General features: G+C 40.3%; 7 protein-coding genes and 1 long non-coding RNA gene across 17 annotated transcripts in view; 2 read left to right on the forward strand and 6 right to left on the reverse strand.

The window, feature by feature from the left end:
- Positions 1 to 11502: 11502 nt before the first annotated feature.
- Positions 11503 to 16912, reverse strand: LOC145432409 (uncharacterized). Its single transcript, XR_013912696.1, has 2 exons — positions 12779 to 16912; positions 11503 to 12677 (listed from the first exon to the last, which is right to left on the reverse strand). It is a non-coding gene; the product is annotated as an uncharacterized LOC145432409 (long non-coding RNA).
- Positions 16913 to 22201: 5289 nt separating this feature from the next.
- On the reverse strand, positions 22202 to 72903 carry slc33a2 (solute carrier family 33 member 2). 4 transcript variants are annotated; one of them, XM_026186813.2, is made up of 6 exons: positions 72772 to 72887; positions 71487 to 72311; positions 60448 to 60595; positions 54378 to 54478; positions 51666 to 51775; positions 22202 to 22459 (listed from the first exon to the last, which is right to left on the reverse strand). In XM_026186813.2, the coding sequence occupies exons 2-6, from the start codon at positions 72184 to 72186 to the stop codon at positions 22343 to 22345; spliced, it is 1176 nt and encodes a 391-aa protein (XP_026042598.1). In that variant the 5' UTR covers positions 72187 to 72311; positions 72772 to 72887; the 3' UTR covers positions 22202 to 22342. The 4 variants fall into 4 exon arrangements, with proteins under 4 accessions (XP_026042598.1, XP_026042597.1, XP_026042596.1 ...); XM_026186812.2 differs by lacking the exon at positions 22202 to 22459 and adding an exon at positions 47628 to 47923 and having other exon boundaries at positions 72807 to 72903; XM_026186811.2 differs by lacking the exon at positions 22202 to 22459 and adding an exon at positions 47628 to 47923.
- A 1542-nt stretch (positions 72904 to 74445) lies between these two features.
- Positions 74446 to 79676, reverse strand: anxa1a (annexin A1a). The gene is made up of 12 exons (XM_026188192.2): positions 79526 to 79676; positions 78835 to 78911; positions 78047 to 78137; positions 77708 to 77802; positions 77489 to 77602; positions 77147 to 77237; positions 76956 to 77035; positions 76389 to 76533; positions 76198 to 76293; positions 76032 to 76090; positions 75098 to 75220; positions 74446 to 74955 (listed from the first exon to the last, which is right to left on the reverse strand). The coding sequence occupies exons 2-12, from the start codon at positions 78892 to 78894 to the stop codon at positions 74896 to 74898; spliced, it is 1014 nt and encodes a 337-aa protein (XP_026043977.2). The 5' UTR covers positions 78895 to 78911; positions 79526 to 79676; the 3' UTR covers positions 74446 to 74895.
- Positions 79677 to 82203: 2527 nt separating this feature from the next.
- kifl (kinesin family-like) lies at positions 82204 to 100742 on the forward strand. The gene is made up of 24 exons (XM_080309147.1): positions 82204 to 83013; positions 83449 to 83534; positions 86715 to 86853; positions 87502 to 87690; positions 87849 to 87962; positions 92653 to 92762; positions 93320 to 93412; positions 93490 to 93612; positions 93801 to 93893; positions 94044 to 94104; positions 94192 to 94334; positions 94482 to 94658; positions 94787 to 95024; positions 96162 to 96377; positions 96574 to 96677; positions 96964 to 97063; positions 97141 to 97333; positions 97837 to 98017; positions 98122 to 98359; positions 98921 to 99081; positions 99171 to 99275; positions 99368 to 99465; positions 99554 to 99632; positions 99723 to 100742. Exons 2-24 carry the CDS (start codon positions 83463 to 83465, stop codon positions 99771 to 99773), a joined length of 3078 nt encoding a protein of 1025 aa, XP_080165273.1. The 5' UTR covers positions 82204 to 83013; positions 83449 to 83462; the 3' UTR covers positions 99774 to 100742.
- On the reverse strand, positions 100237 to 110319 carry cyp1d1 (cytochrome P450, family 1, subfamily D, polypeptide 1). Of its 4 annotated transcripts, none has more exons than XM_080309029.1 (8): positions 110204 to 110319; positions 105150 to 105456; positions 104453 to 105058; positions 103679 to 103802; positions 103479 to 103568; positions 101934 to 102057; positions 101752 to 101838; positions 100237 to 101638 (listed from the first exon to the last, which is right to left on the reverse strand). In XM_080309029.1, the coding sequence occupies exons 2-8, from the start codon at positions 105438 to 105440 to the stop codon at positions 101356 to 101358; spliced, it is 1605 nt and encodes a 534-aa protein (XP_080165155.1). In that variant the 5' UTR covers positions 105441 to 105456; positions 110204 to 110319; the 3' UTR covers positions 100237 to 101355. The 4 variants fall into 4 exon arrangements, with proteins under 4 accessions (XP_080165155.1, XP_026044470.2, XP_026044469.2 ...); XM_026188685.2 differs by lacking the exon at positions 110204 to 110319 and having other exon boundaries at positions 104453 to 104937; positions 105025 to 105058; positions 105150 to 107374; XM_026188684.2 differs by lacking the exon at positions 110204 to 110319 and having other exon boundaries at positions 105150 to 107374.
- Positions 109374 to 122204, forward strand: LOC113033456 (aldehyde dehydrogenase 1A1). 4 transcript variants are annotated; one of them, XM_026187255.2, is made up of 16 exons: positions 109374 to 110324; positions 110839 to 110964; positions 116954 to 117167; positions 117899 to 118059; positions 118268 to 118372; positions 118595 to 118735; positions 118848 to 118977; positions 119119 to 119180; positions 119449 to 119577; positions 119709 to 119822; positions 119955 to 120057; positions 120415 to 120599; positions 120684 to 120848; positions 120950 to 121107; positions 121248 to 121322; positions 121493 to 122204. In XM_026187255.2, exons 3-16 carry the CDS (start codon positions 117107 to 117109, stop codon positions 121563 to 121565), a joined length of 1662 nt encoding a protein of 553 aa, XP_026043040.1. In that variant the 5' UTR covers positions 109374 to 110324; positions 110839 to 110964; positions 116954 to 117106; the 3' UTR covers positions 121566 to 122204. The 4 variants fall into 4 exon arrangements, with proteins under 4 accessions (XP_026043040.1, XP_080165157.1, XP_080165158.1 ...); XM_080309031.1 differs by lacking the exons at positions 109374 to 110324; positions 110839 to 110964 and adding an exon at positions 115599 to 116529 and having other exon boundaries at positions 116872 to 117167; XM_080309032.1 differs by lacking the exons at positions 109374 to 110324; positions 110839 to 110964 and adding an exon at positions 115599 to 116529.
- tmc2b (transmembrane channel-like 2b) lies at positions 121842 to 135051 on the reverse strand. Its single transcript, XM_026187253.2, has 20 exons — positions 134843 to 135051; positions 134694 to 134735; positions 134082 to 134481; positions 133121 to 133288; positions 131246 to 131336; positions 131082 to 131163; positions 130874 to 130980; positions 130678 to 130776; positions 128743 to 128885; positions 128497 to 128644; positions 127921 to 128115; positions 127626 to 127805; positions 126792 to 126950; positions 126153 to 126281; positions 125520 to 125587; positions 125021 to 125260; positions 124590 to 124715; positions 122850 to 122928; positions 122627 to 122753; positions 121842 to 122530 (listed from the first exon to the last, which is right to left on the reverse strand). The coding sequence occupies exons 1-20, from the start codon at positions 134886 to 134888 to the stop codon at positions 122316 to 122318; spliced, it is 2844 nt and encodes a 947-aa protein (XP_026043038.2). The 5' UTR covers positions 134889 to 135051; the 3' UTR covers positions 121842 to 122315.
- A 3931-nt stretch (positions 135052 to 138982) lies between these two features.
- tmc1 (transmembrane channel-like 1) overlaps positions 138983 to 144179 on the reverse strand; it is a 13161-nt gene continuing 7964 nt past the window's right edge. The window contains exons 15-19 of the mRNA XM_026187870.2: positions 144123 to 144179; positions 143917 to 144042; positions 143715 to 143793; positions 143108 to 143234; positions 138983 to 140458 (exon numbers count right to left, since the gene is read on the reverse strand). The exon at positions 144123 to 144179 is cut by the window's right edge and continues 183 nt beyond it. Coding sequence (XP_026043655.1) covers positions 140265 to 140458; positions 143108 to 143234; positions 143715 to 143793; positions 143917 to 144042; positions 144123 to 144179 — 583 coding nt within the window. The 3' untranslated portion in view covers positions 138983 to 140264. The remainder of the gene's footprint in view (positions 140459 to 143107; positions 143235 to 143714; positions 143794 to 143916; positions 144043 to 144122) is intronic.

Genomic DNA, 144179 nt, shown 5'->3' on the forward strand with positions numbered 1-144179 from the left:
AGCTGAGGAGGGGCATGAGAGGGAAGCAGGGAGGGAGGAAAGGACGGGATATGGAGAAGCGAAATATGGGAATGATGTGGAGGAGAACAGTGAGGAAGAAATGGAGTGAGAGATGACGTGATAAACAGAAACAAGAAGAAAAGCACAAAAACATTAGTTTTATATATGTATATATATATATATATATATATATATATATATATATACTTATTAAGTACATACTTATTAAGTACAGTACTCTAATATTCTGACAGTAGAGCCATGTAAACCCTACCCACTACAGCACTATTAATCTTCGCAAGCTGAGTATTCATAAAGACCATCAACTAGATCATTAGCAGTCAGTAGTGTGGTAGACTGACAACACTGGATATTCTTTGCAGGTAATTATATCAATATTTTAATGGTTAAAGAATAATTTCCTAATCATTTTTTACATTTTACTGCTAATACTTCTACTTAGATCTTATAACATTTTACCATAAAAAGATTTACAATTTTTGTAAAGGAGCAGTCTTTCCTCATATGGCTGCACTTTTTAAAAACCTGTTGTTACATTTAATCACAATTTGTAATGAATTCATAGCTGCTATGCACATAAGAAAAGAAATAATGGGCCAGTAAGGACTGTACATTTCTACACAAGTGCATGCAAGTGTGCGTTGTGTGTGTGTGTGTGTGTGTGTGTGTGTGTGTGTGTGTGTGTGTGTGTGTGTGTGTGTGTGTGTGTGTGTGTGTGTGGGGAGAAAGGATGAGTGGGTGTATCACAGCAGGTGGTGGGAGCTAATGGAACCCCCTCTGGCCTATCAAGAGTAGGGGGTGATGGTGTGAGGGAAAGTGTGCGTGTGTGTGTTTGTGAGTGATAGAGAAGCATGTTACGATAATAGTTGTGTATCTTTGCAGCCAGTGCAGCGGCAGAATGAAAAGTCAGGAGGAACTGTTAGTAAGAAACTGATGATTCTAAATCGAAAAGAGAACCAGATTCACGGGTCCACGTATGAAATAAGCTCTGTTTAACCAGCTTCTCACATCATCATCATCATTGCATCATCTTCTTTAGTAGTAAGTGCATGTAACACTTTTCAGTTGCATATTCATATATGAAAGTTATACAAATTAAGGTTCTGGAGTTGAGTTTGGGTTCATGTACCCATATCTAACAAAAGTCTGAATAATGACGTGATATTCTACCCATATATCCATATTGTATTTTTTGAGAATTCAGAGTTTATTAGCTGCACATGGCTCATGTAAATCCTCTGGTCCACTATATCCTAGTGGCAATAGAACAGAGTGGCAGAGCATCCTGTATAGGATTGAGATCTGGTGACGAGGACATTTGAATTACAGTGAACTCATTGAACTCGTTGAAGAAATCATTTTCAGATGATTTGAGCTTTGTGACATGGTGTGTTATCCTGAACAGTTTGACATGAAAGCTGCGGGTCATAAATGAATTCTGAACCTAACGTCTAACAGTCGCAATAGAAATTGAGAGTCACCAGATCTGGCAACTTTTTTTCCAGTTTGAGTTACTGTTGCCGTCCTGTCAGCTCAAAGCAGTTTGGCCATTCTTTTCTGATGTCAGACATGAGCAAAGCGTTTTTACTCAGAGAACTGCCCCTCACTAGATATTTTATGTTTTTTAGACCATTCTCTGACAAACTTTATGGTGTTGTGGGAAAATGACAGTAGTTTAGCAGTGTGTGTGTGTTAGAACATCATGTTATAGACAACAATAATTTTATCTTCTGTTAACTATCAAACTGTTAATTGTTCCTTAGTGTGCCTTGTTGTGAGAAAAATTATGGTTGTAGATTTGCAATCATCATTGCCGACAGACAGCACATGCAGGAGTTACATGCATTGCATGTATTCATCCAGAAATATCCATTTGCCCTTTCTGCAGAGCCACACAATTCCCCCCCAAATGGACCACACAACATGCCCAACAAAGAAATAAAAAAGCGTACATGATTATAAATGTACAATTGAGCTTTCACAGGAGGAATCAATGTTATAGGCATTCAAATGAGCATAAAGAGTGAGAGGGGTTTGTTAAAGATAAAAAGGATTTAGGTGGAAAAGAGTTTGAAGAAAATGGATGAAGAGACAGAGGGGAAGGCAATGGACAAAGAGAGGAAGACAGCTTTTAGGCCTGGGGCTTGAGTCTTCACCTCTGTGGTCAGTCAGCATGTAATTTAATGCCTCTTGTCCATCCATCCTTCCATCAGACCTGCCTGTCTGTGGGCTTCAGCGCTCGAGGCAACCTATACAACTTACAAAAACACACCATAGCTATTAAAGTCAGTGAGTAAGTTTGTGTGTGTGTGCCTCTGTGTGTGTGAATAAAGGCCACTTGTAATGTACATTGAGAGCAGAGGTCTAGACAAGGTTGTTAAGAGAACGATGCTTCTAGATCTTTTCCTCCCCCAAATTGCCAATGAGAGCATGCTTCTGTAGTTTAAGACATGCACTTAACGGTGAGTACTTATACATAACACATATAAACAAAGCAGGGAAGCCATACACCAAAAGGTGTAGTCTAAACAAAGAAGTTTTGACCATAAACTTATGAAGATCCTTCATATTTTCTACCTATCTGAAAAAAAGGGAAGCAGTGGTCTATCTATCTATCTATCTATCTATCTATCTATCTATCTATCTATCTATCTATCTATCTATCTATCTATCTATCTATCTATCTATCTATCTATCTATCTATCTATCTATCTATCTATCTATCTATCTATCTATCTATCTATCTATCTATCCATCCATATGCATCCGGTCTAGAAGAGCTCACTTAATGTCTATGAGGAAATCAACTCTACAAAATAAGTCCTTCCACCTAATAAAATGAAAGGGTTTCAGTGCAAGAATGAAAATGTTTTCCTGTATAGAAAATAAAAAAAATCTTATGAAATAAGATGAAATTTGTGTTTTACTGCAAATTACTCACAGCCACACATGTATTCACATATGCCATATTTGGTGTGTCTCAATCCATTATTTTTTAATGCTGTATGAATATTCCCACACACCACTTCCTAGCCTCGCTTGTGTGTGTAGGTGTGTGTGCATGCGTGCGTGTGTGTGTGTGCCAGAGGCCTCTCCCAAGGATAAGTGAAGATTCAATATGTCTGCCTCCATTTAAGCACTGAAACATTCATGCCAACCAGCACAGACGGAGACACACACACACACACACACGCACGCACGCACGCACGCACGCACGCACACACACACGTGAGTACTGCAACTCTCACTTTGTGTCTGTATTGTGGTCAGCTTAGGAAACTGCACAAAAGTCCATTGGATTTAAATCGTTTTTTAAGTGTAACTTTTGATAATTGGTCATTGTGCACTTTTGAATTTTGAATTCCTGATGCTGCTCTTCGAACCTTTAAGTTCAACGCATCCAAGCATTTTCTGTTCTACTGCACACTGGCCCAGTAAGCCACAGCAATGACTGGGGTGTATATGTTTCTCTTCTTATGAATTATGAACACAGTTAGCTCTTTTGTTTATGAATTATTACTGATCTGCCTGCCTCCGCAGGATAGTTGCTGGAACAAATGCATTTACGCTGTAACCAATTGCATTATTGCCTTTTTATTTTCATACATATTTGTTGTATCGAGAGCAAGTTGTTTGGGGTCGAGCCCAAAACAAAACAACTCATTTCCGAAACACGCTTTTCATTAGGAGAAAACAAATGTTTATTTTACCAGCATTTTGTGAGGAGTCATGAATAAATATGGTGTTTGTCTCTGAGGTAAATAAAACAACAATGCAGTGGAGAACAGACGAGATGGAGAGGAAACCGAAATGTGCTATGGATCTCTGTGGACTTCTGGTCACAGCCGGAAAACGGAGCGCAGGCGTAAAATTACAGATCTGGTATCTTCTGTGGGAATGATTTTCAATGTTAGAGATTAGATTCACAGCAAACGAGATGGCGACAGTGACTGTTTTATAAATACAGTCTAAAATGAATTAAGAGAGAAAAGCATGATGGGGGGTGACTCCAGACGGGGGGAAAAATTAAAGTAAAAAAAACTAGACAAAAAACAGAGAAGAGTCATGAATATGGAATGTGTGTTCCTTGTGATTTAAATATTCATGACATGACGATTAGTATGTCATAACGGCATTATCAGCTTCAGCAGCCAAAAGACGAGAAAACTCTGGCTTGATTGATCTCATCAGGACATCATCAATAATGGATAACTTCAATCACAGTACGGGGAGCACACACTCGCACACACACGCAGGCATGCGTGAGCACAACCCCAAAATGCACAAACAATTACGACACAATCTGCAATTTAAGCCTGCCGTTTAAATCAGTCTTACTCTCAGTGCAAACACATCATCTCACCATGATTCGGGTTCTTTAGTTGCTAAGTGAGAAAATATTTATTATAACTGATAATTCTTTTTTAAATGTACTAATTGAGCTCTACAGGATGAAATACCCTAAATCTTCGAGCTAGTAGTCAAATAATGCCTGGAGTCTCAAATTAAAAATTGCTTTTTCAAGCGTAAACAAGTAAAGACATCTAAATATAACCAAGAAAAACAAACCCAGATTAAACAACATGATGAAATTTTTAGCTGCCCTTCAGAAAGACGCATGCAGGCATTTTTCAATCTGCCACCCTCATCACCAGGAGGACATAGCTTACTAACAAAAAGCTGCTTTCTCTACTCACTCAGTGATAATTTAGGTTCATACTTTAAGATGTGATAACGTTATTGTTAAACCATGTAGAACAATACATTAAAAAAAATCAATTTGTGTTATATCTTGTGTAATCTCAATAGATATTTGGGATTCAGGTATTGGTTTTAGTTTGATATTGCAAAGAATTTTTTGCTAGCAAGAGTTGGTGCTGCTCCCCCAAAGTGAAGGTGGGACTAGGGTTAGGGTTAGCACAGATGATGACTTAGCCCTTAGAGTGTTAACATGTGTCCACAGAGGAAGCGACTTACTGTGACATGGTAACCAGACAACAAAAAATTACCCTTTTGTCATTTTGAGTGACTTCAGATAAAAAAAAAAAAACCCCAGAGGAAACAAAAAGATAGTGGGTCGCAAGCAAAACTTTTCTCGCATTTGAGTTGAGTGATTACCAATTATGAGCTGATAACAGATACTTTTTAGAGAGTAACCTACGTAACCGGAGCCTGGAACCATTAGCCTGTGACCAACTCACAGAACGCGAGATTAATCAAAAAAATGAAGCCAATACTCAAGTGCTTTAAACCCACAATGTTTCTGTAGGCCACAAAATGGCGATAGCTGTGGTTTCAAAGACTTCTATTCCTATCGAAGTCTAAAACAGCTTTTGGTACTGACCTAACAGTGTAAACACTCTCCTAATGCATTCATGGGCTCAGTCCCTTGTTTTGGGTCATGCTAATTAGAAAAATAAGTCTATTCTGTAAATCTTGGTCATACCGTGTGTCAAAAGATTATCTGTGCTAGCAAACAGAACGGTCATTGGCTGACGACTTGTTGGTCTCAAATTGTTAGCCCGTGAGTGCGTTTCACAGTCAGACCTGCATGATTTGTCACATCTGTTTTTTGCAACCAAGATAGGTCATGATAGGTAAATCCATGTTTTATACTGTCTATGGACCAATCGCCAGCTTCAAAACGATGCACAATGAGCAAACTGCTTCCTGAGTGGACGCAGAGTAAGGTACAGAAGGTGCTGTACTCATAGGACTCCAATGTTTTGTTAACCTATCCAGCAACCCCAACATTCACAGTCTGTAAACTGTGTGGGTGGGACCTTCTCACCGCAGACTGTTTATGAACGTAGGTGCCTTTCCTACCCTTCCCCCTTTTTTGCCACATGAACTTCTGCATTTGTTTGAGGAAGGAGGGACTTTCCTTAAATGACGGATTCTGTTGCTGTGAGAACAGAGTCAGTGAATATTCATGTCTTCTATAATGACTTACTTAATTTACTGGCTATACATTTCTTTTACTGTTGAAGTAAGTGGTGACAAAACGTATATCATACTCATTAATCTTGAAAGGAGGAAACTCATGTGGTGAAACATTTGACTGTTTTTTCAAGTTAAGTGTTTATTTATTATTTAAACATGAATTAAGTGAAATAACTGCCATTTACCATTAAAAAATACATTCGATCTAAAAGCGATTTGAGTACAAGTAATAAAAACTATTTGTTTCACGTCAAAAACATTTTTCTTCCAGTAATTAAGATGCCCTTCATGTTGAAAAGTTATAGCGGTCCAACTATCCATCTTAATATTGATGAACAACTGGACTTGAATTGGAATCAAGATGAATGAGAACAGAGCTTCATCATCCAAGTGAAAGCCTGGGTTGTCACAGCAGCACTTGCACGTCATTTTGTCCTTCTGTAACCCTGACAGGTGAACAAGTTTGTTGACCTCATTGCAGTCGCGTCTGCCAAGGAGCAGGGTACATTATGTATTGAATAAACAGGCAGTTCTTGAAGCTGATGTGCTGGAGGTAGGAAAAATTACAATGGGTTAGGATCTGAGACATGTTGACGAGGGACAAATTGTGATGACATGATGACTGTGTCAGGCCAGGTCAGGACATCTCCCCTTATGCAGTGATTAGGAAAAGACAACATTTGAAACGACAACAGTGCAAGCGATAAAAGCAGCTTGCACTACTGCACTTTTCTACTGCTGGGAATAACCCAGGGTTCTGGCATTCATGTGGACATTATGTTGTCTCGCACCACTTACTTCAACATAACTGCAGACCAGCCACAACTTTTCATGGTGGCTGTGGCCTCATTTGTAAAAAATGCGTGCCATTTAACAAATGTAAAAACTGTGTAACATGATGAGAGTTTAAGGTTTTGACTTGATCTTTGCAATCCCCACTTCTCAATTGACTGAGCATCTATGATCTACTTGAGGATCTACTGCTAATGCCTCAGTGCCTTCAGAGGTTCAGAGCAGCAGTCACGTGAGTAATAAATGACTGAGCTGTTATGGTCATGAAATTACTACTGTAATAACACCAGAGATGTCAGTAATATAAAGAGGATCTAAGAGTTTATCAAACAAATGCTACTGTGGTTTCTCTCCTCTTCCTTCTTGTTAGAAAGCCTTTTTATTTTATTTTATATGAGACGTGTGGTCTTTTGTGTAAAGTGCTCCGTTTGTGTACAGGGGTGTCCTGGTGTCTAGGCAAACCTACATGTAAAGTTCATTCATATGCTCTTATAGTATGTGAACCTCCCTTGCACACTCACTACTCTCCCTCCATCATCATCTCTCTCTGAGCCACAGTAGGTCTTACTGTACTTAGACATCATACAATTTAAATGAGGCTTCCCTTTGAACCACAGTATATTTGTCTGCCTGAAAGTTAAAGTGGATTTACAGTTTTATTTCAACCCGGCATTTTTCCATAAATGCAGCTATTGTGGCTCCAAAGCCCCTTTCAGGCGTGGATGTATTGGTGGCTTAAAGTAATGCCTTTATCATAGTCACTTTTAAATTAATGTTCCTCTCATTCAGATGCATAGCTGGGTCTAGAAATGTTGAAACCGTGGCAAACCTTTCATAATGTATACCATGGTACTAAAGATCTGGAATGAACAAAAATATTATATTAGCTACTGATTCTTTTAACACAGTCCCTCACCCTCAGTGCCTTAAACATAATTGGATAAATTAAAAATAAAGTAAATGTGATCCTTAATTAATGTTTAATGCTTGCTCAGAGTTCTTTGTAGTCAATGATGCCTGGAACTCACTGGCATCAAAGATCGCCATCTTTATTTTATGGAAAGGTGATCAGATTGCTTATTCAGACATGAGCCAAAATGCTGATTAATGCAAAGGAGTGCGTGTCTAAAAGGTGATTAAAAGTCATGTTAACTCTATTATTAACTCTGCAAATCTGGGCTACTGTGCAAGATGACCTAATCACCTTCACCATTCATCTGCACAGACTGATTAGTTGTGAGACTGTAGATAACTTTCCATTAAATGTCTTCCTACAGAAAAGGCAGTGCCAGCCTTCAGTAAAATGTTTTGTGTGTTCCAAAAAGTAGCAAAAAAATGAATCATTTAATGTAATGGCTTGCTAGACTAGCCATTTAAGGGCTAGCATCAGCTAGTGATGAGAAATCACAAGAACAGCCTGTTACATTTCTGTCTGTGTGTTACTGGTAACTTTTTAATATCTTTTAAATTCTCAATTGTGGGTTTGTCTTTACAAAATTCAACAACATTGTTTGTTCATTTCACCTCTGGATGCAAGTTTTTGTTACATGTTACCTTGTAACAACTTCTTATAGTATTAAGAGGTGAGCATTTGGTCTGGCCACTTTTAGTCTTTTCTGCCAGCATGGCTATGATTTATGAATGAATGTCTCCACCTCCACTGAAAAGGTAGAAGACTTCACACTTCACACCACACCATTACAGACTACAACAGACTTCACTGGTGTTTAGAGCAGCTACCATACTACTGTTTGGCATATCCACCGAGGGAGATGTCTTAAATGACCCTCTGCCGACATTGTTCCTGGTTTACTTTGGATGCACAATGAGCTGTAGCACATTTATTTTCAGACCAGGCTGCTTCAGTTAACAACAGAGCAGACACCACAGGAACACCACAGTTTCCCTAGTTGTGTTGCCTTTCAAGATGGTGCATTTCCCCTTCTGTCTCTGCCTCAGTACTCAAATCTTTTTGCCCATTTGATTTGGCTCCTCTGTGGGTTACACTAATACAGCTGACCATCAAACTGAAATGACCTACTAAAGTCCTTGTAATGCTAGAGAGGGTAATCATGAGCATTGCATCTAGCTACCAAGTTTCCTGAGAACACTTCTGACAGTGTGAACACAGTAAAATTCAGCCTCATGCCCATAAAAAAAGAATAGTCATGTGGGCACAGATGAATGTCACAGTTATCCAGATTTGTGCGACTCCTGATTCCTCTAGATTTTTATGTTTGAGGTCAAAAGTACAAACTCTAAACCAAACATTTAATTCAATTCAATTTAGTCTTAATTGTATAACACCAAATCACAACAGCAGTCACTGCAAGACGCTGCAATAATACAAAGAAACCCCAACTGTCAGACTACCTCCTGTAAGCAAGCACTTGGTGACAGTGGGAAGGAAAATTTCCCTTTGAACAGGAAGAAACCTCCAGCAGAACCAGGCTCTGGGAGGGGCAAGCTCCTGCCCCGATCATGACCTAAGGACTAAATTCAGAGTGGTATAAACACACAGAGAGTGTAAGGACGTGAGAAATATTGTAGAAAAAGCATGTCAGAACTACAATTGTGACAACTGGGTGTGCGACCGTGGCTCAGGGTGTTGGAAAGCGCATCTGTAACCGGAAGGTTGCTGGTTCGATCCCCGGGCTCTCTGTCCTTGTCTTTGTGTCCTTGGGCAAGACATCGCCTACTGGCCGATGGCGCAATATGGCTTCTGTCACTCTGCCCCAGGGCAGCTGTGGCTACAACCGTAGCTTGCCTCCACCAGTGTGTGAATGTGAGAGTGAATGAATAGTGGCATTGTAAAGTGCTTTGGGTGCCTTGGAAAGTGCTATATAAATCCAATCCATTATTATTATTAATTAAAGTAGATTGTAAATATCATGGTCTTATTATCAGAATTTGTAATTCTCTCTTCTCTAACCTTCCCTCCTTCTTCAGTCTGGTTGCTCATTTTAGATGGCGCTGCGTATCTTTAGGGCAGAAGGCAACGCTTTACGACTGTCTAGCCTCACTACAGCTGGGCTCCCAGACCACACACGCTCACCCATGGATGCAAACATGAAGTATATATTTGAAATGAACCTGGAAAAACAGCTCCTTAGCAGCTGTAACCCTGACTCTTCCCCTCTTGCCTGAGCAGTTATTATGCCTGATTTACTCATGTACAGTAAAAACACCTTTTCTGAGAAAAGATTACAAAAGAGTTATTTTCCATCCAAATGGACAATGAAGTGATTTTTTTGTCAGTGTACTTCCACTAAGGAAGTGGTGAAAACTAGCAGTAATTTTGCTCTTCTACACCTCACAATAGGGCAGGTGTCTTGTCTTAGATTACCCCTGTGATTATTGTCAGACCAGCAGCTGCCAAATATTGTGAAAAATTGCTTCCATGCACACAGGCTGGCATTGCTTTTGCATACACCCTTTTTACAGGGACAAAAACGAGGAAAATTACGGTTTTATCGATTCACTTTAATCTCTCTTAGCCAGTGCTGATTTTTGTTTGTGTAAAGGAAAGAGTATCAAACATTTGTTTGTGTTTCCCATCCTTTCTCTTAAAAATGCTTTATATTCAGCTAATTTGTGTCAACAGAGGTCTTCTGTAGAGAATAAAATAGCACCTAGATCTGAAGTTTTTATCAACCTATAAAGGTTTGCTTATTAAACATAGCTGCATACATAGCTATCTATTTGTTGCAGATAAACAGTACTGATTTTATGAAATTGTTTTGTTGATGTAAAGCTAACTTTGCCAAATCAAACATGATTAACTGAGTAGTTGAACAGATATTGCACAAATTGAGATTCGTTGTGCTCTTGCTAGAGACCCCAGCTTAACACTAATAGTGTATATGTCTGTTTAATAGCCACAACAAGGAGAGTTAGCTTCTCTTAGCAATAAAGATCGTAAACAGAAGAAAACACCTACAGTAGCCCGTAATAGCCAGGTAGCTACTTGTGGTAGCAATGCACTGGACTATTTCTTGGCCAGGTGCAGAGACGTTCTGTTTGTCATATTACCGTTCATCCAAATTTTCTGTAAATCAAAATAAAATTCAACATTTTTTGTCCACATGTGATTCTTCACGGACCACATCGCAATATAGGACAGACGGTTGTAAATAGGTTGCACAAGATATTTATGTAAGCATTAGTGTAGCTGATGAACTTTGCACAGCACAGTAGACTGTAACGCACACTCTGAAATCAGATTGTTTAGAGTGGAATTAGTAAGGTGCATTATATTAACCATATGTCTGGGATTATACGAGAGGAGTAAAAACTGTTTGACTGTCAATCCTTAAATTTATACTATGAGTGTTTTCCCACCAACAGTTATTTGATCCAGATCAGTTCATGACTTTTCAATGTTGAAGTCTTGTCTCATTGGTTTGGTTTCCTTTCACACGCAGAAAAATCCAAGCAGAGTAAAATGCATTAGTATAAACCCACATGATAACTTGCACTGTTTATTGGTCAGCTGTGTCTCAGAGAAAGAGGGTATCTAAAAGTGAAAGAGGGCTTTATTGTACCCCAGAATAAGAAAACACACCTGTCTACAGGAGCTGTTTGAGTCAAACTTGTGGAGTAAAACTGGTGGCTGGGTTACACTGAGGTGGATTACACTCCCATGATTCCCATGGACTATGGCGCAGGAAGAAGATCACCCACTTTAGAGGATCTTGGCACTGTTGTTTTGGTTTAAATTTGTCCAAATGAGCGTCACCAGTCTGGTTTCAGAATGAGAATCAGAGAAACTTTATTAATCCCAGAGGGAAATTGAGTTGTCAAAGCAGCATACATACAATAGACAACAAAGCAATCGTAATAAATGAAGTGCAGTAATAGAGATATAAATAGATAAATACAGAGATATAAATACAACCATAAATATAAATATAAAATGACATAAGTATTAATACGAATGTTTCTGGTATATTACAAGTAGGTATTAAACGTGCACAGATGTGCGAGTATTCAATGTGAAGTACAAAAAGTAAGTACAGTACAGTGAGGTATGTTTAGTTCGGTTTGGTATGTGTGGGTCTGATAAAATAAAATGAATATTAACTTAGCAAAAGGTTTTACCCAACACCTTTTTTGACTTTATGTAGGGAAACTGGTGCATATCCACTAACCTCTTTTGTGGCTTTGCCCATCTTAGAAATGCCAATCTTCATCATTTATGGGGCACGGATGGCCCCATTTTCCCTTAGGTTAGAGAAAACTGATTAGGGTGCTCTCACAGCAAATATGATTTGAAGTTTGTGTGCAGCATAAAGTTGAATTGACGCAAATCTGCATTTATGTGGGTTAAAATGTTTCAGTTTTGGTGAAAATTTTGCTTCAGGCTGCATTGCTAAAAAAACCCGTAAGCTGAATTCCCCCATAGACTGTGACAACTGAATTCACGTGAGTAAAGCAAGGTGAAATTTTGCTTCACATTTAGTAATCACGTATTACTTTGTAACCTTTTTGATCTTTGTTGCGGCCCACCAATGTTCTGTCATCAGAAAACATCATGATGCAACTGGAGCTAGATGACTCAGTGCAGCCATACTGAACTATACACTGGGGAAGTGTCAATTTCAGCGGGGTTTGCTGCGATCGAGCTGTATCAGCTCAACAATCAGGTCGAGCAAAAATCAGCGAATAGCATCGTGACATCAGTGTGCGATGGCATACGTAAGTATGCCATCCACCCGCCCAGTTTACACTGTGGTAAACAAGTGATCAAGCGGGACGACATAGCTGCACGTAATGTTTTGCAGGACCAGCTACTCAGAAGTTACGATGAGAGGAGCGAATGCTCTGGGGTGGCGGTCATTTGGGTGGCATAGAGAAGACTTCTCAGGAATCAGAATCATGAGTGTTGATTTAAAGCTTGTGGAATGACAGCTTGGCTCTGTCTGCAAAGACATGACTATTAATGTGCTATTTTGTGAGCAGGCGAATTTAGCTATAGTGGATTCATTTTATCACAGCTTAGAATCAAAAAGCAAATACGCACATTTCCTTAAATGTCAAACAAATTGTGCTGATTTCTGGTTGTGTTGAGGCAGCTCAGTTCATTCCATCGCTCATGTGGGGTGAACTAGGAAAAAAATGTAAGCAATGGGAAAAAAATCCAGTTAGTTAAGTTAAACAAAAATATAAATACTTGATACTTGTTAGATAAATTAATGCCACTGTTAGAAAAGACTAACAGTAGCATTAAAAATGAACTACTTCTGTGTGTGGATATTTGTGCAGGTGTGTGCACAAATGCATCTATGAATCATTCGAACGATTAGAAAATGCAGTTTCCCCACGTTTCCAGTCTACGCCGTTATATGATGTCACACAACAGTTCCCAATGTGACCAGTTTGAGACTCTTCTCCCATCGTAACATTGTCAGTTTTGTATAACAAGGCTGAATGCATCATCGTTTTGTTGTTGTCTCACTAATGTGTACAAGTATAGGTCTGTGTATGTGCACGCATTTTGTTGTGCAGAAGCTACAGTGTTGTTTTTGTGTGTGTTGTCTGCCGTGATCTTGCCTCGCTACACTGACTCAGTTTGTATGTGTGTGTAGGCCAGCAGTCTGTTTGTTGTATTTCCATGTGTCACAGTGAGTCATCAGTGCGCTTGTCATTGCCATAGCGACAATGCGGTGACATATGCCTCCTTGTTCACTCTGTGACTGACAAGACTGTTGCAGTGGTAAAATGCAAAGGATGTTGGGACAAGTCACACCTCTTCCTCTTCCTTCCTCAAGTGACATTCAGTGCGTCACTCATTTTTTCCCCTTACTTGTTCTGTTTATGTACAACAAGCCCCCCCTGAAAAAAATGCAGCAAAAGAAAACACAGACTTGTTCCTGTGTAATATCCACGATCCTGCTCACTGAAAGAAAATGACCTGAGATGATAAAACAACAGGAGTTTAAATCAAGTCATTTGATCAGTTTCCATTAGACTGGCTTCCATGTTTCTAATAAAACAGTTGTTTGGGTGTTTTGTGTCTTTACATGCTCACAGGCAGGAGTCTCTGCAGTCGTACTTTTCCCTCATGTTGTCATGTCTGGAAGAAGAGTCGAAACTTTGAACAGCCTCCATACATCTCATCACTTGATTACACACTGATTTTCAAAAAGAAAAAAAAAAGACAAAAAAAAACTCTAGAAAAAAACCCTGCAGATCTATTAAGAAGACAGATCTGAACTCTGGGAAATACAATGACATGCATGTGTGGGGGGTATATCTGAGAAGTGAAGCATAGTGTAAGCATTCAGTTGGCAATTGGCAAACAGAGGGCGCTATTTATGCCAGTTTACCCTGTTTATGCTTGCTGCTTTCTCTGCAAGCCACTTTGAAACCTGCCTTTATCCCAGCTCCTTTTTTCATGCTGTGTCCACCTAATCAGTGTCATGTCTACTGTCACTGATGCCTGCTAGACCTCCCAAGGGTGGTCTAGCTGCTGTTCTCCTTGCCTCAGGCTTTTGATGTATGTGCGTGTTGGGGTGGGGTGGGGTGGGGGGTGCTCTCCACCACCTCAGGCTTTCCACATGTATATGGAAAATATATCTGCAGATGGAATAATTCTACTGGACTGAAGTGGTCCTGATAGAGTAAAAATAACTTTGGACTTTCTGGAACCAAATGTCATCACTTTTAATCATCTTTACTCCTTTCTTGACCTTTGACTACCAAATTCAAATTAATCATCCCTGAGTTCAGATTAATTTGGTGCCACATTTTGTCACATTCCCTCAAGGCATTACTGCGATATCATGTTCAAGAGAATGTGAAGGATGGATGAACAACCAGGAAACATAACGCCTCTAGCACAGCTCTCACTGCCATAAAAATGCTTGTCAGGGTCTAATTTAAGCTCTAGCTCTGTTGCAGATGTAAGCTGTTGAGCTCTTACATCTGAGAACATGCCTTCATCAGAATGAGTTGAGGTGGACATGTTTGTGCTTGGTGTTTCTAGCAACTTTTTAGATATGTGTCGAGTCTGTTTGTTCTACCAGTAAAGAAGAATCATTCGCCGGCTGAGTGTGGAAATGAAACTGGAAAAAAGCTGTTGGATTAGTGTGGTGAAGGTTTACTAAAGGTGTCAGGTAGCATGTTAGAGTGAGTTTATTCAGGACTGAACAAAAGGGCACAGATCAGACAGATACATAAATAAAAAGATAGTAACTGTTTCCTTGTCTGTTGTTCTGGGTATGTAGCTCACATACAGGCGTTCTTCAGCTGATAAATTCAGGATATATTGAGAATTGACTTTTGCACAAGATGAAGGATAAGATGAAATTTGAACAAAAACGGGTAAAGTTAAGATCAGCTGGTTCTTGTAGAGCAGGGAGGATAATGGCAGGGGAGAGCTACAACTTTTGAGAAATGTAAGTAAGATGTTACTTTAAACTGAAAATTGCACTCACAGAATCGACTGCTGACACTGACTCTTTCCAAGCAAAGACAGCATGCTAACACAAAGCTGCTGGTGGAAAAACTCCCCAAACCTTTCAAGCTGAGTGTATGCCGACCACAGCCAGCCAGATCCTGATCCTCCACAGGTGACAGACGCAGAATGAGAAGCCATGCTTGTGATGCTGAAGTCTTCCTTTCTACCTGTATCTCTTTCTGTGAGCAGAGCTGCAGTAAAGTTCTGTTTGGGCTGGGCTTTAACTGTGCTGTTGGCTTTGAGTTAGTACTTAAAGACTAAACAAAAGAGCTTCTATGTGTCCTCATTAGGATAGGGATTTGTGTTGGTTCGTGGGACTCTAGGCTAAGGTTTCTATTGTTAATTGGTAATTATTTGACAGAGCATGTCAGGCTTTGTTAGAGTAAAGCAATGGAATGAGGAGGAGTATAACGAATCATCTTCTCAAGGGTGTAAAAAAAGGCCTTTACACACCAGACTCGTAAAATCCGTGCAAATATTTCACCAGTTAAAAATATTTTTCTGACGTTGTTCACACTAACTGTGTAATTCTGTGGAATGAATTTACAGCATTTAGTTTTTCAGACCAAGCTCAATTTTGGGGATTTTTTTTCAACAAACAGATCTGACCAATCAGACTACTTTATTTGACAACAAACAACAACTACAACTTGAAGCTCAAAATGTGCTCGTGCTGAATATAAAATGACACGGAAATAGTAAAATTATACTATTTTACGTCAGATGCACAGCTACAAGCTGCTCCGGGTCATTCGGAAATCTCGGAAATGACTCCTCAGATGTGGTCCAATCGTTGCCAACAAGAGCTCAAACTTCCCCACTGACATCCTGAAATATGTACCAAAGCAGCCGTGATTCCACTCCTGAATCAAACCATCAAATCCTCCCTGCTGCTGCTGCCTGCTCTAGAGAATTGGATGAACCCAGAATTTCTTCCTTTTCTTGTTTAGAATCAGGACCGACTTCGGTTTTTTAACGGTACATTTTTTAAGGACATTTTCCACAAAAACACAACACGTTTGGTTAATTTATATGTTACATGGATCTGGAAAGTTCTTATTTCATGTCACTTTTTCACAACAAGCCCAATGTGTAATGGCCTTAAGTGAAATAATGCATTACTTTCAAAGAGTAATGACTAATGTGTAATACATTACCTTATGTTTTACTACACTGGTAATGATTTGTCCGTGTAGTAAGTCTGTGAAGACTATTCAGTTTAAATTTTATTCAGTTTTATTTATATAGCACCAGTTCACAGCAACAGTCACCTTTAGGTGAGGCCCTATATTAACAGAAACAGTCAGATGATGCCATGTTGAGCAAGCTCTTTACAACAGTAGGAAGGAAAAACTCCCTTTTAACAGGAAGAATCTGGCAGAACCAGTTGAGAACGGTTGGGTGAGTGAGAAAAGGACATACGACTCAACTCTGAAACATGTGTTTTTAAACAAGCATACATGGCCTTTCAGAAGGTTTTCTGCACCTTTTTTTTATCTCATCAAACAAAAAGTATCTTTTTCAGCAAATCCTCAGACTCCTCAGTGATCGTTTATACTGACCCACAGCAACATGGCAAATCTTCACCTGTACCATGTCATTTTATTCAAAATGTGCAAATCAGTGCTTTTCTGTATGACTAATAAAGACATCAGTCATCACAGCATTTATCAGCAAATAGTTTTCACTGAATATTGATAGCATAAAGTGTTTGATCTAACCACCAGTTCATCAACATAAAGCTTTATATTTATACTTTTTATTTATCTGAATGTGTGGTAAAGGAGCCTATCAAAACCTGGCTTATCCAGGTTTATAATACAGCCATATGCTAGGGAATAAAATGAAATAACTAATAAATAAAGGAAATATTCCTCTCTTTTATTCCCTGTGGGTTGGAAGGTATAAAGGGTATCTCACATATTCATTAGCTGCTATATTCACATGAATACGTGTCGTGGAATGTGTTATCTATAATTTACATTTTCTTTTTATATGCTTGCATGCGAATGTCTTTTGAGAACCACAAATGGGTGCATCCTCATCAACACAAAGTCGTGCATCTGCAGGTTTCTAATGGGAGAACAAGCTGTGTGAAAAGACAAAATGTCACTGGGCGGTCCCCGCTCCCAAACTCCAAACTCAGGGCATACTTAGCATTTAAAGCCAACCGCGTCCTTCTCTCCCACAACACAATGAAAGAGGAGCGCTAACATTTAGTGGGGGGAAGAGAGGGAAAGGATGCACAGACGGGCGTTAGCCAGGCAGGCGGCAGATTCCTCCGGCCCTGTAGTGGAGCCGTGGGGAAGTTTTTAATTCCGCCACCCTTATGGTTCATTTGTCCTCCAGATCCCTTTTGTGAAGTTCGGGCGATGACCACTCATGTGTGCACTGCTGTTGAATTATTAACAAGGGAGATAAGGGAAGAAGAAGATGGGAAGATAGAGAAGAGAGGAGGTGAGATGAAGAGGAAGTGCAGGAGAGGGAGGGAGGCGAGGGGAAGTGAGAGGCACGCTCAGAGTGCTGCGGTGAGGAGGAGAGGTGTGGAGATGTAGCAGGGAGGTGAGAGGTGAGGTGAGGAAGACAGGGGTCAGAAAAGTGAAGTGAAAAGAGTGAGGAGAGGTGGGAGAAAGATGGTGGAAGGGTGAGAAGAGGCAGAGGATGAGCGCTGGACAGCAAAAGGGTTTTAGTGCAAACCTTTAAAGCTTCAGCTGTGGTGATCGAATACTAGCACTGCTAATTTAGACTAGATATGAGAAGCAGCTTTAAAATACTTTGACATTGTCTCGCTTTATTATTATATAACAGCGCGACTGAACTGGCTACCACATATTAATGCTTCTGCCTAATATAAAGACAGGTGACAAATTAAAGGAAAAAGGAAATGCACCATATTGTGCCATCATCTATTGTCAGGACAGCTTTGGTGAAGCTTGGCATTGATTCTTTAAGTCTCTGGAGCTGGAGTGATGAACATCAGTCTGCCAAAAGAAATCAACCTAGAGTCTTCAGATTGTCAGATCTCAGTGTAAATGAATACCTGCAGCTATTCATTTACACTGAGATCTGCCTGTGAAGGCTGCAGCATATGATTCACATCATTTTCATACCCATCAAACCATTCAGCCCTAAGGATGGGCGCGTTGACATCCTAGAGGAGACTACTTCCATCAAGATAGAAATGTTTTATCAAAGGATAAAGTGACCCCTTTTTCTTCTGACAAACCCTCTCTGAAGGGTGAAATGCAACACCACAATTACAATTTTTATGTCTTATACACACATTATATGATTACAAAGGAATTATATGGGCCAATATTTAGTAATAGCCAGTGTATTACCAGTGTATTTATATGTAGCTACGATTCCATTATGATATGTTATGCACATTTTATCAACGAATAACTGGGGTTAAAATAAACTGACCTGTTATCAACCCATAAAAATTCAGATTAATGTGGTTTTCAGTCCATTACAAGAAGAAATAATAGCAGTTATACTGTTTTATAAAAGCAGTTTGCCCAAATGATTGATAATACAAAAACGTAATCCACAATCAAAAGAACATGACCTTTGATTTCATCGTTATCTGATGTGATTTCTATTATTTAAAAAACGTAGGTATATTCCTTGGTGTCTATGCTATTCTAGGCTCAATTCTTTATCATTTGTATTATTTATTATTTTTTAAAATATGAATAGATGCCATTCTTGTTGAACTCATATCAACAGAGACAGAGATTTCCTGAAATTTAGGCCAGAGTAGGAGGAGAATATTCAAATCATTGTTGAGATGAATATTGAAACAACTGCATGATATGTTTAATATGTTTCTGGTAGTGTGTTTACAAGTTTCCATATTCCATGTCTATCTGTTTTATGCTGCAGTATAGTGTATCAATGTGTTTGAAAGGTGATACTCTTCTCTTTCGTGACCCACTGTCTTTTCTTTTCTGCTCTCACACTGACTCCCATCCCTGTTGTTACTGTGGAGACTGGCAGGACCTGCTGCCACAGGACGCACTCACCAGACTATTGTACTGGATGTCTGTGTGCTATAAGGAGCACATAATTGGGCTGTAGAGACACAACACACACGTAACATTAGGTACTCAGGTCACTGTCATCATACAGTCATTAGACAGGGACCTGAGCATGTAAAGTGCACACACACACACACACACACACACACACACACACACACACACACACACACACGCAAAAGAGCATTATACTGAACCTGCAGATAACAGCATGCACACATGTACATGCAAATGCTTTCTTTTACAAATGAATGAATAAAATATGTTAATGCCCTAAACACACACGCACACACGCACACACACGCACACACACGCACACACACGCACACACACGCACACACAAGAAAGAGTTAGAATCAATGAATGCGCTGATTAGTTTGGAAATTTGTGTGTGCATGTGTGCGTGTTGTGTATTTGCGCGTGTTGTGGGGGATGTGTGTGTGTATGGGTTGGGGGAGGGGGGGGGGGTATCCTCCAAAGGGAGAAGCCAACTCTCTCACACACACATACACAGAGTATCTGGGGGGTGGGGGTACAGTAAGCCCTAGTGGATTTGTAGAAAGGCCCGGATTGTTCATTAATAAAGAAAGGATGAAAAGGGGGAGTGGATGAAGTGATGTGTGTGTGTGTGTGTGTGTGTGTGTGTGTGTGTGTGTGTGTGTGTGTGTGTGTGTGTGTGTGTGTGGGTTAGAGGGAGGGGGACAAGGAGAATGGGGAGAGAAGGGAAGAGAGAGAGAGAGAGAGCGAGAGAGAGAGGAGGAGGAGCAGGAGGAGGAGGGGTACACAGTATTAGACGGTAATTAAATAATCATCTGTGTTGCTCTCGTTTACTCCCTCCCCTCTTCCTCCTCCGCCTTCTCCTGCAGCACTAGCGGCCACAACACCTGTCACAACTCATCACCCTCACACACACACACACACACACACACACACACACACACACACGCACAGAAAGAAGAGGCTACAGAATAAATCACATCAAAGGCATAGACGCAGTATGGACACACGCAGAGTCTTATGAAATTTATGCACTCATACATAACATAGACACACTCATACTTGCTTGTGCACACATATATGTTGATAAAACACACAGGAGAGCAGTATGAGAGCACGGTGTCTGAGGTGGGTGTGTTTTAGAAAGCAGGGGCGGTTTTCAAAATATTCTCCACAACTCAGTTGTCTTCTTAGGCCGCCCCTTCATCCTTAGGAGCCACCTTCTCCTTTCTATTCATGCACTGGGTCTTTCTTTCAACGTAAGTTAACTGCTGTCTAGTCTTGGTAAATATGACGGCCTTAAAGTACCAACATCAATTCAAAAAATAAAAATAAAAATAAAAAGTGCACTGATACAAGGCTGATTAAGTGACAGTTAACAAAAATAATTGTTTAATTACAACAATGACCTATAAATTTAAGATTTTTGGTTAGTTTCTAACTGTTATAACTGACAGATATCATAAAGTCCAAACAGGACTAAATATGGCCAGTTTGGTTTTATCTTTACATAAAGCATTTTTTGACTCATCAGACCACTTCCTTACAAATAAGCTATTCATTTAATGTATATAACTCTCACAAGTGACATAAGAAAAGTGGTAACTAGAAATTGTTATGACTGAGTTTTTGAAAAAAAAAATTTCCCTAGTAACTGAATCATATTTTCTTAATTTTATTCAAATCAACATTTTATTCATAAGCTTACAGTAGAGTGCTGGAAAAGGAGGAATATTGGTAGGGATCCCGTCAAACATTCAGAGACGGTTAGAATTTAAAATTCACAATGTGTGAACTCACCAGATGCACCTATTTTAACTTTCTGAACAAAAACTGTCAGGATTGAGAAAAACACCCAAACTCACTGAGCAAGTCTCTGGATTTTCACGAGCTTTGTTCTGACACGCACAAAACAATAACGTTACCTTGCAGTTAAGTAACTAATCACTTTCAAATAAAGCATTTTCCATAAATCTTTCTAAAAGTGCAAACGTGGAATACGACATGTTTTTGTAACATCCGCCAACAATTCTCCACCCTAATCATACTGACAGTTAAGATTAGGTTATATAGTAACTATGTTTTTCTCTTTAATTAACTCCTACAGAGAATATAAACCATAAGAAACAGCACAAATCACATTTATGCACCCACGTATATGAACTGAGGGATCACCTGTATAACCATACCCACTAAAACAGACACACGGTATCAGCTCACATTCACCAACATATAGTCTCCAGATCAGGCCCAACCTGATGGAGAAGTACATTATGTATAATTACAGTCAGCCATATGGTCATGGGGACTGTTGGGCAGGCCAGCAGGGTTGAGCTCTGAGGAGAAGACACATGCATCCACAACCATGCTGCAGAATACACATTCAGTAGTGTTACTGTGGATTAATTCTCATTCATTGATTCATATTCCTGAGCGCCGCCACAGGGTCTCCCAGTGAAATCCAGTGTACAGGTCAGTATGGCTAGATAATGTGACTTTTGTTAATGAAGATCAGAGATTTGTGCCTCTGTACGGCAGGAAGTAAACAGGATTGTGATTAACATCTGATGGGAATTGCTCATTGATTTTGTCTCCTGTTTTTGTGGCGATTATAATGTTGCTGGAAACGATCAATCCGTCCTGACATAAAGAGTCAGATGAATTTGTGGAGCCAGTGTCCTATATGTAAACCCAAAAAGTGAAATAAAAAGAGTACAGGATTTAAAGGAGATGGATGATTCTTGTTAGTGTGCTGATCATTTACAGACAGGCAATAAACACAAAATAGACAGAAGAGTGGCACTAATGTTATTAGTTCTGCAGATAGCAGTCGTATCACTCTGATGATGGTCCTAGATGAAAAGTCAATAACTCATCAGTGTGATGCCAAAGACCATGAACGTAAGTACAGTTGTTTTTGTTAACATTTCATCAAAAATCAAGGCATATGCAAACACTGTACAGAACATCCAGATTCTATACATTTTGGATTAATGGAAAGTTGGTGTCGATACAAAATTGTATTCTTACATCTATACAAAACACACCAAAGTGCAACTTTTAACTGTTGGTGGCACCTTACAGTTTACATGAACTCATCACTGGCATGGATGTCATCGTACTCTTGAGGCTTTAATGATTTCTTTGAAATATTCTTTTTCAGTGATGATTGAATGATTGTCGACCACAAAGAGTTAAAATTCTGAAAAAAAAAGGAAAAAAATTTTAAAAAAGCTCATTATCCACACAGAGATAAAGTATAAGTATAGGTTTAAATATACACATACACACCAGTTAATATTTAATTAAAATTTCCTTTGGTAGAGTTCATTTCAATTGGTACAGACCCAGTTTTTAAGCACTGTTCGCACATTTTCTATAGGGTTGAGGTCAGGGCCTTCTTAACACCATTCCAGAAGGTTAATGTTAGCATGCTTTATCCAAAACCAGCTTTGATGTGTTTGGGATCATTGTCCTGCTGGAACACCCATCTGTCCAAGTTTAAGTTTGTTTTGAGGTGAAGTTGAAGAATTTGGAGGCAGTCCTCCTTCTTCATTATTCCAGCCACTTTGTGAAACAAGTACAACTGGGAGTAAAATAGTCCCAGAGCATGATGCTACCACCACCATGCTTGACAGTTGGTACAGTTTTCTTAGTTTTGAAATCCTCACCTTTACTCTTCCAAACAAACGGCTTTGTTTTATCTGACAATAAAACTTGTGGACAGCTGCAAATTTCAGTCAAGCTTGAAGGTGTTGATTTTGGAGCAGAGCTTCCATGCTTGCTTGGTACCCTCTCAGTCCATAGCATTGTAAAACTGGCTTCACTGTGGATAATGGTGTTGGTGTTCCAGCAGTGTCCAGTTTGTGGCAGACATGAGCCTTGATGGTTCCTGGGCTGCTACTGAACATCATAACCAATATTCACTCATCTCGGATCTTCTTCCAGTCTTTGGAAACGTGGTGACACATCTGAATAACTTTTACTTACGTACAATTATTTAAGCTCATGGTCCTGGAATCTGCAGTTGTTTAGAAATGGCAGATTAACCTTCTGGAATGGAGTTCCCAAAACTCTGACCTCAACCGAATTGGCATTTTTTGGACTTTGCTGAAAAGCTGGGTCTCTAACAACAAACAATAGTTCAAAGAAATCATGCAGATTCATGCCAACATTAAGTGTATGCAAACCTTTGCCACAATTGTACATAATCACATACTGTCTATACCATGAAAAATATGAGTTTGTGCACACAACCTATTGGTGATTGTAGTATCCAGATATTTCACTGTTGAACAAAGAGATGACAAGGAGAAGTACTGTAGTAAGTAAGTAAGTAAGTAAAATTTATTTATATAGCACTTTTTTAAGACAAAACGCTGTTACAAAGTGCTTCACAAGAAAACATGTCAAACAAACAATATAGCAACATAAAGAAAGTATAAAAGCATATCAAACAAGCAATAGTACAATATAAATATAAAATAAAACAACATGTTACGCATTAACATTTCCCAAATGCCTGTCTAAACAGATGAGTTTTAAGCTGTTTTTTGAAAGAAGCCACCGTGTCGATGGTGCGTAGTGGGGGGGGTAAACCGTTCCACAGTATAGGAGCCAGGGTTTGAAATGCGTGATCCCCCTTTGTTTTCAGACGAGTCCGTGGGATAGATAGACGACCGCTATCAGTGGATCTAAGAGTTCGCTTTGGAGAATAGGGCTGGAGAAGCTCCGAGATATAGATGGGGGCCCCACCTTGTAGAGACATAAACGTAAAGGTGAGGATTTTAAACTTATATCTATACTCAACCGGAAGCCAATGCAGGGATTTTAGTATAGGAGTGATATGGGAAAATTTATTGCTATGGGTCAAAAGCCTTGCTGCAGCATTCTGAACCGCTTGGAGCCGATTTAGTGAGGCCTTAGAAACGCAGGAAAAGAGTGCATTACAATAATCCAGCCGGGAGGAGATAAAGGCGTGGACAAGCATCTCCAGTTCGGTTGTGGAGACAATAGTCCTGAGTTTGGCAATATTTCTTAAGTGAAAAAAGCAAGAGCGGGTCACGGATTTAACATGGACATCAAAGGACAAAGATTGGTCGAAAATTATCCCAAGATTCCGGGCAGTGGCTTTTATCGACGATGAAAAAGCACCCAGATGTTGACTAATCTGTGGCTTGATATTCTCCGGGGCTAGGATTAAGCACTCGGTCTTGTCTGCGTTCAACTGCAGAAAATTGTTTGTCATCCAAAGATTGATTTCCTTAAGACAGTCCATAAGAGTGGATAGCTTGTCTAATTCCCAAGATTTAAAAGAAATGTATAATTGGATGTCGTCCGCATATAAATGATAGGAAATATTTTTGAAACCGCTAATGATCCGGCCTAAGGGAAGAATATATAGTGAAAATAATAGGGGGCTTAGAACCGAACCTTGTGGAACTCCACATAGAAGCTTAGCCACGTCTGATTGGAAGTTTCCCACTGAAACTAAAAGCGTCCTATCTTCCAGAAATGAGGTGAACCACTTTAGAACAGATCCTGATATCCCTACCGTGCAGTTTAAGCGATCGATTAAGATCTGATGGTCAACGGTATCAAAAGCTGAGCTAAGGTCCAGAAGAACCAGGACTGAGCAATCACCCCTGTCTGCAGCCATCAAGAGGTCATTTGTGACTTTCAGCAGAGCTGTTTCTGTAGAGTGTAATTTTCTGAAACCCGATTGAAATTTATCAAGAATGTTATGCTTCTCCAGCGCTTTCTTTACTTGTAGCCAAACAACTTTTTCTAGGATTTTTGAGATAAAAGGAAGTTTTGAGATGGGCCTGTAGCTTGACTGAAGTGTTGGATCCAGGTTAGGCTTTTTCAGCAGAGGTTGAATAACCCCCTGTTTAAAGCACCTGGGGACAGAGCCAGATAGCAGTACTGTGTTAGTACACCCAGGAGCTTGTCGAAATTTAATAAGGAAATAACAATAACTTGAAGTTGTTATTTTCTGTATGACTTTATCAGTCTCTCACATCACTGTGAGGGAATTTTGGCTCCAGAGTAACAAAGTTTAAAGTCCAATTACCTGCTTTTATGGATAATTATACTTACTGGTGATCATCAGTTAATTTAGTGCATTTGATTTAGCAGCACCTGGCTGCTACTTACCCTCTGAATTCTGATGGAACAAGTAAAAGAGTACTAAATAGTGACATGTAACATGGGTACCATGTCCTGTGTTGTTATTCTTCCAAGGTTTTATTTACTTACAAGATAGATAGAAGTTTATGAGTAGGAAATAAATGCACACACATTTAATGGCTACGGTATCTACAGATACTGAAAGGGCAGGATGTGATTATTGGAAAGAATGAGTTTTTCCATCTATGTAACATAATGAAAAGGAAATATTCATATTAGGGGAAAACAAACCATTGAAAAGCTGCTCATTAAACCTCATAAATAAATGCAAATCATCTTAATTAGTTCGAGGACCTTGGGTGCTTCTGAGCTTCTTCTGCGCCTCTCTCTTTTCTCTCACTTGTTTTTTTCCCCCTGTTGTTTGTTTTCTTGCCGTTGTTGTTTTTGAAGTCCATTCCCCCCCCTCCGTCTCCTCCTCTTCTCCATCGCTGCCATTCGTCTCCCTCCGTTCTCCTCCCCCTCTGGTTTCATCGCTGTACCGGAGTCTCATGGCTCTTTCATTGATGAGCACCCGACCTGGACTTACCCTCTCTAGATGGCCAATCCATCAGAGGGTGAGAGGGAGGTTTGGACAGAGTAACTGGGTGCGGGTAGGAGATTCAGGATACTGGTGCCACTTTTGGCATCCACTTTTTGGCGCAGATATGCTTGAGCATAAATAAAAATCACTCACAGCTGGCTTTGGGAAAGTGATTAAATTCATGGGATGCATCTAAAACTTCTAAAAAAAACATCAGGAGAAAATAATTTCACAGCATTTTTTTTGATATAAAAATCTAAGAAATGTTAGTGATTAATGACGATAAAATGTCCGTTAATCACAGGGAAATGCACAGAAACACTATTGATCTGTCAGTCAAACTATCTATGCCTTTCTACAGGTGTAGCAGTGTAGCAGTGAAGAAAGGGCCGTGGGAATTTGTTTGTCACAATTTCTTACTCTCTCACAAGCTGTTATGAGAGAAAGATGTAGACTGGATGTCCATATTGTCACTTGGTGTACCTGTTATTAGTTCAGGGACTCATAATTGGTCTCTAGTCTGTCTGTGATATCTTTATGGACCTCTAATGGGGTCTTTTGCTTAGATGGGACGATGAGAGGAAGAGATAATTGGTCCTGAGGTGCCTACACAGGCTCATAGGTGCTGCCATGTACAATTCACAAATTACCCAAGAAGCTCACACCTATTCACTTTAACAAGGTGCTGTAAATCATGGTACTGCATACTCATCTGGGAAAACACCGGTCTTAAAAAAATGCAAAATAGAGAGGGTCTGCTGTTTTTATTCATTGTTAAAGGGCAATGTGTTGTGGTAACAAATAATGACGCTATGTGCCGTTTATTTCGTGAGAACTAGAAACAGATTCTAGATTCTATACACCTGCGAATGATCAACAATGTAAGCAGAACACTGGACGTGAAAATAAGCAGTGCCCTGGGAACAACATTCAAAGATTTATACCACATGACTTAAGCCTTCATTGCCAATGCAAAAAGTAAAAATTGGGGCTTTAGCACCCCAATTCAAATATACCTTGAGCATACAATTTGCAATGTGCAAAAGCAAGAGCAGGTCACCATCCATGTCATTGTTTATTTATTTTCTTTGAGTTTTTGGCCAGTCTGTTAGTGCTTCAAACTCCTAAAACAGGTTCTATGGGCAAAAAAGCTGATCTGCAACTGTCTTTTTTTGCTGTCTTTTTAAATCCTTGCAAGTTTTTTAGAAGCCTGTACTTTTTTTCTTCTTCTTACAAGCACTGCACATTACAAAATACTAATGCAAAGTGGCTATTCAGCATAGCCACACTGGCACTTTTTAGTCTTAATGATTCATTTTTGGGTTTAATAACTGGTTAGTGACCAAGACCAGGCGCTTTAACTGTATGCCATATGCTAATCCTAGCTACGCCTTAAGCACAAGCTTGTCTGAACGTCTCAATTTACCATTATATACCAAACACCCTCTATGATTTTGGTGATGCAAAAATCACCATCCAAGCTACCAAACTACTAAACTGCAGTTTCCCTGCAATCCATTCATGTTCTTAAATGGTTATTGACATCGACATGTTTAAAGAAACTAAGAGAATGTGACTGTTTCCGTTTTTTGTTTTCTTTTACTCCCCTCGACTTTAACATGGCGGTTTCAAATCAGCATCTTTTATTAGCCGAAGTTGTTCAATAACCTTAACTATGTTTTTCTAATCCGGAAAATTTTCAGTAGCGTTAAACTTGATTAAACCTTAAAACAGAGTGCTGCAGTGTGTGAGGCGGTCATCAGAAAACAATCCGTTTGGTTATAAACTTGGAAACAGTGAAGTAATAAGTAATAGTAGTAAAAACTGGTAATTGAAAGCATAATTTTTGCTGAATAATTTCAATAATTAAGTCCTTGTTAGCCACGAGGGTTGAAACCACAACAGCAGGAGTTTTGCAGGGATCCCAGCAGCTGGACCGGCAGGCAACACAGAGACGAGTGCTATGGGATCTTTGGAAGTCAATGTATTATGCAACAAAATAGTCGGGTGTGACCCTGGTTTCACTTACCCTGACCTACATACTGTGTACCGACCACTGACACACATCCGCACACTGACGCAAATGAGACCGAACCACGCACCAGAAAGTAGACACAGGTGTTAGAAACACATGCCCCTTGCCACACATAATGGGCTGCAGTCTGTCAACGTTACAGTAAATATGCCATCAGTGATACGGAAGGTAATAGTCTGTAATGACTGATCAAAGCACAGTAGTTCATAATTTCCAATAAGTTTAACTAAATAGTAAATCGATGCTGTTGTTGGTCACGGATCAGCTGCATCAGCTGCATCTTCAAGCAGTTATGATTATTTCAATGTTACAAAACACCCAGCGGAGGTCTAATTAGATTAAATGACCAATAAGTTGCACTTATTAAGCGCGCTCATCAGCCACACTCCTCATAGACAGACCTCTTTCCCTACATTGGCACTGAGTGCTTGTGATTTCTCATGTTGTTATTCCCTCCACGATAAATTATTCAATATTTGTTTGAATAAATGAACATGAAAAATAATCTCCAATGGCTGCAGAAGGCAATAGCTAATTGGAATTAAAGAAAAAAGTTTGAGCCTTCTTTTTTGTTGTTGTTGTGCTTCTTTCTTTTGCACTCTTGCCTTTTATACTTTCTTGCATTGTACCAACGGACTTTTTTCTTCTTTCATGTAAGTTCATTACGTTTAATTTATTAATGTCCAATATTTAATGTGCCAAAAATGTCAGATTCAAACAGACGAAAATGGGGCATTTTCTCCTGGTACGAGGGATGCACAAGCTGTTTGCTGCTTCTTGTTGTGACTCTGGGGGCCGAACGAGGGATGGGAGGGGAAGAAACAGAGAGGGAGAGAGACAGAGGGGAGGGGAAGAGAGCGAGAAAGAGTGAACTCTTCAGTCAGACCTGAAGTTTATCTTTAACCAAGCTTCGAGCTCCCAAACCACAATGCTGCTTGGTGCCAAAAGGCACAACTTTACAGAAACTAACCTCAAAACGGGGCTGGAGTCGTCGGGAGGAAGACAAGTTTACAAAAACAAACAAACAAACCTTGCAACCTTACTGTAACTCTGAAGAAGAGCAACTTTCTATGGATTAAATTTAGTGCAGCTCTGAAGAACAAATCCTTAACTTCCAACTTTTGTACAGCCGTGAAATTTATATTTGATAGATACAGCGATTTCTTATGCAGCTTCAGTGTGAATATGAAATGTTATCTTCTGTGGTAGGAAAGCTTTCAGCACGCACTTACACAAACGCACAGAGCAGCCGTGCATCCATTGATCAGTGGACAGTTTGTCCTTGATGTCTGCCCCACTGTCATTGTGATCAATGTTTTATTGACGAACTGGGGAAGAGTCAGCTGACTGACACACAGACACGCACGCACACACCTGTGATGAAGATGTGTGAGAGCGTGAGTGACGCTGCCGCCTTTTCCGTCATCATTCTAATGACAGGGATGAAGCAGGCAGACAGAAAAACAGACACGCTTTCAGCACATCTGTTTGTTTAATACTTTTATATATTCTTTATCGGGTAATCTTTAAAAATCTTTACAGGGGAAGTCTTTAAAAAACATACTAGATTTTTGTCAGAAAAATGATTTTGCAGCATTAAACCGAAGCATTTTTGGATGATTAATATGCGTGTGTGGTCTTGGAAGACGTGATTGATAATCATTTGTGACTTTTAATGTGGACATTGAACAAACTCCCACGCGTGCGCGCGCACACACACACACACACACACACACAAACGTAGACGCAAATTTAGAGTTGCTATAGCAACAGAAGGCTAGCACACAATGTTCAAGAGACAGTTTCTCGAACCATTTGCCAATTTGGTTAATTATGTCTTTGTGCCCGTGAATAGGCCTTGACTCCCCCCCTCTCTCGCTCTTCCCCACTGCCCCCTGTGCCTGTCCTGGTTCAAGCCTGAGCACAGCCAGCTGACACACACACACACACACACACACACACACACACACACACACACACACACCTATTGTTTTTTTTGCGGGCTGGGTCCAGGAAACTGGGAGCAGGCGGATGGAGGTAGGACCACAGAACAGCAGCTCTAATGAGCCACTGGCTGTCAGGAACGGTTAGGCTGCTGCGCAGGGCCAGTGGAGTGGTGAGGCCTCCACACGCATACGCACATACATAAATACAAAAAGCTAGTTGGTCCAGAGACTTCTTTGGTGACTTCTCAGTTTGTTTCCTTTCCTCGTGGTTTTAAAGATTTCCTCAGCTGTGTCACTTTTTGATACATAATAGTGGTGTATCAGTCTTTTCCCTGATATTCTCTTCATCTCGCTTTCATTTACAAAACAAAACCTACAAAAAATACAGATTATCTGCTACTCATGTTACACACAAGCCACACAACCTGCATTGCACATGCAGCTGAAATATTGCAGAGCGTGGATATAATTGATGCAATCAAAGTGTGTGTGCTGTGTGTTTTGAACGTGCATCCTTTAGTTCCAGTCAGTGAACCCTGCTGTCCACTACATATGTTTACTATGTTTCTCTGCCTCTATTATATGAATGTGCACACCGGGTCTCACACAATGACAGCCATCTGTCAATATACACACACACATACACAAACACACGCACTCATGAGTGCACACTCACAAATGCTGTGAGCTCCACCTTGAAACAAGAATAAAAGCTGAACATAAAGTTAGCAGAAAAAAAATCCACAGATTTGTGCTGACAGAGACAAAAGATCTTGCAGCAGAAGCAGCTGAACTTCTCCGTTTGTTTTCACAGTTTCCTCACTGGCAGATGTCACAGGAAAAGTTGATGAGCTTCTCGTCCCAAACGCCTGTCGAGATGAGATAGCCGGGGAACCGGCTGAGGTTAAAGCGATGTGAAACCACACCTGAGTCTTACGGACTCTGCTGTCGATTTCATTCAGTGGCTGCTTCGCATTGTGCTGTGTGAGATTATGCTTTGATTTGGGAGTCTTGACAGTTCAAAAGCTCAGGCAGGAAACAACCGGGGGAGTGATTTCCACGAGTCTTCACAGAAAACACTTCACTGGTGTAACCTCGGCATTGTCCTGTAGTAAGCATGTCTGACTGGAAATAAGTAGACTGTGGAGAATGTTTGCCCACAGCAGGACAGACCGCAGAGGAGACTTGCCCCGCAATGAAATTAAAGTACAGATGTTATCAATTATCAAGAGCCTTGGAGTCATTTACTGCACTGTGTATCCTCATCACCACTTTCTTTTGCTTAATTATGAATCTGTCTAGTCTGCAGTCACTAATTCTGTTAAAGAATTTAACAATATTTTAGGTGTTATAAAGATACTTCAATCACCTCAATTTTGTGAGGGAATACATGGGAAACAGCTGCTTCAGTTTTCCTTGTATGTAACAAGACTCATAGTGTTTTTTAATGCATTTAACTATATTTTAAAGATACACTGCTGTTAAGGGGTTTTTACTCGCTCTTGGCTAGCTACAGTAATTTCTTAGTTGCTACACAGCAGATGTCTGCCTTTAAAGAGAGACAGTCACACAAGTTAACTAGCAAATGATGGTTGTTTTGCATTTATCATGAGAGATTGATCTGGGAGCCCATTACTGATGAGTTAGCCTCTGGGGAAATGTTCAATACTTTGAAGCTTCCAGGGTAGTCAACCACTATCTGGCCAAAAACTTCTTTTTACACACACACACACACACACACATATATATATATATATATATATATATATATATATATATATATATATATATATATATATATATATATATATATATATATATATATATATATATATATTCTGACGGCCTGATGTGGTCAGCCAAACATTACAAAAATAAATAAAATATGTGAATTGCCTAGATTTCAACACCATTCAATGTCATTTTCAATGTCATTGACATTTTTTGTATATGTCTTGCAGCATCTTCCTCTGTTTCTCTTTTTCTGCCTGTCTGTACTTGTTCCGGTGACATGAGCAACACCATTCGATGATGGACGTGTCAAAATTTTCTCTTTTTTTGCAGCTGAGGAGCCAGTCGGTTATGTAAAAAGATCACCTTTTCCTGGAGATTAAAGCCATCAGTAAATTGTCTCTGAGAAAAACCCCTGTCCACTTCCAAACAGCGCTGACCTTGACCTTTGACCTTTATCATGAATCAAAGCTTTGCTTGGACTTGTTTCACCAGTGATGTGTGTAGGAAGGAGAGTAAGAGCAGGAGCATCAGATGCAACAGTGTCCAGTGACTTAACAGAGATGTGTTTTAATAATAGTAATAATAATAATCATCATCATCATCATCATCATGGGCTGATAATGAGGCTGGCTGATGATGACACCCCTGCGAGATCGAGAAACAGTCTCACATCAGTGTGGCTTTTAAATCCTCTCTGTCACTGGGTTTGATTTGTGAACGTGACACACACATAGACTGACACACTGAATAATGAGGGAGTGGAAGAGGAGAACGAGTGACAGTGGTACAGGATGAGATGGACAAACAGGAACGCAGAGTGAGATGAAGGGATGGATGAGAGAGATGGAGGAAGGTAGTAGTAGAGGAGAGAGCTGTCACTGAGACTCTGTTAATGATGTACAGATGGCCTGTGAGTCTCCACTCCCCACACCAGTAATCTAATGAGGAGACATGGATTACCGTTAACTCAGATTAATTTTTAACATGGTGGAGGAGACGGTGATGACAGCCATGATTATTATCATTACCATAATCATTCCCACTTTGTCTGCTACTGTGTGTATGTGTGTGTGCGTGTGGTTTATTAGATATCCGTGTGTGTGTGTGTGTGTGTGTGTGTGTGTGTGTGTGTGATCACATGGGTTTGAAAATACTGTACGCAAGCTTGCAAGATTTTTTTTTAAGAACCTTGTTCATTTGCATTGAGTCTAGACATGACATCACGTCATCATCCTTTTGTTTTTCATAAACAATATGTGTTGACCCTCAGTCAGGATGGGGCAACATCTCTAAGACCACCGAAAACACAGCATAAAATAAAAGCCCTTTTGTGTTGGGTTGAGGGAGTTAGGACAGGAAATGGGATTCAGAAAACTGGATTCCCACCTCGCTAAAGAGTTTTAATGTGGAGTTTCATGAAGTTATGAATGCATGGATAATGGGAGAAGAGCGGGGAGGGAGGAAAAACAAAGAAACATTTAATGTGGAGAGAGAAATGAAAAACTAAAAGGAAGGTTTGTCCCTAATGAGGAGACTGAAATAATGCTAAATGTGATTACTGTATCGACACTTTTCAACATGGAGGCTGATTCGTTCATATTGGAGAGGAAAAAGACCGCACGTGGGGTGTTGGGAAAGGATTGCGTGAGTTGCATGAGTTTGTAGGTGAGTGTGTGTTGGGGGCAGAGTCAGACAGTGTCTAATCCTCACAGCCCTTTCTCTTATGACTACGTTAATGCGGATGAGACGAGATAAAACAATCTCAGTTATTGTTACCTTAAACAATGAATTAAACTGTTGTCTGCCGATTCAGTTGGGCTTCAGTCAAACTGAGCATGCTCAGTGAGATTTTTTTTTTTTAGTAAAACAAAACCAAAGCATATTCAGTCTATGGGAATTAAGATTTTATGATTTTATACTGAAGGTACTTATTTACACTGACATGTTTCAAAAGTTAATTAGTAGGTTGTGATTTTAAACAAATCTTTTTTTTTAGCCTCTGAGTTGATTTTTGATATTAACTATTGCATCATGGCAAAAAACCCAAATACAATGTTCAGAAAAATGTAATTTATTTTTGGTTGGGACGTTTCATGGAGGTCTGTATTTACTGTGACCGCCACACCTTTTATGCCCTCTCATCTCCAGGCATAGGCACTGTATCACTGACACATTTAAGTACTGTTAAACATTGTTAGTGTTACAGAGATGTCACATACACACATCGGCACACACATCAGCGATCATACACTGCATCCCTGCCCGCTGATTTGGGGTCTTTGATGCAGGAATGTGGGCAAAGACACTGGATGGTGAAGCCGAGCTGTCACTTTGCTTGCCTGTCTGCCTTTGCTGAGGTGCCCGTCTGTGTGAGGGGTTTCCCTTAATAAGCAGGTCCCTAAAAGCGCGCCGATTACCCCAATTAAATTGTGTTCCCATCACAATCTCTGCGTCCTGGAACCCAAGAGCCTGTTAGCCTGTCTGAAAGAGTTGACAGTAGAGCAGGCTGACACACCCAGTCGACTATGTGCCACACATACCCGTGTACCCACATTAAACCTCAGCTATATATTCGCTGGCAGAAATCTCTAATAAACTCTTTACTGATATTTGTATTCTTTTTCTACAAAATTAGCAAGTATATGTGTTTCTGTTTTCTTTCTCAATCCCCTCTTCTCCCAAGGTTTTTTCTTTTTATGATTTCTCTCTGTTTTGTTGTTGTTGTATTTTTTTGCTGGGCTGCAAAAAGCCCTGCACAGGACTAATAAGCCACTTTTGGACAAAACAGCAGCTGGTAATGCAATGTCAACTTGTATTTTGTTTTTGTGGTTGTATACAATGACGATTAAGAGTAGCTTATAGTGTTGTAATAATGTGTTTCACCAAGCAGCATAGACTTGCAGTACAAATCTCCAAAGTCCCATTTTTTTTCCCTTCTTTTTGAAGTGGTCCTTTAGCAATAGCAGTAGTGCCACATTATGTAAACAACTCAATCCATAGAAATGTACTACTGGCAACATAATTCCTGTACTGGCCTCACGTGTGTATACAAACAGCCAGAAACAGCAGCTGGCCTCTCAGTTTGACAAGCTTCAGCCTCTGGTAATAGGACAGGGACACGCCCATGAAAATAACAGAAACTGTAGATTCCAGTGGCAAACCTGCTTCTACAGACAACTGGAGCTTTAAGATGGCACTAATTTCAAGGATTTATGCAAACAAGCAAGAAGCTTTATGACAGAACGCTGGCATGTTTTACTCGATGCCTATTTTTTGATCTCACTGGACAAGCACTGCTGCCTTGCTTCCCCTGACAGAACACTACTACTGTTTATGAACAATGGGTCAAGCTTCCAAAAAGCTGATGATATTCATTTTCTGCAGTCTGTTTTTCACCTATGAAAAACTTGGAGGTTTGGAAGCAGAGTTTTCTTTGGGATAATAATAGCATGGCTATTGACCTTTGCAACTTCAGACACCTATTACATCGTGTCATTATCGCATCTTCTTGCACTCTCTTATTCCTTAGTATTGTCACCTGGCTCGAGTATTATTTCATTAATTCTAGGGAGTTAGACAAATTATATGCATAATGACAGTAGATAGAATCACATATTAATGCACAATTTCTTTTGCAGACTTTCTGGAAACTCAACTGATATTTGCTTTGCTTTTAGTTGGAATCTTCACTGCTGTATCTACGTTACATCACAGACATCAACTGAAATTAGCTCCATGAATCTGCATCACCAAATGTTTGGCATCAGGTAGAAACTCGAAATGAAAATTACAAAGTTTATGTGACACTTTTGTCAGCAAGACTTGCAGGCATTTTGACTGCCTGTCTTACCGTTTGCTTCTCTCCCTCATCTTCTTCACATAAATATATTTTGTTTACTTTCACACTCTCACAGTCGCACACATACATACACGCAGAACAGTGGTGTCATTTCTGAGAGTTGTTGTCTGGCTGTCGCAAACCCAGTGCTGGGCCTGCTGTTTGGGAGAAAAACCTGCATTGGGCAGATCCTATTTAGACAGATTAAAAACCCCATGTCCAGCTGTCTACATCAATCCATGCACTGTCTCTCTGACGGTCCCACCAGATACACCCCTGCTCTGTTGTATACTTGCCCCTGTTTCTCTCTATCCCACATCCATCTTAATTTATCCGCGTGCATTATCTTCTCTGTTGCTCTGTCTCCACTCTTGCTTATTCTCCATATCATCTTTATTTTTGCTGCCGTTTCCCTGCAAGACTATAATTTAGTGCTTGAAGCAAGAAGCTGCTGTCACAGTGGTTCTAGCTGTTGAATTAGATTAAGGGGAGCACAACAAATGCTGGTGGGGATGAGTTGGCTTTTCTCAGCAGCGTGGCACTGTAAGCCCTTTTTCCCTGAAAGACTGCAGAGATGCACAAGTGGTGTGGCTTTCAAGGTACATGGAGATATAGGTGACTAAACTGTTTTTCTTTTGTCTTGCAGATGACACATTGAGACTTACATGAATGATAATACAAGATTAGTTTCTCCATGAAGCAACAGGAAAATGGGATGAACAGGCCTGTGCTGTGTTACTGAAGAGATTTCGATGCAAGAAAATAACATGTACGCAACAAATGGCTTTGCACCAGAATTAAGATGGAAACAGTTTGAGACCCCAGAAGGAAGCATAAATTCAGCTATTTGTTTTTTTTAACACTGTGTGAAAACCTTATTGGATTGGACATGGCGGCTCAGCTGTGAGTGTGTCTGTGTACGTAGTTGTGCACTTGGGTTTTCACATGTGTCTGCTTGTATGGCTCAAAGCACTCAAGCGTGCATGAATGCGTAACTGTACATGTAGTGTGCATTTTGAATATGATTGTTGTGTATGTGAGATTGGGGAAGATTGAGAGCATGGCAGAGAGACATTCATTAGTAGCTCTGACCCAAGGCTGAATCCCTGATGATGCCAGAGAGCCCAGTAATGGTCCTGTACCTCCCCCTCTATCCTTTAGCCTTTATTTTCTTCCTTTTTCTAATCCATGGTTCTCCACCAATCCTTCACTCTATCACTTTATTACATCCAAGTCATGTGCAGGAAATAGAAGATGCTGAAAATTGAAAAAAGATGAAGATGCAGATATTAATGTCTGCAATGAAAAAATGTTAAATGGCCTATCCTAGTTGATTAAAAATAGGCTTGGTGTTCTGTGTTATCCATCCATCCATCCATCCATCCTCCAGCTTGTCTGGGGGAACACACTGGAGAGATTACATCTCTCGCCTGGCCAGGGGATGCTTTGGCGTTCCCCCGGACAAGCTGGAGGAGGTGTTATGGTTAATTGTGCTTAATTAAAACTTACACATATCTGACTCATGCTCTTAATTTGTCTTAATTTGTCAATGCTTCAGATTCTTAGTGGTTATATCATAAAGCAAATAGATAGAAGCATAAAATCCATTAAAAGAAAACAAGAGTTAACTGTATTTTGTGTGTCTGATTTTGCCTTGTTGCTGTTGTTCACACAATAGTGTTAATGTTGTGTCATTGCAGATAACAGGTGGAGGAAAAATAGTCAAGTGCAGCTTGTCCTGCAGTGTAAAAAGTGTAGAGTGACAAATAAAGGCGATGTTGTTGTGGATGAACAGATCAAACACAGGTTGTTCATCAAAAAGACTTGGAATTCTGTCCAATACGAGACCAAAAGGAAATGTGGAATATTATTTTAAGAATGAATGGACATTTTATCCATGCATTGTCTTCCATTTATTCAAAGTGAAGCCACAGTGGCAGCAGGCTAAGCAGGGTGTTCCACATGTCCTTCTTGCTGGTTGCACTTCCAGTTCCTCCAGAGGAGGATCCCATAGCATTCCCAGGCCAGATAAGATATCTCTCTCTCTCCCGTTCTGGGTCTACTGCAGGCTTTCATACCAGTTAGGGGTGCGTGGAAAATCTCCAAAGGGAGGTGCCCAGGAGGCATCTTAACCAGATGCCCTAACCAGCTTCTTTCATCGAGTCACGTTTTCAGGATGGGGACAAAAATTTTCAAATTTTAGCTGCTCGTTAACGTAAATAATCGAATCAGCCAATTGCATAATAATAATAACTTTCATTGTATAGGATTACTCAAAAAACACATGCTCATACATATAGACACATAATCAACCATACAGTCAGACATTCATTACAACATACACGCACACATACAGGCAAATAGTTGCAAACTATAGCCAAAAATAAAGGGCTAAAGCTAACCTGTAAAATAAGTTTTCAGCAGCAATTTAAAACAAATAACAGAATCAGCTGATATAGCTGCATCTAAATGCATTTAGGTGTGTAGACATGACAAAGATCACTTGCTGAATTTCAAACTGAGCCAAATCAGCAAAAAAGGAAGAAAGGTGAGTCAAGTGAATTTGAACATGGCATGGTTATCTCACGTATTCATTAGCTGAGTATTTTGGAAACTGCTGATCTGCTGAGATTTTCCCACACAACCATCTCTAAGGTGAAAATGCCTTGTTGATGTCACTAGTAACTCAAATTCATTACAACCAAGGTATGCAGAAGAGAATCTCTGAACACACAACATGTGAAACCTTGAAGCAGATGTGCTGCGGCAGTAGAAGACCACACCGAGTGACTCTCCTGTCAGTTAAGAATGGGAAACTGAGACTATGATTTTAACAGGCTCACCAAAGCTAGATAATAGAAGCCTGAAAAGTTTTGCCTTCAATTTTGGCTCAGTTCAACTTTACGTTTCCATCAACATAAACCCTTCTTTTAATCATATATTTAAAAAGCACTACTAGTTTGCCTTTCTGCTGAATTTATAACACTATGACATCACAAATAACTGGGCAGTTACAGTGATGCTCCTAAGCCATCACTCACCATGACATTGTAGAGACAACATTTGGATGGATGGACAGACAGACGACCTAGAAAGGCTCCATCATCAGGTCAGGAGTTAGTCTCCATGGGTTGTCCACATGTGAGGGTAGTGAGATGGTGGAGTGTACCAAAGGCGTCAGAAAATAGATGACAGAAAATGAAAGAGAAAAAGTGGGGTGTGTGCACAAGAATGAGGCTTCTCCTGTCCTGGCTCTAATGGTTCAAATGAGGCTGGGGAAGAGGATGCTGTGTATGTGTGTGTGTGTGTGGTGGGAGAGAGAGAGATAGTGAAGACGTGGAAGAGTATAGGATGAAGGGGTCTAGGCAGACCAGAGCTAAGTGACTCAGGCTAGGCACCATATGAGCTGGCAGCTTGTCACATCCCAGCCCGTCACCGAGTGACTGGATAGCAGAGGCTGTTTCGCCACAGAGCAGCTCCAATCACTTCAAACTCTCACACATGTGGTTTAGATTATTTCATTTTTAAATGTTATTTTTTCATTTATTTATTTAATTTCATTAAAAAAGAATCACGGTAAAATCAGAATAGTGTGGAGGAAATGCTACGATCACTGGATTCAACTGAGGAGAAATTATTCTGAGTCTGAGCAAATCTTTCATTTGTTAAACGTCAAAAGCTGCATTGCAGGAAATACAGCTGTGATAAAACACATGCGCATCAAACTTTGAGAAAAAAAGTTCAGATCATTCAGTGAGCTCATGCCTTTTTATACCACCCCTTTGCTGTAACATCAGTTTCCTCTGGTTGGCTGCTGCTCACCTGGCTTCCACAAACAGGACCAGATGCTTAAAACCAAGCAGGCTCCAATGGTAAATTGTCAGCCAAACTTACCAAAAGATATAATTTTTTTTATTCTTGACTGAAAATATAAACTTTTCAAATCCATCAATACATGTTTGAGTGCCAGTCTTATCAGGATCGGGAGAATGGACAGGAGGAACAAGAAGCAGGATGTGTCTGATGTCTCGATGAATACACTACGATCAGTACCTTCTTACCATAGGACATTTAGCCTTTCAGTTACCTGAAGTGTAAGACAGTGTCTCAGTTGGTTTGTATTAATAGGTGTACACGGCTATGGAAACTGTTTTTGCAATTAATTAGCAACACTGGTCTTCTGTTGGTATGCAAACTATTAACTAGTCTAGCTATGATACTGATAATAACATGCTATGATGCTACTCACAGCTTGCTTTTCTGAATCCTCAAATATTTTTGCTTTTTAATAATGATACCTGTTCTTCTGTTCATTTGAGCTAATGAATAATAATAATCACATTGCAGCATCAACATAGATTTTGACATGCAGCTCTGATCAAGACGATTACATGAAGTTTAAACTTGGAACTAGAAAGAAAGGTGATTTAAGGGACTTTGAATGGGGCATGGTTGTTAGTATCAGACAAGATGCTCTGAGTAAACTGCTGATATACCCATACATCCATGTCTAGGGTTTACAAAGAATCTATGAATAAATGTATATATATATATATATATATATATATATATATACATATATATATATATATCCTGCCTTCTATCAAGGGTTCAAAGGCCGGTGGTGTAATGGTGTTGGGGATATTTTCTTGGGTTAACCAACCCAACTGAGTATGGGTGCGACAGACTCAAAACCCGATCAGGCTGTACTTCACCTCTCACCCTATGAGTAAGACACACTTGGTGTGTGGCTTGCTAATGTTGTCTGTGAAATTCGGTGTCTTGTGCTTTCAATGCCTGTTTACACTGCCGCCTTCAGCACGCGCTTCATTGTCTCTCATTGGAATATTCATGCCAATTAAAACCCCGCTCCTAAAAATAGACTACTATGATTATGTTGGCAGGGAGCAGAGATCCTGAATGAAAATTAGCTGTGTATTAATAATAAGATGGGAGCACAACATACAGTTTATCCCTACATTAAGTTATTCATTTAGGTTGGGCTTGTTGTTACTGCTCAGACGGCTGCTCAGAAGGTGAACTCGTAGCACTTCAGAAGCAACTAATTGAAAACTCTACTCAGGCTTTCATCAAAATGGAAAATGGCTGTTTCTCAATTAAGTTAAGGGGATTATGTGTGTGTCTATGTGCATGTGCGTGTGTGTTTTGATGAATTGCATTGAATTTCTGTTAATTCCCCCAAAAGAAAATTCTCCAAAACACGATTATGAGAAACCCTGAAATGACAGAATAAGATAGATGGTCATGTGCTGGCTGTGTTTTACAAATTTGGTATGTGTATGAGACAAATTGTTTCAATTTTGAAAACATAAAATAATAGTTTTCAATAGAACTGAAGGAGAATTTCTGAACACAGCAAACTCAAGTTAAAGCAAAAAGGAACCCACAGTAGCACCATCTGAACGAAGATCACTGGATTCCTTTTTACCTAAATTACTAAACTCCCATTGAATATGTCTATGTGCTAAAAAAAAAAAAAACCCCTACCAAAATATACAATACCTATTTATTAGACAGAGTAAAGAGTAAAGATGGATCATTTGCCATTTCACAGGAAAAAGTTTTTGTTGAATGTGTGTTTTCGGGTAAGGTGATAAGGTAATATTATGCCAGCATTATCAGACTAATTTGTTGCACATTCTTAGCACTTCAGTCACTGGATATCTCATTTCAGATAATCTCTTTCTGCTCCACTTCTGCTTTTTTTTCCTATTGCCTTTCACCTGGAAGTTTGAACATTAATACTGCAACATATCTAATGTGCTTAAACCTGTAAAACCTATGAGTGTGTTAGGGTTTCTCTTTGAATTGTTGGAACGGCAGTGTTTTAGGCAAACAGAGGACATTGCATACGAGGTTGTTTTTATTATATAGTACTGAAGGTTTATTTTAAGACTACCAGTCTGTCTGGGTTTCTTACAGAAAATTTTATTGTTGTATTGTTTTTGACCAGGGAACAATAAAAATTATTGTGAACTTGTGCAATGAATTTGCAAATTTGCTTTTGAATTGGATGCGTCAAAGATGGGAAACATGGTCTTAGGTCACTAACAGTCAGTTAATGTCTTCAGGGCAGCTTTGGTGCATCAACACAGATTCTGCAATCAGTCTGCTATCAGGCAATTACATGCAATGTGGTCAACTGTCATAAATTGATAAAAATACATTGAAAATCTTTTTCCATCTTCACAGAACCTGACATTAAATAGAAATGACTACTTACATTTAGTCCAGCCAAACCTCACCGATTTAAAACTTTCCTCCCCAAATAATAGTGTAGTTGCTGTAGTTGCCTCCCATAAATTGACCTGTGCAATTGAAACTGTTGGTCTTAGTAACTTTTTGCGATCTGTCGCTGAAATGCAGAAACATTCAAAAATGACATTGAGTGAAATATTTTCATGTCATTTATCTCATAGTCTTTATAATACAACAGTGTTCAGTCTACTTCAAGTCTATACAAAATGAACTGTGGAACAGACTAAGTAAAGATATGAAGCAATGTCCGAGCATGGCGCAGTTTAAAAAGCGGTTTAAGGATATGGTTTTTACAGGGTACAGGGAAGAGGTAGAGATTTGATAGGGTGTTCTTGTCTAATATTTTTATGTGTGTGCGGGTGCACGGGTATGTTGGTATGGGTATATATATATTTGTAGATTGTGAATCCTTTGAGGTGTTAATGGGGTTATTGAAAATGTGTATATGTGCGTATGTGTATATACGTATGTATGGATAGATAGAAACATATATGTATATATATATAAAAAAGAATAAAAAAAAATACACATGACATAATGAAATTGCAAGGAAGTATTTCCGTAGTCTATTGATTACTAGATAGTGGAAAAGGGGTGGGATTAAATAAGCTTATGCTTCTTCCTGCTCCTTTTTGAACATGAAAGTTATTTGGAGTTGTGGTTGCTCGTTTTCCTTTTGTTTTGCTTTGTTTATTTGTCTCTTTTAATTCTATGTTGTTATACTTTTTCAACATGTTCAAAATAAAGATTCAATCAATCAATCAAACTCTGTGCAATACTGAAGAACTGAAGAAAACTTGAAACCAGCAACAAAGACCATAAACTGGGAAATGTATTGTTGGTGACACAAATCAAGAAGTAGGGTTGCTCTCCTGTATTCCAGTATATGGTCAGACTTCTTACTGATTGTGCATTTACTCCCTTCACATTTAGACACTTCAGACTCTTTTTAATCAGAGTGCAGCATCGAGTCAGTTAAACCTCTGGGATATTGATCTGGTCTGTTAAGTAGCAGAGTAAGCTGTTGATCAGTTTCAGATGATTTGGACATTTTTACCCACTTCACCTATTCTTACTGTTTTTCACTATTTTTGCATTTGGCTAGGGCCAGTGTCACTACTGGTAAAATGAGGCGATACTTGGACCCTACAGGGGTTGCACATGTAGTCCAACTCCTCCAGGATGGGACATCAATACAAATGATTGCCACATTTGCTGTATCTCCCAGCACAGTCTCACAAACATGGAGGACATTCCAGCAGACAGGTAGTTACTCTAGAAGAGCTGGATTTGGCCATCTGCTCCTTTATGCAAGGAGAAACAGCTGCCAGAGCCTGCTAAGCACCTCAGATTGGCAAGAAGGCCCGACATATTTTAGTGGTCCCTGTGCTCGCTGCCTGACAATGTGGAGCCCGACTGGTATTTGCCATAGAATACCACAATTGGCAGGTCCACTACTGGCACCTTATGCATTTAACCGATGTAAGCAAGTCAAACCTAGCGTGTGACAGATGCCAAAGTGTCTGAAGAAGCTGTCGAGAACGTTATGCTGCCTGTATCATTGTTCAGCCCTGGGTGTTGGGTCAGTGAGGATCTGGAGAGGTATGTCCATGGAGGGCCACACAGACCTCTATAGGTTAGGTAACAGCACCATGACTGCCATCAGGTATCAGGATGAAATCCTTGGACCCACTGTCAGACCCTACACTGGTGCAGTGAGCCCTGGGTTCCTCTTGGTGCACAACAATGTATGGCCTCATGTGGCGAGAATACACAGGCAGTTCCTGGGGGATGAAGGATTTGATATCACAGAATGGTCCCCTCGCTCACCTGACCTAAATCCAACAAAACACCTCCGGGACATTATGTTTTGATCCATCCAGTGCCTCCAGGTTGCACATCAGACTGTCCAGGAGTGATGATCTGGTCCGGACCTGAGAGGAGATTACCCAGGACACCATCCGTCGTCTCATTAGGGTCATGCTCAGACTTTGTTAGGCATGCATTCAAGCATGAGGGGGCATACAAACTGAGTATCATTTTGAACTGCTGCATGAAATTTCCCACATAATTTTTCACACTGATTGTTTGGGTTGATAAGTTTAATTTCCATTAGTACAGATATCCATATGATAATATGATATGTTTTTAAAGTGCTCCAACAGGACAGTAACTGGCCTTCGCATTCATAACCATTAGAATAAAAGCTTGCCTATAAATGCTTGGGGACAGAAGGCAAACATAGTATTCTGTAACACATATAATACCTTGAAGACTAATATGCTGGCATTTTGGTTATACCATCAACATTAGATGCATTTTAAATGGTCAGATGGTATTTATTTCCCTAATCTTTCTTTGGTTATTTCAGGTAACAGGAAGTGTCTGAAATCTTTGTGTATCCCATCAAAAAATGTCCTAGAGTGAAGTTAGTCGAGATGGCAGAAGAGGAATACAAAGACTAAAGACAAAGCGGTGGGAAGGAGAGATGAGCTTGGAAGTGAGAGGAGAAGGAGACAGAGAGGGAGAGAGAGGTGTCCGTGACTCTCTTTCTCCAAATAAACAAAAAGTAAACACCGGTGGAGGAAACACTGTGACACTTGATGCTGCTGATCGCTCCTCCACCTGCCCACTCAGGTTTCCCAGAAGACCATTCTGCCAACCGCAGGACAAAAGCAGCACCAAAAGCCAACACCTCTCTCCCCCCGAAGCACTCGGACACAAAAGCGAGGGAGAAAAAAGCGATACAACACCTTTGTTTGCCGAGATTAAAACATGTTGCATTCTCTGCCTCCCTCGCTCTCTCCCCAGAGGTAACTCTACCAGGCAGGAGATGTGACTGTCAGCGAACTCTCTCCGTTCTAGGCAGCGCATAAAATCCGCCTTATTATTTCCGTGTTTCCTATTGTCTCGGTGTCATTGTGGCGAGTCTTGTGACACTGTGATTAGCTGATCAGGCTTGGCACAGCGTGAATGGGGCATCTCCTTTTGCTGTGCCTCCTGTGTGATACAGGTATAAAGTTGGTGATGTGACCAGACTTGTGCCCCAAACCAATTGTTAATGAACGAAACACAATCGCAGCTGATAAAAAGCAAAGGGAAAAAAACAAAACACCCTTACCTTCCCATATAGGGAATGCATCTCTGGTGATAACAGCTCAACAAAATCCACACATGGACTAACACAAAGCACTGCTGATTCAAAGAATAGGTACAGCTCTGTGTGTGCAGCAAATGCCTGATGAATTGAGCCATCTTGTCGTCGAGTTGGCAACAGCTCTTATGCAATTCCCAGGATTTTTATTCCACAAAGTTAGGAGTTAACATGTGCACCAACACGCACATCAAAACCACCAGTCTGTCACTACAATGGGCAACTGTGGCAGGGAGGTCAGCCCTCAGATGCTCACTCTCACCACAGGGAGGTTTGTGGCAATCTGGCAACTGCAGTAGGAGGTCTCACTCTCATCAGCACTGCTGGATCAAGACCACTTCCTTACCTTTCTTTACTCTCATCTGCACAGGCTTTAAAATAGAGCTCACAAATTATTTGCCTGCAGTTGTTTCAAACCTCTTTCTTCATACGAAATCATTTACAGTGATCTCTGAGGAAAAATTAAAGGAAAGAAGGGATTGTTTTATGGAGAGAAGTGCAAACTTTGGAAAGGCTTATGGAGACCTAACTAAACAGATACATATAAGGCTCACTTGAAACTCTCCCCTTTATCCCGCAAGACAACAAAATGCCCAGATAACGACAGTGGGTGAAGAAGTGTAAAGTGGAGGTGTATTCAGGTGCCATGTAAGCTGGTTTAATCCTCCTTCATAGCATTTGTTGTGTCATTAAAGCTGTATGGGGTTGGGGATCATGTGACATGGGGCCTATTGACTTCTGTAGCCCTTAGCTAGGACACAACAGAGAGCCAGTGTGGTTTTCAGGGTTGCCACAAGTCAAAAGTGGATTTTCAAAGGCAGGTGTACCCTCAAAGACCACATAGGACCTTTTTTTTCTAGAATAAAAACGTGATAAAATTCAATAACAGGAAGACAAAAATAGACTCAACGTTTTACTCAGCAGCTTTATTTTTGTGCAAATCTCAGGCAACACAGTAGCTGAGAGACAAGAGATATGCTTTGCTTATACGTACCACAAGTCATCGGACCTGGCTACATGGATAAAAGAGTACAGATGTGCTATGGCATCCCTTTATGTGCCATGTGAGTGAAAGCAGTCTTTTTTTATTTAGATAAACGTGCTGAGGTTACTGCCTTTATTTAAAACCAGTCCATCGTTGTCCAACAATGAATTTTAAGACTTAATTTCTATTATTACATTCAGCTATGTGAAGGATTTTACTTTTATTCTCACCGAGCCTTGTAAGAAAAACATTCTACATTGCTGTTTCATTCGTATATTATAACTGGAGAAAATTATTTTCTATAGGATACAGTACCATAAAGAGTTACAGCATATAGAGCGTGTAATATTGTGCATTTGATATTTTTTTAACATGAAAAAACACAAAAAAAGTACAATGTTGTCAAGAACTGCAGTTTCCCAGTGATGTTGGTCATTCAAGTTTTCTTTAATAACAAGTTCGATTCAAAGGTGAGACGAGATGGCACCATGCAGTGTGTAAGGCTGAGGTTTCCTACAAGAAGCCAAGTGAAGGATGAATGTATTTGGTAACAAAAGAAAAGAAGTATTAAGGAGTATTGTACTCTGCAAAGAAATGAAACAGAATACAGTCAGGTCCAGTCCAGTCGGCTTGTGTTTGGACAGAGACGCCCTTTGTTGTTTGTTTGCAGTTTTACTCTAAAAGTCCACAAATGGATTTTTTTTTTTAACGAAGCAGTACAGATTTGATTTGAATTTAGACTTTCAGCTTTAATTTAACATTTTACCTTACTGTGCTATTCACAGAGCTATTCTACTTTATTTAAGCTATGTTGTGCTTAATGTTTTGGCTGCTGTGACACAGTATTTTCCCAAGTTTTAGGATAAATAAACGATAAAATATTAAGTGTTTGGGTATTACAGCCATGTAACAAACAGTTTATCCACGTTCCTGGGCTACATGAGCTGTATGGTCCTCATTATTTCCCCATAATATACGACCCTGACTGTAAATACTAAATCTGTAACTCTTAATTCTTTTTTTTTTTAATGAGAAAGTCCCAGTAAATATGACTCTACATTGGTTAATTGTTAGATAGCATGTTGTATGTGTTGCCGCTCTACTCAGTCTGGCTACTCTGTATTTGCCTCCTGTGCATCGTACCATACAGCGTTGATACGAGGTAGCAATTTTTTTTTCCATTTACAGCTGTAAACCATACAACCCAGGAGAATGATTAACAAATTTACATACAGTTCATTATGACCGAACAAGCATAACAAAGAAGCAATATTGCTTTTGGCTACAGCTCTTATTGCTGTCTTATGACAATATTAAAATAGCTCAGATGATTTTATAAAAGGCTTTGATTTTTTTTCCCCTTTGATTCCAAGTGATTCTTTTAGACTCCAAACTGCCCAACATTATCCACACCTCATCATCCTCCCTTCAGAAAACTCTACACACTAATCCTTACCTACCCAGTATCTGCAAGCCTCGCCGTACTCCAGTATTTTTAAGACTTTATATATGCAAAAATAAAATATCGCAAATCTGCCAGGGACATGATGTGCAATTAAGAAAACACTCAACAAGAAAAAAACTCTGTGACAGAGTACTTAAATAGCATGGCTGATTTTCCATTAAAAATGGCTGAGATAAACTTATTCAAGATCTCGTAAACTGAAATGAGTTTCTGAAGTCATGTGAGTTACATTTAACAGGATTCAAGAGCTTTTTAATGAGTCCAAATACTCAAATTATTTCACCACTGTTTCAGAACCTAAGCCAGGATGTTTCACCCTGATCTCATTTGGGCTGCTGGTGTTCCCTAAGAGCACCGGTGAAGGTAGCTGTCCACACGTGCAGGGCCGTTCCGGCAGAGAGGGTGAGGAAGAAGAGGAAGGCAACTTGGAAACCAAACCAATCCACCAAGCCTCCGGCCAGAGCGCTGAACATCAGCTTCCCCAGCACCTCGAGAGTAGCCAAGAAACTGTAGTGGGTCGCCTACAGGGAGAATTGGCAGCCGAGAGGTAGGATGAGGGGAAAAGAGATTAAAAGGGGAAGGTAAAGTAGAAGGAAGTGAGAGGAGAGAAGGGGAAATGGAGAGTTTGGGAAAGAAAGACACATTGTGAGTAAAAAGAGATAGCAGTATTGGGAGTAGAGTGCAACACAGTTACAAAAAAAAACAACAACAACGTGAGACTTCATCCTATCCACCAGCACAGCTTATCACCTTCTGTCTCTTAGGCATTAACATGGTTAACACAATTAACCACTACAGGGAGAAACAGGGCGAGAGATTTGATCTGAAAACTTCTGGGAAAAACAAACTGCAAAAGAAGAGAAAAATCCGAAATGCTGGAATACTGGAAGAGAAAGCGTGAGATCATGGCCTGAGATGATGGAAAGAGGCCAAGTGAAGCAGGCTATCTGATCTCAGCCTTAGGCTTTCAAGAGCGGAGTGAGAGAGGGAGAACAAGAAGGAAAGAGATTACCTAATCTCCCCAAGCCTCCTCCCTCTGCCCAAGAGCAGCAGGTAGCTCTGACAAACATGGAACTCTAGTGACACCTAGACCATTACCTGAGCACATTAATTAAAATTAAGAAAAGCAGAATTCATTAGAACAAATGCTTCGAGTCCTATAATCAGAATACATTTACCAGAAGCCTGCACTGTTAATTGTGAATTTCCCAACTCTGGGGCTAATAAAGAAATCTTATCTTATCTGACAAAGAAATATTTTATCTACAAATTAGTTTTTGTGTTACAAGAGGAAAAAGATACCACACTTAACTTTATAGGACGTTTTTACAACTTTGTCGGGTTCAGAATTGTGCTTTTGTTTGCACACTGTCAACGAGATAAACAAGGGTAACATTACAATCCCTTAAATGTCCCGTGCTGCAAGAAATACTCGTAAGTGTTTCTTACTAAGTGACTAAGTGTTTCCTGCATATTATTTGTATTACTGTAGGAACAGAGCCATGACAGTTAGTCCAATAATTTATCAGCAGATTAACCCTTAACTGGGATCACTTTGATTTCTGTTTTTTGTTAAAGCAAAAACATTTAATATTCTCTGCAGTAGGGCTGGGCCATATTATACCGTTCACGGTAATACCGGTATAATGTTAGGCAATGATAGGAAAATGAAATATCGCGACAGAATATGAGTAAAATGCGCATGCGCAGTGCCTTTGTTTTCATTCACACATGGCAGATTGTTGAGTGAAACAGATGAACCAGAATTGGTTTGTAAAAATGGTGCAACTTCAGTGATGTGGAACTGGTTTGGTGTTTGTCCGTCAGATACACGACAAAGCACATTTTTTTGCAGAACATGCAAGCGGCCGTTGTTATTGTCGTATATGTCGGACTAAGATGCTCTTAAATCTGGGAGTAATCTGGGTCCTAAAGTCCGTATGTTTCAGGTCAAACAACACTGCAGCATCACTGAGAGTTAAAAACTGTCTAAATTCTTTCATCTTTAATAAAACGATCAGCATTGCTGCTTTACCAGGTGTAACTATGAAGTTTAACTTCCAGGCATCCATGAAAACAAAACTTATTACATTTAACGGAGTTAGAAGTTAGCAGAAGCTAGCGGAAGTTAGCTCGCTAGTTTCTCTAGTTACCTAAGCATGATATAGCATGTTCTGACTGATTTCTGAAAAAATTCAAACGTACAGCTCTGCTTTCACTTCCAACATAAATGAAGACAGGAAACTAAACAGCAGTGACGTTTGTAGGGTTACTGAAGTTGAGCTAGCTGGTATATAATGATGTGCTACGTGATCGCTAGCGACACAGCTATGTTAGCATAACATAAACAGTGAAGCTGGAGGACGAACACTAACACTTTTCCACTTATAAAAGTTAACGTTAAGGTTCCTGATAGTTAGAGACAAATGCAATCGCATGGCAGGATGCTGTAAACGGACCAAACTTCAGTCAGGAGAACAACTGAGATAATCCATCCACAATACGAGGTTAGTTATACTGCAACAACATGGGAATAGAGCAGCTGCCAAAGAATTCAACATTAATGAATCAATGGTACAGAAATGGAGGAAGCAAGAAGAATGAGTTTAATAAAGTTTGATTTATCTGACTGCTTTGTTTCACTTAATGTGCCTTATAATCCCGTGCACCTTATGGTCCGAAAAATACGTACTGCACACTGCAGTTTAATGTTGCAAAGCACCTCTTTTTAACTTCAGTGGATATTATACATGGTTATGCTCAGGATATGTCAGCCCATTTCTACTGGAAATGCCTTTTGGTTAAACTTTCAGCAAGGAATTTGCATTTGCACTGTTACATTTTTATAAAGCTTTAATGTACATAAAAACCAGCTTCTTGTTTAAGTGAAAATAAATGGAAGGTTGTCTTTTTGCGCTAGTAATGTTGTGGAGTTGTATTTTGTCTCGCATCAATTATATCGTCAGTTATATCGTTATCGCAAATTTTCAAATATATATCGTGATAAATATTTTTGGCCATATCGCCCTACTCTACTCTGCAGTTCACTACCGTCTTTTCTTTTCTTATTTATGACTTTTTTTTTAGATTTTGGAGAATGGACCATGCTCACTAAATCAGCTGAGGGCATTTCTCACTGGAAAAAAACAAAGACTGAAAATCATATCAGAATCTGATGAGTGGTGAGTGGGGTCTGTGGTCTGCAGGCTGAGGTAGAGCGCTCTGAGAGCCTGTGTAACCACAGTTAAGTGAAGTGCCTTTATTCTGAGCAACTTGTTTAACGGATTCGGTTTCTTTCTCCTGGGGATCGTTAACAAGCACTCACAGTATCAGTTTTCTGTTACTGGATAGCACTACCTTCAGTAACGCACACATTTACACACCAAGCGCAGGTGAGCTAATGCTCTCCTCTCATGTATGTACACACAGACCAAAATCCCACACCGACACTACAAAGAAAAACAGCCAGTCTGTGTCATGAGAATCTCTCAGATTAACCTCTGCTCTCCTTGTGAAATGCTGTACTTGTTCTCTCTCCTTTCATTAAGTTAAATTTCATAACTGGATCCTGGTGTCTGTGCTTCAGCTTGTGATTTTTTTCCCCTTCATCTTTCTTTTTCACTTTAGGACTGACAGCAATTTAAATGATAATTTGTCACCTTCAGAGATTGACTGAGTGACGTCTGAATGGCTGTGTGAAAAACGATCACCTCCAGGCAACGCTGGCCCAGATACGACGGGGACAAAAGGAGTTATGTCAAAGAGGAGAAAATGAGCAAGGAGAGGAAAAAATTCAGAGTTGGAAAAGAGAGCGTTTAAAAGACTAGAGAATGACAAAGAGACAGGCAGTAGGAGGGACAATGTCAGCAAGGGGGCCAGCAATGCAAGGAAACTGGGGCTGCTGAAACTTGACATTTTCCAGGTGGAAACAGCTGATGAAAACTGACAGGTACAGGTGACAAAAGGTATGGCACTTAATGCTGAAAGATTTCCCTCTCCAGCATCACTTTGACAACCAAAGGAAATGAGCTAACATTACATAATTTAACCTAAACAGAGGTGGTTGGGGGGGGGGGAAGACAGAGGGTGAAAACAATGAAAAGACTGTATTGTTGGCTTGTTGAGCCACAGGAGACCTAACAGTAAAGCACAACGCAATAAACATTAAAAAAGATGATGACAACAGAGCAAAACTTGTACATGAAAGCAGCCCTGGGCTAGTTAATGAGCTTGTTGGCGGGAATGGACAGAACTCCTTTTTACCTGAATGCTTTCCTCGGCCCTCTGAGTGCAATGCATCATGGTAGTGAAGGTGAGCGTGGTGATGAGACCACCCAGGAAGTGTTGAACACTCATGCTCAAGACTGCCATACCTGAGAAAGCACACACACGCAAGTAAAATGGATCAAAACCAGCCTTGACGCATCTGAGTCTAACTACAATAAGACAACAGAAAACCCAGCAGTTCCTTTTCTGAAAGCAGGCAGAAAGCTTGCAGCTTTACACGTTGTTTTCTCTGCTACACTACTCACTTTACAATTCTATGTTAAAGTGAAAGCAGAGAGACAAAGCAGCGAGAAACGGTAATCTGCTGAAGTGCAGCTCCCCCCCCTCAGTCCCAGTCCCCAAAACACATGTAGTGTATCCTCTGAGGGGAAGTGGCAGAGCAGTGTTAGTGGGGAAACAGAGGAACCACAGAGCCTATCTGTCTCTGCTCCCACTAACACTGAATTATTCACTCAAGCCGCCAGAGTTTTTGCCGAGCAAGACTCTTCAGTCAGCGACATAAGACTGGTGGAGTCAAAAAGATACACCGACTGATCAGACTGGAAGAACGGGAAGCGGAGGGTTATCATGTAATATTGAAAAATCTGAAACTGAATGTTTTTTTTCTGTTTTGAGGGTTTTTAGTCAAGTTTTCCTGAAATCTTTGTTCTGGGTTTAAAATGGAGGCGGGAGATGCCTCTACTTTGAGTTGGAGAAGCTTGATAGGGTAAGAGACGGGCTCAGGAGTAGATGAATGGTGTGAATGTGAATCCCGACCGGCTGTTCAGCGCAATCAGATGTGTCATTCAGACATTAATAAATGAATAACTGTCTGGAGGGAGACCTCTCCTACAGATGTCCTCCACGTCATGCATTAAGACTGAACGCTTGAACTATAGGCCACTGGTTAACACAAGGTCTAACAGCATTTGAAACTGCCAGTGACATTAGTACCAGGCTTTACATCCAAAGTTTGACCTTTCAAACTTGACCCACTTTTCCTTCTAAGGGTTCTTCACTTGTCATACAGCTGACACAAAAAGTGTTCAAAATCTCAAACATTTTATATTGTAGTCATTCATGATTTCAACAACTCTCTTTTCCCCAATCTTCCTATTTTAGTTGCTCCCATTAAGGGATCCCAATAGGATTGTTCGCCTCCATCTAACCCCTTGCATTCTTTTCCGTCACTCCAACACTCTGCATGTCCTCCTTGACTACATCACGAATCTTCCTCTTTTCTTCCCGCCTGGCAGCTTCATGTTCAGCATCCTTTGTCCAATAATCCCACTATCCCTCCTCTGCACATGCCAAAACCATCTCACCCTTGTCTCTCTGATATCCTCATTTCTAATCTTGTCCATCCTGGTCACTAAGCACCTGGCACCTGTCTTTCTGTCAGGGCCGCCATCTCCAAACTACACATCATAAAAGGACTCACTACCAAGTTGCAAGCCTTTCCTTTCCCTCTTGCTGCCCTCACCTGTCACAAATCACCCCTGACACTTTCCCCCATCCACTCCAACCTGCCTGCACCCTCTTTTTCACCTTTCTTCTGTACCGTCTGTTGCTTTGGAGGGTTGACTTGAGATATTTAAAATCATTATACCTGTCTCTCTCTCTCATTCATACACATGTATTCTGTCTTACTTTTGCTGACTTTCACTTCTGTTCTCTTCAGAGCACACTTCCACCTAACCAGGCTCTCATCCATCAGCTCTCTACTTTCACTACAGAGCACAATGTTATTTGGAGACATCACAGTCTCTCCATAGGCTCCAGCTAACTTCATCTGTTAGCCTGTCCATCACCACTGGAAACAAGAAGGGGTTCAGGGTCCATCCCTGATGTAATCGCACCCCTCACTTCAGACCCACCTGTCACTCCTACCACACACTATACAAATTGCCAGTTTAAAGAAGAAGGTTTTGGAAGCCCTACTTCTAAACGTCTCTTGTTATATATCCGACTGGAGCGATGACGTGTTAGGCCAATGACTACAGGTCAGCTTCAAGTGCACATGGAAATGCATTATATCTGAATGAATCTACTGAAAGATTTACATCTTATCCTGTCACAACAAATGTCTAATGTAAAACCCTGCTACCGAAGTCTTACTTAACCTCAATATCAAGTTACTTTCCTGTCACTGTCACTATAAACAAACAAAGAAACAAATAAATAAATAAATATCAGCTGCTTAACCACAGAACTAACACTAATTTTACACATATCCAGAACCTAAATGCACTAGCAGAAATACCATAAAACAATAGCATTGCAGTAAACCTGGGGACTATCATTGCTTGTGTCTTGCTGAGCCTGCCATAAGCACTGAACAGCATTATTTTTGCTGACTTCATTCCCTGCTGATAAAACTGTAACTGTGGCCACTGTTAGGCTTTGTAGCTTCACTGTGTTTGGTGTGTGTGTGATATTATTCACTGCCATTCACAATTCTTAAAACAAAGAATATAAAGATTCTAGGGTCAGTGAGTATTAACACTTGTTTATTTGATTACTGCATATATGCTCATTGACATGATGACCAAACATGTAGCTCTTTGTTTTCATTGCCCGCTTCTGTCATATTTACATCAGAGCACCAAACATAAACCGGACTAAATAATCCAGAATTGTAGCATTTGTTAAAATATTTTGAAATCATTTACTTTGTGACCATTGTCTTATTGTGGGTTTGCTTCTCACCTTTCATGAGCGGTGATGGTTCGAGGACAGTGAGCAGAGAACTCTGGAAGACCATGCTGATTGTTCGCAACACAAACACGCGCCGCATCAGGGCCCCGATGCTGAGGAAAAACCAGCAAACAAGAAGATCATCAAAGAGCTGTTAACTAACTTTTAAGTGTATTGATGAGCAGTGTGATACCTGATGAAAGCCACTCCAAGCTAATATCATTAAATTTAGAGACACTTTGTTTGTTTCTTCGCATTTCACAGACGCACGCGCGCACACAGTTACATACGTGCACGTGCATAAGTAAACAAGTCCCCAGACACTAATTGATTCCCTGTTAGTGCAAGAAAATCATCCCCCTGTGGGTCTGGTTCATGACGTAATCAATAACCTAAGGAGATCCCCAGCATGAGAAAGATAATTAATCACTGTTAACATACATAAAAACACACACACGCACTCACACTGTTGTGTGACATCAGGGATTAACAATGCCAATCACTCAGAGGATACCTGCCACTCAAGGGACTGTGTGTGTGTTTATGGGGTTTTTTTGCATGTAATTATTTATGTGTTTTAAAAAAAGGTTGTGAGAAAGAAAGGGACACACAAAACAGGTTATCTGATTTAGTTAGGTAAGAAAATCTGAATTTATCTTTCATATTCAGACAGACTCTTTAAACATGTCTGCCAGTATAAATGTGACCGGAAACGAGGAGAAATAATGGTTCCCAAATAGATCTGTACCAGGGCTGTCGTGATTATATTTTCCAGCGGAGCTATCGACTATATTGATAAGTTATTTGATTACATGATTAATGGATTAAAACCTGTGCGTTTCAAAACATCTCAAAACCTAAAACCCAAGTTGATGCCATAAACTCTTTTAATTTAAATGTATTTTTATTTCTGTTCAAGACCCCCCCTCTTTCTTCTTTCACTCTTCCCTGTATCTTTATCTGGCTCTCTCTTCCCCCTGCACCCAGCGTTTCCTTACCTCTCTACTGGAAAACCAATCCTGCATCATTCACATGCTAAAGACATTCTTCTCTCTGTTGCTCCTTTGCCTCCCTTCTCAATGACAGCCTTTCATATCACGCGCTCTCAAGAGATGCTGAGGGATGTGTGTGTGTGAGAAAAAGAAACCTCCCTGGCTGCCACCTCACACGGGCCAGGCCCAGATAAGAATAACTACGTTCTCAGGTTGCAGGGGGGCAGTTGTAAAGGGGGTCACTCACTGACCACTCAGCCGTTTCTGATGGTAGTGAGGATATACCTTCCAACGGAGCTTTTAGAGGAGGAACAACAGCCCAGCCTAACTAACAGCCCTTTCTGTGTGTGCGTATGTGTGTGTACGTGCAGGTGATGAGAAGTAGTAACCAAGTGGAGGAGCTGAGTGTACGTACAATCAGAAACTAGTTTTAACACTGAATCTACTACACATTTGTCATAACAGACCCACAGGCACAAACCACTGCTGTGCAATGATGTGATTTCACTTTTTAATTCTCACAGCTTGTAAAATCAAGTTAAAACTAAGGGGTTATCTTCAGCGGTCACATGAGAAAGCATCATACCAAAAATAAAAGAAAAACAGTTCATACTTGAGAAAAAGAATTCTTGATTCTCACAAAACAGGAGATGATTATACGAAATATTCACTCCACCTGTACAGGAATGGACTGTGAGAATCCAGTAAAAACATCACTTTTGCAGAAGACACACTTTCAAGCCAGAGTGAAGCATGTCAAGGACAACCCGGAAAAAGATTATGCAGACTGGAGGCCATCCTTTGGTCGGATGAGACAAAACTAGAACCACAGTACCTGCAAAGAACCCACACAGGGACAGGGAGAATGTGCAACCCCCACGCTCAAACCCAGAGCTTTACACACAGTTCAAATAAATTACTACTATACATTTCAGGGGAAGACAGTTTGAGACTGGATGAAGCCAGTGATTTATTTCCCAATGTACAGTCTTTGAATTTTATTGTACAATGGTTTTAAACCTAAAACATCACCAAGAATACTTACTAAGTATATTTTGGGTCAGTGCAAAACCTTGCAAAATGAAAAAAAGATTGGTAATGAAATTGATGGCTTGTACAAATTTAAAGGTATAATTTCCAGGCTAAATCTGTCTATCTTGTGCAAAATAACACATTTAGAGAGTATTCTCTGTGTTGTGAGGGTGTGAAGATTTTACCGCCTTTACAAGTTACATAGGTGTGAAATGGAGAGGGAGAGTGAAAGATCAAAAGCCAAAGTATGACAATGACATCTTTTGAAAGCACTTTCCCTAAAAAAAAAAAAAAAAAGAAATTTTTGCCTTTGGAGGCTTTCTTTGTGTTTGCTAGTGTCACCTGACAAGTGGAGAAAGCCTGGAATCCAAGTGGAAGAAAAAGGACAAACAGACTGACATAAGAGAGAGCACATGGCAACTGATACATGTCAACAAACAGGCAAGCAAACACACTCATACAGCACTGACGCAGATAACAAAACAGGGCAACAGAGACTTTGCTTATCCATTAGCTCGTCATTATACCATGTACATCTAACATATGCTAATTACATAGGTGCAGAATGTTCTAATCAGCAAAGATGTGAATTAATAGCAAGAATAAGGATTTATATTAAGACTACATCACTGCATGGAGTGGGAACTAACATAATATCCTCTGTCCAGGTATTGTTGTTAGTCACAGTTCCCATCGCATCACAATGGCCATAGGCAGGGCCGTCCTACAAAGTGATTCTATAGGCAGATCGAATAATCTTACATAACTGTGGTCAGGTGCAAATGGCACAATTTTATGTCATCTGTATTTAACATGGAAAATGTTTAAAAATCATATTATTAACACAAAAGATGTTTATTCAAATACACCAGAGTCTATGGAAATTTGTCTTTTTTTATTATTGTAAGATTGACAGGTTTTGTTTTTTTTCCTGAAAAGGTTTTTGGTATAAACAGTAATTAACAAATCTCATAACTTTACGAATCTTTAAAAAGTTTTATAGATTACTTTTTTGGCTCCTCCCTTCAAGAGTCACCAGAGTGGATCATCTTCCTCCATCTCACCTGATCTCACCCCATTCCTAGCATCCTCTTCTGTCACACCAACCCTCCACATGTCCTCCTTCACCACAGCCACAAATCTTCTCTGTGGTCTTCCTCTTTTCCTCCTGCCAGGCAACTTAATCTTATCCAGTATCTGTACTCTATACATGCCTAAACCATCTTGCCCCTTTTTGTCTCCAAACTGCATCTAAGCTGTCCCTCTGATGTACTTGTTTCTAATCCTATCCATTCTGGTCACTCCCGGTGAAAAGCTGAGTATCTTCAACTCTACCACCTTTCTTTTTGTTAGTGTCACCATCTCCAATCCATACATCATAGATGGTCTTGCTAACATCTTGCAAACCTTCACTTGCCACTTTCCTTCTGTCATACATCACCACTAACACTCGTCTCCACCCACCCCACCTTTCCTGCACTCTCTTCTTTACCTCTCTTGTGAACTACTGTCCATTGCTTTGGACGGTTGATTCCAGGTATTCAAACTCCTTTACTACCCTTCTCCATTCCATAAGCATTCTGTCTTGCTTCTGACTTTCATTCTTCTTTTCTCCAGAGCATACTTTTACCTCTGAAGTCTATCTTCCACCTCTTCCCTACTCTAACTACAGATCACCATTACCATCTATAAAGACCATAGCGCACAGTCTTCCTTCCTGACTCCTCTGTTAACCTATTCATCACTATTGGAAACAAGTAAGGGCTAAGAGCAGATCCCTGATGTAATCCCACCCCTGACAATGTTTATTCATCTCAAACTGTTGTAATTTACAATTGAATGTTCTAACAGGTACCTGTCTGTCACCTGTAGCAGAAAGTCTAGCATCTTATACCTGTCTGTAAAGGTGACAATTAAAAAAACTAGGTGGATATTGTGTCAAACTTGAGGGGTCCTTGTGTGTGTGTTTGCATTGTGTCTTTGCACACATCAGTGTTTGTCTGATGGATTTGCTGCTCATGTCCACGCTCCAGAGAGAGGGTTCCCATGCTCTCAAACAAGGCAGTGTTTACTTAAATTACTGCAAACCATATAAAAAGTGATACGAGGCTTAAAACATGAGATAGAGAAGTAAAGGAGACAGTCAGTGCACACAAAATCACAGACGAATAATGGTGGGTAAGTAATTTCTTGACAGCCACTCTTCCACTTAGACCCTTTCTGATAAAGCTTCAGTGAACAGTAGGTGAAACAAGTGAAGTGAACTTTTTCACCAGTTTCCTCAAATTTTTAAGGACTCACTACATACACACAAAGCACAATTTTTAAGGCTAATAGCTCTTTGAGAATTGTTTGATATTTCACGTTATGAAACCACTCTGGCCTATGCAACACTGCATACTGTGAAAAGTATTACTACTGTTTATTTCACCATCCTTAGTTAATTAGTGTGTTTACTGGACTATTATTTTGTCTCAGTTTTACTGAAGTAAACACTAAAAAGTAATTAACACTGGAAATACTCAAAGTCATTATAAATTTACAATAAATACTGGAGTATTATAAAAGATTAGCACTATAGGACACTTTACTTTAGTTTCCATATAATGGCCCAGTACTGTACTCTCACAACATGCATAGTGTTCAGAGCACAAGTTAGCGACATGTTGTGCTCAAGTATCTGCACTAAAGAGGTGATTGTTTTGTGTGTGCGTTATGCTTGGACACCAGATGTGAAACCCATCCAACAAGACTAACACCTGGGCTCATCGGATGGTGATCATGAGAACACATGGCTACATCAAAAGGGAATGGGTTCTTCAAAGGGGAATGTTTTGACAAATAGTATGACGTTGAAGTCTGACCTAGCTAAAAGTAATAAACTACAAACGAGAGAGTACCATTTTATTAGAGCTGAATACCTGCTAGAATGGAGGCAGGAGGGGGAGGGCACAGTAGGCCATTCTCTATAAATTAAGACCCCCCCTCCTACCGCCCGGTGTGTCTGTCTTTAATAGGGTTTGATTTTGTTTGTCTACTGTTTGCATCCCCCAGGGCATTTTTGTCTCTTTTTTGTCTGAGCTTTGGGTTTATTGGAACTGCTTTTCAATAAACTCTTTTATGCAATTTAAACTTGAATCTACAGTGGTTTTTGTGTATTTTCTGACTACATTAGTAATAGTTTAAGATTTTTGTTTAGAGAGTAAATCAAATCTTCACCTCCAATTTTTGAAACAACAGAATAGCCTTGTTGGTGCCTATCAAACTATTATCTCTGCAGTTTATTCTTGGATTCAAAGAAAGAAATGGGTAAAAATTATGTGTTTTTGGTACAGCCTGCTTGTAACAAAGTACCTAAAGCTACAATTTAAAATTGGTTCTTTGCTACAGTTGTCTGTTATGTATAGAAAAATTACAGGTTCATCTCTTGAGTAAGGAGTCTTTTTTATGTATGAATGATTCAGGGGACAGTGTTATGTGGCTTAACAAAAAACAACTAAACAAAAATAAGAAACCCCAACAACATACTCTGAAAATGGTCAGGTTCAAGGACGAGACCGAAAATGAATGACAAAGCAGTCAATGTCCCAAGAAACATTTTATAGACCTTCAGAAAACCCAAAGAACTATTGTTCAAGACCACTTTAAAAAGTGCACAGTACTATATAACAGAAATGGATAGACCTATAAGAAAGTGATTTTGCAATGTCTTCTTGGATTGATGGTGATGGACTTTTTTCAGTACTCTTTAGCACTTGATATTAAATAATCGATTAACTGAAGAAACCTACCTGCCAGGTTAGTTCATGATTAAATATCTTAGTTTCAAGCCCAGGTGACTATTACACAGTTTCATGAAGAATGTGGAGTTAGTAACATGCAATTTAAAGTTTTTCACAGGCATTTTACACATTTTTCAAGGGCAAACACCCCCCAAAGACGCCACTTAAATTGAAGGGTTTTGCAAAGTGAGACCACTTAAAAGAGTCACAAAATATTTCTGCCACAGAAAGGCCATGGTGAAACCAGTGATAAATGATGGTGCTGATGAAGGCTACCTAAACTGAGCGAGCAGCAGGCCTCCCAGGGACGATCCGCAGATGGAGAAACCCATGGCGATGACGCCGTTCCAGAAGCCGAGCTCCCTGGCAGTCATGTGGTGATCCAACAGGAACAGAGGAAACATGGTTACTGCACCCTGCTCACCTGCATACACAGTGATAGTAGACAGAGGTGGACAAGAAGAAGACGTCCAAATGAATGATGAATTAAAATGGGTGAAGGGTCAGGGTGGTGGTTTAGGGGTTGTAGGATACAATAAAAAGACGCATTATCTACCGTATACATCTGACTAAGCATTGCTATTTTCACCAACGGTAAATATAAGAGACACTTTCTGAATACACATGCCTATTCCAATCACAGTCAAATATTATGAGGGTGCTGTATCAAACTGTTTAGCCTGCAACACTGAAAAATAAAACATGGTTTTCCTGGGATGACGACTGCAGAATCAAATGCGGAACATGTGGCGCACCCAGGCCTATTCCTGGAAAGTGTCAATAATAGATGCCTGACAAGAAAAAGAATACCCTCAGTCACTTTATCAAACGGGGGCCTAGCACTTTTCCTAAAGCACAAAAAGGAAAACACAACAAAAACACAGAAACTTCCACAGATGAAACAGACCGCACAAAGACCTTTCAGTCAAAATAAAAAGTTTCTGTCAGGCAGTAAGACTTTCTCTGTGTGGTATTGAGTGTGGGGGTAATGTTCTGCTGAACATTACAGTAAAATATTCAGTGGTGCCGACTATACGCCATTATTATATTAATGGAGACTGACTTCAGAAAGACAGTGGGACCAAGGAGCTGTATGAGTGACAGCTTGGCTCCCAGACTGCTGTCAAATACGACACAACACAACCGACGACTCACTCACTCAGTCAGCCAGGAGACAAACAAAAATAGAGAACGAGGGGGGGGGAAAAAGACAGATGAAACAGACTGAAATGAAAAAAATAATAAGAGAAAGCCGAGGAGCTAGGTAGGGAGTGCAGCAGCGGAATTAGAGTGTCACTGCCGAAACAGCGGTGTGACAAGCCTGCGGAAATTCGGGGAAGGAAACGTGGATTCTCCACGTCTCCCTCCTCTGTCACTCATATTTTACTGCTGGAAATTTGCATATGGTTATCAGAGATGGGAATGACCATGTTCGAGCTTGTCCTGAAAGGTCATTTAGTCAGAAAGGATTACTTCTAAAACAAAAGTGTTTGACTGTAAAATATTTGTTGTTTAGTGCTTCAGAAAATATGCGAAACTGACCCAAGAACTGCCACTGCAGCAAATCTAAAAAGGTTTCTTACATCACACAAAGGAGGGAAACCCCATAAAATGTGCAGATTTTAATAGTGGTTGATTTATATTGCTAACTTGAAATGAATAAGTCACATGTACTAACAACACATAAAACCAGAAGTTTAAATTTCACAAAGGATATCCAGAACTTGTGCATAAATAATAATAATAATTAAGGAAAAATAATATTACACTGATGCATCACTAAAAATTAATCAATGTCTCACTATTTCAAAACTATTTAAACAATAAATCTAAAAAAGTTTGACTAATTATAGAATGGATTCAGAACAATTTTGACAATTCTTCAAGGAGCAAATTCAGATTCAGAGCAGAATGTTTTTGGGTTCCCGCCACACAAATGTAAAGACATGATGCTTTCCCTTTTTCTACATCCTGATAAAGTAAATATTTTTGAGTGCTGGTTGTAAAAAACAAAACAAAAAACCCCCCAAACAAACAAAGAAAACCCAAGCCATATTTTACTGCAGTCAAAGCAATTAAACGGTGGCGAAAAGGGAAAATCTGAGTAAATGAGTGGTAACAACGATGCTGCAGACATTAAAATCCTTGAACTTTAATGCACCTCGTGAGGAAAAAAACCAAAACACTGGAGATCATATTAGTTTTGATCATTGGTATCTTATAGAGATTACACTCATGAACAGTGACACAGGAATTTATTGTTTATTACAGTATGGCACATTTTTTTCAGCGGTCAAGTGCAACTTAAACGGTATAGCAGCAAATTTCTACAAAAAACAGTAAAATCCTTTCAGTCCACGCACTCCGTGGGTGATGTCTGTGCATTACTCACATTTTAATCTGTCATCCTCTGTGCTGAACTGTTCTGAGTTGCATCAACTGAGCAATAACCATGTTAGTCATAATAAAGTAAACACTGGCAGCAGCAGTACCCATGATGCCAGAGTTGTTTACCCATGGTTCTGCGCTCCTGTGCCTGTCTGTCTGTTGTTCAGCTCAAAGCTCAGAGCTTTCACAGTCCTGCCTTCAACTAATTATTTCTTTAAAGGGGGGAAGGGGTGGTAACATGCAGGCACGCACACACACACACACAAAACAAGGCTGATTATTCCTTTCTATAAATATTCTCAAAGCAACAATTGTCCATTTCAGCAGGGATTTCATTAAACATCCGCTAAGATTAAACAGAGTGGAGGGAAAATCAGAACGAATGGAACAAGACTGAAGGAGAGAGATGGCAAGAGAAGAAGAAAGTGAGGAGGGAGAAATAAAGAAAAGGTGAAAAACTAAGAGAAAACAGGAATACAAAAAAAAGAAAAAAAGGACGAAGAAAGAAATAGGTGAAAAGGGCAAATACATAAAATACATAAAATGATATGAGTTAAACATGACTGGAGAGATAGGACAGGGATGGAGACTGCTAGAGACAGAGGAAGAGGAGGAGGGGCAGATGAACAGAGACAATGTTAGGAGGTTAGTGAAGAGGAAACAGAGGAGGAATGGCAGGCTCAAAGAAAAGTGTTTACAGAGAGAGCAGAAAGACAGCATTATTTAACATTAAGAGTGACAGCATGAAGGAAGCTCTGTTTATTCTACTAATTTAAAAAGTGCCCTATAGTAGGGTGGTGCAGATGGACAATGATCTCTGGGATAAGCAACGATCTCTTGATAAGCAAGAGAATGTTTTGTTTTCTCATCAAAGCATGAAATTATTACCATCAATATTGCATTCATATGACAGTTTATCATGTCTCCTCAAATTTTTAGCTCTTGGTGTGAGTGGCCGTGAGAGAAAAACTGTAGGTGAAGAGTACAGGACAGACAGATGAGCTACTTTAAACATACATAAAGAAGTTGGAAGAAATCAAAAAGAGCCAGGCAAATGTTATGACATAATACTGTTTTAGCTGTCCAGCTGATATCTGTCCACTTCTGTTAATTACAGCAGACAACAAAGCTCTCCTGCTGGTATACTTTGTTATTTCTCTTTGTGCTGGAAGTGGGAAATAAGCTCCCCGGTGTGTCTTTTCCTCTCTTTCATCAGGAGCAGTAACACTGTTGTTTTTTGGGGCACACAGTATGAATCAGGGTGGGTGGCTAGCAAGTGCCAGTGCACAAACGAATAACAAAAATACAAAACCTGGCATTGATCGATGACACTGATGACTCATATCATTCTGATAGATATCAAAACCATTCAGTGAACCCATGTGCCCTATGGATGGAGAACAGATGACAAAAACATGCCATCATAGGATAAAAGTGATCAGATCAAGCAGGACAAGTGGGCCCAAAATATGCATAACAGAGATTTTCTCACTGAACTGGTCAACTTTTCCTTAACTCTTTACCCCCTTAAAAGTCTACTAGGAATAACCTTTGAAGCTCTCTTCTGAACTGAGAGGTTTCTGTCAGATGTCAGGCCTGCTTATAGAAAATGACTGTGTGTCCATGAGAAGTGCATCGGCTAGCCTTGGAAAAACCTGAAAACTATTGGTCATTAAACCACGTATTTATTGAAATATACAGAAATATCTAGAAGCGTCATTAAGGATATAGGGCAGGTCATCAAATGTCAACTTTATGGGGGAAAGAGTTAAGCCTCTCGGTTGTCTGTATAAGCGTGTTTGCAGCAGACGGGGGATAACTGGTTATACGTATAGGGATCACAGACAGATAAGCTTGAGATGAGGGGAAAAGGTCAACGAGGACATTGGGGTGAAATGCTGACATTCATGCTGCACCTTAAACAAAAGAGCTGGCAGAGCAGGTCCAGGAGAGATCACCGAGGACACACAGTCAACATTTAGTGACCCTTTATCACTCCCTGGTGAAAGCAAGGTAAAAGGAGACAGGTTCATACATACTACATGTCTCAGCAAAGCACTACACACACTCTCTCACACACACACTCACACACACAAACATAGGTATAAACACACACACATACACCTTCAGCTCTTTGGGTTCCCTCAGGACAGAAGAGTAAACAGAACCCTCTCTGAACACAATTACATATAATCCTGTGTATATTAGGCTATTGACACAAACAAGTCCCTGCAGATCGATGCAGATGTTCCCCATGGCCCGTAGGTCTCACGAACACTGAACACTGAACGATACATCATCACTCCAACTCAAACCTGCTACATTACTGGGCTGCTTATGCTTGTCACTTGTGTTTATTTTCTGAGTGCAGTATTACTATGCACATCCTTTCCATCTTAAGGCAGCTGCACAGTTTCCATTTAGGTTTTTAAAGCATTTCAAGCAATCAGGGGAATATCCTCAATAGTTGTCAATTAATAAAGGCAGCTGATGTTGATTTCAGTTCATTAAGGCAAATCAATCATAAATACCTGTGGTTCATGTGGTAAAAAGGAGGATTTATATCTTTAAATGTCTAAAATGATCATGCACCCATGGATAAATGTGTTTATTTCTCTTTCCATTTTGCTCTCCGTTTCTCAGGGCGCCATGTGGCGGTTGTTCATTAATTCATCCCCTCCTTCAGCCTCCCTTCCTGCAGGCCTTCCTTTTCCCTCTGGAAAATAACCCCCACTCTCTCTCCAAGTTTTTCTCTAAATCTGCTAGCTAAATCTAATGCAGCAGTGCTGCATTAAATTCTTTCCTTGCAAACCTTATATATTTTTTAAATTGCTGAGGCATTGATGCAACTTTGTGGTTATCCTGGAGGCATTAGTTGATGGTGCCAATGAGCTGTATCACAGTACACTGCTGCAGTTTCTCATATTATGTTTCCTAAATTCATATATCCTCAAAGCCATTTTTTGAGCAGGAAATGCTAAAGTTAAAAGCAGGAACAAAGCTTCACTTCTACTGTTCATCCATCCATCCTTACACCTGAGCTGTTTCCTGGAGAAAGTCACCAGGGTTCACACTTGTCAAGCATACAGGGCCTCTGTTTGACAAGTGGTGGACTGCAAATTGCTGCTCTGATGTATTTATTTAGTATTTAAAAATTCTACTTATTATAAATAAAGGTGGCACAGGCACACTTGTACAGCAAAAAGTGCTTATATGGACACACAATCAGATTTTAACTTCCTCTATATTTATCTATTCATACACACTAAAGCATCTGTATTCCAAGGATAGAAAGCTGACTTTTAGTGTCTTTAACACATTCACATACATATAGTATCTAATAAATCAGTTCGCCTTATACCCACACTGATGTCCAAACACTCTTTTGTTTAGCCACGTGCACTCGTAGTATCGTGACTTAGCTAAATGTGTTTTCCTATGGATCAAATTCCAGCTTATCCGATATTTAATGAACTGATGTAAAGGAACCTCATGGAAGTTTGCTAACAACCAAAGTGACCAAATGCACCATGGGAATATTGGATGACAGCAGGACATCAAAATGTTTGTGTCCAACACTGAGCTTATTTGGAACTCATATCCACCATTGTTTGTCTCTTTTTTTTTTTGGCTTTTTCCCCCATTTTCTCCGTCTGCTTCCCTCCCCCTCGCTCCCTCCGTCCATTGCTCTACCCAGACAGTTCTCCCATCATGCCTGTAGCCTCAGATGGCACAGGGGTCACAGTTCATACACAAGGCTGCCAATGATTGGCCACAGTGTTGGACGCAGCACAAACTCAGAGTTCATTAGGGATAGATGAGGGAGAGGGGTGTAAGTTCGTATGTGTGTGTGTGTGTGTGTGTGTGTGTGTGTGTGTGTGTGTGTGTGTGTGTGTGTGTGTGTGTGTGTGTGCGCGCGAGTGTGAGAAGTTGGGGGTTCAGACAGGCAGATTACCGGTCTCACACAAACATACCCACATAGCCCTTGAACAAAAACAATACTGTCTCACATAGGCAATTATGCTGGCACATCTAGGCCTAATCTAAAATATTACACAACCATTTATTTTTTGTAATGCAAAGAAGGGGGATGTTTAAATCAAACCAATATGAAAACCTAACAAGTGAGAAGACTTTAAATGTATATCAAAGGCATTTATTGCTGTTATCATTAGCATCAGCCAATGGCATGCACGTGTGTGTGTGTGTGTGTGTGTGTGTGTGTGTGTGTGTGTGTGTGTGTGTGCTATGTAACGGAGAGAGTGTGGGGTGTGGAGGGGGATGCTCCCGAGACAGATTAGGGGGTCCAGCCAGCCTTCATATTTTGTCTAGTAGTATCGTCTGCTGGGGCTTATCCGATTACTGAGCCACCCTTAACACTCTCCCAAAACAGACAGACAGACACACACACACACACACACACACACACACACACACACACACACACACCTCAAGACTATGAAAATATGAGGAGACAATTATATTCCCACCACCCACGCACAGTGTAAACACACGCACAGAAACACACATCACCAGGATGCGCCATCTTCCATTTCAGGTTCTGAATGCCACAGACACAAAGACACTCTAATCCTTACATAATCCCCTTCTGCTACCAAACACCAAACTCTGGCCACATCAACTCTCTCTCCCCCCATACACACAAGCTCAACTATTTCAAAACTACTTTAATTTTTTTCCCTTTCTTTTCTTTTTCTTTGCTTCTTGTTGGAAGAAACTTGTTCAAATTCAAAACTGTGCATTCAATTAAGAATGCATTTTCATCTCAACTTTGTATGTGTGTCACTGTGACTTTAAAAACAACTGCTTTATCTGTCTAACGTCTCCATTTCCCAATGTGCACGCAGGACATGCCTTGCAAGGATCACTTCTCTAACTTCTTCACTGCGCTTGTGAGTGCAGTACTCACAGAAACACCACCAGAGACATCTAGTGGTGATCTTTGGGCCCTACATCAACACAGCAGCGACTTCAGAAATTCAAACTGGGACGAAAAAGGGCTTGTTTCTAAAAATTCTGCATTTTATTGCCTCTGGAAAGTTAGACTGGACTGAACAGAAAAGAAATAAAAACAAATCAAGTGTTTTTATTTCTAAAATTGGTATTATAATCAAATACAGCTCTATGTTTAATACTTATTTATCCTATACCGGGCCTTGGTACAGCCTCTCAATTCATCCATTCTCTTAAACAAGCCTCCCTTTAAGCTTTGCGCTTATGGGCCTCTCATCAATAACAGAAGGTTGAGCAGCAGGTGGGTGGGGTTTCTGTACTTGCACCCATCCATCCATTCTCATCCTTTTTAGGTTCGGGGGTGGGGGATGACACAAAGACAGACAACCATTCGCACTTACATTCACACCTATGGGCAATTTAGAGCTTTCAATCAAGCTAAATTGCATGTCTTTGGACTGTGGGAGGAACCCACGCAAACACAGGGAGAACATGCAAACTCCACACAGAAAGACCTGATGGTGGAATTAAACTCAGGACCTTCTTGCTGTGAGGCAAAAGTGCTAACCACCGTGCCACCATGCCGGGTTCCACTTGCAACTTTTACCATGTTAAACCATGTTAGAGGTATTTCCTACCTTTGACATGATACAAAGGCTGAGAAAACTGCTAAACTCATACATAAACTTTTTGATATAATAATCCGACACTGCAATAGTATAGACTCGCTGGCCACTTTGTTAGATACACCTGTTCAACTGTTTACTAGCACATATCTAATCAGACAATCATATGGCAGAAACACAATAAACTTAGGCTTGTAGACATGATCGAGTCAGCCTACTGAAGTTGAAGTGAACAGAAAGAAATGAATTTAAGGGTCTTTGAATGTGTCATGGTTGTTGGTGGCAGACTGGCTGGTCTGAGTATTTCAGGAGCTGCTTATCTACAGGGATTTTTTTTTTCCAAACAATCATGTCTAAAGTTATGGAGAATGGTCGGAAAAGGGAAAATATCCAATGAGCAGCACTTCTCTGGGCTAAAATACCTTGACACTGACTATGTCAATACCCATATGACCATAGTGAACTCATCTTTTTGGTACACTGGTTTCTTGAAGATGACAAGGAGTTCTTTGTACTCAAGTGCCCTCCAGAGTCACCAGATTACAGTCCAAAAGAGCACCTTTGGGATGTAGTAGAACAGGAGATTCACATCATGCATGTCCAGCTGACAAATCTGCAGCAATTGTGTGATGCTACTAAGTTAATATGGTCCAAAATCTCTGAGGAATATTTCCAGCAGCTTAATGAACCAGATCAATGAAGAATTAAGACAGTTCCAAAAGGCCAAAGCAGGTCTAACTTGATACTAGCAAGTAGGGCTGCCACGACTAGTCGACTAGTAACGATTACATAGTCGACGACTGATTTGATAGTCGACGCGTTGTTTGAAGCTTTGTAAGATCTCAGAAGACGCAGGAATAAGTAGTAGTATTTAAGAGTGTAATAACGGACTGAAACAGAAGATGGCAGCACTGCATGTATAAGGAGGCGAGGAATTACAAACCCCTCATCATCAGTGGCACGCCAGTGGAGAGAGTGGACAGTTTCCGATACCTGGGTGTCCACATCACTCAGGACCTGTCATGGTCCTGTCACATCAACACCCTGGTTAAGAAAGCCCATCAGCGTCTCTTCTTCCTCAGAAGACTTAGAGACTTCCATCTGCCACTGAAGGTGCTCAAGAACTTCTACTCCTGCACCATCGAGAGCGTCCTGACGGCAAACATCTGCACCTGGTTTGGGAACAGCACCAAGCCGGGGTTCAAGGCTCATTAGAGCCGGTGAGAACACCGGACTCCCAGCAAATCGTTTTCAAACCCACTGCTGTCTTTCGCTACTCAGGTTAAACATGTAATATAAGTCACTTAGATAACTTAAAAATGTTACTGTTTGGCTTTTTTTTTAGTATTTTATTTGTTCCTGAGTAAATCGGTTTGGCTGAGAAATAAAGTTATAGTTTTTACACAGCTGAATAAACGTCAAGCAGACAACTGATTATCAGAAGTGTGAGATGCTTGAGAATATACTCCGGTGTCCTGTTATATTTTAGATAGCAAGGAGCAGACGAGACTGAGTTTATTAAACTACAGATTTCATTAAACTTTAATAAACTATCATCTTGTCTTTATTTTTAGTTAGCATGTACCTTAAACACTTCAAGTTGGAAGCCAGGGCTCTAGAGTGCGACCAATTTGGTTGCAAATACGACCAAATTTTTCAGTGGTGCGACTAAAAAAAAACCATTTGGTTGCACCTGTGCGACCAACTGTTCGGGTAGCAAAAAAAAATAAAAAAATCTGCAACCTTCCCTGTGGTCAACAACAGACACATATTATGCCCCTATCGTGGACTAAACCAATCAGAGATAGTAAGGGGCGGGACCTCTCTGATTGGCCGTGGTCCAGTTGAAAGTGCAGGTGGGAGTGGGAGGTGAGTAGCTTGAATAAAGCGATATCAATTCATTAAATCCTGAATAGACTTTTAAATATAACTGTGTTTGGCCAGAAATGCCAGATTCTCAGATTAAAGCTCACAAAACCATTTCAACAACAACCAAACAGCAAATGAGAGCAGGTACACGGATTCCACACAAAGACGTAAACACAGAGCGGACCGACTCATCAGAATCAACTTTGTCTTTCTCGGGCAGCCCGTAGACGGACACGCTGATCAATGTCGTCATGAATTTTGCTGTTTTGCTTCCACGACTATTAAAATCACACTCTATGCACAGCTAGCTCTCTCTCTCTCTCTCTCTCTCTCTGTACTTCAAGAACAGTTTCCCGTCTCCAATCTCTGTTTTCTGTATTATTCATTCGCTTATTACCCACCAGTCTACCGTTGTTTACAGCGCTGTCGGCTGCTGTCTTTTTCTTTTCTTTTTTTCACTTAAATGACCTCGGACAAGAAAGCCTATTTTTTCTGTTGTTCAATACTGAAGAAATTTAAACTTTATATGCAGAACATTGTAGAATATTTTTAAGGTTATCTGCTATAAAAAGCCAGACCAGGAAAATCTCCTTCATGTTTTTCTGTGTTTTATTCTCAGTTACTTTCACACAAAGGCATCTGCTGTGATGTTCACAATTCTGATGAAGTCAGTACTGATAAATGATCAGAATTATAATATTTCTGACTGTCTGGGGCTAAGTTGAATCGAATCGGGACTTTGAAAACCAGAATCGAATGGATTATAGAAATCAGTGATGATACCCAGCCCTAGTGAGCAGCCTAGGCACGACAGAAGTGGATGTAGCTGTAATAGGAAAAGAACTATTGCTAACTTCTCTGTTAAGTTAAGGCCTGATCCTTCTGAAATTCATAGCCAGTGCTCTGACACGGTGTCATCAATCTTTGAATGCTGAAAAAGCACAGTGTATCCAGAAAAACACATTATATTATATAAATTATTATAAAATTTGTGTACGCCTAACTTTAAAAAGTTAGGCGTACCGGTACGCCCATGGCAAAAAGTTAGTCTAGAGCCCTGTAAGCTAATGATATTTATATAAGAGCAGATGCATGCTGGTGCAATAAGCTGTATGTTTTACGTTCAATGGATGCATGATCTGATTAGTCGACTAATTGCAAAAATAATCGGTGACTAGTCGACTATCAAAATAATCGCTTGTGGCAGCCGTACTAGCAAGGCATTCCTAATAAAGTGGCCAGTTAAGTGTATAAGTGAAAATATCAAAAAAGGAAAATTCTGCTTTAAAAAGAAAAAAAAAACCATACACTATGAGAGAACAATTAAAAAACAAATCTATAACTACATTGACAATAAATACTGAGCATTATTGCCCTTCTGGAAAATAAGCGAACATTTATCACAACAGATCACTTTACCTAAACTTAAACCAGTGCTTGAATAATAATCAGACTTACCCAATTTGTATGTTAGCACATAGAGAACTGTCCAAGGTGTGCCAGGCACTGCCAGCAGCTTCCTCCACACCCTCCACGGCCGTACAGCATCTGCTCCCTGCCCTCCCTTTTTGCTGCCGTCTGCCTGCTGGCCCCTCACAGTCTCATCATCCAACACAGGGGCCCCCCACACAAACAGGGCTACACCAGCATACACAAATGTCAGCAGCATAAACATCCAGCTCCATCCAGCCACGTCAATCACAGCTAGCAGCCCACCTCCGGCAAACACTGACCCAGCTTTATACCCTACAACTTGTGCTGTGTTCCCAAGGCCCAGCTCCCCACGTCCTTTTAACAACCCCACTGCAGCTCCATCTACAGCAATGTCCTGAACAGAGGCCAAGGTGTTCATTGCCAGCAGGGTTCCAGCTACACCCCAAATATGTGCCTCTGGGGCCAGGGCAGCACTGGAGAGGCATGTTAGAGCAAGGCCAGAGACTGTTCCCACCAGCCAGCGACGCTTAGTACCAACTCGGTCCACCAAAGGCGCCCAGAGGACTTTGAGTACCCAGGGGAAGTAAAGGATCTTGGTAAAACCGATGCGTGTGAGAGAGTGCCCAGCTCCTCGCAGGTATACAGGAAGCAACGATGACTGGAGACCATAGGGAATGCCCTGGACAAAGTACAGCAGGCCCAAGAACACTAGTTTGTCATTCATGATCTATCCCCAAACGTGACCCTGTGGTAGAGCAGACACTGTCTTGGTCCATTGGTCAGGTCATCGTCATTGTTTTGATTAAAGGGGACTCCCTCAAATGGACTGGTTGTTCCAGGTGCGCAGGCCTGAAATAAAAGACAGAGTGTGAAATTAAAGGTTGTTACAGTGAACGTCCACAGCTCATACAGGCAGCCTTAAAAGGCTGGGTCTTCACTGCTGCTTTATTGCTTCTCTGCCCAGCTCAGTTACCAGCAACGTTGCCCCAGCTAACGAGAGCCCCCTCAAAGTCAATGACTCGTGCTAATCATGTTCAGTACTGTTGTCATTGCATCTGGTTCATCGTTTACCCTGCATCACAACTCAAACACGACTTTGTATCGTTTACATTTCACTACAGGTGCACAATTTAAGTTTGTTGCCTGGCTACCGTTAGCAAGCTAGCTTGCTCTCAAGCTAAACGTACTCAAGCGATTAGCTTAAAACATATTTCATCAGAAGTCCAGTATTATTTTTGGAATTTTATTTTGACCCGGAAGTAACTAGAAAAATATCAGCGTCTGTTCTAAGCAAAATCTTAAAGCATACTTAAAGGAAAGTTAGTTAGCTCTGTGCCAGCTAACCGGAGAGGGTGCTCCGCTTGTTTTCAGTCGGGATGAGCTTTGAGGTTGCCAGATTCTGGCCAAACAATCCCCCTTTCTGCGATGCTAAACCAAGAATAGTTTCTTCCATCATTTAAACTTGTTTTTTTTTTTTTTGACGTGAAATGATATATACCGGCTTTTAACCTCCTAGGACCTGGCGTCCACATATGTGGGTTATTTAGACCAAAATACTCAATTCTGCTCTACAAGGGCCTGATATCCACTTACGAGGACATTATACTGCTACTGTTCTATCAAAATTTTAAACTAATATCCTCATATGTGGCTCTTATTTTTCATAAAAACAAAAATAAGGTAAAAAAAAAAAATCTGGTAATTCTTTGTTTTTACATTCATCGGGCCCCAATATGCCCAAATATCAAAGAAAAATAAAAAATGCATGCCATGCAAGAGTTCGGGTCTTAGGAGGTTAAATATTTTTATTTTTTTTAAAAAAATTTTTACAATTACCACGCAAGATATTTTCATTACTACCCATCTAGTAATCACATAACGGCTGAACACGCTTTCTGCATCTGGCTCGGTTTTCAAATCAACACCAGCATTTCTATATAGCACATGATGGGAAAACACGTTATATGGACTTAAGAGACTCATTTAAAATGTATTCATATTGTACTCATACTACCAATGTGTAAATATTTGGCAACATCATATAAAATGTCATGGAAATGTATGTCATGGTAATTTGGGCTTTTAGATGAAACTTTATTAATCCCTTGGCTGGGTTCCTCCGAGAAATTCAGTTTTTTGGTTTTTTGGGGGGGTTTTTTTAGATTAGGTGAAATTTTTAGATTAGATGAAAATTTTAATAATTTCTTTGAACTTTTCTTTTTACAAAGTGGATTTATTGCACAGAATACATATTTAATGACTTAGATCAGAGCATGATGCCACCACCACCATCATGCTCTTAGGTTTGAAATCCTCACATTTACTCCTCCAAACAGATATCTTGTAATTATGGCCTGAAAGCTCATTTCTCATCCAATCATAAAACATCTCCAAAAGACATTTGGCTCGTCCGTGTGGGAAGCTGCAAATTTCATTCGAGGTTGTCAATTCTGGAACAAGGGTTGTTGTTTTGGTGGGCACCCTTGTAGTTCATGGTGATGTAAAACTCACTTCACTTAGGAGTGTGACGCTGGCATTCCAGCAGTTTCCATTTCATGACAAGCTTGACCCTTGGTGGTTCCTAAACATCCTAACCAATTTCCTGTCATCTGTGGGTGACAGTTTGGGTCTTCTTCCAGACCTTGGTAAAGTGTTGATATATCCAAATAACTTGTACTTATGTATAATTTTCATAACAAATGATAAATTATCAGGGTTTCCCCCCCCCCCTTTAGAAATAGCGCTAACAAATCTGGTTTATGCTGGCAAAAGTAAACTACTAGTTGTCAATCACGATCAAGTCAATAGGCCTTGGCTTTGTCCAGTTAAAGACATTGTAGAACCTTCAGCACAACTCCTTCCACCCTGGAAACATAACAATTCAAAGACATTCACACCCATAATGTATGCATGTAAACCTTGACCACTTATTTGTTCTCATGTCTGATATGTGTTGTATGAATTTATAAATAATCAAGACCACTTCAGTAAAAAAAGCTTTTATTTGCAGAACATCAAATCTCCTTCAAGAGCAATGGTAACATTAAGCTATTGGCATGTGGTGATCTGGATACATGAGCTGCACTGTGATCACATCAGCTTCTCTTTGGACTTTAGTTATAGAACCTAGTAAGTGCAAGCAAAGTCTGTCTAGAACATAGATCTTCTGGCATAATGCTATGAGATCTGCGCTGAAATAAAAAGGATTTCTCAGAAAGGAAACGGCCTATCTGCTCTGCCAACTCCAGGTTAGTATTCGCTCATTGCCAATATCATCTAACTATCATGACGTCTTGCAAAGAAAGACAGTCTTGTCAGGTCTCCACAAGCACAAAAGGCACATTATGTATTTAAGAGATAACAGGCGATTTTCCACAGTTGTACACTGGCATGGATATTCTGCTGTATGAGCTTTGATCCCAGCGATAGGCTGTTAGTTTTCACCCCCACAGAGAGCGAGCAGAATCTTCTCGTAATCATCTGCGGTGTCATCCTAAATGGGGAAAAATACAAGTTTGTTTTTTTAAATCCATAAATCTTTACATGTTTTCTTTTGACATTTTTGTACCGTCATATGCACAATCCATTCAAAACTGAACATCTGGAATGGGTTTAACTTTTAGATGTTTGCTCACCAGAATGTCCTGGTAGAGTGTTTTGCCATAATTCTTCTTGTAGTCTTCCTTGATCCGCTTCATGTCAATTTCAGAGCGGCTCACCATGATGCGGGTCAAGATAGGCTTGCGGGTACCTTTACCCTGAAGGGCAGAAAAGAGCCAGTCATGAAACATTTATATTATAACATACCATTGATTATATTATATATGGAAAAGATAACAGAAATATGAGATTAATGGGAATTTTTAAAAGTAAAAGGTTTTAGATTTGACTATTATTTCTATTTAGCGAAGAGCTGTTTTGCTACAGAACTTCAAGAACTGGACAAATTATAGGGGATTTACTCTCTATATCTATGCAGCTGACTAAATGAAAGTCAGTTTGTAACTTAAAAACCATCCACCTAGTTATCTTGTTTAGTAAAAACTGAGATCAAACATGTCAAAAGGAGCTCCAGTGGGCAAAGGAATACCCTTTTTCAGCATTATGATGCTACTATGTTCAGACATTCACCCAGTGATAAATGTATTAAATGCATGAAGACTCCTTTGTCCATGGCTCAAGTTTCTCATGCTGGGACACTTCTCCAGTTCATGGGAGCCTATTTCCGACACTGACTGAGTGGTTTATTATTTATGTGACTTAGCAGATTAGATCATTTATGTGAATTAGCCAAAGTTAGCAAATTCTGATCCAAAGCAGCCCAACATTGTTCACCAACAGCTTGCCCAAGGACACGTCAATATATAGATGCAGAAACTGGGGACTGAACATCCAACCTACTAAATAGCAGACAACTGGCTCTAAAACCTGAGCCACATTGACAGCCAATCAGTTTTTTCAAATGGCAATTGGCATCATCCAAATTAAGGAGTACTTCTACATTAATCCACTTGTGAATTATTTTCCCTGTAATATTCAGTTGTTCCTGTAGCAGCACATATACTGTACCTTCATGGCCAAGTAGAGTTTCTCTGCAAAGAAGGCAGTTCTGCTTCCAGCACACTTCACTGTGAATATATATTTTTAAAGTTTTAATCCAGTCCATCCAGAATATACTGATTTAATGCTAAAGTAATAGAGTTTAGAGGTTTCGTAAACAGAGGTTTGACTTTACCAACTGCTGTGAGGCAATTCTCAATATCTCCCTTCAGTTCGAGGTCAAGGGCTTTGGCCACATCCACTTTGCTGTACTTTTTGTACCTATCAAACACTGAAATAGAATACAGATTAGGTGCTATTCCTAAGAAGGAGATGTTAAAGATAAGACTTAAAAAAAATATATACTTAACGGTGCATCAAACAGACCTTGACGGAGATGAATGGCACTCCTGCTGGTTAGGATGTCGATAAAGACAGCGCAGTTCGTGCCCTTCCTGGCCTCTCCCGCCTCATACAGAGCCCTGGCATCACTGTCAACCAGCTGCTCGCAAACTCCTTCAGTCCTGGCAGCCTGCGATATGAAGAAACAGATTGATTGGTGTACTGATGGAATCAAACTAGCTAATTAGCTAATTTAATAAATCATAGATATTTTTAAGAGTTGGAAAGCTGAAAAAGCACAGTAAGCACAAACAATGTTCTATTTAATGCCACTGAATTCACCAAGAAAGCTTCACATTTCTCAAAATTTAATTAAAATGTGGCTTTCAACTTTAAAATGTGAACTGAGTTTGTAAGATATCCAAATGAGAGTACACGTGACTGTATGTGTGCATGTCTAGGGAGTAAGTTTGCTTTTTATAATCAGCTCAGTGTTCCAGCTTCAGTGGGGAGTCTTATGTTGTTTCAGAACTTAGAGCATCCTGGTGCTATGACAGAATAAATGATTTTGAGATCCTGCAACAGATCAGTAAATAAAACACACTCAAGTACCTTGCAGAGTGCAATGAGGGCCGTCCTGAAGTCTCCACTAGTGTCAGACTTGATGTCCTCTTCCAGCTCTTTCTTGTATTCTTGGCAAAGTAATCGCAAAAGTGGAATTAGTTTTCCCACTGACACTTGTGTCGTTGTTCAAATTTTAGCTTCTGGAAACTGAAGATTGTTGCTTGAACTTTGGCACAAACCTTCCTTGTAGACTTTCTTTAGGTCTACGATCTGCCTGTTGGTTCGGGAAGCTAAAATCTCAATCAGAGTGTCCTCGTCTGTTCCCAGACCCTGAGGCAGAGATGCACAGATAGAAGGATTGAGACAAAGTCTCTTAATGCTTCACAAAACCAGTTAAACACCTTTTAGCCACCTCCCTTTAGAAAAACAAAGGATTAATATGTTTAAGTGGGTGGATATCATCATGTGCCAACAATAAGAGATCATGGTGATACTAGAGAAAGCATTTACACAAATGTAGTCAAGTACTCTAATAGCTTTTTCTGTCAATGTGCTCATCTTAGTAATGTGTGTTTGTGTACCTTCATTGCCAGTTTTAGCTGCTGGGCATCATACTGGGCAGGAGTTTTCAACAGAGCCAACACGACTTCCTCCAGATCTCCCTTCAGAGCATTTTTCAGGGCTGTGTCCAGAGGCTATGAGGTATCAACGGATGATTAAATGTATGATCCAGAGGAAGTAATGTTTCCTGTCAGTTTTGGAACTTCTTGCTCCGATCGTGTTTGTCTAATTGTCATTACCTTGCCGTTGGCCTTCTGGTAAGCCTCTTTGATCTGCTGCCTCTGCTCGTTGCTCCTTTTGACCAGAATTTCAATAATGGTGTTCTCATCCACACCTGCACAAGCGAGTAAAACAAGCATTCCTGTCATTCTGCAGCAGTATGACTGTTCAGCATTCATTGTTTGGTGTGTGTGATCCCACAGAGAACAGAATGTAATCACATATGATGGCCAGCAGAGGGTGTTAAGATTCTTGACAAGGAAGACAAGAAAGTCTGTACTTAACACTTAGATACACATTGCAACGCCAAAGCATGCTCGCACACGCTCCAAAGCGTCCCTCATGCATTTCAGCTTCACCTTTTGTCTTGATGGCCTTGTCCAAGACTGCTGCATCTCCACTAGGGTTGAAATTGAGCGCTGGCTTCACCGTTCCTTCATTCTTTAAAGCCTGAAACGTGCCAGATTATTGTGTTTGGTAAATACTTGTCTGCAGTTTAGAGGAATGTACAAGGTGGGATACAGGGGTGCATTTTTCAAATGTTTTAACTACAAAAGTGTTGAAACCCAGTGACTGTATCCTTGAAATTAAGGCAGAAAAAAAAGGAGCCCCTACGGTTCCTCCCTTATTATTTCAGATGTCAACACAAAGCTTTTAAAATGTTGGCAGATGCCCTGTTTGGACTGAAGTGAACAATGAAAGAGTCCAAACTGTTATCCTACAACTTGTGCAACTTTTTCTAAACTTACTTTAAGAAATCGGTGAAAGGAGAAGTACCATTTTGTTCTGTTTGCAGAGTTTATAAAGGGAGGAGCTCAAATTCCGGCTTCAGTGACTCATACATTCCCAAAACTCTCTCTGGTTATCATTCTCTGTGCATATAATCTTTACAGTTCAGGCCCCTTTTTACTTTAATGATGTTTCTATAATTAATCTACCACCATTTTTTTTTTAGTTAATTTCCTTCCTCTCTTCAACATCTAAACTCATTCAATCTTTTTATATCGACACCTCCTACGCAGCGATTTTCTACTCTGCTGTACTGCCAGATCAGTTTTTCCACCCTAGCATACCACAGGAAGAGACGGGGAAAAAAAAGAAAAACAGGGTGTTTGGCCTTAGCAACTGGAACCACAGTGTTACGTACTGAATCATCGGGCATGCCCAAGTAAACGCTCTGCTCCATGAAGGCCTGGATGAAAGACATGGTGGGGAGTGGTCTGTCTGTAAGAGAGGAGGAGAAGGAGAAAGTCAGCAGTGTTTGATCCAAATATGAACATTTATCATAGCATTTAAAGTTTTGTTTCTCCTTGTGAGAAACAGTGGAGCATCTAAAAATAAAGTTTTTTGTAAATGTTGCTCAAAGTAGTGACTCTTTTGGCAATCTTCTAAGTTCTAAAGCATTAAACTAAAAAAAAAAAAAAAGGGGTTTCTTTTATCTGCTGTTGGAGAGGTCAAGTGCAAGTCCAGATATCTACTCTGATTTACAATAAGCAGTTTTCTATAATGACAAGCATCTGTAGCAAACACCCTGGCCACACCCACTCTCATCTCTGATACGGACATACATTATAATGTGGGATAGAACATATCTATTTATATCGATTGATTTTATGATAGAATTTGACTTCTCTACGTAGTTGGGACAGCCGAGCACGTCAAGACAAACGTTAACCTCACACTCCCCTCCGCCTCGTAAGTTGCACCAATCAATATACCTTGCTGCAACTTTAGATCTCATCGGGGAGAGGAGACCAAAAGCCATCAAATCTCGCTCCAAACTCAGCTGAGTTCAGAATCTACAACGCCAAAGATTTCCTGGGAGTCAAAAGACTTACCGTGTTGCCTTAAAGAGAAGAAGTTTGTCTCACCGAGTTTCCAGGGGCGTTGTAGTGACAGAAAGCGTGTATTTATACTCGAGCACAAACCACTCCTAGTGACGGGTCCAGCCCACGCCGCCCTCCGCGGCTACCATTGGGCTGAATCTCTGCTGTGTGCCCTCGGCAGCTGCAATCTAAACGCAACATCCGGATTCAGTAGAGAGCTGGCAACAGATCCTCCTGCAGATTTAAAACAGTCCCGTTGCTTACTTGAAAACATCTGCCGATCACGTGCCAGGTATAAAAAATGTTAATAAAAATTGTGATCTCGTGGACATGTAGGACATCTGGGAGTGGTGTGTTCAGGGTTGGGTTGCTGCTTGCGGCACAGGGAGGAGAAGGCTGGGCGGCAGGGGACTCTCTGGCTGGCTGGAGCACCAACCCGCAAAATAAAAAATAGAGCAAATTTCATTCATAATGTTGTAAATCCAAGCCCATTATAATTATAATTTGAATCTCGGGCTGTGCGAAAACCCAGAAATACACCCTAGACCAGCGGTCCCCAACCTTTTTTGACCGGTTTATGGCCGACAATATTTTCATGGACCGGCCTTTAAGGTGTCGCGGATAAATACAACAAAATAAAACTAGTACCGGTACCGAAAAAAAGAAAATTTATTCATAACACACGTGAAAAGACCCAGGAAAACCGAGTAAACGATAAAAAACGATAACAAAATAACGCTGAAAACCGATAAAAACCCTGAAAACTATACATTTCACGCCTGAGCCTCAACTCTCGCGGCCCGGTACCAAACGACTCACGGACCGGTACCCTAGACAAAGTGAATCCGTGAACTAAGGTGTAGGTCTGTTAGGTTATGTTGTGGTGATCCTCTGGTTGGGGGATGTTTGTTCATACTGGAGTGCAAAATTAAAACCAATGGGAGATGGACAAGAAAAGGTCAAAGCCATCAGGTGCTCAGTTTAGAAAAAAGAGAAAAGAAGAGGAGGAGAAATGAGCAAAAGATACAGATAAGCAGATGTGTCATTGGATAATGGCAGGTCATGTATCCTGAAACAATCATAATCATAATTCTTTATTAATCCCTAAGGAAATTATGTGGGTTACAGTTGCTCCAAGAAGAAAGTGTAAAAATAGTAACAGTAACAGGCTAAACTCCAAACAATACATTATGTTACAGATTTTACACATTTAAGAAATAGTACCAATATATACAGATCACTCAATTATAAATATCAAGGATTAACAAAGGTGATTATAAATAAATATCAAGAAAATTGACAAGAACATTATAGAGTAGAAAAGAGCGTATGGATAAAGGGTGTAACTATTGCAGTGTTGACATTGTATTAGATGGAGAGGTTGTACAGGGAGATGGCCACGGGCAGGAATGATTTCCTGTGTCATTCAGTGGTGCTTTTTGGTAATCTCAGTCTCTCACTGAACGTGCTCCTGTTAGTAGCCAGCATGGCATGGAGTGGGTGGGAGGTATTATCCAAGATGGTCCTTATCTTGGACAACATCTGCCTCTCAGACACCACCCTAACGGAGTCCAGCTCCATCCCTACAACATTACTGGGCTTGTGGATCAGTTTATTTAGTCTGTTGCCATCTGTGACCCTCAACCTGCTGCCCCAGCATGCAACAGCATAGAGGATAGCACTGACCACAACAGAGATACACCAAGATAACACTAATTAGTAGGGATAGTGAAAACTTCTGTTTACGTTTGTTAGCCACTTGGCTATGATAGTAAACCGCAGACACTGATGTAGCTTACTGAATCTTTTGGACTGTGTTCAGCACAATATTAATTAGTCATTGTCGGGGTGATCGTGGCTCAAGAGTTGGGAGTTCGCCTTGTAATCGGAAGGTTGCCGGTTCGAGCCCCGGCTTGGGCAGTCTCGGTCGTTGTGTCCTTGGGCAAGACACTTCACCCGTTGCCTACTGGTGGTGGTCAGAGGGCCCGGTGGCGCCAGTGTCCGGCAGCCTCGCCTCTGTCAGTGCGCCCCAGGGTGGCTGTGGCTACAATGTAGCTGCCATCACCTGTGTGTGAATGGGTGGATGACTGGATATGTAAAGCGCTTTGGGGTCCTTAGGGACTAGTAAAGCGCTATATAAATACAGGCCATTTACCATTGTCAGTTGTTGATTTGTCCTATTCTCATTGTATGATGAATTATGATGGCTGTTTGTTAAGTGTTTGCATACTATGCATACTCTCTCTCTCTCTTCATATATATGTTTGTGTGTGTGTGTGTGTTTCGCCAAAGGGAGTGTTCGTCCAGGGCGTCAAACATGTTAGGACCTCTACTGGTCTTACTGGTTGGTAGATCAAATATCTGTCTTTGACGTTCCTGCTGTTTTCTCTTGTCTTTGCAACAAGTGACGTTAAACAGTATGACAGCACTACTGTCATGTATTTATGTGGGAGTCCAGCATTACATTGTCTGTATGAATAACCAAGCTAACCAAGACCTCAAAATTTCTCCAAAGTCTAAGCCTTGGAGTGATGTCTGAGGTGTGTTGTGTTGTCATGACAGCAGGGTCAGGTTGTCATACTCCTTGAAGTCTGCATGTCTCAACAGAGTGTTAATGCTGTCAGTGATTACAATATTTTAACCCCGTCAGACTTTGTAATCAGACGGAACAATCGAATTCCCAGAGGCTAGTGGCGACATGCAATAAAACCTCTGTTACATATACGATATGTCCTGATATTTTCCAGTGATGAAAGACTTGTGTGATTAATTGGTTGGAGTTTCCAGACTGGAGAAAAAGGGTGAGTTTGATATCCAGGGTTAGGGTTGCGAATGTGGAGAAATAAAGGGAAACAGCAGGCAAAGCTGCATTTTCATTAAAGTGGTATCACGGGTGGATTTACCTCTAAGGAAGGTGTGTTAAACAGATGCTCAAGCTGTGGGCCAAATGTTCCAAATGAGTTTCTCAGTCTAAGAAAGAAAAAAAAGGAAACTGTAACAGAGACCCTCAGCCAAGGACAAAAGGACAACATTAGCAGCTGCAACTGATATGATTTTATTACAAAATAAATTCTATTAGCAAGAATTTCTGATTTTGTCTTCATTCTCTTCTTATTTTCTGTAGGTGGTGTGTTTTCAGTTTTATTAACTTTATTTGGGAAAGTGTAGGTTTCCAAGGAAAGAAAGAGAAAAAAACAGAGCCCAAGTGACGAGTGTGTGTGTAACCTATATATGTGTCTGTTAGTATGAGGAAGCATCCAGTTACAATCTCTATCTCACACACGGGAAACCTGAGGACTGTTTATGGCATCTTTTTACCCTCTGGCTGTGCAGAGTTTAAGCTGGTACCCGGTGAAACTCCATCTCTGCAGGTTTAATATTTAAAGACTGTTTAGAGTTTGGTTCCCATAAGAGATCAGGATCATCTCGTTCTCCTGATCAGCACAGCAGCACCCTGGCCTGAATCACATCGAAGGGATCTGAGCTGCTCTGACAACCAGGTAGTTCTGCTTTTTTCTCTCTCTTTTTTTACTTTTTTGTATTTAAATATACATTCATTTGCATATTTTTACTGTTTAGTGGATGCTGTTATAGTAAATTTGCACAAGTTTAGTAAAGGAAGCTGAAGATTTGTCCTGATACGGCACAGTGAAATGAGAGAATCTGAAAATAAAAATAGGTCCACAATGAAAGTTTGGGATTTTCAGTTTTTCCTGTTCTGAAGCTTGCAGCTTATAGTAGCTTGGAGTGGCTGACTGAAGGATTACACTCCTTGAGTGAAGCTGCTGAGTGGGCATTTAGACATCTGCACATAGTTTGAGGGCGCGATTGAAAGTTCAAGATATAGATCAAAATATTTGAGGATTTTCAGTCTATAAGTTCATTTTTTTTAGCTTTCAAAATTCAACATGATTTTTCCTTTTTGTGTGTTTCAGACGGGTCCACTCTCATGTGTCAACTTAACAGAGATCAACCTAAAGAATACACTGAAAAAAAGGGATTGTCCATCTCTTGGATTTATGTAAGCATCTTGCGTGTATTTAACACAATTGCCTCATGTTTTAAAGTTAAGTGTAACTATATAGTGTAGAAACTACATGATATGCAGAGAGGGTAGATTAAATTGTTCATATCATGTTCGAGTGAAGTAAGTCAATAATATATCAATGTTTAATCTCGCGACACTGCATGGGATTTCAGTCTCGTGTGCTTTGGATCGTGGTGTGAGGAAGGCATCCATCTCAGTCAAGTCGAGCAGCTGCCTCTACCTTTTTCGGTATACCGAAAAATATAAATTAGGTGGTTGTTAAATTAAAAAAGGCTACCTTGTAATTTGAACACAAAAATGTCATGTTTTGAGCCAACCATCCCTTTAACGTTAACTAGTAATGACTTCATGAACTTCTTCACAAATAAAATTCTTATCATTAGAGAAAATAATGCCAATAATCATCCCACAGATGTAATATCATCTACAGTTACTCTTAGTACCATTGATGTTAAGTTAGACTCTTTTTCTCCAATTGATCTTTCTGAGTTAACTTCAATAATTACTTCCTCCAAACCATCAATGTGTCTTTTAGACCCCATTCCTACAAAACTGCTCAAAGAAGTCCTGCCATTAATTAATTCTTCGACCCTAAATATGATCAACCTATCTCTAATAATCGGCTATGTACCACAGGCCTTCGAGGTGGCTGTAGTTAAACCTTCAAAAAGCCATCTCTAGACCCAGCAGTCTTAGCTAATTATAGGCCAATCTCCAACCTTCCTTTCATATCAAAAATCCTTGAAAGAGTAGTTGTCACACAGCTAACAGATCATCTGCAGAGGAATGGCTTCTTTGAAGGGTTTCAGTCAGGTTTCAGAGCTCATCACAGCACAGAAACAGCTTTAGTGAAGGTTACAAATGATCTTCTTATGGCCTCTGACAGTGGACTCATCTCTGTGCTTGTCCTGCTAGACCTCAGTGCAGCATTCGATACTGTTGACCATAATATCCTATTAGAGCGATTAGAACATGCTGTAGGTATTACAGGTACTGTGCTGCAGTGGTTTGTATCATATCTATCTAATAGACTCCAATTTGTACATGTAAATGGAGAGTCCTCTTCACACACTGAGGTTAATTATGGAGTTCCACAGGGTTCGGTGCTATAATTCTGTTTACATTATACATGCTTCCCCTCGGCAGCATCATTAGAAGACATAGCATAAATTTTCACTGCTATGCAGATGACACGCAGCTCTATCTATCCATGAAGCCAGGTAACACACACCAAGTTGTTAAACTGCAGGAATGTCTTAAAGACATAAAGACCTGGATGGCTGCTAACTTTCTGCTTCTTAATTCAGATAAAACTGAGGTTATTGTACTCGGCCCTAAAAATTTCTAAGATTTTTAGGGCCGAGTGGTATCTATCCAGATTCTTACTCTGGATGGCATTACCTTGGCCTCCAGTAACGCTGTGAGGAACCCTGGAGTCATTTTTGACCAGGATATGTCCTTCAACGCACATATTAGACAATTATGTAAGACTGCTTTCTTCCATTTGCGCAACATCTCTAAAGTTAGAAATATCCTGTCACAGAGTGACGCTGAAAAACTAGTTCATGCATTTATTACTTCCAGGCTGGACTAATGTAATTCATTATTATCAGGATGTCCAAAAAACTCACTGAAAAGCCTTCAGCTAATCCAAAATGCTGCAGCAAGAGTCCTGAGAGGGACTAGAAAGAGAGAGCAGATTTCTCCTGTTTTGGCTTCCCTTCATTGGCTTCCTGTTAAATCCAGAATTGAATTCAAAATCCTGCTCCTCACATACAAGGTCTTAAATCATAGGTGTCAAACTCTGGCCCGCAGGCCAAATTTGGCCCGCAGCCTAATTACATTTGGCCCGCGAAGCCATACCAAATTACTTTTAGAGCTGGCCTACTGGTATTATACAGCTAATATATATATATTGTTTAGTATTAAGCTTTGCTTGTTCCATATTCAGTTTTTCAGCAAAACGTGTTTGAGTCCATAAGAAAAGATTCATTCTTATATCTGGAGGAATAAATATATTTCAATAAATATTAACGTTAGCCCGCGACTTTGTTCCAGTTTTGAATTTTGGCCCACTGTGTATTTGAGTTTGACACCCCTGTCTTAAATAATCAGGCCCCATCTTATCTTAATGACCTTGTAGTACCATATCACCCTATTAGAGCACTTCGCTCTCACTCTGCAGGCCTACTTGTTGTTCCTAGAGTATTTAAAAGTAGAATGGGAGGGAGAGCCTTCAGTTTTCAGGCCCCTCTTCTGTGGAACCAGCCTCCAGTTTGGATTCGGGAGACAGACACTATCTCTACTTTCAACATTAGCCTTAAAACTTTCCTTTTTGCTAAAGCATATAGTTAGGGCTGGACCAGGTGACCCTGAATCCTCCCTTAGTTATGCTGCAATAGACGTAGGCTGCCGGGTTTCCCATGATGCATTGAGTTTTTCCTTTCCAGTCACCTTTCTCACTCACTATGTGTTAATAGACCTCTCTGCATTGAATCATACCTGTTATTAACCTCTGTCTCTCTTCCACAGCATGTGTTTCATCCTGTTTTCCTTCTCTCACCCCAACCGGTCGCAGCAGATGGCCCCGTCCCTCCCTGAGCCTGGTTCTGCTGGAGGTTTCTTCCTGTTAAAAGGGAGTTTTTCCTTCTCACTGTCGCCAAAGTGTTTGCTCTTAAGAGTGGTTAGTTGCTGGACTCATGAAATTCACAAGATCGCACAAGATTTCAAACTGCAGGAAAATCACTGGAGTCATAAGAGGCAGACAACTACACACACACCACATGTATGCTGTTGCTATTTATTGTGGTGTAACCTGTCAAGGACAAAAACGTACAGAAAATTCTGCATCAAGCCTTGAAATCATAGCTACAACATGTAGTATTTAAGTGACCAAGTAGTATTGGGGTAAAAGTTATTGAATAGTGTTGAAATAAAATGACAAAATTGTGAAGGATTAAAATATTCCAAGAGCTCAACTTACTTCATCTGAACATGTTTCAATTATGCTTTATCAACACAAAATGCACAGGTTTATTGAATATGAATAAGTTGTGTTGTTTTAACTCAGTTGTTTCTGCCAAAGCAAAACAGTTGTGTGCAACCAATGTCCACTATTGAATGAAGTAAATCCAACATGGCCTTTTTTTTCAGTGTAGCAGTGACCTGCACCACATATTTATATACACAATGTACGTGAACTCTCCCGGAGCTGAGGGTGGATCCTATTCACTGACCTTCCTGGGAAAGAAAGTAGGAAGACATCGATCTGTAGCTCCTGCAGGCAAGCAATGTGAGTTTAAAAACAAAGTCCCATTACTAATGGCTTTTATTTGTATGCATGGTGAAAACAGCATCCTTGGGTTTTTTGTTGTTGTTGTTGTTGTTGTTGTATCTAATATCACATAAGAATAGAGCTGACAGAGGGTATTGGGGGCAGACAGATGAAGTTGGACATGGGTTAAATATTTCAGCTGCTTGGCTGCCTCCTTTGTAAAGCATTGAAGCAGCCAGTGCATTGAAAAAAACAGAACACATTGTTCCTAAAAGAACCTGGTTGAAAATCTAGATATGAGAACCTGTGGAACCAGATCGAAGCACATGCAAGCACACATACTCACTGACAAGTACACAGACTTACATGGCAGTTGCATTAATAACTGGTAGCCACTACATCTGAATAGAAATCACACCAGGTGTGTTTTTCACAATTATTTTTTATGTGCAGTTGAATTCTCATGGGTTTAAAGGTCTTTATATCCCATGAAGATGTTATCAGTACCTTAAAGCTGTGTGTCCTCATGCTGCACCTCCTTTTTTGTTCTTTCACCTTTTCTCTGTCTACAGCCATCAAAAGTCTGGCAGTGGAGGGAAGGATCATACCTCATCTTTTCATTTTACTGTCTGTATTTAAAGTTCATATGTAATATGTTTCTCTCAGTTGCCTGGGAGACGACTTTCAGGTCTGCTTGCCCCGAGGACCGTGTGGTGTCTTCGAGGGTTGCTAAAGTCCCTGTGGCAGCGCAGATGCTGGAAGAGCTACCAGGCAGTGTACCAGAGCTTCAAGATGAAAGGCCATGCCCGATTATTCACAACACACAGCTTGACCAGTATGAGAAAACCACAGCAGGTCAGACCAGCTGACTTTCAGTTTTGCCCTGTTTTCTGCCTTTTACCGCTGGGCTCTTCTATAGCCTGCTTTTAGACTCATTCAACTGGATAACTGTGTTTGTATTCCAGTAACTTCCTCTCCAATTCCTGACATAATTTCTGTTTCTCTGCTGAAAGGTGTTTCTGTGAGGAAAGTTACAACACACCCACATTCCTGTACGAGGAACAAAAGAGGGGAGAGGGTGGGATGGGTTCGGCATGACACGGAGAATGATGAAGCTGTCAAACAGGGCCAACTTGTGGAATATTTTTGATTAGGCTGTGAGTGGCAAAGCTTCGAACTGAGAGAGAAAGTAAGCCAGAACTAAGTTTTTAGTTAACTAGAACATATTAATTGTGTTATAATCTACTTTTTGATTGCAGCCTTCAGAAATGTAAATAGACATTAAACTGAATACCATGAATCACTCAACATAAAAATGTAAGACATGTTTGGAATCTTAGAAATAAAATGGAAATGTTTCCAAGTGATTTATGTGTTTTCTTTTTCCCAAGAGTCCTTCCATGTAAGTGCAATAACATGATCATAAATGCGTTATAAAAAAGAGGCGCCATGAGAGTACAAACCTCAACCAGGTTAGCTCACTCTGAGCAGTATTTACTTGTAGGACAATAGTATTGTATGGGTGGACGCTCCCTTAGAGTAGAGTCACTACTCCTCCACTCGGCTGGCCTGGGAATGCCTTGGTGTTCCCTGGGATAAGCTGGAGGAGGTGGCTGGAGAACAAGAGGCCTTCATTTTTTTTCTATCTAGGCAGCTCATTCTCTTGACAATACATTGTGTAAAGATAGTTAACATGTTGGGCCCAACTTGAAAAAAAGTCAGATGTGAAATGCAAAAGTGAGGTCAGAGGTCAAATGTCACATGATATTTGGATACCAGCTGAAATGTGACAGTAAGAATCCCCATATATCAGTATCATAATCTGAATGCTCCCAATACAAACCGATGCAGTAGAATTTTAAGCATTCAAGAAAAAAATAAAATACATTTTATTGAGGTTTAACCTTATTTGACCTTGAAGAAAAGGCCCAAGGTCCAAAGTAATGTTATATTAAGAATCCCCATATATTATTCCATAAATGCATATACGCTGTCAATGCAAACAATGACAGTAAGAAACATTTTTAAATGCTCTTTATGGCATTACTGTATTATCACTTTGACCTTGAGATCAATGCATTGAGCTTGAACGAGAGGTCAGAGTTCAAATGTGACATAATATTTTAAACCTTTCTATGCTACCTTTTATATATATATGTTGACAGTACATGGGCCAGCACAAGGCCAGTTGCAGACACACTGGTGGTCCTGTGCTGGCCCATGTGTGGATTACCTCTGGCAAACCTGATCTGGGCCACCAAACGGCCGTCATTCTTTGCGGTATGTGGGCCATGTGTAAGTTGTGTGCAGCCACGAGCTGCAAGCCATGTAATAACAACATGTGCCGGAATATAATAGTGCGAAAGTAACATGATGAAACTCTGTTCAGACAGTGCCTGATGCTTTTATATGCTCCCAGATTACTCAGTGTGTTTTATACAACATGCCACATTTACACACTTTCTCTAAAACGAGTGCTTCCTAACTACATTCATACACATTCACGACATGCAGACTGGAAGAACTAGGGATCGAACCTCTAACCTTCCAATTAGTAGGTGACCTGCTCTACCTCCTGAGCTACAGCCACCTACAGGCAATGACGAGTAAACCGTCACTAGGTTTTGGATAAAGCGTACACTCACAAACCTGTCAAATCTGCATTTGAAACATTGGCTACCATAGCAGTATAGTATTGCAACATGGCATTTGGGTCTTCTAACTAAAATAGGAAAATAGGAACATAAATAGTGCCATCATTGCCAGACCTGGCCCACATCTGGTTGACATACACTCTGCCACGACACCGGTCAGTCAGAAGTGCCAGCTTGATGCTGGATCCAGGGAAGACCTGTTTTCTATGAGCCCGGCCACATAAACCAAATCACAATCGAGCCAGATATGGCATGCCATCACATCGACAGTGCCATCTATGGCAGGCCTGGCCCATATCTGGGTGACATATGTCTTATCATGCCAGAAGTCAGCCAGCAGTGCCAGCTTGATACCAGATCTGGGCCAGACCTGCTTGCTATGTGGGTCTACAAGCAAGCTGGGTAAAAAAAAAAAAGTAGACAAGCAAACAATGAAAGTATTTCACAAGCTTCCACCTGTAAAGTATCATTACTATTTAATTCTATATATACATACAATACCAGTCAAAAATCTGGACACACCTTGTCATTGAATGTTTTTCTTTATTTTTTACTACTTTGTAAAGTGTATATACTAACTAACTATAGACGTCAAATATATGAAGCAAGATCTATGAAACTACGTCGGAAAGAAATCTGATTAATAACTCTAAATATTAATCAGATTAATATTTCATATTTGTGAAAGTCACCACTCTTTGCTTTGCTGACAGCTCTGCAAACCCTTGTGAGCTTCATGATGTAGTCACCTGAAATGGTTTTCACTTCACAGGTGTGCCTTGTCAGGGTTCATTTGTGGAATTTCTTGCCCTCTTAATTTCGGCTGGGAGATCAGTTGTGTAGTGCAGAAGTCAGGTTGGTACACACCTGACAGCCCTATTTGACAACTCTTAGAATTCATATAATAACAAGAACCAATCAGCTAAGTATAGAAAAACGACAGTCCATCATTACTTTAAGAACTGAAGGTCGGTCAGTCTGGAAAATTGCTCACGCAAGGACCGCCCCTAAAAAGGAAGACCAAGGGTCACCTCTTCTGCTGAAGATAAATTCATCCGAGTTACCAGTCTCAGAAATTGCAAAACATCTCTACATCAACTGTTCAGACGAGACTGTGTGAATGAGGCCTTTATGGTCAAATAGCTGCTAAGAAACCACTACTAAGGAAAAGTGTCCTGCCATGTCTTTGTGCGAGGCAGAAAAGGTGAATGGACAGTCTCTGGTTCCCACCATGAAGCATGGAGGAGGAGGTGTGATAGTGTGGTGGTGATTTGCTGGTGACACTGTTGGGGATTTATTCAAAATTGAAGGCACACTGAACCAGCATGGCTACCACTGCATCCTGCGGAAGTTTGCATTTAGTTGGATCATCAATTATTTTTCAGCAGGACAAAGACCCCAAACACACCTCCAGGCAGTGTAAGGCCTATTTGACCAAGAAGGAGAGAGATGGAGTGCTGCACCAGATGGCTTGGCCTCCACAGTCCCCTGACCTAAACCCAGTGGAGATGGTTTGGGATGAAATGGACCATAGAGTGAATATAAAACTTAGTTTTGGGTTATTTCACATGCTTTTATTTACTACATATTTCCATATGTGTTCATTCATAGTTTTGTACCTTCAGTGAAAGAGTCATGAAAATAAAGTAAAACCATTAAATGAGAAGGTGTATCCAAAGAAAATTGTATATATAAATATATAAATTATATAAATATAATTAGATAGTTGGGTGAAAATTTACAATTTTCTTCACTTAAGCGACTTAAAAAAAATAGGGAAACTGTTTATGTTTACACAGGGATTACAAAAAAAGCTTCCAATAGACAATATGTGCTTACAGAACCTGTGCCTTCTGCTTTTTCATATCTATTCAGTTTTGATTGCAACTCTCCAAAAACATGTGTTTAACTGTTCAAGCTGTTGCTCATCCCCAAACTCTTTGGATGAAGAGGTGGGCCGCGTTCAGGCGCTGGATCACTGCCAGCCGAAGGAAACACAATGGACAAGAGGTCAACCAAGGTGCTGTAAAAAAAAAGAAAAAGAAAAGAAAAGTGCACTACCTACAATATCCTACAAAGGATATTGTATGAGAGGAAATGGGGGTTATAGTGTGTGTGTGTGTTTCCCCTGCAGTATGGGTGTTCAGTTTCTGCTTACACAGTAATTGCGTTGAAGTAAAAGTAAAAAATGCAACAATGTAAAACAGTCTGTGACAAATCACGAAAAAATTTAAAAAAAATACGTAAAGTAGCAATAATAAAAGTGCTGGTGAAGGTGACCGTGTTTTATAGTGCACAACATTATTAAATTTCTAAAGCATCAGTGTTAAAGCAGCATCTCACTGTTGCATTTGGATGAGGAGTAGCTAGGTTTTATAAATCCCAAACTAAGGCCAGAAAACCTCAAAAGCTAAATCATATCTGATATGCTGAGACAGGAATAATAATAAAAAAAACAGCTAAGTACAAAAAAACAGAAATACATGCGAAAAATACAAAAAACACTTTCATTTTAAGGAATCAAAGGACAAAATGGTTGGGAACCACAGATTCAGAGCAAAAACATATATGTTAATTTAATAGTACTTTAAATTTGCAATTTAGTTTCTTTCTCTGCTGTGAGACGAGTGTGACAGTGGGTGTGGTGGAGTGTGGAAAAGTTACTTTTTATTATTGTTAGTTTTAATACAGGGAGGAGTATGAATTGTGAATCTTGCGACACACCCCTGCATTCATGTCCTAATTTGATTTGTAATTCATTCTCTAGGCAGACCTTAAATTGGCTATCTATAGAATATACATAAATGGACAAAGAGAGCACAAGTTAACATAGGAATACAAGCAGATTATTCATGGCTGCATTGTTGATCCCTTTTTAGAAACTGTTTCAGTGAAGTTTTATGTGCCACATGCTGATTGCCCAACATGAACTGGCAGACAGGTAGATCAATGCAGTCTATCTAGTTTGTGCGTTTGCTTTTACAAGCTTAGTCATCATTTTAACATGATTTCCAAGTATACATTGAGAACTTTACCTGTGTACAGATTTAAAATCATGCTCCTTGTGCATGGCACTAGAGAGATAGGTTTGCTACTAATTATCACTTTAACTAAGCCCCATTCTCTGTAATAAACAGTCATTTGCAGCGTGCTCTTTCTGCAGGCTCATCAGAATCTCAGCTGCCAGGCAGGAGTGATGCAGATCAAGTTGGGCAGTCACCAGGTGGCAAGATCTACATCCCCTATGAGTCTGCTGAACTCTGCATTGCTCAGGTAAAACAATGAGGATCATCACAGGACAGTCGTGCAGACCAGTGGAGTTTTATTTAAAGTAGAACCAGTTTTACACTAGTGGAGGTATCACGGATTAATGTGTTACAGAGACAGCTCAGGTTGGATGATTCAGGGACAAAGTAAGAAAGGATATAATTAGTTTGTTTGAACTTGCAGATGGAAACAGATGACCTGCTTGGGCAACTCCAAAGTGAAATAGCAAAAAGAAGAAGAAAAACCAAAAATTAACATCCTAATCTCAATCAGCCTGTGATGCATGTTAGCATGGTCAAAAAAGACAAAGTAGCTTATTCTTCTTTCTCAGTGGATGATAAATATTTCTTCAGACCTTTTACTTAGTGCTTTGGCTGGTTGCGGGCATGCAAACACACAATGAAGACACTGTCAGACACTGTTGTTTTGCTCTCATTCACACTCACATGGCTGCCTTGATTGTGCCACTGTTGCCCTCGAAGGCATTTGATCAGGATCATGATACCAGGATGCATTTTTGTGTCTATCTGATATCTGTTAGTGACTGTGCGCTGTAAAAACAGATAGCCAAGGACATGGAAAGCATGAGTAAAAGGCATCTGGAAATGGTCCAGGAGCTGGAAGAGAACTTCCAGATGACAATGCAGGAGAACCAGGTGATGATGTGTGTGAGTGTCTGTGTGAGGGAGTCTACTAAAACAAAACAGTACTGACAACGGTCCTCTCTCATCAGGATTGTACCGTGCAGAAGATCAGATCTCACTATCAGAACAAGTTAAACACTCTGCGAAAAATCCTGGACATCTACCAGGAGAAGGTGGAGAAGAAGAAAGCCAACTGGGAGGCTAAAGTTGAGGTCGCAGTCCTTCTCCTATTTGCCGTACATGAACACCGCTATTGTTTTAATCTTGCTCATTTTACTGCAAATTTGTTGTGGTACATTTCTACTTTTAATTTTCCAGTTCATATTCCTTGTAATCCACATCTGAAATATTGAGTGGCCGGATGCATATTTACATGCATTCGTGTTCCTGTTTCCTGCAGACCCTGAAAGCTCAAAACGAGCTGTTGCTGAAGGAGCAGAGAGCTGAGAGGAAGAGGAGCATGGAAGAGGCCCTGCAGTGGCACAGAGAAAAGGTTGCATAGCAGTCTGGCAGACTTCATGGCCTCTTACATCAATCATTGATCTTCTGAATGAGAGCACACTCTTGTGGCTATATTTGAGAAGAACATTGAGTCTATTTTAACAATATAATCACATAGATTTTCTTCTTTTCTTTCAATTAGAGCAAAATGCTGGAACTGTTCTCCAACAGACTGGATGCCCTGCACAGTCAGCAGGCCTCCAGTGAGTTTATCTACCATGATGTTAAAGTCTGTGAAACACCAAATGTTTGTGCCTAACAAATTATTCATACCATTTTGCCTTAAGCAGCATTGCAGGAGCTACAGATGGCCCGACAAGAAATAGGAAAAGTCCAAGAAATGTTGGTGGTCTCCACACAGGAGCAGCAGGAAACCACAGGGGAAGGTGAAAACCTGGAGATTGAAGGACTGTCAGCACAGCAACAAACAAGGGTGGGTTTGAATTTGTTGTTGTGACAGCTTGTTTCTCAAATAAAGGATAAAGCATGAAAAGTACAATAAGAAGAAAAGTTTAGAGTGTTGCTTTTTCTGTTTTGTTTTGATTTATGTTTGGTGGACTAACCCACTTTTTTAATGAAGGACTGCAGTGATTCTGATAAACCACTGGAGGGCGCTAAAGCTCGTCTAGAGGAACTAAAGGAGAGCCTGTACCAGAGGGAGAGGGAGATCACCGAACTGCTGGAGGCAGAGAGAAGCCCCATTCCTCCGGTGCCTCAGCCACCCTGCGGCGTTCTGCTTTCCCTCGTCATACACAAGGTGCTGCTCACACATTAGTTAATATTAAACTATGTGGAAAATCAACTGCCAGCAACAAAATCAAAGAAAAATCATCTCTTTTCCTCCCCGATTTATTTAGGCTGTTGCATCAATTTCTCTTTCTTTAGGCTCATGAAATCTGCAGTGCAGTGCCTGAAACCAGAGCCCTGTTAGACCAGATGATTGAGGACAATCGGGTTGCTCTGGCCTCAGCCAGAAACAAACTGGACCGACTCAAGAATGTTCAAGAAGAAAGCAATGACAGAGAGGATGCCACTGACAAAGAGGGGTTAGAAATTGAAACAAACAAACAAACAAACAAACAAACAAACAAAAAAAAAAGAAAGAAAAGGGAAAAAATGATTTCTTAATGGTTGTAATAACTGCTTAATTTCAAAATATCAGGTTAACCTCCTGACTACCAGGAAAAAAAGTGTTGTCCAATCAATTTTTTTTAAATCCCCCAATGTTTGTAAGGCAATTAGAAGACTGAAATAATTTTTTGGGAAAAAAAAGTTAAAATATTTTTAGATATCACATGTCCACTGCAGAGGACATTGGAAGGCCAAACATGTAAAAATGAACTTTGATGGCAAATATTTGCTCCAACTCTTCACCAAGGAGAAGTTTGAACTCAAGGAACTGTAGTGGTTTCTTCCCCCAAAACTGCAAGTCATTGCTATACTGAAGCCACGAGTTGGTGATTGCCAGATCAAAAAGTAGAGAACTGCACATACTGTCAATTTCTGAGTGCGAGAGACCATCCTGTAGAAACTCAACATTCTGCAACAAGGTCCACGTCACCTATATTGGTAGTATAGCCTACTCAGCAATTGCCAGTGGCCTTGGCACATGGACAAACCTTTTGCTTTTCTTAGACCATCTGGTGCGTCTGTCCTGAGGTTGATTGCCATAGGCAGAGGATGCCATGACAACTGTCTTGTTGTCCAACCACTTAATGACAGCAAGTTCAGGTCTGAGTACCATCCCTGATGCTCCTCCTCCTTTCTTCTTCAAGGGCTTATTCCCTATGATCTTCTTCACCAGACAACTCAAGATCTGGGTTTCCCTCATCAAACTGCAATAAATTTCTTTCTGCTTCTAAAAAGGACTCCTTTTCTGGTCATTTAAAAAAACAGAACAAAATGGAGGAAATGACTACAAATGTCCACTACGGAGGACATTTGTTAAACACTTCAATACTATACTAAAATGAAGTTAGAATTAAGCATACTATGTTTTAATGTGTTATTAAGAGACTTATTTAAAATATGTTAACAACATTTATAGCTAAAAATTGCTCAATAAGAAGTTTTATGCACTTACTTTTCTTCTTCCCATAAAATGTGCTTGCAGCGATGGCCGCCATGTTCCTTAATGAAAAAACTAAAGTTCCCAAAGCTCCACCCCTTCACATCTGGTATCATTGGAAAACCCTAAATGTCCTCTGTAGATACCAAAAGGAGGCAATTCTTTAGTATGCAGTGCATGGGTGATATTCAGGTTTAGAAAGGTGCTCTACAGAGGACAAATTTGCATTGCGGGTAGTCAGGAGGTTTAAGTTAAGTTACACACTTTACTTTAAAGGTTTTCTTATATTTTACAGGTCAGAGAAATACAACTCAAATCTGTCTCTATTGCAAGAAACAGTGAAGGAAATTGAGGTCTGTCAAATCGCTTTAGGCTGCATTAAAAATGGAGAGAGCCCTGTGATGAATGGTAAATACATCTTATATTTCCTGAATATGTTGGCTCCAGCCAGTAATAGTAAATGAATTCATATAGTCACATCACATACATTCTTCACTTCTTTTATATAACAAAAATGTACATCTCATTGTCATAATATATTAGTAACTAGTAGTAAGTAATTAGTCTTTTACATATCACTCTTTTATTTTCCATCTCCACTCAGACTGTGCAGTTTCAGAACTGGAGGATATCCTGGGTCAGGAGGCAAGCCAAACCACGGGTGGAGTTAAGAGTGCCGGTCAGCAGCTTCTATTGCTGCAGGATCAGGTTAGTTTTTTACCACATCAGGTCAGATCTGTCCACCCAAACACTACAGAAACCACAGACAGAGGCATTAATCTGTCCACAGTGAGCTTTTACAGATACATGCTACTCATTAGGTATCACTTATATTATAAATCAACAGTCCAACAGGGTACCAAAGCAGCCCCATTGTTATTCTAAACATTGATTATAGAATATTTTAGCACAAAGTGCTGTAAATACTTGATTTTATGTAAAGCATTCCTCACTATGATAACTCTTCCCTTATCATCATGGTTTTTTTTTCAAGCTGAAGCAAGAAAAAGAAGAGAAAAAGAAAATAATTGAGAACTACACTTCAGAAAGGACCCTGAGGAAAAAATATTACAATATGGTTGAAGATATGAAAGGTATGCATGTGTGTCTGTACTGCATGTAGCGCATTTTAGTTTCGACCTAAACTAAAAAGAAAAACATGTTTCTTCAGGTAAAATTAGAGTGTTTTGTCGGATTCGCCCTGCGAGCCGAGCCGAAGCTGCGCAGGGTGGCGCCATCGTTGTGGAAAAAATAGATGAATACTCTGTCACCGTAGAAACCCCTCGTGGACCAAGGGAGTTTCAGTTTGACAAGGTGTTCAGTGCTGAAGCCTCTCAGGAAGACTTGTTTCATGACACCAGCAGGTGAGGGGCCCGGCCCCGTTTATTCAATGTGACATAACAGACACAGGGAGTCCCAGATTTGTATCATAGCAACCTCTGTGAATCTAAAAAGTAGCTTCTACTATTTTAAGGTACCAGCTCAGGCTAACCAAAGCTACAGTTACCTAACATGTGCTGCATGGAGGCACTCAAGCTTGGGTTAAATTGGGATTTGTGATGAGTGGGAGCTCTTATGCGTTAGACAAAATAAAATTCCTTCATTGCCAGTACACAGACGACAGCTGATGCTGCATTTGCTCATGCTGCTGTGCCACCTCTGTAGACTGTTTCGCTCAGTTTGGGATTCTGCTGCTGTGTAATGTTATGGCTATTTAGTAGCATTGAAAGGGAGCAAATTATGTTCAAAAACAGATTTCAAGAGTTGATGGAAAAGTAGAAACAGTGAGGTAGCTCCTGAGGTAACTTGACATCAAGCCTTCCATATATTTTGATGCTTTCAGCTGAAGAAAATGTTTTTCCCACAGGCTGATCCAGTTAGCTATCGACGGTTACAACGTTTGTGTCTTTGCATATGGCCAGACGGGCTCAGGGAAGACCTTCACTATGGTTGGGGACAAGGAACAGAAGAATCCCGGGATCATCCCGAGAGCTTTCAATGCCATGTTTGATATCATGCGCGAGAACAGCTCTAAATTCAGTTTTAAGGTAGCAGACATTATTTCACCAGCATATAAACAAACCATGTTTGGGAGAGAAAAGACGTTGCTTCCCTTTGTTCCTCTCTTCCTGGTTACTGTGCTTCCTTTTAGGTTTCAGCCTATATGCTGGAGCTCTACAATGACAGGCTGCAGGACCTCTTTGCGAGCCAGGCTGGTGAGGCCCACGTACACACTCAATCCCATGGCCAGGCCAGGCGGGTGGAGATCAAGAGGAACAGAAAGGGAGTTGTGTTCGCCCAAGGAGCAGAGACAAAAGAGGCTTCCAGTGCCCAGGAGCTCTACGCTCTGTTCCAGCAGGCCTGCGCAAACCGACACATCTCTGCCACCAGTGAGCTCTTGATGCCGTGCAAAAGCCTCAAATAGGGCCCTGCTAATTGGTTTGGATTAATCGTGTTAGTTACAGTTATAGCAGTGGGGTGGCATTTAGGTACATCATTACAGATCTGGAAAGCAGCAGAGCAACAATATGCTGATGCTAAACCTTATATATATATATATATATATATATATATATATATATATATATATATATATATATATAAATATATATATATATATATATATATATATATATATATATATATATATAAATATATATATATATATATATATATATATATATATATAAATATATATATATATATATATATATATAAATATATATATATATATATATATATATATATATATAAATATATATATATATATATATATATATAGAGAGAGAGAGAGAGAGAGAGAGAGAGAGAGAGAGAGAGAGAGAGGGAGAGAGAGAGAATCTGAGGACTGATTATTAATCAGCATCTTCTGAAGTCGCACTTCTTAAAATACCAGAAATATATAAAAATCCATCTTTCTTTGTCCTGTTGTATTTTTGTCATTTTTTAAGAGATGAACGTGGAGAGTTCCCGCTCTCATCTTATTGTTGGCATCATGTTGGAGAGCAGGAATCTGACAAATGGGAGTGTAAGCAGTGGGAAGCTGAGCCTTGTAGACCTGGCAGGCAGTGAGCGAGCAGCCAAAACAGGTGCCAAGGACCACCAGCTGAAGGTCTGCTCCTATCTTGTTTCATGGGTCAGTGAGTGGTTGAAAGATTTGTCATGACTTCTTTAAATTCTTCCATGTTCTCCTCTGTGCAGGAGGCAAACTCCATTAACAAGTCTTTGAGTGCACTGGGTGATGTGATCTCAGCTTTATCTGCTGAACTGCCCCATGTGCCATACAGGAATAGCAAGCTAACACAGGTAATAAATTAAAAAGGCAGTATTCTAGTTTTTCAATTCTGAACTCCAACGTAGACAAGCAGTTCAACCAAAATGTGTTTCATCTCTTTCAGGTGATGCAAGACTCTTTGGGTGGAAATGCTAAAACTCTGATGATCGTCAACACCTCTCCTACAGAATACAATCTTGACGAGACGCTCACATCTCTTATGTAACAGAGAGAGAAAAAACAGTGTTTTATTGTATTTTAGCACTAAAAAACTCAACAGAATAACACTTGAACTCTCTGAACTTTGCAGTTATGCAACAAGAGTGAAGGCCATAACCAACAACGCTCAGAGAAATGTGGAAAGCAAAGAGATTGCCCAGCTGAAAGAGGTGCATGCCACTTTCACAGTCAGCTATTCAAATATGTACATTTCTATTTAGAATTAAACCATAAAATAATGTGAATGTATTTTTTTCCAGGTGATCATGAAACTGAGATCTGGGCAGAGCGTGGAAGAGGAAGATGTTTGAACCGTTCTGCGTCGTAATAGTGAATAAAGTTATGAGTAAAGATTGTTAGAGATGTTCACATATTAATTTAGCCATAATTAGTTGGACAGACATCACAGTGCAGTTACTGACAGTTGCTGTGAGGATTGCGTGTGGTTTCTTAATGAATGTATAGAAACGGGCCCCCACAATAAAAGGCTCCATGTGTAAATGAAGATGTGAATAGAAATCAGTAGGTCATTCAGTTTGCACGTGTTTGTGTGTGGCCAGTGAGTTCAGTGGCTGTGAATAGACATGCAATAGCACGCAATGTTACACTGTTGTTGACAAGAGTTATACCGATGAGTTTGTAAAATTAAAGCTTTAGTTCAAAGGTCAGGGGAATTGTAGGAAATGTTAAAATCTGTTAATGTATCAAAGAAAATTTGTCCACTTGTACACAAAAATCTACGGAATATAAAAATACGGCACTGTGACACAGATCTCGTGACGAAAACAATATTTATTATTTAATATGTATCCTTAGTTAATATTTATTATTAAAATAATCTATTAAAAAATTAAAATAGGGTTAAAATGCTTGCATTCTACTTTACTTAATACATTTCCATAGCTTGGTTTTCTGTACTTAACATATCTATCTAGGTAGATAAGATTGTTTTTTTCGTTTTTGTGTTTTGGAGGCACCCTTCTGAGCTAGTCCTCCCCTACTCACTTCAGAGTCAGCCTCACTGCCATCATCATCCATGAGTCACTCAGAACAGTGTGAAGGTACAGACAGAAAGCCAGTAAACATTACTACACAAGCACAGGCACATTATTGTTTTCAGATTGCATGTTTTATACAAAGCCACTGTCTGCAGCTGTTTTATGTGACTCAGTTTTACTCTTTCTATAATTACTATAGAAAGAGGCTAACTGTAGGCTGTATATGCTTTAAAAAAAACCAATTTCCAACATCAGCTCTACTTTTTCTTTCAAAAATAGTCCAAAAGTTAACATTTTATGCATACATTATAAACAATAACTGCCTTAAACCTAGTGGTATTAGTGCTTTGAGATAATTTGAATATTTGTTAGTATGTTTGTAGTTTATATAGCACACTTTTTTTATGTGATATTATTTTACCTCAACATGACGTATAGAGGTCAGGTATTTACAATAAGAATAAGTTATTCAACTTGTAATATTCAGGTGAAACAGTTCATTAAGAGCTATCAGCTGAAGTCTGTCCTTCATAGTTTCCAAAAGAAGGCACTCATCAAATGTTCACAAACAAAAGTTTAACAACAGCTAAAAGTGTCTATTCTATTTCTATTTACAAAACTATTAATGAAGTCATTGTGGCTTACCCTGCTGCCAGTGACACTCATCCTCATTCCTCCGTTTTAAACTGTGACCAGTCACTTAAGATACTAATGTAGCAGGCAGATGGACTGAATGCTGTAAAATGACCTCATGTTCGCTTTGTGTATATTTATCTTTGTGTCTGTGCTTTGACCACATTTGCCAAACTGAGCACAAAATAGTAATAACTACAATTAATTTCCACTGTGACATTCCAAAACATCCGAAAGATCATCATTTGAGTTTTCAGACGGTCTAAAATCTCTGGGAAATGGTAATCCTATATGGACGTGGTTTCATAGTTAGACCAAAATCAGTGCTGAGATCCAGCTCCTGCCCTGGAACATTTTCAATACGTAGCCCATGAAGAAGCGTGGTAAGAAACACAAACATCTCCAAACGTGCAAATTCATCGCCAAGACAGCGTCTTTTTCCCATGCCGAAGATCTGGACTTTCTCTGTCAGCTCTTTGTTCAGGAGTCCACATGGATTCAAGAAACGCTGTGGACGAAATGTCTCAGGATCGCCCCAAAGATCACTGGGAAAGAATGAACATTTTAACAAATAAACAAAAATGTTAAAAAAAATCCATAGTCTTAAAAGATAAAAAGAACGAGACAAAGTAGATTTTTACTGCTTTCGGCTACTCACGTATCATGGTTGACTTGATATTGATTAATGAAGACGCATGTGTCTTTGGGAATGAAATACCCATTAAATGTGATGTCTCTCGTGGTGCTGGAGAGGAAAAATATAATCAGAGGAAAGTGATAAAAAAAACAATCTACATGCTGAAAAAACAAATTTACTGCTGTCAAAACTTTAGGTCTTACCAGTGTGGTATGGTAAAAGGGACATATGAAGCATGACGAAACACTTCATATATGAAGGCCTCTGTGAAAGGCATCTTGGCTTTGTTGGAAAACCTGGGCAGCTGGAGTTTGCCGATATGCTCATCTTAAAAAAATAATGATAAATAATAAAACATAATCTGTATCTCATCTTTTGGGTCTAAAAAAATGTGACATAAGTTGTGATAAACTTGCAATTTTGTTAACGTTATTTACATTTTTATTTTCATTTTTATTCTTGTATTCTAATAATATGTCTTTTTTTTTTTTTTTTAATTTAAACTTAACATAAACTGATTTCCAGGCTGTGGTTTGCTTTCTTTCAGTTTGTAAAAACTTTATGCACATGTGCATCATAAAAAATTACAATTTAAAATATGCTGATCCTTTAGATGGTAAATGGCCTGTATTTATATAGCGCTTTTCTAGTCCCTAAGGACCCCAAAGCACTTTACATATCCAGTCATCCACCCATTCACACACACATTCACACACTGGTGATGGCAAGCTACATTGCAGCCACAGCCACCCTGGGGCGCACTGACAGAGGCGAGGCTGCCGGACACTGGCGCCACCGGGCCCTCTGACCACCACCAGTAGGCAACGGGTGAAGTGTCTTGCCCAAGGACACAACGACCGAGACTGTCCAAGCCGGGGCTCGAACCGGCAACCTTCCGATTACAAGGCGAACTCCTAACTCTTGAGCCACGATCGCCCCACTTTACAAATATTGCTCCACTAATAAGGCTTTCCGTACTGTAAACAACAGAATTAAAGCCTCTTAATTAAATGAAATGTAAGAGATGAAAAAGGGAATAATGTCAGACTATGTCTGTTCACTGCCTTGCGTGTCAGCGCCTTTGTGTCTCCGGGGAACCCTCTAACCCCTCTCCTGTTCTGATTCATCCTGCCTCCTCTTAGTTCTCTCTGTCTCTCTCTCTCTCGCTTCATCTCGCCCTCTGTGAAAATACAACGTGCCTCAGAACAGACAGCACCAGTTCTCTGAGCCCACTTCAAAAAGCGTCAGCAAATTGGACTGATCTTTTGTGAGTTTCTCTGGTCTGATTCTGTCTCTCCAAAAAGCGTGCTCGGTTGGCCGTTGTTCAGTCTTTTTAATAAGGATTCTCCCTGATACTGCAGACATCACAGACGGCTGCATGCTCATGTATGGCCTGTGCATAGCTGCTAATGAGAGGTGCATTTCCACCCGTTTCTTGTAAACTGTGTGAATCCCATTTGTGGTGAATATTTTAATAGATAAGAACTACATTTACTACTGACTTATGCTCATCAGTGATGTGGGACTTAAAACGATTAAGGAGCAACCTCCTATTTTTGGTCTATGAGAAACAGAATGATTATGAGTCCGTCATCAGAGCAGGAACAAGAGAGGACTTTCCTATTTAGCATACCCTGAATTCTCTGTAAGCTGTGTATTTACCAGTTTCTAACAATGGGTGACTTTGGTGAAGAGCCGAGCACACTGTACAGCATATGAGTTTGTTTTATTGGAGCATAAGGCATCACCTATTTCCTGGTTTATTTTATCCTGGATGTCAGGAAACTTGATGAGGTACAACAGGCTCCACTGCAAACCAGCGATGATGGTGTCGAATCCTTTGGAAAACCACAAAAAAGGGGGAAAATTCATTATCACCATTAGGATTTATTACTGGCATAATACAAGCGTAAAAGCATCATAATATGAAATTTGTAGTTTGCCTAACCTGCTCCAAAGATGTCTATGACAGTGTGAATGATCTGGTCGTTAGAGAGCATCGAAGTATCCTTGCTTTCTTCTCTTTCTTCACAAAGTGCAATTAGAGCGTCTGTAATGTCCCGGATACGGTTCTGCGAACACAGATAACTTTACTCCTTCCAACATCAAGCAGCTGTCACTGCTCAAATATAAAGTTATCTACTTTAACTGCCAGCTTGCTTTAAACCTTAAAAGTAATTAGGGAAGGGACAGTAATCAATTGTGGTAAGACGCGTGTCTTCCAGTAGAGTTGCTAATTCCTAATTAGAGTGCGTGCGAACATTTTAGCCATCTCTCCACAAGAACAAAAAAGGTCCATCACATGGAACTTGTTAGTTATTTTTTTGGCTACAGTTACGATCATAGCTACCAATGTATGAGTTCAATGTCATATTAAAGAGCCGGGATGCAAATTAGTGGCACAGATCTAAAGAAAACAACACCAATAGACACATTATTTACAACATAAGGCTGTGGCGACATCTATTAAAGGTCACTGTGCAAAAGATCAGTTAAAGTTAAGATAATATAAAAAAAATATAAATAAAATGCAATATTCACAAATCATTAAGAAGCCTAGTTGCTGATTATTATGAAACTGAAGTTTATGTCAGTAAGTCATGTGCAAAAATGAAATAAATAGAACTTAAGCAAACAGTGATTATATGGCATAGATTGTACTGTCATTTTCCCCCATTTAAACTAAATTCTTGCCTACATGTAAGTCTGCATACTTAATTACCTTATCAAAGGTGTCAATGTGTTCCTCAATGTTCCGCTCCATGAATCTGTTCATCCTGCGAACGTACTGGACTATCTTTCTCAGAGATGGACTCGGAAAGTAGCGAAACACAGGGAAAAAATCAGCCAGGTTCCCCGCTGCAAAGAGCTTCAGGACCTCGTTGTTGACATCAACAATAGTGAGAAACTCCTTATCACTGTAGTCATACCGTTTCCCAAAACAAAGCGCACAAATGACATTTGCCACTGAGGTTACCAAGGTCGTTGCTGGGTCTATACCCTCTGTTTCTTCTTTTGCAGCTTTTTCTCGAATCACCTGCACCATCCCTGCAGCCTCTGCACATATGTGCTCCTCTAAGAGGCAGGTGGCACCAAAACCCCTTGGCTCAGCCTGGGAGAAAGACCTGAGGGCATTCTTACACAGCTTCTTATGGAGCAGCCACACAGGTCCGTAGTTCTCATTGAAAGTCATGCTGGTCCCATTGGCTATAGCAGAGAAGATGAAAAGGTTAGGTCGCCCCGCAAAAGCTTCCCCGTGTCGAACCAGAGCCTGCCTGATGGTGTTGTACCCACTCAGAACGACAACAGTCAAAGAGCCAAGGCGGAGCTGGATTCATGACACAAACAAATAAATTAACTCATGCTCACTCTGTTGATCTGAAACTAATAATACAAAAACTATATATAACTATATGTACCTTGAAGATGTCTCCATACTGAAGCCTCAACCCAGTTAGAGAGAGATGAATCTGATCCCCGACCTGGAGCAGATTCCCGACAAGGGGCCACGGTTTGGGGCCAGGAGGTGGGGGATATTTTGTGTGGTCCAGCTGGGAGTCAAGATGGAAGTGGAAGAAGGATCTCTTACTCTTTTGACCCCAGATAACCATCAGGAGGAGGGTTAAAAGACAGAGTGCAACAGTTACACTAGATAGAGAGCCAAAAGAGTTCTCCTTGATTGGCAGAATCCCAAACAGCAGCGGCCTCATGTTGCAAGTAGAAATACTGAGAGATAAGAGAGAGAAAGTTGAAAGTGAAGAAACAAAAAAAACAGATTTATACTTGAAAGGGAGAAAACAGATCAGATCCTCGTTAAAAGAAAAGAAAATGTGCCTCATACTGTGTCCTGTAAAAACCAAACAAGGAAAGAATATTAAAAAATAAAGAAATGATAAGAAAGCCATACAGTAAGATAAACTCACCATACAGGGCCCTCGGAAACTTGGCGGAGAAAAAAATTTCCAACTCAATTTAGACAGCAAAGAGCAGACACCAAAATATTAGGTAGTCAGAGGTTTGAGGTCTGACCCCTGGGAACTTGTGATGAGAGTGGCTTGCATTACGGGATGTCCCATGCAGCAACAGCAGCCAGGCCCCCTGCAGAGGGAGCTGCCGCCCATTCACAAAAGAGAGGCACACATAGTGAGAAACTTGGCTCAGGGTTTTGGATGAGTCCGACTGAGCCAGCCAGAGGACTGCATCAGCCAATTTAACTACAGACTGGAATCTTACACAGCACGGGCTCCTCCTCGCCAGTTCTTACCTTGACTAGCAAAGGTAAATTGTAAATGGTTTTTATATAGCGCATTTCCTACTCCACTGGAGCAACCAAAGCACTTCATACATGGAGACTGTGTGATGCAGTGCAAAGGCTAAAAATGTTTTTCAAACTCATTATGTGGTATCATTACCAGCTTCCTGGCCCTGACCACCAGAGATGTTTTTAAATAAAAACTTAACACTTATACAAACAATGTTAGTTGTTAGTTGGATGATTTGTTTATAATTTAATACTGCACTGCCTCTTCAGCTAAAATCTGACTACTTATGTCTTCACTGTGCATGATTCAGTTCTCTCTTGATGTTTTAGGCTGTAGACTGGAAAATAAACTGCCAGACTGCCCCACTGCCTGTGGACCGATTATCTAGACATAACAGGATTTCATCATCACCAAGGAGCCACCAGGTTGAGGATCACTGCTCTTCAGAACCAGTAGTATCAGAGTGAAATGAAATGTATGGAGTGTATTAGGAAATCCATGTGCAACTGCATGTATTCCAATCCTCTGTCGAAGAAACAAGACGCGGTGTAATGGGTGATTGCCCTGAAAGCAAAGAGATGGATTTCAACCCTGCCAAAAGGATCTGATACCTGACCCACGCCAACAGTTCTTCATTCACTTATAAGTGGAGAAAATGTGAGATTTAGGCTACCCTGCATGTTCCTGTCTGATAGGCAGGAAATGAAGACTGCAACACAGCAGCATTGAGCGAAACGGCTTAACAATGGGAAATGACTGTGTCCCACCCTGCCTGTTTATGTGCTGCCTGGTCAGAACATGCTGGACCACCCAAAAAAAAAAACTATTTTGAGCTAGGAAAGTATTTAGCAACTCCAAATGGCTTCCAGAAGTCTAGCCCTCCCCACTCACTGCCACACCATCATACAGGCGCTTCAGCCTTCAATCCAGTCAGTCCCCATACAGTCCAGTGTAAAAATGTTAACTTTATATCATTAAAAAGCTTGTTTACAGTCTAGTGCAAAAAAATGGTTTGGCCCTCTATGGATAGTTTCCCCCTTCATAATAATTATCCACTGTGTACTCAAGCCATAGTGGATACGCTATGGCTTAACGTTATAGACATAAGTGACAGATTTCCCAACACAGGAAGCTGCAGCTAGTCGCTACATGCCAGTCCTAATCTCTGCTAATTTGAATCACTGAAATGGACCACATGTTTGAGCTGCCAGTTTCTTTTCAACGATTTTGATTTAAAGTAGTCCATAGCACACAATAAATACCGGATATGTGGGTCTCTGTATTTATTCAGCCTGCTAAGTTTGCTGATAACACCAATTCCTGGTTAAATTCCCTCTAAATGTTGAGGAAAGCCACTTCAGTGTTCCCTTTATCACTTTCTCTCACATAGGATACACTGGACCATCATTTCTTGTCTCACGATATAAAGAAAAAAAGCAGCCGACCATTAACAAAAACAAATGACGAACACAACTGACGACAAGTGACGTCAGTCATCAGAAACTACTGCTTTTCCATCTTTGCCATAATTTTGTATGTTTTAACCTTTTAAAATGCATTAAACTAATGGCTGATGCCTAAACACAACACTGCTTTATTCAAATATACTTTTTATGAAGCTGTAAAACAATTTGCAACTTTGGGAAAGCGCCTTAGAAAAGGGTGTTCATATTTAAGTAGATTTCATAATTCAGTTCAAAACAATTTCTTTTTTTATATATATATATATATTAGGGGTGCAACGATACACAAAATTCACGGTTCGGTTCGGTTCGATACTTTGGTGTCACGGTTCGATATTTTTTCGATACAAAAAAATGTTCATGCATTTTTAATTTGTCATTTATTAAAATTATAAATATATATTTTAACTCAAAAGTACAGTTTTTAAATTTAACCCTAACCCTTGTGCGTGTTTTTTATTTTGACAGCGAATGCGCACCTGCGGACCACTTATGTGCAGCCCTGGTTATTTAGCTCATCATATTGCAGCCACAGAAATTCTTTTGTCCATGAAACCATAAAGCTGCACTTTCTTTTTGCCTTATAGTCTGATTTGTCATAACTTCTCCGTTTTGTGGTAAGCTTTTCTTTGGCTGTCACTTCTTCACCCTGACCAGTCTTATTTGGCTCAGCAGAACTGAAATGCTTTTACACACGCACTCACATAAGCTCAGCGATTCTCTGCGCGATCAACCTCTCACATGTTTAAGCTGCGGGAGATTTCACTTGTCATGTTTGCATAGTAAGCTAACGATTAATAAGACGATGTCAGAGGAATTGGTGCACAAATTATCATCACTCACAGATCAGTGCTGTCGCTCTCTATACACAGTTCGCACGATTGCAAAGTGAAAGCAAAAAAACAAGCGCAAATTCAAACGCGATTTCAATATGTCACATATTGACAGTGGCTCACCGATGCCAATGACATAATTACCCAGCTACATTTCTGAAAGAATGCAAAAGCATTGACATATATTTTTCCTTCCTACAATAGCCCGACGGGCAGGGAAGAGAAAGATTTTGGTAGCCCGACTGAAAAAAATCGCTAGCTCCGGGACGTCGGGCTAGCGATATTGCGAGCCCTGTATCTGATTGAGGAATCACTCATCTTTGGAAAAGAGAGTTTATTACAGAGAAATGGCTCTTTCCAAAATAAAAGCGATACTATCAGCTTCTTCTGGGCTATATTCTCAGCAGCATAAGGAGAATCATGTGCTAACAGCTGTCTAAATGACTCGGCTAAAGTTAGTAGCATGCTTGTTGTTTTTGTCTTTGCACTAGGATGATGTCGGCGTAAATGTGCAGTCATATTCGTTGTGTTCCCACTAGTGCTTTCAGGTTAATCTCGTTGAAATGACCTTAATGCCACAACACGGCAAATCTCCGTTAACGAGCTACCGCCGATCGCCCCGTGCATGGGGCTAGACGGCGCTAACACACTAGTTCACACCAATGTAATTGAGCATTGCATGGCACATCCAACATACTGTTTTACTTTAGTCCATGACTCGCTTACCTTCAGGGTCATACGTCACATGAAAACCAAAATAATTCCAAACGCCAGATCTGAATGAGGGTGGGGGAGGTCCATCTTGCAAGGAGAGCTTAACTTCTGTCTCGCTAGCTTGCCCTGCGCTCTTCCTTCTGACTATGCTGTCTGTGTTGAGCGCTCAGTGGATCTGCGCTCGACAGTGCAGCCTAGGCGGAGTAGTCGAACACAGATTCACTGAGCGCTCAACACAGACAACATCGTCAGAAGGAAAATTGATAAAATAAATTACAAATTTTGTATTGTTCGATACATATGCGTACCGAACCGAAAGCACTGTATCGAACGGTTCAATATCGATACGAATATCGTTGCACCCCTAATATATATATAGCACCAAAATCCCAAAATCTCAAAGCAGTTTATTATTTAAAGTTAAAGACCCCACAATAATGGAGAGAAACCCCGAACCTGAACATAGAACAACACAGTGGCAAAGAATCTAAAACAAGCTTCTTCTTTTTTTTTCTTTCTTTTTCTTTTTTTTTTAAATTACTATTGTTTCCATAAGGAATGAGTGACAGCACAGTGGCTACGTCCATGTTTTATATAGAGTCAGTGGAGCCACTAATAATTGCCATCCACTTCTTGAAAGGACAAGAAGCACTGTGTCGGTGAGAGCAGACTGCTGGAGGCCACTGTGGGGATAGTTTAGGCTCTCGTAAATTAAATTAGCTCCTCGTTGAAATTGAGAAACTCAGTGACGAACAGCGACCAACCTCTGCTGGGAGTTATTCATTTATTTATTTACTTATTCCTGAAAATTCACTCAGAAGCCCGGGGCTTGATTATGTGACATCAGTACTTCTATCAAAGCCGGAGCATCCTGATAGGCTACAGAGTGGACGCCCCTCTCTGGGAGGGGAGCTTTGGAGCACTCGGTGAAGGTGCTTGTTGGTGGTCACAGGGCGGAAAGTACGTACAGGCTACCCTCAAATGTAAGCTTGACTGTGGTGCGCATACGCATATATAGCTAACGACCTTGCGCATCTTTGAGAGCGGTTGCTATTAACCGGTCTGTGCGTTCAGAAGCTGCAAGAGTGTTTGAGCATTTTGAATCTATACGTTCACCTTTCTTTTATATCCTCAGGTCCAAAATTGGACAAGGCCCACCCCTCTCCCCCCTGTACTTCTTGGAAGCAACGGCTGTACCAACCTTTATTTGTCTCCGATGCACGGGCCACCGGGACTGCTCTCGCTCTGCAGTTTATTTACAGTGTTTCCTCAAGCAGCTGCTGCAGATTTACTCAGAGAAGCGTCCCCCTCCTCATCTCTCAGTTTGTACATCCTACTTTCTTTTGCGTTTTAATCCCTCCCACAATAGATACAGGCCGAGGAGCAGACGAAGAGGCTTGCAGTGAAAGGAGTGTGGGGGGGGCGGTAACAGATATTTTTGCTTAAAGTATAAGAATTATGGTTTGCTACAACCGCCTGCTACTGAATTTGATGACCTCAGATGTCAGATAAATATAACAGTTTGATGAAATACAAAACTGATATGATCAGACAGCTGAACATTGAACACAGCTGAACTAAAATAATCTACAAACATAAAGGATCCTGTTAATCTTTTCTGCAAAGTATGCATTACAGCTCCCCTACCTCCACTCTCCCCCTCCACTGTCCTCCAGATACATTTTAGTAACGGACCTGCTGGTGCACTTAGATTGATTTCCAGGTTACAGGCAGGAGGATGGATGGCACAAAATTGTAAAATTACACTAATAAGATGGATAAGCTGCATCACTCATCAGTTATACTCATTTATTTTTCTCTTTCCCTTTCACAAAGGATAGTCCAGTTCTGTTGCTGAAGGAAGTAATAAAGGAGGTGCTGGAGCAGCTTTTTGAGAATTTGAACAGCTGCAGAAGCTTCCAGGTTACTACGCAAAGGTGACTGAACACAAGCAAGAGAGAAGTGAGTCCAAAGTTCTGCTAAAAGGAAATGACCTTGTTTGACCTGGAACCACAACTGATGGGAATGCCCCTTGTCTTTCCTGTTCTCTTTGATTTTATTATATACCATTTCTTGACGCAACACTCCCAGGGATGCGTGTCTCTACCCAAGGTCTCAGATCTGTTTTGAGTTAGGCAAATGCAGGATGCTTTCTTTAATGTATGCAAGTTGCATACATTAAAGAATGTTAATGTTGCATAATGCAACATTAACATTTACCCAGTGACCATGAACCACCTTTGTTTGGGCACTGAAGTGACAAAACCTGAACAGTTGCTGCAGTTACCTAAGAAATATTTAACACACATTCTCTCCAGAGGCCTGGAGGTGAGTGAGCCAACTAGTTTCTCTGACTGAGAGATTGGTTCCTGTCTCACAAGAGAGCAGTGTCATCTCCCCACATCTCCCCAGTGGCAGATGACACTGCCCTCTTGAGGGAAAATAATGTTACTCCAGGCCAACAAAAAGTTTTTTTCAGTGGCAGAAGCAAGCTTCAATAAAACATACAGTGCTGTGCACACCTTGTGCTAGATAAGCTACCATGGATGGCTCCAGAGTCAGTAAATTACTCAAGCCAGACTTTTCAGTGGTGTCAGGTCCAAGTACTATCCACCATCCAGAAAGCTTATAAACTGTAACAAAAAAAACAAAAAAACTCAAAATTTGGGCCTCACAGACAGCATATTCATCACCTACAGTCTTATAACTGACAACAACAGGGTCATATAAGCTAACTTTAAGCTGGTAGACAACACAGCTAACTAGCAACAGCTCACAAGCCCGACTTAGCTGAGGTGTTCTTGATGAGGGGAAGACCTTAAAACATGGGAGCAGATTGTGAAGGTCATGTGCTGACGTGGACTCACATGTAAGAACGTATTTGCATAGCACATTTTTACACAAAAACTACAGAATTCTTTATAACAAAATACCAGAGAATAGAAATAAAGGTTAACCAAATGCAAGTGTGAAAACATGAGGTTTTAGCTGTTTTATGAAGGCGATCACAGAGTCCACAGATTTCAAGTTCAGTAATTCATTGTTCACTTGCTCTGACAAGCAAACACTGAATTACAATATTTTATACATGATGAAATAAATGCATGAATAACAGTTTCCAGTTCAGAGTGTGACACAATGAGACTTTACTTGGAAATATTTCTTAAGTAACACAAGCAAGCGATTTGACATGAACGTCCAACATGCAAAGGTTACGCCAAGGTTATCATGGCCCTGAGTCTGTGGACTCAGTAGTTTTGATTATTATCTTATGTTTCAGGTTAATTCTTGTTAAGATTTTCTTGTTCTTATGGTTTGGTTTCTGTTTTGTATTCTTAGCTCCTCCTGTTCTGTGTCTCTGTGCCTGCCCTGGTCCTACGTCTCTGTGTTCCCTCCCTGTTGCCATGTCCGTGTCATATCACGTGTCATCCCATGTTTTGCACTGTGTGTTATCCTGCATATCATTCTGCGTGACTTTCTGCATTTTCTTCTGCGAGTCATGGTTTCAGGTTTGTTTAGTAAGTTTTTCCCAGTTTAGGTTTATCTTAGTTTCTGTTGTTCCCATGTCCACTCAGTCTGTATTCTCACCATTTTGAAAATAAAGTTCACTCACATCAAAGCCAGTGCCTGGCTTTTGGGTCTCTCGTTCACGACTCCACATGGCTGCCGCTGCAACCGTGACAAAAGTTCCAGAGAGAAGATTTAGCAAATGTGGCACAAGGACCGAGTTTCCATTATCTTAGACTTAAATCTGTCAGGGGACAAATAAGGACTTCTGCTTTTTCTTCATTAAGTCAGAGCACCTACAGTGGGGCAAAAAAGTATTTAGTCAGCCACCGATTGTGCAAGTTCCCCCACTTAAAATGATGACAGAGGTCAGTAATTTGCACCAGAGGTACACTTCAACTGTGAGAGACAGAATGTGAAAAAAAATCCATGAATACACATGGTAGGATTTGTAAAGAATTTATTCGTAAATTAGGGTGGAAAATAAGTATTTGGTCACCTCAAACATGGAAAATCTCTGGCTCTCACAGACCTGTAACGTCTTCTGTAAGACGCTTTTCTGTCCCCCACTCGTTACCTGTATGAATGGCACCTGTTTGAACTCATCATCTGTATAAAAGACACCTGTCCACATCCTCAAACAGTCAGACTCCAAACTCCGCCATGGCCAAGACCAAAGAGCTTTCGAAGGACACCAGGAAAAGTATTGTAGACCTGCACCAGACTGGGAAGAGTGAATCTACAATAGGCAAGCAGCTTGGTGTGAAAAAAATCAACTGTGGGAGCAATCATCAGAAAATGGAAGACATACAAGACCACTGATAATCTCCCTCGATCTGGGGCTCCACGCAAGATCTCATCCCGTGGGGTCAAAATGATCATGAGAACGGTGAGCAAAGATCCCAGAACCACACGGGGGGACCTGGTGAATGACCTGCAGAGAGCTGGGACCAAAGTAACAAAGGTCACCATCAGTAACACACTACAACGGCAGGGAATCAAATCCCGCAGTGCCAGACGTGTTCCGCTGCTGAAGCCAGTGCATGTCCAGGCCCGTCTGAAGTTTGCCAGAGAGCACATGGATGATACAGCAGAGGATTGGGAGAATGTCATGTGGTCAGATGAAACCAAAGTAGAACTTTTTGGTATAAACTCAGCTCGTCGTGTTTGGAGGAAGAAGAATACTGAGTTGCATCCCAAGAACACCATACCTACTGTGAAGCATGGGGGTGGAAACATCATGCTATGGGGCTGTTTTTCTGCCAAGGGGACAGGACGACTGATCCGTGTTAAGGACAGAATGAATGGGGCCATGTATCGTGAGATTTTGAGCCAAAACCTCCTTCCATCAGTGAGAACTTTGAAGATGAAACGAGGCTGGGTCTTCCAACATGACACTGATCCAAAACACACCGCCCGGGCAACAAAGGAGTGGCTCCGTAAGAAGCATTTGAAAATCCTGGAGTGGCCTAGCCAGTCTCCAGACCTCAACCCCATAGAAAATCTGTGGCGGGAGTTGAAAGTCCGTGTTGCTCGGCGACAGCCCCAAAACATCACTGCTCTCGAGAAGATCTGCATGGAGGAATGGGCCAAAATACCAGCTACTGTGTGTGCAAACCTGGTAAAGACCTATAGTAAACGTTTGACCTCTGTTATTGCCAACAAAGGTTATGTTACAAAGTATTGAGTTGTATTTTTGTTATTGACCAAATACTTATTTTCCACCCTGATTTACGAATAAATTCTTTACAAATCCTACCATGTGGATTCATGGATTTTTTTTTTTTCACATTCTGTCTCTCACAGTTGAAGTGTACCTCTGGTGCAAATTACTGACCTCTGTCATCATTTTAGGTGGGGGAACTTGCACAATCGGTGGCTGACTAAATACTTTTTTGCCCCACTGTATGTAGGATCTGTAGCTAAGAATTATCTTGGGACTAAAAAGAGATATATAACTGAATGTCATCTGAATGTAGCAGTGATTAAAAAAATGTTCAAAACGTGCTGAAGAGCCATCAGATATAACAGAAAGGGCCCTAAAACAGAACCTTGTGGCACGCCATAGGTAATAGAAATAGAAGAGGACATGTACTTCACTGTGTTTATGTCATCACTGGTCATCTGCATTATTAAAGGAGTGAGAAGTGTCTTCACCTAGGCCATGTGGGGGTTGCAATATCCCATATGACATGTGTTGTTTTTATACACTGACGTGAGCAGTAAAACCTTTGAAGTGCAAATTCCTGAGAATTTTACTGAGAATGAATTATGACACCTTGTGATCTGCCTGTACTGGACCCCTGGTATGAACAATGTAATTTCTGTAATGTGTCACAAGGGAGTGCTCTTCATCTGATTGTCCACTGACATGCATTCCCAAATCATTGCTGCTTACTACATGTAGCTGCATATATTTAGGCTGTGAATTAAATCATTAGTGCTTCATGTTGGGAATATTTACTAATCCTAAGAGAATGACATATTCACCTAATTTCAGAACAATGCAGTAAATTACAAACACAAGTCTTTGCATTCCTCTACCTCTCATTTTTTTCATTTCTACTCCTTTTTCTAATAAATTCGACTAATAAATAACTAACTAATTCCAGTGTCTGCTCACTCACCTTTTCATGGTAAAAATGTAAATGGCCTGCATTTGTATAGCGCTGTACTCAGTTCCTAAGGACCCCAAAGCACTTTACACTACATTCAGTCATTCCCCATTCACACACTGGCAATGGCAAGCTACATTGTAGCCACAGGTGCCCTGGGGCTCACTGACAGAGGCGAGGCTGCCAGACACTGGCGCCACCGGGCCCTATGACCACCACCAGTAGGCAAACATGGAGTTAGTATTTTGCCCAAGGATATTTAGCATGCAGCCAGGAGGCAGCCTGGGATCGAACCACCGACCTTCTGATTAGTGGCTGACCTGCTCTGCCACCTGAGCTACAGCCACCCCATGCATGACTGCACTGTCTCCAGTTCTTTCACCATCTCCTACTTTCCATTTTTTATTCCCTTTCTTTTTTCTTGCCCTCTATCAAACTGTCAATTTAGGTCAAGTTCAGCTGTGGGACACACGGGCGTCTGAGGCCGACCGACAGCTCCTTTGACCTGGTGGTCCACATCCTATGTAGACAAAGGCAGTCCAGTTTTGTCCTTAACTCTGGCAGACACACACTGACTCTCTGGATGGTAGAATTTCTATGAAGCAATTGTGCTCCATATGTTCGAACATTAAAACAAGGCCAGAGTTACAGATTTAATACTCCATTCAAAACGTCTGAATGAGTTTGTGTACATGCTCAATGTATAGCTAACCTACGCAGACCCCACCTGACACTAGGATCGAGTATGTGTTGATCAACATTGACTATGTGCTTCCCTAATGAGGAACAAACCCTTTGGAGATAAGTAGACCCAAAGAATCTAGGTTACTTATTTACAGTGTGCTGTAGTTCCAGTCCAAACTCTTTCATAGAAAAAGGCTTCAAGTCAAGTGTGTGACAAATAAGAGGTGAACGCATTAGTATGGGAGGATGGTTTTCACTATGTTTTCAACACTCCCTAGATGCAGCTCTACAAATCTTCTCTTTGTTTAATGAGGGTTAAATCAGGTTGTGTTGTCAAAGGGGATAATTCTCAAAAGGATGTGTGTATATCGAGACAGAAAATGGGCACACCAGACAAAATTATGTGATCACATTGTTCCTGGGAGACAGTGAAGCAGCAGGAGGCCCCTTATCAAAGCAAACATCTTCCCAATTATGCTTGTTGACTTGGAGGTGGGTCTAACCAGGCAACTGGGCTGAACTGATTCATAGAAGACAGAAGTAAAAATGATGGCAAATTCAAGATTTTCAAGATTTTCGGGCTTGGTTCTTCCTCTTCAACATCTAAAAAGTTTATTGTATTGTAAAATTATCTTGGTAAATGTTTAGAAGTGTGCTTAACTTAAGGCGATTTTGAAATGGAAGATTTATGCACAGAAAGATTTAACAAAGATTTAACAAGGTAAGATAACATCTAATAATCTTAGCTTAGCAGAAAAATGTAACTCAGGGGTGTTAAAATTATCCACAGAGTCCCTTTATATTACCACCAATCAGTATTCTGATATAGATGGTGCTAATTATTTATTTATTATTTATTGCCAGTGTACTAGAAGCTTTCTGAGTAAAATATTAATAAGCAGTAATAGTAAATCTGCAGGATTCAAATTGTAGTGAAGGAATAAAAATAGTGAAGTAGAAGAATTATTTAAACACTGTCAAGTTGATAAATTCCCGCTGATTGCAAAAATGGCTAATAATTAAAAATGTGTCTAACCATACTGTACTTCCATTGTCACGTCAGATGATTAGTGAGCTTGCCGCCTCCCGGGACACATGAGGTAAACTGGGATTGGGTCCATCTTAATGGTTATTTGCACGTGCAGGCAGACCCTCAAATGACCCAGGAGAAATCCTTCTGTGACAGCGCGCAATCCTGCGCATTTCTGCTTTCTGACGCTGAGAGCTGAAAGTATATAAAGAAGCTCGGAGACTCTCCGGTCAGCTGACACCGAGAGGAAGGAGAGAGCAGCTGCAACATGCCTGTGATCGGAGTGGGAATACACCAGTCGGGGGGAACTGCATCAGCATCACCCACAGGTAGAACAATTTTTTATGTTTACGTAATGTAATTCCACAACCATTTTCTAATGTTTGTTGAAAGACCAGATAAAAGTGCTTTTATAATAATAAAAATAAAAATAATTATTATCATTATTTTTATTATTGTGACAGACATAAATGTTCAAAAGTAATAGGCTTAATTTGCCAGATTTAAAAGTCTGTAAGTGCTGTATTGACACATAGTTATGTATACATAATCTATTGTCTGGCTTCTCTACAAAATTATACAAGTGATATAGTAACATATTCAAACTGTCTTTTATCTGACACAGAAATCCACAATGCCTTAATTAAACTTGTTTCTTCCATATGAGCCCATGCATGATCAGGTTTTTCAGCAATTACAGTGAAATGCACCTCTGCTCATATTTTGCCCTAACACAGCACATGATGTTCTCAGATTCTCTCAGTTTAATTAAGGTCTAGTCCATTCTTCTGAGCTAGCAAACCATGTCAGTGCGTGGTCATGACCCTTGACCATCCGGTTTAAAAAAGCTGACAATGCCAATAACTAATTTGGCACAGTTTCTATTTACTCCACTGGGTTGGGATAGCATCGTGTGCACAGGGTTACTATCCTCACTCAGTGACCCAAATGTTAGCTTTCGCAATCACGTGTGTGTGTATGTATCTGTGTATTCACACACCTAATCAGACAAAGAGACTTGAACAACATTGTGTTCCATTTCTGTTTTTTGTTTTTTCAGAAAGAAAAAATTACAGCCTGAGCTCCCAGCCAGCCAATGGTTATGAACATCAGTCTGGAAATGGGTTCAACCACCAGGACCACAATTCCCAGAATGCAGATGGATTGGAGACAAATGCACTGCCCACTCCAATTGCAAACCCCCAAATTGTTTACACTAAGGTAAGCTGCAAGCCAAGAAGCAAAGCATATTTATAAGATGAAATAATTTGAATATAGGAAATATTTACCAGTCCTTTATCAGTTAGGATGCAGTAATTACCTGGAACAGCATTCAGAGATGATACCCCACACTGTGTGCTTATCACTGTAAAGTCAAAGAGTGAGGGGGATATATCACACAATCTTTGTCTCTATCTTTCACCATCAGGTGTTCATCGGTAACGAGTGGCATGAGTCATGCAGTGGCAGAAAGATTCCTGTGTATAATCCCACCACCGAGAAGCTGCTGTGTGAAGTGGAGGAGGCCGACTCAGTGAGTATTTTACACGTCGCTAGTAAGTTAGATGAGCTTTACAAGAAAAACTTTTGAATGTTTATGGAGCATTATTATGACTTACATTGTGAGCACTTTTTTGTACAACGTCTGTATGCTGTGTAGATTGGGAATCTCCTTAAAGCAAATTTTTCAAGTAAACACATAAACTTGATCTGGCGTGATTGTGGTGGAAACCTCCTTAACTTGTGCTAATAACAGGACGATGTAGACAAGGCAGTGAGGAGTGCCAGAGCTGCTTTCCAGATGGGATCACCGTGGAGATCCATGGATGCCTCAGACCGAGGCCATTTACTTAACAGACTTGCTGACTTGGTGGAGCGAGACCGGCTCTTGCTAGCGGTGAGAAACACACATACACGTACCTGAAGTAAATCATCAGTAAATGTTGCTCCACAAAACATCACGACTGGATTATAATGACGCTGTGTGTGCTTTTTTTCTTGTTTTCCAGACACTAGAAGCTCTAAACTGTGGCAAAGTTTTCCTCGTGGCATATTTTGTAGATCTGATGGCTACAATCAAGACCTTGAGATATTACAGCGGCTGGGCAGACAAGATTCACGGAAAAACCATCCCTGTAGGTGAGTTAAATTCGTTTTTTTTTATTTAGATCAGAGGTTACACGTGTTTCCATATTTAAAACCATCAGCACAACAAAAACTGGATGCATTCAGTGCTATAATAAATGAACTGTGTGTGTTTTTTCTTTTTTTGTTTTTTAGATGGAGAATATTTTACCTACACACGGCATGAGCCCATTGGAGTATGTGGTCAGATCATTCCTGTAAGTGAAATAAACACTAAAGGATGGCAAACATTCAACTGTTATGTTACCAAGTTTTTGTGTTTTTTCAGTGTTTACATTCAGCCAGCTGTGAGTAAAGTAATGGTCCTGAATGTGGTGAAAAAAATTTTAACCTGTTTTTTAGCTGAACCTGAGATAATTTGTTGATTGGTTCTGATTGTGTCACATTCATTATCACATAAATCTTTTAAGCCAAAAAGTCTTATGAAGCGAAAACTGAAAATTGAGTTTGCACTTTGGCATTCAGTGGAACTTCCCACTGATGATGTTCGTGTGGAAGATTGCTCCTGCTCTGTGCTGTGGGAACACTGTAGTCATCAAACCAGCTGAACAGACCCCTTTATCAGCTCTGCATATGGCTGCACTCATCAAAGAGGTAGTTAGATTCAAATTACTAATCACCCACAACAATCTTATGCAATTATATAAGTGCAAAAACTGGCGCAAGTCCATTTCTTACTGAAAGAAGATGACTGAGTGGCTCTCTTTTCAACTCTCTGTGTTCAGGCTGGGTTTCCTCCTGGAGTGGTTAATGTGTTGCCTGGTTATGGTCAGACAGCAGGCTGTGCCATTTCTCACCACATGGATATAGACAAAGTAGCCTTTACCGGATCTACTGCTGTTAGTATAAATCTCAGCACAGTGTGTCTGTGTGAACAGCTTGCTCTCTTCTGGTTTTGTGCATTTCACTCATGTACAAATGAACTCCTTTACTGTAACCATGCGGCTCACATGGTTGTCACTGGTTACCAGGTTGGAAAACTCATCCAGAAGGCTGCAGGTGAAAGCAACCTGAAGAGAGTCACACTGGAACTTGGTGGAAAAAATCCTAATATTGTCTTTGCAGACTGTGACTGTGAGTGGGACCTTTTTTCACTTGATTACGTCACATTTCTCTCTTTAAATGTCATATTCTTTTATACCTTTACCATGTCTAACCATTTCTGAATTGAACAAATAAAGTGCAGCACCATATTAAGTCACACTTGTGGTGTATAAATCTTTCTTTTAGATTTGATATCTTTATATGATATATCTTGTAGTAGTATTATCTTACTGTAGTGGTTTTCCCTAACAAGTGAATGATCCCTCGTTTGAACCTGGGAGTAGAAGAATCCCTTTGGGGTCGTGTCACAAAGGGCATCTGTTGTTAAAAAGAAATCTGCCAACTACCAGCAGTTAAAGGTGGCTTTTCTGTGTATATGTCTTGCAGTAGAGTACGCAGTGGAGCAGGCACACAGTGGTCTGTTCTTCAATCAGGGCCAGTGCTGTCTGGCAGGATCCAGGGTGTTTGTAGAGGAACCAATCTACGAGGAATTTGTCCGCCGCAGTGTAGAGAAAGCCAGATCCAAAGTCCTGGGAAACCCACTCTTGCCAGGCGTGGACCAGGGACCACAGGTATACTGTGGCCTGAATACTGTTACACCAACTAACAAGTCAGACAGGTCAGAATAATATGAGCTTTGTTTATTTTTTCCTCAGATCAACCAGAAGCAGTTTAATAAGATAATGGAGCTAATAGAAAGCGGGAAGAGAGAAGGTGCAACTCTGGAGTGCGGTGGCTCTCCAGGGGGTCAGCAGGGACTTTTCATCCAACCCACCGTGTTCTCAAATGTCAGAGACCATATGCGTATCGCTAAAGAAGAGGTACTCACACCCCCAACGGTGGAGCACATATTAAAATACGTAGTCTAATTCTACTGCTCATTTTTTTGCTTTTGTAAGATTTCTCTACCATCCTCTTGCAGATATTTGGCCCGGTGCAGCAGATTATGTGTTTCCGCAGCATAAGTGAAGTCATCGAGAGAGCCAATGCCACACAATACGGGTTGGCAGCAGGAGTCTTCACTAATGACATCAACAAAGCCCTTACAGTCTCCTCTGCTCTGCAAGCCGGCATGGTCTGGTATGGATCACATCCTTTGCACAGAGCATGATAACTGAAGCCTCTCTTAAAGTCCCATTAGACTTTGGAATAGTGCAGCTACTACTATTGTATGCCTGTTTTTAAGGAATAAGGTGAAACTAATGCTGCTTTAATTCTAGGGTGAACTGCTACAATGCCATGAGTATTCAGTGTCCATTTGGTGGCTTCAAGATGTCTGGGAATGGGAGAGAACTGTGAGTGTTGCCATTTTGAAATCTAAGGAAATTAACCTTTACATTTGCTGCATTAATGTCCATCAAACAACTACGTAATCGTTGCTTTGAGACTTTGTAACAATGCACTGCAACTTGACTAGTAAACTCTTTCTCTTTTTAATCAGTAGTGCTTGTTTTTCTTATTTCAGGGGGGAATATGCACTGCAGGAGTACACTGAAATCAAGGCAGTCACAATCAGAATATCACAGAAGAGCTCATGATACTGCCAGTCTACATTTCTCCTGTTTAAACCATCAGCCAGAGTCAGATCATTAGATCATGCTGCACCTGCATGTTTTGTAGCCACTTTGTGAATATTTATTCCATTTTCTGCACAGACTTTCTTTATTTTTGTCATATACCGCCAGGGTTACATGACTTTTATCTATGGTGGTCCTCTAGTGTACAGGTTTGTAAACAGATTGTTCTTTGAAGTTTTGCTTCTCGTGTGTTTGATAGTTTAGTTACACCGTAAATGGCAATTTTTCATAAATAGAACATTTTAATAGATGTCATGCAAAAAATTAGAAAGTCACTTTAAAAACTATGTACAGGGATTTCCACATGAAATCAGTCGTCTGTATAGATAAGCAGTAAACTGTAGACTGATTCCACTGTAGTAAACAGGAAAAAAAGCCGAGTCCTTGGTAGAAGTTGCTGAGACATAGAGTTTGTTGACATTTTTGCAGTTGTAATACTACTGACACAGATAACACACCATTTCTGTATCTTTTAACTGAGTCGCTGCAGTAACTACAGACTTTTTCCAGTGTTAGGTATGACTGATGTCTCATCTACCATGTTGAAAATACTAATTGAATGCTTTTCATTCATATAATAAAATTCCAATAAGAAATGATGTTATGAAATTTGTGTTCATTTGCATCATTGCAGTAAACCCCAAATTGATTCCTCCTCCATATGCAGCTGGAGCCATCCTAGCAGATATCTGTAACTGTGAATCATGCTTCTTATGTCCTCGGAGGAGCGCCCCGACCTCTCCCTCTGCCAGGCCCAGGAGGGCCCCTGAGATGTCCAGGAGGCCCTCCCCGTGCCCGAGGAGGATGGGCTACTGGCCCTCTGGGGTTTGTGGCAGCCAGTGACACCTCCTTTTGCAGGTTGACCCCTTTCCCCGCTGATCCTGGCTTCATTTTGGTAGACTTGCTTCCCTTCTCAATTACAATATCTAAAAAGACAGATTGAGAGTTGGAAAACGTGGTCAGGTCAGTGGGGTGTTAATTATCCTACAGTATATGCAGCTGAAGCCTGTATATGAGTGTACCATGAGGCGGCTCTTCCTCAGTGGGAGGCGGTATTAGAGATTTATTTGGCAGAAGGTCCTCCAAGTCTTTCATTACTTGATTAGTGCTGTCCTTGTTGTTCCTGCGGTTCTTCTCCTCGTCTCGGGCCTGAAGTGATGACCAACAAACCCGACAGTCATTTGATTTGAATCTAATCTTGAACTTTTGCTTAAATATGGGAAATTAAGAGAAATTCATACTGACCATTTTCATCTTCTTTTTAAGGTCCAGGTTTGCCTGTTGGTATCCCTTTGACACTGTGTTAAGGTAGTAGATGGCCAACCTGTTACACAGTATAAGTCTTTTACTGTGCCACTGCAGATGGATTAGATTACAGTCAGGCTTTGCACACAGTGCTAGATCATATTGTTCTGTCATTTTGTTCTGTGTTTATGTACATGCACTGATCATGGAAATTTTAGGCAAATTTATATTTTGTCTGGGTGCCATGACGTGTGTTACTTCGCCTCATCAGTTACAAGTTTAAAAGAACTGTTGTTAAATTCATAAGCTGCACAGGTAGCTTATCTGCTCTTTGTTATCTACCCAAACGTAATGTGATAATGTCAGAGTGGAAACAAAACACTGTTCGCAAACACTGGTTTTCTTGCCAGAAAGCTTAGGGTGAGCAAATAAAATGCCACTACACTGAAAAGCAGCTAATGAATAGCCTCCTGAAACTTAAGCTGCCTGCTTAGATATACCACTCCAGGGCTCAGGCCAGCTACATGCATATGAGAAAGACAGCACAAAAAGTATCCACTGTAGCCACCTGCCACGGGGTAGGCCACAAAAACAAATGGAAGAATGGAAAATTCAAAATACTGAGCCAGGTGTAAAAAGCAAGAAAGCTAGGTTGGGTTTGTCTGCAGGGAAACTTGTTGCTTGTGAGAAGAGATGACAGAGATGTTTGTACGGCAACTACCACAAAAATATTCACAAGCATGCGTTTTCCCCATTAAGAGCCATAACAAGGATAAAGACTAACAAAAAAAATCCACAGGACAGCACACATGTTTTATTTGTGGATTTAAATTTAAATGGAGGATTAAAGCTGGTCCTTTCTTTAGGAGCACCTGTACAGAAACTAGACCTGCCAGCTGACCACAGTAATTAAATTTATTAAGAAAAGAGATTGTTTGTTAACTGTAAAATGTGTTTGCTTACTTGACCACATCTTCACCACAACTATAGATGCCACTGGTACTGCTTTTGTCCTCTTTCCCTGCCCTCATCCCCAGTCGGTTGCGGCAGATGGCCGCCCCTCATTAAGTCTGGTTCTGCCCAAGGTTTCTTCCTGTTATAAGGGAGTTTTTCCTGTCCATTGCCTGTTCATAAGGGGTCATCTGATTGTTGGGATTTTCTCTGTATTATCGTAGGGTTTTTACCTTCCAATATAAAGCACCTTGAGGGGACTCTTGTTGTGATGTGGGGCTAAAGTGAATTCCTCAAAATCAGTGCCACTCAGTTAGGACAATGTGATCCGCCACACCACAAAATCAGGAACAGATGGACACCTTAAAATCTCTCTACTCTCTGAATTCTTCAGATCCTAATCTGGGTGAGTATCTGACAAACACATTCCATAGAGACCAACCAAGACTACCCTCCGATTATCACGGCCCACATTTTCACTGTACTCCTCCAAGAAAGGCTGACTTTTGCTGCCACTGTGTGGTAGTGTCAAAAAAGACAGTGTAAGGGTAACATCACCACATTATCAGTATTCACTAAGATAGAGACAACTGAAATGCACACAATTTGTTTTTCTAAATAAATAATAAGATTGTGTAGGCAACCTTAAATATATTAGCAGTGCACAAAAGGTTTCATTTGTTTTCTTACATTTATCATGCACGCTTAAAAACACACAAAATGTAAAAATGTATCTTCATTTAGCAGGTACAGAAGCCATGTTTGACTTATTATTTAAATTATACTTACACCATGAGGAGGACGGCAGGCATGATGAGTCCAGGATTGGTGGCATATGTAAAAATGGTCCCTATGAAAGCTGGTAAATCCTGTGTTATAGTCTCCATAACCACATCGTACATCCTGTCCTGACCACTGGGGGGATATTGTTGCTGTTATCATTATTGTTACTAACCCTTGGATTTAAAAAAACACAAAAACAAAAAAAACATATGCATGCAGAAGTATGCTTGAGAAACCTGCCAAGACGCTGCAGATTAAAATTTTTTATTATGTTCATTCTTTAAGTTGACTCTAATAATTATGTTAATGATCATCTAGTGAATCTGAATAAGCTTGTTCATGCAGATTATTAACCGAATAAAAAATGTAAATCTGCAGAAAAAGAAAAAAGATATTCATGCACCACCTTAGATCTCTTATTTTAACCTCATACTGACCTGAATGGACCACAGTCGAAGGACGGGGGCAGGGTCATTATCGTGTAAACGACAGGAAGCAAGCTAAGGAAGAGCACGAGGAGCAGCAGGCCCATGTAGAAGTTGTTGGACCTCGATGCCTTGAAAACTCGCTCGTGAGGAACATTACAGGCCATCACTGCCCAGCACTGGAAGTACATCGACGTCAGGAGACGCAGCACATTCAGACCCACCAGACCTGGAGCGTAAAATGCTCCCATCCTAAGAAAAACAACATATTAAGCAACACTGTTCAAAAAGGAAAAAGATCACGATGCAATTTCAAACTAATCAGCCACTGAATAGTGTAATTAGTGTTATTAGAGATTTTGTGATTGCTGCATTAATGATAGGCGGATCAAAGAAACGTGAGCTGTGTTTCAGCAGAGGGAAGCTTATTAGTGAGCTATTCATCTCATTAGAGAATCTCCAGTGAAGCAGAAAGGAGTCAGAAAATAAAATCATCGATGGAGTAATTCACCATATCATTCCTTGATTGAAGATAAGCCCCAGCACATTCCCACTGATGTCAAACTCTGCATATGATGGCTGGAATAAACACACAAACAACATGATTTGCATGTACTCCTGAATTAATAAACAGCAGGTCAATACACTTTGCATTTGTTGCTCTCTCTCTCTTTCACTCTGTAATTAAGTTCTCATTGTAGTGTCCTGTTTCATTCTATGTTCAGGATCACCTGTCTTGCCAGATGTCATTGCAAAGTATCAGGTTGATGTAGATGCATTACGAACTGCGGTGGTAAACCCTTGAATTAAAGCAGAAAGTCTGCACCTCCTCCTCTGTTCATGTGTTCAGTAATACCTGAATGATAATGACATAACCACTACTTAAACTGACACAATCACCTTAAATTCCCATGCAGGACTTGAGACAAGTGGTGCAAGTGCAGACTTAAACGTTTTATTTATTTATTTATTTTAATTGTGTTAACGGCAATTGAGCAACAATCAGTTTTGAGGCCTGCTGAGGCCTGTTCCCTGCAAACATTGCTGATGAGCACGACATTATTTCAGTCAAACAAACTAAGATGGACATATGTTAAGGGCACGGGACACTGTGACCCACTGACACACAATTAGGAGTACTCACGAATCCGGCCTCCAGGTCCCAGCACCAGCAGTAGTTGAGGAAGCGAACAATGATAGCTCGCGCAAAGTCACCGATCAAGATAGTCAAAAAGGTTACCTGCATGTCTGATACGATAAGTTTCACAAATTCCTGCAAGGTAAAAGTAAAGACATAAAGAAAAGAAAGAATTGTGATGTTGTCCCCAAATACTTAAAATCAAATGTTTATTTATTCAAATACTTAATTTTTAAGGGAATATGCTTGGTATGAACTAAATATATACCAATCAAATAAGTTTTGTTTGATCAGAAAATTCACATTTTATAATGTACCTATGTAACAAGATTACATGGAACATTTACATGTAATGAAATTAGTCAGCACCATGGGCAGAACATATGTAGAGTCTATGACCCCTACCAAATTGAGACAATGTTGCACTGATCACTGCACTAGCATAGATAAATAGACCAGTTTGGAGATTTATTTTTTTAACTATGCAGGTTATTAATGAACTTGTGCAACACAAATTGTGACCGGTGATTCTATGAGTAACTGTGATGTGATTATTGTGTTACAGACAATTTAGTGTAATTACAGTAATGCAGTACTTTGTAATGTGTTTCCCTCAGCACTGTTATACATAAAGCTTCTACTAACTATTCCCACTGCAGTCTCCCAACAAGGTCCTCTGACAGCATCTGCAGGATTCACGACCAGTGGAGGCACATCCGTCGTGTTGTAGTAGGAGCTGTAGTTGGCATTGTACTCATGTATAGCCCATTCAGTGGCATTCTTGAGCTCCTGCTCCGTTTCCAGCTGAAAAACATTTAATGCATCAAAGAAAAATTAAGGTGTCAGTGTTCATGTAGCATATTTCATACACACATAAATGTAGTTTCCAGGTTTTAAAAAATAACTGATTATTGGGAATTTGGGAAGGACTGTTTATTTTCTGCTTAAGATGTGAGTTAAAGGTCTGATACCACTGTCGCTTAATTTAGCACAAACACAGGAACAGTAGCCAGGATCTGACTGAGGAAAACAAAACCTGCATAACCGGCTATGAGGTTTAGGGGGCAATATTTCACACACATACACACAAACACACACACTCATTTTCATATCTTAGCAAGGATATCTAATTGACATAATGCTTTCCCTAGCCGCTTACCCTAACCGTCATCATCAATAAATGAATGCCTAACCTTAATCCTCAGCCTAAACCTAACCATGACCTAATTGTAACCCTGACACTAAAACCACATTTCGAGCATCAAAAGTGCCTTCAACGTTGTGGGGACGCACATTTTGTCCCCAAGTGACTGTTGGTCAACACACGTATAGTGGCATGTCAATTTTCTGTCCTCATAAATGTGTCTAAACATGTGTGACAAATATGCAAAAAAACCAAGACTTCTGCAGTGTACATTACTTTTCACATCAGTGTATAAATGCAACTGTAACTAATGCATGAAGGCACATCAGCCATACCTTGTCATTAACTTCATCAAAGAGAGCAAAGAGGAAGGTGTAAAGATTTCCCAGGAAGAGGGCGAAAATTCTCCCCAGCTGCCACTTAAGGGCAATACGGGGATGATAATCTTCCAACTCTGCAATGGTTTCAAACAGTGGAGGACACACTAGTCCCAATAGAGACATCACAAACTCCACCTGATACAAAAGACAAGAGAGAATGTAAACATTTATTTTTTCAAGCCTCAACTATCCCAACTTTTCATCGCTCCTTGTGTCGGAAAAGAACACCATGTGCTCAGTGTAAACCTGCCTCGTTCTTTTGAAACCACGTGAGAGACGCTGGATCCATCTTAGCAAAATCCTGAGAACGTTTCACCACAAAGTAGATGAGATAACCACTGCCACCGAGACAGCACAGGATCATAATATTTGCCAGAATCCTGAGGAAACGTTGGAGATGGATGTTTTCATCCTTCTGGTTCTCCTTTTCATCTACAATGGACTCCTGCATTACAAATAAAGAAGCACTTAAGATCTCTTTCAGTTTCAAGTTACACAATTTAGCACCTTCACATTTCAGAAGTTTAAATCTCCCTGCAAATGGCGCCAGGACAGTTTTCCCCACTTTCCTTATTAAGTAGATTTTTATGATTAACCATCTTAAATTGGGGCTCAGCATATGAAAATGTTGACGTGGAGTACATTACGCTCGCACCTCTCTCTTCGCTGTAACACTATAGGGGATGGAGAAATCAGTGGCAAATTAACAAGTGGGATGTGTTTGCTGGCAGCAGGAATGACATGCCCAACATGGACCTATTTTATTTACACCACATATGAAAACTTCCTTCTGAAAATCCTCCAACATGCACACACACACGCTAACCTTAAAGCTGGTGGTTATGGAGGCGTACTTATTATCTGCAGTTTCGGGGTTTCCTATGAGGTAGTCCCAGCTGGTGAACATCTTCCAGCTGAAGGTGAACTCTCCTTCATCACCCCCATCTCCTCCCTCATTTGCATTACGAGCCATCCTGAAGAGACAAACAAAAAGAAATGATAAAGAAACCCTAAAAAAAAAAAAAAACTTCTACATGATTTTCATCTGAATGCCCGCATATGTCTTGCCTACGTTCTAATGACAACCATTAGGCTGTATCCAAATATTCCAACACCAGTGAGCAGGTATGACAGAGGGAGTCTGAACTTCAGCACGCCAATGTTTCGTTCGTTGTTGTAGTAGCCATAAAACAAAATAGAGTACTTGCAGTATCCCTGTTGATGAGAAACAGAAAGGTATAGTCACGCATACATGCAAATACAGTCTGTACTCAAGGTAAGTTTCTCACCACACCAATGTATAAATAACATTAGAAAATATCAAAATGGTGACTGAAACAGCCATGCTATCATCTCTGAGGGTGTAAAGGCTGCTATCTATATTGCTAACATGCGAATGTTCATTCTCTTCTGCTTATCAGGGTCACAGGGGGCTGGAGCCTATCCCAGCTAAAATAGGGCAACAGGCAGGGTACACCCTGAGCAAGCTGCCACCCTGACACAGGGCTAACACAGAGCGACAGACAACCATTCAGACTTACACATTTGGGCAATTAAGAAGCACTAATTAACCCAACCCCACCCAGATGATGTAGTCAAACTCATGACTGTTCTTGCCTTGAGGTATCAGTGCTAAGCACCATTGTCCATCCATCCATCCATTTTCATCTGCTTTATCCGAGGCTGGGTCGCGGGGGCAGCAGCCTAAGCAAAGAGGCCCAGACCTCCCTCTCCCCAGCCACCTCCTCCAGTTTATCCGGGGGAATACCAAGGCGTTCCCAGGCCAGCCGAGAGATACAATCTCTCCAGCGTGTCCTGGGTCTGCCCCGGGGCCTCCTCCCGGTGGGACATGCCTGGAACACCTCACCCAGGAGGCGCCCAGGGGGCATCCTTGTCAGATGCCCGAACCACCTCAGCTGGCTCCTTTCGATGTGGAGCAGCAGCGACTCTACTCTGAGCCCCTCCCGGATGGCCGAACTTCTTACCCTATCTCTAAGGGAGAGGCCAGCCACTCTTCGGAGGAAGCTCATTTCTGCCGCCTGTATCCGCGATCTCGTTCTTTCGGTCACTACCCACAGCTCGTGGCCATAGGTGAGGGTAGGGACGTAGATTGACCGGTAAATTGAGAGCTTCGCTTTTACACTCAGCTCCCTCTTCACCACGACGGACCGGTGCGGCGTCCGCATTACTGCAGCTGCAGCCCCAATCCGTCTGTCGATCTCCGGCTCCCTTCTCCCATCACTTGCGAACAAGACCCCGAGATACTTGAACTCCTCCACTTGGGGCAGGAACTCATCCCCGACCCGGAGTGGGCACTCCACCCTTTTCCGGCTGAGAACCATGGCCTCAGATTTGGAGGTGCTGATCCTCATAACCACCATTGTGCTGCCATGAAGTTCAAATTGAGTACCAGAATTCAGAAGAAAGTGATTTAAGTGATCCAGGAATTCTTGTTGGTGCCAGCAGGCCGGTCTGAGTAGTTCAGAAACTGCTGATCAACTTGTGCCTTCCTACACAACCATCTCTAGAGTTTATAGAGAATGGTCCAAAAAAGAGAAAATATCCAGTGAGCTGTAATTTTCTGGGATAAAATGCTGTTTCAATGCCAGAGGTCAGAGGAGAATGGCAAGAAGCCTTTAAGCTGATAGAAAGGGAACTAAAACCAAGATATGCAGAAAGCCTCTCTAAACATCTTAAACCTTGAAGCAGGTGAGCTACAACAGCAGGTGATGCTCCCCTCATCTAAGAACAAGAAACTCAGGCTGGCTACTTGAACTTGACACTGAGTTAACTGAACTCTTATGGCATCCACAGTCACCAGATCTTACCAAAACATTATCAAAAGTTAAAAAAAAAAAAAAAACAAGTATTAGAAATTTTAAAAAAAATGTATTTTTCTTTTCTTTGGTATAAGGGCAAAAACTACTGTTAGCCAGTCTGGGGAAAAAAGAGAGCTCGTGTGTGAGGAAAAAATGAATTAAGGGATGCATGAAGCTAGGATCCTCACACCAAAGTCAAAGAGCACTGAGAAGTCCATGGCTGTGTCCTGTTCAGATCGTGGCACAGTTTTCCGGGGAATGGAGCCATAGGGGAGACCCATGAGAACCTAAATGCAGAGAAGAGGGATGGAGAGATGGATGGAGAGAGCTCAGCATTTGCCACATTAGCTATTGGCTGCTAGCATACATATAGACAAAGCCTACCTCTGGCAGCACCACCAGACCAAACATGAACCCGAACAGGATCAGGTTCAGGCCATACATCCACCTCAGAAAAATGAAGTAAGATGCCACCGATGATCCAAAATGACCTGGGGGGAAGGGGGTGGGGTGAAAATACATAATTGTGAGGACAGCTTATTAGCAAATGTAAGATTATAGCTTAGTGATTATTTGGTTTTGTGGTACCAACTTTCTACTTCCTTTATCTTCCTCTCCCAGGGTATACAAGCTGTTTTGAAGTTCTCAAAGTCCCGATTAAACTTGATAAGTTTCTAGGGGAGAGTGCAGAGAAGCAAACTTAAACAATATTACTCAAATTATAAATCAATGCATTTTGCACAGTGAGGACATTACCTTGGTCATCATGACTTTAAACGCATACAACTTCTTGCCTCTTCCTTTCCCGAGAGCACCTTCGAATTTTTCAACAAACTCCTGGGCCTCCCTGTTTCAGGCAGTACACAAATGTTCAGCAATGAAATACCATCCATGCCCACATCCAACTGAAAATCATGATCTACTCAGTGAATTAATTATTTAGTTAGTGAACAGGATGTACAAACAACAGGTTTGGAATGATTTACTGATTGATGACACGCTGCATATGTTAAGAGCACTGGCAGGAAGACACAGCAAGCAGGAGGTCAGCTCACCACAACAACATGCATTAAACAGTGTCAAGCTCATGAAAAGTTAAGGCAACTCGGCTATCATGTTCCCTTTCCAGAAACTTGCCTACATACATAACAAACATACATACTTACCTCACAAACACACACTGACTTACACAAGCCTGGCTAGGAAGCCAGAACAGTTTGCTGTCTTCTAACATATCTAACAGGCTGAGATACAGCCAGCTTGGCTTGTGCTGAGATTTTATAGGACCCTGTTGTCATGTATACAAATTCCACAAAGGGCAGAATTTCCATACAGTGCATCCAGAAAGTGTTCAGACCACTTCACTTGTTTCACATTTTGTCATGTTACAGCCTTGTTCCAAAATGGATTAAGTTCATTTTGTTCTGCATTCAATATGTCCATTGTGATGTTGAGTAAACAAAATTTTCCTCGAAATTCTTGCAAAAATCACATACATGTACTGTAAGTATTCTCACACTTTGCTCAATACTTTAGCAATGATTGTAGCCTCAAGTCTTTATGATTATGATGCTACAAGCTTGAAACACCTATTTCTGGGCAGTTTCTCCCATTCTTCTTTTCAGAACCCTTCCATCAGATTGGATGGAGAGCACAGCCATATTCAGATGACTGTGCTTCAAGTCTGGGCTCAGAGTTGGCCACTCAAGGACATTCACAGAGCGGTCACAAAGCCACTCTTGTCATCCTGGCTGTGCGTTTAGGGTCGCAGTCTTGCTGGAACATAAACCAGACCAGTCTGAGGTCCATAAAGCATCTAGTTCCTGCTGCTGAAAAACATCGCCACAGCATGATGATGCCACCACCATGCTTCACTGTAGGAATGGTATTGGCCAGGTGATGAGAGGTGTCTGCATGATGATGCAGACATGACGGGCCAACGAGTTGGCATTCAGGTGGCTTCTGTCTGGCCATTCTGCCACATGGGCCTGATTGGTGGTGTGCTGCAGAAATGGATGTCCTTGTGAAAGGTTCTCCTTTCTCCACAGAACAATACTGGAACTCTGTCAAAATGATCATCAGGTTCTCAGTCACCTCCCTGTCTAAGGCCCTTCTACCCGATCACTCAGATTGGCCATGCGGTCAGCTCTAGGAAGAGTCCTGGTGGTCCCAAACTTCTTCCATTTACAGATTATGTTGGAATATTGGAATAAGGCTGTAAAACAATGTGGAACAAGTGAAGTGCTGTGAATACTTTCCAGATGCACTGTAGATGAATAAAAGCCTAGATCTAAACATTTGCATAGGTTGCAGGACTCAAAAGAAGAAACATGCTTTGCCCTGTCTAAAAACACATTTTTTTAAAGTAGTTTTGTCTGTTTGTATAGTTGAGCATTGATGAGTGGAAGTACCAAAGAGGTAAAGTAGCAGTGAGCAAGATTTAATAATAAATGTCCAACTTCACATGGTATTAAAAGAAAATGTGCACCAGCAAAAATGGAGTAATAAGCAATTTTAAAAAGGCACTCAAAATGAACAACATCTTTAATGAACAGAAGTTACGGTTGTAACAAAAAGCAGGCCAAAGAAGAGGATTAAGAGTTGGCCACAGTTTTTTGTTTTCATTTTTACTTTAGCAGTACGAGCCTCCTCTTCATCCGCCAAGGTTTGTTCCTTAATGTAGCAATCAGCTTCTTCTTTTCTTCTACTTGTTCTTTCAGGGCAGCGATCTCTCCCTCTGACATCGACTCTTCATCAGACTCATCTTCAGACTCGTCTTCAGAGGAAGAAGCTGGAGAGCTGCCAAAGGGAAGCAACCGTCACTCGCAATGACTTTGAGAAGGCATAATTCTCACACGATTCATCACCTCAAGAAAAGCTTTCCTGGTGGTTTTAATTAGTAGATTTATATCTAACTGCACACGGTGCAGTGTTCACTTAATAACCCCAGTTCCAAAAAAGCTGGGATTCTGTGTAAAATGTAAATAAAAACACAATGCATTGAGTAGCAAATCTCATAAACACATATTTTATTCACAATGGAACAAAGACAACAGATGTGTAAATGTGAAGATGTACCATTTTGAAGCACGTTTTGAATTTGATAACAGCAATCCCGTCCCAGCAATGCGGTCAAATTGATTGGCATTTGATAGTACAGATGGACAATAACCCAAAACATACAGCCGCTGCATTAAAGGCCTGACAGAGCATTTAAAAGGAAATAAAACAGCATCTGGTGATGTCCATGAGCTCAAGACTTCATGCCATCATTGTCAGCAAAAGGTTTTCAACCAAGTATTAGAAATGAACATTTTATTTTCAGTTATTTAATTTGTCCAATTACTTTTGAGCCCCTGAAATGAAGGGATTGTGTTTAAAGAAATTGCTTTAGTCCCTCAAATTTTTATGCAATTTATTTTGGACAACCCACTGAATTAAGGCTGAAAGTCTGCACTTCAACTGCATCTGAGTTGTTTGAATTAAATTTCATAGTGGTAATTTACAGAGCCAAGAAAAAAACTACACCTATATCTGTAAATATTTATGGACGAAACCGTAGGTGAAATACAGCTCTCAGAGAATACTGCACCTGCTCTGCTTTCCATTCTTCTTTTTCTTGTCCTTCTCACTGCCTTTATTTGTCTCGTCTTTGCCTTTAACATTTCCCTTCTTCTCCTTATTCTGATCCTCTTTCTCCTGTTTGGAAGGCGCTCTTCCTCCTTTCTTCCTTTTACCCTGATCTTCTTCGCTCTCCTCATCACGCTCCTCATTTGCAGCTTTCCTCCTGGGAGCTTTGGCTCCTTTCTGTCTCACCCTTCGTTTGTCTTCCTCATCGTCTTGGTCACTGTCTTGGGGCTTGGTCCTCTTCCTTCGTCCCCTTTTCCTCGGTGCCTCATCTTCATCTTCTTCATCATCCTCATCATCACTGACCTGTTTGGTTTTACGCTGTGCTTTGGCTCTTCTGTTTTTGCTTCTCCTTCTGGCCTCATCTAAGACACACACACACACACATACAAATATATATTATTTTTTTACACAAGGTTTGATATTGAAAATGCAATAACATGTCCCTGAACAAATACAACCATCAACAATAAGAACTGACAAAAAGGGCTGAAAATGCCTTAAAAGCTATAAACATTTTCAAAACGTTTTTTATTAAATTAAACTAAAGACAGAAAAATTGTCCCATATGACTTACCTTCACTCCCACTGTCCAACGTAGCATCCACCTCCATCCCAACTGAACAGATGCATGAATACAACCATTTAGATTCAAATGTTTAAATAAATATAGCAATGAATGAATGAGTCAGTTTTCCCTATAATAGCATTAAAACATCTTCTCACCATCTTCAGCCTGAATTATAGCATCGTTTTTCCTTTTTGGAGGCATCCTTCTGATCTTTTAGTTATTTATATATTCTTTTTGTCCCCTACTCACTTCCGACTCAGTCTCATCTTCATCCATGAGTCACTCAGTTCACTGACACAGTACACTGTGAAGGTACAGAAAGAAAGTCAGTATACATAACCACATAAGCACACACACACACCACACACACACGCACACACACACCTCTGTTTGTGCTGCTCAAAGGCTGGGCTCCATGACAACAGCCAAAGAAACCCAGCCCTTAGATGATAATCAGGAGCCAGAGAGAATCTGAGAGACAATGGACTTGTCTATCAAAATGTTAACTGATATTATACAGGGGAGAGATATAAGAAGATATAAATTTTTGGTGATTTAACACTCAAGTTTATTTGAATTGGATAATGACCAATATCTTGAGTCACTGTCATATACAACATCTATCAATGCAACAAAACCGTTTTGAAAAGGAAAACTGATGGTCGCCTTCACTTACTTGCCACCCCGTTAGGAGACACCCAAGCAAATGCAGAAATAAAGGTTGGGCCACATTAAAGTTGGATGAAAGCTTAAGTAATCCTGAGTGAAACAAGTCGCTGTATTTAAATACTATACACAACGTCTTCTAGGGTGTAGAACGAGCAAACTAGTGGAGTAAAAATCAGTTATGTTACTTTAAAGGCAAGACACAAGCTGTTGATTCAATAATGGGTCCTGATTTTTAGGTTAAAGTACAGGGTGGACCATTTATATGGATACACCGTAATAAAATGGGAATGGTTGGCGATATTAAAGTCCTGTTTGTAGCACATCAGTATATGTGAGGGGGCAAACTCCTCACGATGGGTGGTGACCATGATGGCCATTTAGAAGTCGGCCATCTTGGATGCAACTTTTGTTTTTTCAATAGGAAGAGGGCCACGTGACACATCAAACTTATTGGTAATGTCACAAGAAAAACAATGGTGTGCTTGGTTTCAATGTAACTTCATTCTTTCATGGGTTATTTACAAGTTTCTGGCCACTTATAAAATGTGTTCAATGTGCTGCCCATTGTGTTGGATTGTCAATGCAACCCTCTTCTCCCACTCTTCACACACTGATAGCAACACCGCAGGAGAAATGCCATCACAGGCATCCAGTATCCGTAGTTTCAGGTGCTGCACATCTCATATATTCACACCATAGACAATTGCCTTCAGATGACCCCAAAGATAAAAGTCTAAGGGGGTCAGATCGGGAGACCTTGGGGGCCATTCAACTGGCCCACGACGACCAATCCACTTTCCAGGAAATTGTTCATCTAGGAATGCTCGGACCTGGCACCCATAATGAGGTGGTGCTGTCACGGTTCTGGGTCAGTATTTTGAGTTTTATTATGTTTGGGTTTTAGTTTGCATCGGGGATTGTTTTCTTGTTCTCTTGTTGTGTTTATGATGATGATTATGATGTTTATTATTAGAGTTCCATGTTTCTGTTTATCTGGGTTTAAGATGCGGGTTTAGTTTCTTATGTCATTTCCTGTCTGTCTCTCGATGTCGAGCCTGCGTGTGATGTTTTATTGTGAAGGTCTGTGTCATATGTGAGTGTGCTCAGTTTACGTTTCCCCTGTCCCGTCAGCTCAGATTCCTCCCAGCTGTGTTGCCCTCCTGTCTCTCATCCCCTGATTACTGGTGTGTGTATTTAAGCCCAGTGTGTTCTTCTGCCTGTTGCCGGTTCGTCTGTGTTCCTCCGTGCCAGTCTGTGTTACTCGGTGTCCTGCTCGTCGTCTGCCTCTCTGCCCTTTGTCGTATGCTCCTAGGGCTGTTATTTTTTAGTTCTCCCAGTTTAGGTGTTTTCAGTTATTTGTTATGCCCCACTGTCTGTTTGCCACTACACCTCTGTAAATAAACTCAACGGCATCTCATCCACTGCATGCATCTTGGGTCCTTCTTCTAACTCCACACGGCTCGCCTCGGCAGCCGTGACAGGTTGCACCATCTTGCTGGAAAAACTCAGGGAACGTGCCAGCTTCAGTGAATAAAGAGGGAAACACATCATCATGTAGCAATTTCAAGTATCCAGTGGCCGTGAGGTTTCCATTGATGAAGAATGGACCCACTATCGTTGTACCCCATATACCACACCAAACCATCACTTCTGTTATTCCAACAGTCTTGGAGGGATCGATCCAATGTGGGTTAGCGAGTGCTACGCTGTGGGCTCTTGCTGAAAGAAGCTAGGACAGCCACTGATGTTTCTTCATTAGTGACAGTTTTCTTGCATCCACATTTTGGCAAATCCAACACTAAACCAGTTTCACGAATCTTAGCAAGAAGTTTGCTAACTGTAGCATGGGAGATGGGTGGTCTCGTAGGGTGTCTTGCATTGAAATCTGCTGCAATGACCCGGTTACTGCGTTCACCAGATATCAACACGATTTCGATTCGCTCCTCACGTGTTAACCTCTTTGACATGTCAATGGCTGTGAACAAAGAGAAACTTGTAAATAACTCATGAAAGAATAAAGTTACATTGAAACCAAGCACAGCATTGTTTTTCTTGTGATATTACCAATAAGTTTGATGTGTCACATGGTCCTCTTCCTATTGAAAAAACAAAAGTTGCATCCAAAATGGCCGACTTCTAAATGGCCATCATGGTCACCACCCATCGTGAGGAGTTTGCCCCTCACATATACTAATGTGCCACAAACAGGACTTTAATATCACCAACCATTCACATTTTATTACGGTGTATCCATATAAATGGTTCACCCTGTAGAATAATAAGAGAAGGTGATAGCTGCTGTCATTTCTTCTGTTAAAGTGAAACAAAACTGCAAATAAATTCAGTTTAAATTAACAGGAAGCAGCAATTTTTGATTGGTCAAATTCATTCAGTGTTTTGACAAGTTGTTTGTGATAAAACTGCCTGGAAGAATTCCTTAAACTAACACAGCTGAATGCTGCTAAACATGAGGTTGTCCACTGGACGGACAGACAGATAGAGATAGATAGCCTAGATTTGATACATATGGATAAAACTTAAATCAAGAAATGTTTCACCATTTTGTAAAGGTCTCTGCAAAGCACAATTCTCCACAATTACAGGTATATGTAACCGGGTTCAGGTTCTGCGGCAGCATCTACAAGTAAAGAACTGCCCAAGCTCAAAGTCCAGGCTATCACCCAAAGCAATCATAGAATAGATCATTTAATTAAATGCTCCAAAAGGCACTGATACCAAAAACACAGTCAGCAGGTCCATTTAGTGAAGCTGAAGTGAGCTTCCACTTCCTGTGTAAACATTTCTGTACACATGCTTATTTCTAGTGAAATGCTGCTCATTATCAGGGCCTGACTTTGTTTAAAAGGCTGGTCTCAAGTAGCTCCTTTAAGAAGTGCAGTTTTTGGCACTTGAGCATTGCCTGTGCTTGGTCTCAACAATTTCACATGTTTCTGTGAAGCATGTTGAGTCTTCTGTGAAAACTCAGGCAGGGCTAGAGAGACAACCGTACTGACCTTTGCTCTCAAACCCAAAACTGGACACCCTCCAAGGAATCAAATCAGTGCTTATACTACCACAATGCCTCACTTCTTCCTTCTCTGTTATTAGTGAATAAAAGATGCCCATTGCAATCACCTGACGTTGAGATATCCGGTAATGTGCAACCTGTCATGGCTCAGTTTTCTGCCACATTGAAGAGAGGGACACCAGAAGAGAGGGACACTGGGGGACAGAGCCAAAACACAACTCCAGAAGGAGGGTGAAACAGGGGTCATCAGAGGACTGAAATTACCTGGACAAATAGAGTGTGGGGCAGATTATGACTGAGTCTTGGTGTACAGAGAGGATGCAGATTCTTTATTGCTTATCAAAGTTGCGTCAGCTTTCACTAAATATTGTGATTGACAGCCCCTTGGCTGCCGGTGAAAGAACAAAGCATAGAGACTTACTCAATTCTCAGGATCTCAAATAACTGCAGAATTAATACTTAATGCTTACTCGCCATGAATTGATCATGAGCATCAGTAGAAGTGGATTTGACTGACACTGAAGGTCTGTCGCATTATGAGCTTGCTAGCCTGTTGTCATAAATAATGTAGAAACAACAGTTATTCCTCAGCAGCCACCTGGAAATTGTACAGATCTAAAACTTCATCAAATCAAATCTGCACAAAACTGAGATGAAAGAAGTGTAAATATAGACTGTCATGTTACTAAAGTTCAATTAATGTTAGTTTTGGCTAACGGTGTTACGTCATTGGTTTAAATGTCAGGTTGACTGACAGGACTGTTCAGTGTCCAGCAAGTGCAGAGTGCAATTAGCTGTAGGGACACTTGATAAGGCCGCTCATTTATCAGATGATACGAGTCAGATATCTCTGCTACATGATGCGGGTCAAATCTGAATTTTTGGCACAGTTTTGTTCATTTTGCTTTGGCAAAAATTAATAACCTGGCTTCTGATGTGGCACTTAAAACTCATGGATTGTATCATATTTACCACATGTAGATAAAAAATTAGAGTCAAGCTGAGCATCTAGTCCAGCAAGAGGTGAATGATTCATTTAAACCTTGGTAGTTAGGTTAAATGGCCTCCGTGTCTAATGAATTGTTTAATACTTTGGCCCGGTCACAGTTCTAAGAAACTACCAGGCTGGTTACTTTGAAGGCTGAAGAAGTGAAGGAAGACCCCATTATATTTTGGTGTCATAGCACCAGTAAAGAGTTGAGTTTTATTCATATATGTCCAAATGAGGCATTGCTGGATTCCACAGTTCAAGATCATTTCAAAGCAAGACATCTGAAATTGTATTTTTTTTAAAAAGGCTTAAGAGGGTTTTTTTCACAATCTAGTTTTTCCCCACATTCAATATAATCAATCCAGAGGAATACAGTCAAATTTGGCTTAACCTGCAACACAGAAAGTACGGTTTTATCTTGACCGATCAAAAAAAAAAAAGCTAGGTTACTGGACTCTGGAGCCTTTCTTAGGAAATACATATATTTATATTCTTAGAAATACAGATGAAATACAGATATTTGCGGTATTTGAAATTTCCAGGCTAAAAACATGGTTCTACACATCATAGAGAAGTGGACTGTTAACCTTGTTGGAAGTCTGCAGATCCAGAGGGTGCTTTTAGTTGGTTAATAGCTTTAAGACAAGGACTACATGAGAACTTTAATGTAAAATTAAAAAGAAAACAAAGCACTGACTTTGTTAACATATATTTAGTAAACAAAGGAGTGACAGTACAGTTCATCTATCTTTTCATCATATACACAGACTGTAAAGGAGAAAAAAAACGTATTCATAAGAAGCGATTAATGTGCACTAACTACTATCAGTCCAGCATGAATTTCTCAGTAAAGTGCTTTATTTTCCCATATTTGTTTTGTGTTGTTGTGTCAGTGTCTCTGCAGGCTCGGCACCCTGTACATCCTGGGCTCAGTTTGCCGAGCAAAACCAGGCAGGTATCCAGAAGGCCCGTGGTTGCCACGGTCGTGGGTCCTTGAGCCTGAGTCTCTGCTGGACGGCATCTGGCTTCCTCTGCCGCCAACAGGAGGAGGGTTCTGACCGCTGACGTGGATATCTGTATCATCTGCAATCAAAATAAGAGGAATCTATGATTTCAGGTGTGGGGACAAAACAATGACACTGCTAACCGCCATCAACACAGAGTATAATCCAGTGGGGAAAATAACATTTGACAGTTCACACTGTAAACCTTTACTGCTAATATTACGAAGACTAATACTGCTTCTGTGTTCCAGATTAATCTCTATTCTTGAAAAAAAAATCTCATTAGCTAATTCAGCAAAAGTTGTCATGCTATGTAAAATCTAAATAAAAACAGACTGCAATGATTTGCAAGCTCACTCAACTTTACAAATCATATTTTATTCACAATAGAAGAAAGAAAATATATCATATGTTTAAACTGAGAAGATGTACAATTTTAAGAAAAATACTGACTTATTTTGAATTTATGATAGGAAAATATCTCAGAAGGTTAACATGCAATAGGTCAGTAACATTGATTGGGTTCTTTCTAAGAGTGTCTTGGAGAGGTAGAGTTTCTCAGAAGCAAAGATAAGCAGAGGCTCATCCATCTGCAAAAAACTTGTGTTTCCAAATTTGTCGCATGAAACTGCAAGCACTTTTCATGTGTATCTTTTACTGTTTAGAAGCAACGTCAACCTCTATTATGTATGCAACAGAAAATAGGATAAATGTAGATATATCTATATGTTATATATACTATATAAATAGAGTTATAGTTTGTATTCACATCTACTGACATTATTTTATCATTATTTTAATATAACACAAGGTTCAGTTAGCTTTGCACAAAAAAATAGAAACCTCCTCCAAAGAGCTGCTTTTCACTTTCTTGGTTTGACTATATTTCAGAGCCAGTACTTTTTTACTTTTACTTGAATAAATTAGTTGAATTAGTACTTCAGTTTTTCTGGAGTATTTTTAACAGTAGTATTTGTACTTCTACTTAAGCACAGAATGTCTGTACTTTTGCCAACACTCCTGAGCACCTACAAATAGACATTAAAGCACATGCAAAGAAGACATGCTGTCTTCTCTGGGTCAACACTCATTCAAAACCAACTGAGCCAAAGTGGAAAACAGCATTATGCTTAGATGAATTGAAATTTCAAACTCTTTTTGGAAAACATGGATGCTATAGCCTCTGCAAAGGCAAGTTTAGACCTTTGAGGGTTCTCCAGCACCCCCAAATTTAGAGCACTGGAAATTCAGAGCACCCCTAAAAGTAACTAAAATAATAATTGTGATGACAGCATATCTTAGTACTCTTCATTCATCCTCATTATCTTCAGATGTTATATTTTCCTAAGTTTTCTATTGACAGAAGTACAGGATAGAATGAAAACAGGTTTAATATCCAGTGTTGTTGATGTCATGATGTTACAGCGCGCTCCTACAGAGGTGTTGATGCTTCAGCAGTGTGGCTTGTCATCAATACACTAAATAAGTCTTAATATTGGTATAAACTGATGTGGATCAGTTTATGTCTTTCATTCACATTTAACTTTTCGGTGACGGCACAAAGACTGAGAGAAGAGGATAGAGAGGGCTGATGACAGCAAAGAGAGAGAGAGAGAGAGCAAAAAGAGGCAGGTCAAAGAGAACATGTGGTCAAATTTATCAAAAATGATAAAGGCGCAACTTCTGTTTTACCCATAGTCAATAATGATAATTTCACAGCTGTGTGTTGCACTGTTGTCCATTGTGGATCCCTTACTTGCTCTTATAATAATTATTATGAGATTATATTTTTGGTATTTTCTAGTTAAGTGTAGAGGGTGGAAAGAGCGAGAGACAAGACAGAGATTCTAAAAAGAGTATATTGGTATGAATGGCAGCATTTTACAGGATTAACTCCACTCTAAACATGGCAGGATGACTCCCACTACATTGATGTGATGGAATACAAATATGTTATCCACTCGTGAAATTGGGGTACATGTTGCTCTGTGCTGAGGTTGCATAACAAAGGGAGTATTTATATGAATTCAAAAACTGTAATATAAAACAACTATTACAGTTTGCTTCATGTACAAGTCTATGGAGTGGCAGGGTGATTTTCCAGTGTCTATACTGAATAATGCTACTTTAAGTGCTTGATGATTTGGTGGACTGCCTCTATGTAATTAGAGACTGACATAATGTTGTGCATGTTTTTCATCTTACTTCTTAAACTCCTTTAATAACTGAGCCTTTGCCGCAGGTTTGATCACTTTAAGGCTCCATTTTAAAATGGGTGGATTAGACTGAAATCTCTGATTATTCACTCTGAATTATTCTGAAACACTACAATAGATCATCCAACTAATTGGGTAACTTGGGGTTGAAAAGGTGAAAAGGGTTGTAAACAGCATAAAAGAAGAGGGGACGTGCCCCTGCCCCAAGGTTTTTGAGATGTGTTGCTGTCATCAAATTCAAAATAAGCTGATATTTTTCTCAAATGGTAAAAAGTAAATAAATACATTTTTTTTTAAATCCAGTATTTGATATTAATATAACACTGATGGTGCTGTTAATATTTCTCTTTCATTTTACAGCATCCCAACTTTTACTTTTATGTTTGTTAATTTCACAACAAAGTCAAATTTCCTAAAACAATAAGATGAATCTTGAAGTTGTGAATTATCTTAAATCATCTTAAATCTTCAGGTTTACCTTCTTTATTAATATTTGAAATCAAAAGACTCACCTTCTTGATCCTGTACTGAAGCATTGTTGTTCCTTTGTTGCTCTTGTGCAGTCTTTCTGGCCTCCTCCAAATCCATTTGAGCTTTCAGTGCTGCTCGTTTGTTCTTCCTCTTGTTCTCCTCATTTTGCTTAAAAAAAATCACCAAGAGACAAAAACAAAACAAAAACAAAAGATACCCACACGTGTTATTTTTCAGATCACTCAGAGCAAGCACGTACATTTACCCAGCATCTCTTCTGCAGATTTGTTATTGGTGGAACCTGTAGTGGGTTTTTGGATAGATCTGAACTGTCAGGCTTTGCTGCTCTCTGCTGGAGAGATAACACTAATACAATTGCGTGACAGCAGTCATGCATCACAGTGGCCTCGGGCGGTCTCTTTGTGAACTTCAGTGCTGTTTGAAAGCATACCAACTGCTAAAATTAACTATGAAAACAAACCTAGAGAACATCCAACTTACATACATGAAATTTCTTGGGATATTTTTTACTCTCAAAACTCGTCACTTGATTCTGAATGCTATCCAGGTGCAATTTCTGGTCAGAGAAACCACAAAACAGCTACAGCAGTACGTGCTACATTAGAGGAAAAGCAAAACTGAAATTACCATTTGTAGCTTTTTCTTCAGCTCCACATTTGCTTCTCTGTAGCTTTTGGATGTAGATTGCAAGTAATAAATGGCCAGTCTGAAAGATAAAATAACACATGATTACCACCAAAGTTCTTACCACTTTAACACTGAAAGAAAATGATGACAGCATTGTGAAATATACTTATTTATGGATTTACATAGTCTGCTGTTAACTCACACCATAAGAAGTATGAAGGGTAGCACCAATCCAGGGTTAGAGGCATAGCTGAAAACTTTGCTAAACCATGGAGGAAAGTCAGACTCCAGAGTCTCGTGGATCACATCAAACATGCGGTTCTTACCACTGTCAAAAAGATGGTAGTGGTTATAAAAACCCAAGTCATTTTTATTTTAAAGCTAGATACCCTGAACTAGTGTCATTACCTGAAAGGTCCACAGTCAAATGAAGGGGGAATGGAGACAATGGTGTAGATGGCAGGC

This window comes from Astatotilapia calliptera, chromosome 12 (genome assembly GCF_964374335.1).
Source record: "Astatotilapia calliptera chromosome 12, fAstCal68.1, whole genome shotgun sequence".
NCBI lineage: Eukaryota > Metazoa > Chordata > Actinopteri > Cichliformes > Cichlidae > Astatotilapia > Astatotilapia calliptera.

Bases quoted from the DNA above. Each gene is read 5' to 3' on its own strand.
- tmc2b (XM_026187253.2), bottom strand. From the start codon at position 134,888: ATGCCTCCAAAAAGGAAAAACGATGCTATAATTCAGGCTGAAGATG. The intron at 131,337-133,120 runs GTAAAAATGAAA...TGCCTGAAACAG, and splicing joins AGGAGGCTCGTACTGCTAAA to GGAGGCCCAGGAGTTTGTTG. The intron at 128,645-128,742 runs GTAGGCAAGACA...TTGTCTCTTCAG, and splicing joins CTAATGGTTGTCATTAGAAC to GATGGCTCGTAATGCAAATG.
- anxa1a (XM_026188192.2), bottom strand. From the start codon at position 78,894: ATGTCTTTCATCCAGGCCTTCATGGAGCAGAGCGTTTACTTGGGCATG. The intron at 76,294-76,388 runs GTCTGTTTGATG...ATTCTATTTCAG, and splicing joins TGCCATTCATCTCCGTCAAG to TGTTTGATAGGTACAAAAAG. The intron at 74,956-75,097 runs GTGAGCAAACAT...TTCCCCATTTAG, and splicing joins CACTCTACCAGGACATTCTG to GATGACACCGCAGATGATTA.
- kifl (XM_080309147.1), top strand. From the start codon at position 83,463: ATGTGTCAACTTAACAGAGATCAACCTAAAGAATACACTGAAAAAAAG. The intron at 96,378-96,573 runs GTAAATACATCT...ATCTCCACTCAG, and splicing joins AGAGAGCCCTGTGATGAATG to ACTGTGCAGTTTCAGAACTG. The intron at 98,360-98,920 runs GTGAGCTCTTGA...TCATTTTTTAAG, and splicing joins CCGACACATCTCTGCCACCA to AGATGAACGTGGAGAGTTCC.
- LOC113033456 (XM_026187255.2), top strand. From the start codon at position 117,107: ATGCCTGTGATCGGAGTGGGAATACACCAGTCGGGGGGAACTGCATCA. The intron at 117,168-117,898 runs GTAGAACAATTT...TTGTTTTTTCAG, and splicing joins TGCATCAGCATCACCCACAG to AAAGAAAAAATTACAGCCTG. The intron at 118,373-118,594 runs GTGAGTATTTTA...TGCTAATAACAG, and splicing joins AAGTGGAGGAGGCCGACTCA to GACGATGTAGACAAGGCAGT.
- cyp1d1 (XM_026188684.2), bottom strand. From the start codon at position 105,656: ATGGTGAGTTTATCTTACTGTATGGCTTTCTTATCATTTCTTTATTTT. The intron at 103,569-103,678 runs GTTAGGCAAACT...GGTTTTCCAAAG, and splicing joins CATAGACATCTTTGGAGCAG to GATTCGACACCATCATCGCT. The intron at 101,839-101,933 runs GTAAGACCTAAA...TTTCCTCTCCAG, and splicing joins CCTTTTACCATACCACACTG to CACCACGAGAGACATCACAT.
- slc33a2 (XM_026186812.2), bottom strand. From the start codon at position 72,186: ATGAATGACAAACTAGTGTTCTTGGGCCTGCTGTACTTTGTCCAGGGC. The intron at 51,776-54,377 runs GTGAGAAGCAAA...GTGCTTTCTCAG, and splicing joins ACCATCACCGCTCATGAAAG to GTATGGCAGTCTTGAGCATG. The intron at 47,924-51,665 runs GTAAAAAGGAGT...TTCTCCCTGTAG, and splicing joins GGGCCGAGGAAAGCATTCAG to GCGACCCACTACAGTTTCTT.